Source organism: Lepidochelys kempii, chromosome 3, assembly GCF_965140265.1.
Source record: "Lepidochelys kempii isolate rLepKem1 chromosome 3, rLepKem1.hap2, whole genome shotgun sequence".
Lineage (NCBI taxonomy): Eukaryota > Metazoa > Chordata > Testudines > Cheloniidae > Lepidochelys > Lepidochelys kempii.
The window spans coordinates 129,285,017-129,429,195 of NC_133258.1; the positions used below are offsets into that span (position 1 = coordinate 129,285,017).

At 41.5% G+C, this 144,179-nt stretch overlaps 2 protein-coding genes across 10 annotated transcripts; one reads left to right on the forward strand and one right to left on the reverse strand.

Annotated features, from left to right (window-relative positions):
- Positions 1–7,385: 7,385 nt before the first annotated feature.
- On the reverse strand, positions 7,386–17,045 carry DLL1 (delta like canonical Notch ligand 1). The gene is made up of 11 exons (XM_073335248.1): positions 16,173–17,045; positions 15,518–15,832; positions 14,612–14,672; positions 13,954–14,211; positions 11,328–11,388; positions 10,704–10,834; positions 10,395–10,564; positions 10,067–10,283; positions 8,471–9,263; positions 8,234–8,348; positions 7,386–7,808 (listed from the first exon to the last, which is right to left on the reverse strand). Exons 1-11 carry the CDS (start codon positions 16,230–16,232, stop codon positions 7,803–7,805), a joined length of 2,187 nt encoding a protein of 728 aa, XP_073191349.1. The 5' UTR covers positions 16,233–17,045; the 3' UTR covers positions 7,386–7,802.
- A 9,267-nt stretch (positions 17,046–26,312) lies between these two features.
- Positions 26,313–117,042, forward strand: FAM120B (family with sequence similarity 120 member B). Of its 9 annotated transcripts, none has more exons than XM_073337988.1 (11): positions 26,313–26,373; positions 34,638–35,693; positions 38,642–38,822; positions 47,201–47,302; positions 56,321–56,493; positions 61,797–61,889; positions 100,483–100,689; positions 105,415–105,523; positions 106,895–107,035; positions 111,984–112,047; positions 116,099–117,042. In XM_073337988.1, the coding sequence occupies exons 2-11, from the start codon at positions 34,674–34,676 to the stop codon at positions 116,109–116,111; spliced, it is 2,103 nt and encodes a 700-aa protein (XP_073194089.1). In that variant the 5' UTR covers positions 26,313–26,373; positions 34,638–34,673; the 3' UTR covers positions 116,112–117,042. The 9 variants fall into 9 exon arrangements, with proteins under 9 accessions (XP_073194089.1, XP_073194097.1, XP_073194090.1 ...); XM_073337996.1 differs by lacking the exon at positions 26,313–26,373 and adding an exon at positions 26,491–26,723; XM_073337989.1 differs by lacking the exon at positions 26,313–26,373 and adding an exon at positions 26,641–26,723 and having other exon boundaries at positions 111,984–112,078.
- The last annotated feature ends 27,137 nt before the right edge of the window (positions 117,043–144,179 follow it).

Consider the following 144,179-nt stretch of genomic DNA (forward strand, 5'->3'; position numbering starts at 1 on the left):
TCTCTTCATCTAAAAACACCTTTAAAACAAGGAGACACCATACCTCTTGTTATACATGTATAATGTACCTATTTCTGAATGTGTACTTGCAACTAAGTCTTAAAGACATACACACTAATTGTATATAGAATATACATGAGTCTAAAAGGCCTTGCAATGTGTCAGATTAAGAGAAGGAGGGCGGTCCAGTGGTTAGAGAACTATCCTGGGACATGGGAGACCCACATATAATTACTGGTGCTGCCACAGACTCTGTGTGGGACCATAAGTAATTCATTTAGGGCCAGATTTGTTTAATCTATTTATTTATTTAGGAAGTGTTAGCAGATCATTGCAACAGGGAGCATAAATTTATCAGAGCATGAACTTTCGTGAGCTACAGCTCACTTCATCGGATGCATGTAGTGTTGCACGTAGTATGGTACATTAATATAATCCTCAGATCTCACTATTTAACAGAGAGTCACCATATTGCAGAGGGAGCCTCTTTACACTACCCAGGATATGTTGAAAGGTTTTTAGGCACCTCACCTCTGTGAGATAGCAGAGTGCTGTTATCTCCATTGTTCAGATAGGAATCTGAGTCTCAGAGAGACTAAGGGACAGGTTTTTTTAAAGGATGCAGAGAGTTGCCTAGTGAAATTTTCAAAAGTTCCTAGCATCTAAGGTTCTTCTGGAAATCTCACTGGGCACCTCTCTGTGCCTTTAGGCACAAAGGACCTTTAAAAATCTGGCCCTTCGTCTCACTATGCCTCAATTCCCTAACTGTAAAATGAAGATAATAGCACTTTGCTACCTCACAGGGGATTTGTGAGGATAAATACATTAAAGATATTGAGGTGTTCAGATACTATAGTGATGGTGGCCATAAAATTACCTTAGAGAGATAGATATCACATGCTGATAAGTGTGCGGGAGAGGTTATATCCATGTGATAAATTGCAGGGCCATGAGCTAAATGTATAATGTGCAATTGATTGCCTCAGCAACACTAATTCATCACTCCCCAACCTGCCCCTTCTGAGAGATATTCTAATTTTCTAAACCTATTAGCAACTTCTGATAACCACCAGCTTTTATATTCAGCCTGTCACAAGAATGTTTCATTCTTTTGTCCCAATGAGGAATTCCACCCCCTCCAAAATAATAATATAATAATAATGTTATTATGCTGGTCAGAGGCATAGGGAGCTAACATTCAGTCCTAGACCAGTCCTAGGTTTGAGGTCTGATAGCTTGTCACCAGGATGGGTCAGGAATGAGAGCTTTATACCCTTAAGAAAGAGAGACTCACAGCTTTCAATGGGACACAAAGTATTTTCTTCTAGCCCCGGAAGGTCATGAGATATAAGATTTAAAAGCTGTGAGATAAAATCATAGAATCATAGAACTCGAAAGAACCTCGAGACGTCATCTAGTCCAGTCCCCTGCATTCATAGCAAGACTAAGTATTATCTAGACCATTCCTGACAGGTATTTGTCTAACCTGCTCTTAATGTTCATGTCTAGAAAAACTATAGGTCATTTCTAGAGGTTTTTTTAATGTGCTTGTTATTTTGCCTTCCCTCTGACCCCCATAGTGTTCAGTTCATGCTAACTACCTATATAACTCAAGGTTAAACAAAGTAATCTGAAAACCTGGGGAATACTTTAAAGTGATTGCCTATTGGAGATGGTCCTTGTTCAAGTTTCACTGTATATATATAATTTTTATATGTAAGCATTTCAGAAACACATGAATCTGCTCAACTCTTAACAATCTTGTGTCTGTCATTTGGATTCATTCCAATTTGATTAAACAGATGCTGCCAACTTAAACGTCGTATGTCGCAAACAAATATCTTTACATATATTACTAATGAAATGCTAGATTATTAAAAGTGAGAGAATTTTAAACAGTCAGTATCTTGTCATTATTTATGTACTTCATTTACTTTTTCCATTTCTCTGAGCTTGGATAATGGATCAAGGCTGTGTTTATTGTCAGTTTCACTTTCAGATCTGGAGTCGGTTTCAAACATTGCAAGGTAATGTTTGTTTATTTTAAAACAACTGTTTTCACTGATATTTTTTTAAGCTTGTGGAAACATTTCCTCTAGTCTTAGGTTTTATAAAAACTTGTTTTTACAAAATATTTACCTCAGGCCAAATTTAAGAGGACATTGTGCCTTTAATATAGACAGTTAAACAATGCTATGTAGGGCATTTATCAGAAGGAAATGTCAGCAAAACTTGATAGTATGGTAATTAGATAACCCAGATAAATCTGCTGAGTTCTGGATGCTCACAACTGCTAGCCTAGATAACACTTCCTGAAGAGAATTAGAAGGACCCTTACACAGCATGATACATTTGGTATAATTCAGGTTCCATTGCTTTTGCTTTCCTTGGACTTGCAGAGGGAAGGGAAACTAAGATCCAGCCTAGCACAAGCATTCTGTGAAGTGTTTCCCTATTGCTTGCTGCTCTGAACAGAGCAGCTAATTTTCACTGACAACATCGGCTATCCACTTTTTTCAAAGAAGCTCAGAATCAGATCAGCAGCTGTGCCAAATTGTCACAGTTACTGGACAATGAACAATTCCACAATCACTTTGATTTAAAATAAATTAAGGTAAAAGCAGTCTGTAACAAAAAGTCTGAGGGGATAACATCTGTCAGTCAGGTGACCTTTGTAAACAGATGTATTGTATATAGGAGCAATCTCTTAAAGGAGTCTCGAAAAGGAAAACATTGAAGTGAGAGCCAGGTTATTTTGTGATAAGTACCTTTAAGGCCTGGTTCTCAGTTTGACTAAAGCCCCTCTACACAGTTCTGGCAAGAGTTTTAGTGTAAATGAGAATCAGGCCTTTGACTTTCATGGTTGCTGAAGAAGACCTGAAGGGATTGTTAATAATAAAACATGGGCCTGGTTCAAGGGGTCTGATTCTCTATGGCCTTGGTAATCATTTATACCAGTGCAAAGTGGATATAAAACATTACCGGTTAGTTGCACCCATTTTGCACAAGTATAAATAGAGCTGGTCAAAACAAGGAACACATTTTTCTTGAAATTTGTGTGAAAAAATGTGTCCTTTTTTCATCCAAAAATTTTGAAACTGGAAATGTTTTGACCAATTTTAGGTGTAAATGATTGCACGAGGTGCAAGGTAAGGGAGAATCAGAAACAAGGACAACTCTGCTGCTAGGGAAGAATAAAAAAATATGGCATTATTGGCCACAGTGTTTGGCTCAAATGGCAGCCTATGCTGGAGGGTGGCCCTTGCCACTGGGTTTGAGGAAATTGGCTAGAAAGTTGATATTACCAGTGCTCACTAAGCGTGACCTATGGGTAAAGTGGAGACAATTCAGTATTGCCAGCTTTTGTGATTTCATCATGAGTCTCACAAGATTGGTGAGGGGCAAGGAAGGTTAATGTTTCATGATGACCTCCCTATTCCTGGCTTCAAAACTCATGAAATTTCTCTTATTCAAAATGGCCACCATCTCTCATTACTTTCAATATGTCTGAAACCAACCTTCCTTCAGCCAATATGATCACCATTCCCTACAAGCTTTGCATGTAGATCTGAGACTGCCCCTAGCAAAGAGGGTGCAAGTGATTAGGAGATGATAATGAAAGCAGCCAGTGAGGATGCCCTCATTTTTGCAGATGCATTTCAGGTTGAACTTGGAACCTGAAATTCTCACACACAATGAAAGTAGGCAGCTTCCCCCAAAGGCTCAAAAAACAAAAGGTAATTTATTAGATAGATAGATAGATAGATAGATAGATAGATAGATAGATAGATAGATAGATAGATAGATAGATAGATAGATAGATAGATAGATCAGTGCAATTTGTACCAATATAACTGCTCCCACAGTAGAGGTTGTACCAGCATAACTATGTTAGTAAAAACTCACACCTCTAACTAACACTAATGTTGGTACAAATACTGCATAAACCGCACTTTCATGTAAACAATAACATGTGTTTTGCATAGCTCCTCCCAGTTGGCAGGATGATAAATACTATAGGCCTTGCCTACACTAGATTGTGTTTAAATTGTGCTAGTTAAGGCATTGTGACAATACAAGATTTGCTAATGCAGACAAACAATCAGTGGGATTGCCAGTGTCTTTCAGTTTAGAATTAATGTTTGTGTACTTTCCGAATCTTTTACTTTTTCTTTCACTTTTTGTCCCAAACCAAGATCAGTCTGTATCTCTGCCTGCAGGATGCATTCTAAATAGAACAACAGTATTCTTGGAGGGGAGTCTGCTATAATCACATTGTGCACTTATTTGACAGTATATTGTATGTATATCCTCTGCAGAATGATGTATGCTTCCATTTTGTCATGGAATGTTATTCCATCCAAGAACCATGAAGTGATTTGCAAAGGCAGGTTGTCATCTTGCAGATGGGCAAATTGAAATACAGGGCTTTTTTTATGTTCCCCCACACCATAGCATCAGAGCACCTCCCAAACATTCATACAACTATCCTCACAACACTACTATGAGGTAGGGAAGTATTATTATCCCCCATTTTACTGAGGCAGAGCGAGATTAAGTGACACAGGTCCAAGGTCCCTCAGGAAGTCTGAGGGGAGAGCTGGAAATAGAATGCAGTTCTTCTGAATCCCACTGCAGTGCCTTCACCACACGACCATACTTCCCCTCCCAAGGTTGCACATGAAGTCTGTGGTAGAGCCAAGAATAGAACCCCAGTTTCCTGATGCCCAGACCATCCTCCCTCCCTGTGTGCAACGTAAACACAATCCCTCTTTAAACAACTTTTAAAACTATTTTTTGCAATTAAAACTAGGACACACTCTCCATGCCCAAGACTTAATATATTTTCTATTGCTGTTGATGCTCACTGTTTACAAAATCTCTTAAACTAACAAGGTGGTGCATACTTCTCTGCTGATTAATCATATTGTGTCAGTGCCCTTCACTTTTGAACACTTTTGAACTTATTAGTACTAACCCTGTTAAATATGTAGGGGGCTGAGGCCCCTGAATATCACCATGTCTCATAAAGAAATTGCATCTAGAGTCACCCAAGCTGGTACATAAAGTAAAATATACCTTCCTGCACTAACTAATCCCCCAGGGGAAATTAATCCTGAGAGAGGGCAGTTAAACTTGCTTCCACTTATCTCTCCTTTCAGCTTTGTCACCTGGCGGGAGCAGCTTTATGTTGTTGTAGTCCATAGGCGCCATGCAGATGGAGGCAGATCAGTCGATATGCTGATTAAGGAGGGTCTTGATTCTATGCCACATTAAAATCAATTTCTATCAATTTCAATGGGCATTGGATCAGGCCCTGAATTCCCAGCTGTTCTAGCTACATATCGTTCTTGAGCCTGTGCCTCTCACCTTGTAGGCAGAAGTGAGCCCTTTGAACCCCAAGTGGAGAGGAGGTTTCTCCCACTTTCTGGAAAAGGAGCTTTATGTTTTATCAATAGGGCACATAAAGATACATTAAAATAATTCTCATCAGCCTCCCTTTAAGGACGTATGGTTTATCACTCCACCAGCAATGATGGTAAGAAATGATGACACTTCTTTTTGTGAGCATTCATTAATTATTACTATTGGTATTAAGATAGCACCTAGAGGCCCCAACAGTTTGAGGCCCCTGCTCTCAGTGTGTTTGGTGCTATACAAACCCACAGTGAGAGAGACAATTCCCATCCTAAAGATCTTAGGGTGGGAAGGGAAACAGAGGCACAGAGAGGTGAAGTGACTGGCCCAAGGTCTTACAGAAGGACAGCTGTGACTAGAACCCAGGTTTTCTAATTGCCAGTTCAGCGTCTGAGCCATGAGACTACACTGCCTCGAGCCAGCCTGTCTCCATACATTCAGTCAGTGGTGAGTCAAATTAATAACAGATTAATTTTGTCATTAGTAGAGTTCCATGTATGTTATTGCTTATGTAGAAGCCATGTTCCTCACACTGACATTTGCAGACTGCTTTTCTGTTGTGATATATTACTCATCTCAGGAAAAACTCCAATGAAATGGATTATATGTGGGAATCAATCTACTTAAAGTTAAGTCAAAGTATTTCATTTAATGATAGGTTTGGAGAGGAGGCTTCATAATTTAGTGTTACAGATCACCACTTGCAATGATACTTTGACTATTTGTGTTCTGGACATGTTCTTATTTGCAGATAGGGCCTGATCCGATCCCATTGAAGTCAATGGGAGTATCTCCATTGTCTTCAGTGGACTTTGTATCAGGCCAGTAATGATCAGCCACATTCTGTTATAAAAGATCGGAATGGAAATGGTTTCTTAGATTTTTCAAAAGTACATTGCAGCTTGTAGGCATGCCAGTTAGTACAAACTATAACTCAGTTAAGATGCCTTGGCATTAAAGGCCAAATTCACCACTGGCACAATGTGGGTTTGATGCCACTGTGCTCAGATATCATAGTGATAGGTATAGTGCAAGTATTTTGAGACAATAATAGATTTGATAGGTAGACATACATTAAAGTCATTGGCGTAGCAATCACGTATGCCATCAATCGATTTAGTCTCATATGCCTAATAGAACTCCCTCTTCTTCTAAGATGGAAGTTTTGCTTTTATTCAGGTTTAATTTGGGAAGCTCACTTTTTATGGCTACACATGAAGGATTTGGCCACAGATGCCCATTCTGGCATGCCTGGTACACCCAAAATTCCCATTGACTCCAAGGAGATTTTTGGGGATGTAAGAAATGACAACCTGAGTCCTTAAAGGTTCCATGTATCAAACAGGAGGATGCTTGAATTGATCCTTCTAAGAGAATTACGCAGTATTTTTTTATATACACTACAAAATGACTGTACAGATATTACTCAGACTTTCCAGAGAAGTTCACTTTTGGGATAAGACAAGCATATGTTGTGTCAACCCCGAAGGTCAATCATTCAGAAAGTTAAGAGGGAATGAAAAATGTAAGGAGGGATTTACATCAGAGAAGTTCTTTTCCATCCTTTCTTGCAACTTTGAGCCCTATTCCTGCTCCCCCTAATTGCCTACTGAAGTATGTCAGATTTTTGATTGGCCATTGATGGCAAAATTGGATCATATTGTTTTGGAGAGTAAAGATATCTTTTTCATTATCATTAATAATATTTATTTTGGAAAAATATTTTAAAAATGAATTTCTTCATTAACAAAACAGTAAAAAAAAACTCAAATAACATTTGCACAATATTCCATAAATACATTTATATACAAAAAAATATAGTCACATAGACCCGAAGTGCCTTTGTACATATTTACCAAAAAAATTAAATTATAAAAAAATGAACGTCACAAAATACTCAAGCTTTACAATTATCATGAAAATATTTTTACAGATTCAAAAAAATAACACACTTTTTTTCACCTAGTAAAAACACATTTTAGTATCAAAAAAGACATGAAAGGCAGTGTTTGTGTCTCTAATTCAAGAAAAGACTGGCTCGTAAGAATCCAAAATATACACTTCACGCAGTGCATGCTTCTTATGTAGTAATTAAGTCCCTTCATTTAAATATATATAGAAAAGCAACTGACCATAGTGCAATGATAAAATTCATAAAGGCAGTGCAACAGTTATTCTTGAACACAGATCCTTGCCTCGTGTCCATCTTGGTTTTTTTGCAGTCACTTTGCTAACTTCAGTAGAGAACCAGCTCAGCCTGAATTTAGTTTCTCAGCAGCAGTCAGTGAAGGAATCTATCTCCCTTTCCTCTTTCAGCAGCATTCATTGGGGCATATCTCCTTTGAAATTGTTTTGAACAACAACTTTGTCATATCACTTCCGTTTTACACCTGTAGAGAGTTGAGAGAAGCCAAGAACAGACAGAAGCAGAATTTAGTAAAACATATAGAGGGTCTCAGTGATTAAGAGATGGACAGAGATCAAGGAGTCCATCGGTGTGCTAGGGCAGAAGAGACTCCACAAATAAGGAATAATGCATAAATTACAATGATACTACAGCTGTGTCCCAATCCTGCCAGCTCTCTGTGTGTGGAACTCCCATTGAAGCGAATCATTTGCAGGATTGGGCTTTATCTCAGAAAAAGCTATCAGTTTTACAACCTCCACATGAAAATAAACCTACAGGGCCAGATCTCACCGAGTGTACATTGGTATAGCTCCATGAAAGGCAGCGGTGCTGTGCTGATCTACACTAGCTCAAGATCTGGCTCAATTATTTTTATTTTCTTTTACAACCATTAGGCACTGTACTAACCTCAGTTGCTATAATGCATTCATCTTTCTCCTCTGATATGACATACACCGACTGGTACTTTGTGTCCTTTGAAGTGGAATACACTGATTCTGGTCGTTTTCTTTCAGAAGTATCACTATTGAAGATAAAACCAACAAAAACAAAAAACAAATCAGATAGCTGATACTAGTACCAACAAGGAAACATATACACCCTTTACAGTAAACTGTTCCCCCAGAGCTATTATCTGAACCGTACCTCTTTAGTGGTACTGCACTTTTCTCCTCTGCCTCTGAATTGTATGTTTCACACTTGGCTTCGCATTTGCTGTGTTCCTCTTTAACAGAGTCCTCATTCTTAAGTTCATGCACCAAATTGTAATCCACTGATGGGTATCTAACTTTGTAGCCATTTTTATCAGAGTTATCACTGTGAAAGTCTACTTTCTTATTTGTGTTTTTAATCTGAGTGGCACCAATGACACTTATTGAAATGTCCTTTTCGCGTTGGCAGTTGGCCAAGTTGTTCATGGTCTCTGTTTCACTCCTGCATGCATCAGGCTGATGGTGCCTCTTTTGCATTTTGAGTCTGACACAGACAACAATAGCAGCGCACCCCAGCAATAGCATCAGGACCAGAATAATCCCAGCACATACTGCAATCCAAGGAAACTGTGCATTCTGACCTTCGGTGTACTTCTCAGTGAAGTCAACAATTACAGGTCCCTGAGACTGTTCAGGGAGCAAAAACTGGCAGTTGAGTCCACCATATCCCCGAGCACACTCACACACATAACGGTTGTTTCTTTCATGGCAAGTAGCCCCATTGTGACAAGGGTTGTGTTCACATTTGCTGACTGGAGCACTACAGTTCTTTCCATTGTATCCTGGGGGGCAGGTGCAAGAAAAGTCATTAATTCCATCTTGGCAGGTTCCACCATTCAAACAAGGAAAGGAGGCACAGTCATCCACATTATCATCACAGTGTCTTCCAGTAAAACCAGCCTGGCATTGGCATATGTAGGAATTTCCAAGATCAACACACTGGGCTCCTGCAATATTAAATATGACAAATAATAGGTAAGTGTTTTTATAATATCAAGTAACAACTCTTCAGCTTCACAGTGTACTTAAAATGATGAAAATCAAGGCCAAGACTTTCAAAAACGGGATGCCTAGAGACAAATATGGAATTAGAATCCCATTTCTGAAAATCCTAGCTCACTCTTAAAGTTTTTATCTCTGTTACCAGTAGCAAAACTTTCATTAATTTTCTAAACCTTATTTACTTTTCACCACTTATTCTGTTTACTTTTTTGTGTTTTACTCAGCTTCATTGGTGAAACTAGACTGAATCAATTTCACACCTTGGTTTTTATGCATTGGCACAATGTTGTGGAGTTTGGATTGCAACCAGCGTGGAGGAATGTTTTTAAAAAACACTTTTTTTAAATGAAGACAGCTTTACTACTGCTAAATAATAAAAAATATTTAGCATTTTAATGGCATATTTCATCCATAGAGCTCAAAGCAATTTTACAAAGGCATTTTTAAAGGATTGCTATCCCCATTTTACAAATGTGGAACAAGGAGGCCAAATGCCAGACCCAAGGTCACATTGAAAGACAATACTATTGATATTGTGGAGCCATATCATGCCATCACCTTTGAAGCAGAACTCCTCAGTTTAGTCAATGGGGGAGTTCTAGATAAAAACTAATGACACAACTCGGCAGGGAGTTCTGATTAAAAATAATGGATTGACCTGGCCTATGCTTTGTAATTTTATTTTATACAAACCCTCAACTACATGACAGCATCCCTTCAAGAGACAAAGGTATATAGTTTGCCTTACCGTTAGCACAAGGACTGGAGCTGCAATAATCAATTTTCTTTTCACAGTTAAACCCAGAGTAACCCAATGGGCAACGACAGCTGTATCCACCATCAGGGTTGTCTGTGCATCGCCCTCCATTGAAGCATGGGCCATCAGCGCAAGTCATAGCACTCAGCTCACAGTTTTTACCATAGAAGCCAGGTGGACAGGTACAGGAATAGCTGTTTTCAAGATCCTGTCGAAAAGAAAAGATTTAGTCAACTTAAATTATTTAAAAATCAAAATAACTGTAAAACTGTCTTTAGTTGATCAGATTTTTAAAATGTCATTAACTCCTTTAACTTACGGTGCAGCTTCCACCATTCTTGCAGGGGTTGGCATCACATTCATTGATTTCAATCTCACAGTTGGAACCAGTGTACCCAGGACGGCAAGAACAAGTGTAGCTGCCCTGGCCAGTATTGGTGCAAGTGGCACCATTCTTGCAAGGCTTATGATGGGTACAGTAATTAAGATCTGAAAAAGATTTAAAAGGAGAGACAGATCCATAAAGATATGTGCTAGTTTCCAATTGTTGCATGGCTTGAATGGGGGGTACTCTAGAAAATGGTGTTATTTTCTAAAAGACAATCATAAGCAATGATAGACAACTTACCTTGGTTACAGAAAAGGCCACCCCAGCCTTCCTGACAGTTACATTGCCACGGTTGTTGACAGGTACCATGAAGGCAGCCTGGGTATCGGATGCACTCATCACAATAACGCCCTTGCCACCCAACCCTACATCTGAAAAACAAACAAAGGATTGTAAGATTTGTACTTCCAACAATTAGAAATCCTATCTCAAACTCTGCAAACACACTGAAGCAAAAACCAGGAATCAAGTTTCCTAAAAAGCCTTCCGTGATCCTTCATGTGGGAAAGTCACTGAGTCTAACTGAAGCATCAGCTTTCATCAGTCCCAGCTACCTCTTTCATTGCCTTAAACAGAGCTATTGTTCTAGGTACTTATTTTGTTTACTATCATAACAAACCGCTAACCTTCCATATACTACTGGAAACTCATTAAGTTAATATTAATGACACTGATGTTTGACTTCTAGATTAATACTTTTGATCTGGTATTATCTGGATTTCTCAGGTTACCATCTCCTATGAGGAAAAACACTTAAACTAACCCTCAAATGACAAATGTTTTATCTAAGTCTAGAGCATCAATTTGACATTTCGGACCAAAAAGAAAAAAGAAAAAAAATAGGAAAAACCTCTGAAAACTTACTTGCATTCTCCAGGTTTGTCACAAAACCCATGTTGTTCATCACATCCAGGCAAGCAAATTGCTGCAGACAAATAAAAGATATAGATACATAAGCTCCTGGGTCAAATACATCCCTTCTGAAAATACAGTTTTGAAGTGTCTTCTGGGTTGGGACAAACCCTCTTTCACTAGTTCAGTCAGTTAATAGCAGCTGAGTTAATCTCTGAAGGCTGGTGGAGTATTGATCTTGCTTAGTAACTGGGTATTTTACTTATCACTAGGGATGAGCATTCTTCTTAATACAGTTGCACACAGACAAAAGAGGACTCACAATTGCTCCCTTCCCTACAGCCCCTCACCCCCCTTTCCTTCCCAGTGAGGGTCAGAAGTCCTTTTTTCCAATTCTATGCACACAGCTCCACCTCTTAATATCCCCAGAAAGTGTGTGTGTAGATAAGAGTGGACAGCTGGTGTGCAGGGTGCCAGTGCAGGACAGCTGCTCTATTGTCTATTCTCTCCCAGCAGCTGCCCCACTGCAACAATACCCCCAACCCCTTGCAGCCAATTGGGGCTAAGACATGCTTCCCCAGCAGCCTATCCCTGCCCAGATCTAATCTATGGCACGCGCGTGATTTCTCTGCAAAAACTTTTTTTCTTATTCAAATAAATAAGTCTAAAGTTCTTCCTCCCCCTGCAAAAAAAGGGGGCGGGTGGGCACAAACATAGTAAAGAGGTAAGCGGGCCAGAAGGAGGGAGGGTGGGGAAAAAAGAGACTTCTGCTCATTATTTCGCCTGGTTATGGAACTCATTAAGCAGGCACTGCAAAGTTTTAATTCAACAAAGCTAGCTGGAGACAATGACATGCGAAAGAAAGAAAGAAAGAAAGAAAGAAAGAAAGAAAGAAAGAAAGAAAGAAAGAAAGAAAGAAAGAAAGAAAGAAAGAAAGAAAGAAAGAAAGAAAGAAAGAAAGAAAGAAAGAAAGAAAGAAAGTGCTGATAATCAGATTGTCTCACAACTGGAATGAAAGGAGATGAGAAAGGGTATAAGGGAAGCAATCTGGAGCCTGGAAACCTCGCTTGCTAACCAGAAAACATTCTTTTGCATAAGCACACACAGCCTACTGCCTAATAAACATATTATTTCATATATTTTAGCTGATTTTTCATAAGACTCGAAGTACACTGTACTGCAAGCACACACAATGATTCAGAAAAGAGGGGAAATATTCTGCTTGGTTACTGAAGAAGCAGCAATATACAAATATCAAAAGGTGCTGACATCCCTAAACAGTTCATCAAAGAAATGTTTCCTCTCCCTCCACCCCCTAACATGTCTGCAATAGAAACCTTTAATCCAGGGGCACTACAACCATTTAAAGCCTTCACAGGGGAAATTCAAGCCCCCAGTTTACTATGCAAACTTGTGTCACATAGGGCTGTAATCACCTTACTAGTCCCTAACAATAAGAATAAACTGGGGCTGTTTAATATCAGTCCGTTTGAATTCACAATTTAGCTCATTTGTTTTTACAAGGCAAACAGATAGGCTGCCTTGCACACTACAACATTCAAATTGTTTTCTTCCTGTTACTCATCTTGATTTGTGAGGTTTGGAGGGGGATATTCAGATGGTGAGTTATCTGCCAATGTATTATTATAGACATACACACAAATTAGAATATTAGTATATACTAGAGTGTATAGTACAGTGAGGGGTGCACTAAATTAATCTTCAATTTATCTGATTTCTTTGACCACCTCAGCTGCAATCTGCTCCGTCTCTGCCAGGACTATGTCTAACATTCCAAACCTGCCAGCAGGGTCAAGCTCAGCCCTCATTTAAAGCTTTCATGTAATACAAAACAAAACCACAGCCTGCCTCCATAATGTTTCCTAGTTTCCCACTAATGTGTTTTTTTCTCCTCACAGATTACACTGATCTGGGGTACAGGGAGGGCAATGTTCAGACCTCAACCTGTGTCAGATTTAGGATCCAGTATCTCATGATCTTCCAGGATTAGAAATATGTTCTTTATATCACTAAAGAGTATCTTGGACTCCTCCTTTCCAATGGGTGACACCACTTGTTTCAAGCCCTGTTAGGTTACAAGATTGCAAGATGTCAAACCGTACAATCTTGATTTTATGATTGATGGATAAGCTATTCCAGCATTGTAGAAGTTCTATTAGTTATAATTCCTCTTTCTAAGGCCTGTACCTCTTGACTCATGGTGTGAAGATACCCTGACTTCCTGGTAGAAGGATACCATAAATAGCCCCCATATGTTTTCTTTTAAACTTCCTAAAACATTTCTAGAATAATTTTCTATATAATTTTTGGTGTAAACAAAATATGTGATGGTATAATATGGCATCAAGATGTCATTGGTGTAAGATTTCAGGTAACTCACTTATGGTTTTGGTACTTCTGAGTAATGAGGTCATCCCATGGTTCATGCCAATAAAACCTTTACACAGCAGCACCATACCATCGTATATTCCTTCTACGTTGGTTTTTATTCTCATCTGGGACCTGAATCAATGCACAGTGAAATCAATGGAATGTCTTCCATTGACTTCAGTGGCCATCATAATGCATGTGACTGTAGCCAGGAGAGATTCAATAGTCTTTCTTTGTGGACACTCACGTTCGGTGCAGTACTGGCCCTTCCAGCCTGGGTTGCAGACCTTCTCTCCACGCTCTCCGCAAGTGAAGTGGCCAAAGGCATCATCCCTGGGCCGGCAGAAGACAGAGCATCCCTCTCCATAGTAGTGTTCATCACACACAAAGCGGTAGGAGTACTTGAGGTCAGTGCGGCCACTGCTGTGCAGGTCCTGGGACCACTCCTCCCCCACTGTCAAATGCCTCTGTGTGGCAAGCCGACTGATAAGGCGCTCTGGGTTCTCTGAAAGGAGAAGGAAGGAAGAAATGCAATTAACTAACTGTGAGTCATGAGGGTGCAATGGGAATAAATCCAATAGATTACCTAGAGGAGTTCACAGGAGGGGAGAATTGTAAGTGCAGAAATGTTAAAGCCATGGGCTGACAGGGCTCTCTTTCTTATAACACTTATGAAGAACAGTAGAGTGAGAAAGGGCAGGGAGTGGCTACATTAACTGAGAAATTGTTTCAGAGTAGCAGCCGTGTTAGTCTGTATTTGCAAAAAGAAAGGGAGTACTTTTTAGTCTCTAAGGTGCCACAAGTACTCCTTTTCTTTTTATTAATTGAGAGAGTAAGGAAAGTAAGCCTGAGAAGTAGCAGGTTTGGATTTAATCCTGGGAAAGGATTTGCACCAGGGTATTTACCTGGGTTGAGGTCATCGGGAGAATCTGTATGAAGAGCTTCAATGATGAGAGAGAAAGTGCCCTGGAAAATTAAAATAAAAAAAATGCACACAAAATGAGAATGAAAATCTAAAGTCAGCAAAAAATGTGATCACAGGCAGCAAAGCAGCACCAGGAATATATGTGCCCAGTCAGTGCAACCCTCTAACCCCTCACTTCAGCCTGTTTTCACTTTTCTCAAGGGATTGGAAGAGTTTTTGAAGAGTTGTTTCCTGGCCTGTTTTTTCAGCCTGTTAGTACAGGATATGGTGTAAAAAAGGGGAGAGTCAGGGTAGGATGTGAGGGCAGTTGCCATTAATCTTCACACTTAATTTCCCCAGTTTCACACATTGGGAGGGTGGCTGGAAGGTCCTTTGGGAATTTCACGCAGGGCTGACGGTTTCTACAGCCCGCTCCGGGGCACAGAAGCGGGCAATCGGGCGGGGAGGGGAGGGGGGAGAATCAGGACTTCCCCCACACTGCGGGGACCATAGGTATGTTGGCAAGAGACGGGAGCGGGGGAACCGCACAAAATCAAACACACTCAACCGCTCCCACCGCCCTCCGTGCCTCTGCCCGGCTCACCGGATCCACAGCGAGCCACGAGCCCGCTGCAGCACGAGCCTCCCTCCGACCCGCCGTCCAGAGGCAGGCAGTACCTGCTGCCCCCGCCCCAGCCCGCTGCCTGCGCTCCGGGCACCCCACCCCTGAGCCGCCCCCCCCCCTCCCGTGCTGCTGTGGCGCACCCAGGCCAGCCCGTCCTTTGGCCACAGACCCTTCGCCGCGCCGCACCCCCCCTCCCCCCAGCCACGCGCGCGCTCCCCCGCGCTCCCCGGGTCCCTGGCGCGTGGCGGGGCCGGCGCGGGAGCCGCCCGCGGTGGAACTTACTGGCCAGGTGAAGCCGAAGGGGAAGCGGATGGGGTTGCTGAAGGCGGGCTCGGCGCCGCCGGCGCTGTCGGGCACGCTGAAGGAGTTGGCTCCCAGCACCGGGGTGATGGCGCTGCCGTAGGTGCAGGGCGGCTCGGGGGATACGCTGGCCTGATAGTGCTTGAGGCACACGCGGAAGAAGGTCTTGCAGTCGCACGGCTGCAGCCCGGCGCCGGGGCCGCCGCTCCCCCCGCCGCAGCAGTTGCGGTTCCCCAGCAGCCCCTTCTTATTGACAAACTCCTGCAGCTTCAGCTCGAAGACCCCGGAGCACCGCACCTGCGGGGGACAAGGAGCCATTCAAAAGGCGCCCGCCAACCCGGGGGGGGGGGGCAAAGCGGGTGCAGCAGCTGCCCTGCTGGGCCAAGCCCGGAGACCCCACACGCTCCGGCTCAGCTCCCCTAGGAGCCACGCGCCCAGAGCCAGGGCCAGCTGCCCCCGGGGCTGGAGGACAAGCCTCCGCCAGAGAGGAGGCTCAACAGTTTGCCAGTCTTTGCAGCATCTCTCCCAGCGTTTCCCTTTGCAACAGACACCACCCACCCCCCCCAGGTTAGCTTGGCAGTTGTTATTAGCAGTTGCACTGAACAGCGCCTGGAATACAGACCCCAGATCCACTTACCTGGCAATGGCAAAGCAGCACAGAGAGGATGGCAAGGGCCAGCATGGACTGACCTCCCATTTTGAAGAGTAGGGTTTCTTTTCTTCTTGCCACTTTTTTCGTTTCTTTCTTTCACAGGCAAAAAAAAAAGTGTCTCTCAAGAAGCCTGGGCAGGAGAAGCCTCTTCTAGTGGAGTTAGTGTTAAAGTTTACCTCTTTCAAGAGTCTCTCTCTCTCTCTTTTCTGGTGCTGCTTTTAGGGACGCCCTTCGGGGGACTGACAGCTCTTCTGGGTGGCAAAAAAGGGGACAGACTGTTTTTCAGACTGATATTCTAAACAACTTTTTTCTCCCTGTCTCTTCCAATCCACGATTTTTCTCCTTTCGCCTAAAGCTTCTTCCCCCAGCAGCCAAAACGGAAAAAAAAAAAAAAAAAAGCCACTTAATTCCCAACAGAGGCAGAGAAAAGGCTTCCCGTGGAAGATTAAAAATCAGCGATCTGGAAATCCCTGTAGACTAGGAGGAGGAAGCGATAATTCCCGTTACCTTCGAATGAGCAGAGCGAGAGAGGGGGTTTGTGTGTTATCTGCGTGTGTGGAGCTGGCCCCTCGCAGATCAGGGGCTGGGAAGTGTCAAACAGCAGCAGCAATTTGCAGATCACGTTGGACTCTTATCCCCTTCTCGCAAGATGCAAAGATCGGTCTCGTTATTTCTCGTGGTCTTTTTTTTTAAGGAATCCAAGCCAATAATAATAATAATAATAATAGTAATAAACAGATAATGTCTTAGTGGAAGCGAACTGAGCGCGCCCGTGTGTGCTCCTGGGTCTCTCCTTGCGCGTGTATGATCTTTGCTGTGCCTCTCTCCGATTGTAAAGCACTATGGATCTGCCTCTCATCAGGCGCCTGCCTCCCTTATATCCCGCCGGCCGCCTGCATGGCTAATGAGATGCAAATGAGCAGCCCCCCAATCTGGCTAGAGCTGTCACAAAGGAGCCACTTTTCCAAACCCTCCTCTCAATGGATCGCCAAATGGTCAGTGAGCTGTAAAATGTGCAATCCTCCTCCTCCTCCTCTACCCCTTTCCCCTCCTGCTCTCACCAAACGCGCTCATTTACATTCCTGCAAATTTGGTAACCGCAAGAATCCCCCTTCTGCTCTGGGGAGATGGTAACACCCTCTCGCAACATGCACGGAAAGAGAGAGAGCAACACACCCCAGCAAGAAAACGAGCTCCACGCACTGAGATCTATAATTACCTCTTGAAATGTGTAAAGCACCACTCTGCCCCCAAAAAGTAAGTTGTTGGTGATAATGTACATTTCCAGGGATATCCTTTTGCTTAAAGGGGGAAGAGGGGGCAGCTTGACACACACGAGAAATCTGATCCCTTTAAATTCACACCATCTTCCCCATGGATCATTTATTTAAAAAAAAAAAAAAAGCTCACGAATATATTTGTGGGACCAGAGAAGGGCTTTGGTGTTTTCCTTCCGGTTTCTTAAAACCAGGCTACATTCGGGGAATATGTTAAAGGTGCTAAAATAATCTTACCGGAGCAGGGGGAGAGAATCTGGCGTTTCAGAGTTGGCAAACTGCAAGGGGCAGGATGCTTACGGACTGATCATTATTCTGGATACACGACAGAGATTTCGTAGCGAAGAAAAACTGGAAGAGCCATGCGTTAAGTTTCAGGGGGTGGGGAGACATTTGGGCTTTTTAAAAAAATATGTATCTCCTCGCTGAGAACGGTTTGCGAACTGCTGAAGGAAGCAGTTAGCAAAGCCCATTTGAGTCCCATATCCTTATATTATTATGATCAGCCTCCTCATCAGCCTCTCTCCCTTTTTTCCCCCCTCCTTCAGCTTAGTAAAAAGTGAGTTTGGTGTGTGTCGTTCGCGTGGCTGTCATTAAGGCCGTTTGTTATTGTGTGAGGGCTGAATCAGTTGGCTCTTTGTGCTCTCAGCTGTATGGTAATGTAGACAGCACCTGCTCGCTGCACAATGCAAGGGAGAGAAAGAGCTCCCCTCGGCGCACGCTACTGCCTCTACAACAATGTCCGCACATTTTTAAAAAAGAAATCCCGTCCAGCACCGCCCCCCCATTCAAAAAAACAACAACTTTACACCAACAGCCAACTCCTTGTTTTTTTACACATCCATCGGACACTAGAACTTTTGTTTCGATTTTAAAAACACGGCCAGGAGTTTACTGGGAGTAGAAGGGCCTCTCACTGCGAAATTTCTTAATTATGGCTGAAAGTGGAAGATAAAAAGTTTGCAGGCGACTTTGGGATATAACTTGGAGATGGGTTTTCACTTTGTTTTGGGCCCTTTTCAAGCACCTAGATAGGCGCAGGCGGATTTATTAGGATGCAAGGTGTAACTGTCTGTGTAAATGTCATTTTAATTGTAACACGGCATTTCAGCGCAGATTAAGCTTGTGTGCAAAAGAGAGGATTTGGCTACAATAACCTCACTGTAGGTATGCCGTGCTAAAAGCCTTATTATGGCTACTTTATTGGGTTGAAACGTGCATTTGCATGGCAAAATGTGACTTCCATTGAAGCAGATGTCTTGATCACAAATTATCTTACAATGCACTGGAAAAAAATTCTCAAACACTTCTTAAAGCAAAATCACTGGTTAATACCAATTAAAAGAAAATCACTAATGAGTCCATTCAGCCTCGCACATCCTGGCCATGACACGACTGTAACTGTATCCTTCCCAGTGCAGCATAGCCTTTTTTCCTCTGCTGGCACCAAAACTTTCCAAGTATCTGTGTCATTTAAACAAGTATCAAAATATTCGCACCCTTTCACCTTTTAAAGCTCCTTTGTTTAAATATAACTTTGGTCAAACGTATCATTTTTACCCAAATATTCCTTCCCCCCCCCCTCCGGATTATAAAATCTTATGTCCACAGGAATGTTTGCTTTTAAACTACAGGTACTTCTGGGATAATCAGTTTTAAAGGTAGGGTCTCATCCTGCAGTCTCCCATTAACATCCGTGGAAATTTTGCCTGAGTAAAGACGGCCGGATCGGGCCCATTAAGCATGTTCATGCCTAAAGACTAAAAATCCACCTACACTTTCACCTCCTTTAAGTAAGGAACATGTGGCTATCTTAACAGAGGATATCGGAGAGCAGCGCTAGATTTAACTTGTAAATTACTCTTGCCACCTAGCGTCAACATATTTTTTAATGACTTGCCACTGCTTCTGAAACTTTACTGCAGCCTCTTTTCCCTCGGAAAGCAAATCTGGTTTATACAGGTTTTCTGGGCACGTGGGAGGGGAAAATATGTTTAAAGTTGGGGTCGTCTATAGACTGAGGTTAGAAGTGATATATCACCACAAATCTTTTAATCTGGGAGAGATAGAAAGTTCTTTCATTTGCATCGCTGTTTAAAAAACTGTAAATAAAAAGTTACACGCGCAAGGGCTTAAACCTACAAAAAAAAAAAACTTGCCCCAAATCTTTAACATCACCCTTCAGTATCAAGTATTTGTTAAATTGACGTGGCACAGATTTCTCGATTACTGCTGCAAAGCGTAACTGAAAGGCGTCGTAAAATCCATCAGAATCCTGACCAATGCACTTATTCTTTTCCAACTTAATTTATGCCACGCGATTCTGTGTTGGGGAAATCAAGCAGAAAGCTCCTTTTTTGCTTTTTTCCCCCCTCTCCCTCTCTCTTTCAGATGCTGGGCTAACGGGGAGACTGTTTAACTTAAGTGTTTCTATAGGAGGCTGTTGTAGTTTAACTCCTGCCCACCAGTAGCTGGGACGAACAAAGGAGGGACTCGAGGTCTAGCTATTCATCCTTTCTCTGCACTTTAATTTTCATTGATTTTAAAGACAAGGGGAGCCCTTAGGGATTCGAGCTGAAGGGGGATGACACGCCTTTAGACGCGATCAACCCCCTAGCCAGCCATCTGCTCCTAACCAAATGGCGTTTTTTCACTCCTAACTGCATGTCTCTATACTCCTCTCACACTTACATACCCGAACCAGAGCCCCCCAAATGCAGAGGCAGCTTACGTTGAAGTATGTTAAGCAGACTATCGGTGGCATGGCCACAGCAGCCAAAGTCCTGAGGTTGGAGGGAGGTAATAAATCCTCACCTTTCTCGTTAAGAAAATGCTGAAACCCGCTTTTAAATACTTTTTGATAACTCAGCAAATATACAGTACAAAGTCAGGCTCATTAAGGAGCGGAAGACAGCCCAGACACTGGCAATGGGGATGGAAGGAAAAATTTCCCTGAGAACAGGATTTTGGTAATTCAAGAGAATCACGTGTAGGCACCTTGCTTTTTCGAATGACTTGTTAGAAATCGAATTCAATAAGGGAGAGAACAGAATGCATTTACGCGGTCTAAACATGTAGGACTAAAAGGTTGAGCCTTATCGTTAAACAATTCTCTAGAGCGGAGATCTTGCACTGTCTCAGGCGGTCTGAATACTGTATATTTTAATTTATAGCATCCTGTAATGCCAGGCTCCCTCTTCCCTTGCAAGAATTACAGCCCAACCACAGAACAAAAAAGCTGAAAACTTCCAATCAGTCAAATCATCTTTTATTTATAACCACGCCAGATTATAGATATAGTCATTACATGATGTCTAGTCATTAGGGTTAGTAACACGCATTAGTTTCTACAGGATACTGCTTATTCACCCTCTACTGGCTTGTATTTTTCTATAAATGTATAAAGCATAGCCATCTGGTGCATGTCGACAGATGCATGCATACGTGTATGTGTGTAGTTATGTGACGCTGATTGGGTATAATATTTTAATTGGGTATATATTATTTACCTAAGTGTGTGTCACTGATATCCGCTGCCATGCTAATACACAGAAATATTTAACATGCAAGTATATTTATAATGCATCTGAAGGTCTAGAATGGTTAGGTGCGGTGAAGCAGATGATCGTATTCATACTTTATGGCAACGGGGGTAAGGGTAAGTGAATGTGATTGGAAATAGTCCCACATAAACCACTGGCCTCAAAGTAGTTCGATGGTGCCTTTTCTGACACGGTAATCAGGACGTGATGAGTATTATATCTATCCTTCTACTGTACACTTTTCTGATCTGGAAAACTTAAACTCAGCCGCCTCCTCACTAGGAAGTGGCAGACCAAGCGCTGGTGTGGGAAAAGATTGTTTTCCCCCTGAGTGTTACGCAATGTAAGCTTTTCCTGTAACCCAGTCCTGTATAAAAAATAGGGCTGGTGGTGAGAGGGGAGGCGAAGGAGGGAATGTATTACAATAAAGCAATTATGGGGGTAATATGATTGCTCTGTATTTTCTGATGGATATTCGCATGTTTTTATGTGTGAGGGGGATTAAGAAGTTTAGCATGAAGGTTTGTAGAAAGTTGCAAAGGCATGTGCTGATTAGAATAAGAAAGGGCAGTCGCGTGGCTCAGCTGGCACACAGAGAAGCCAGATGATAGATAAGCAGCTCGGTGGCTTCTCCCCCTCCTCCCCCATCCCCCTTTTTCAAATCGCAAATCATCTGCTCTAGCCCTACCCTAGCCCCTCATTTTCATAACAAAGGTTGTGTGTTTACCTGTGATCCTAGAACCGACGGGGCATTCCTTTGTCTCCAGATCAGATTACTGCAGCCAGCTGCTCTTCAGCCCTTTCCTGTGAAAATCTGAAAGTGGCCCCTACATATGTTTTACTGACTGAACATGGGGGAAAACCTTTTCCCTTTGCTCTGGCTGTTTGTTTGGTTGTTGGCTTGCGTCCGACTCTATTTTGGCTGTGGGAAACTGTGATGAGGAAAGTTGGTGACTATTCTTTGTGTGTGTGTGTGTGTGTGTGTGTGTGTGTGTGTGTGTGTGTGTGTGTGTGTGTGTGTGTGTGTGCGTGCTGTTGCTGTTATTTCAAAATGGCAAGGATTATTGGTTGAATATTCTTGCAAGGGTTGAGGTCAGTCGCGTGCCGATGTCTGCCACGGGAACATCTGCCCGTTCCTTAGGGCAAATTTAGCAAATGTGGTGTGCTCAGGATTACAGATACCTCCAGGCCATAGAAGGAACAAAACCAAACACACACAAAAAGGCACGACAATGGACTGGCCCATCTCCCCCACCAACAGATTGCCATCGATCCCCCAAAAAGAGAAGCCAGTGTGACCTGCTCCGACCATCTAACTCTCTCTCTCTCTCTCTCTCTCTCTCGTAGCTGCACATTCCATATCTTCTGAGGCTAAACTCCAGAATCTCATAATCGTTTTAGATCTCAGATTGCCTTTCTAAATTAAAAATAAAATGTAAAATGTACCCAAAGGCGTCTGTGTATATTATATATGCATCCCAATATAACTATATAAAGCACACATGCTCTTATAGAATACATCTCTTACATTTTCCTTTGTAAAAAAATAAAAGGAATACTTGTGGCACCTTAGAGACTAACCAATTTATTTGAGCATGAGCTTTCGTGAGCTACAGCTCACTTCATCGGATGCTTATGCTCAAATAAATTGGTTAGTCTCTATGGTGCCACAAGTCCTCCTTTTCTTTTTGTGAATACAGACTAACTCGGCTGCTATCTGAAACCTGTCATTTTCCTTTGTGTCCATGTATTTTATGCAATTTTAGTAAAAATTCTAGTTGTTAATGATAACTCAATACCAGATGAGAGAGAATTTTGCTGGGAAAGACAAATATGGACACAAATTCTTTCTGGCAATTCAATTATATTGTTGTTTTGGTTTGGTTTTGCTTAGCGCCTTTTCTTTTGATTTCTTTTTTAAACGACTAGGTCAATGGTTAGAAATTATGTAAAAGGATTCTACAAAAAAGTTTGATAACTTCAGTCATTATATGTGACCCATAATACTTATCAATAATGGCCCAAGTTTTACAGTCCTTACTCAGGAAATCATAGGGAGTTTTGACGAAGTAAAAGACTCTAAAGTTTGATCCATCGGATAGTTCTCCAATTCTTCTTTCGAGAGACTACAAGAAAGAGGAAAAGGTTAAAAGTTTCTCCTCACCCTCCCTACTTCTTTTTAATTGACTCTAAAAATCTCATCTATTTTACTCTCTAAGGCTTACTGTAAATAAAAAAACTTTATGAAAGTGGTTTCATCTTGGAAGAATTGCGGGTGGGCTCATTTTATCTGATTATAACATTGGTGGGCTGTATGCACCAAAATCTCCAGTTATAGATCAAGTAGCCTACAAGAAACGCTTGGTAATTACAAATGTCATGGTTTTAGCGCTATTTTTAGGTAGACTCAAACAATTAAAATAATTTAAATTATGTTTTCCCTTTCCGTTTTAGCTCCGCATTTGACTTCATGAGCACGATCATTACTTAACAAATTCTGATAGAAATAGCCTCTATACTCGGACAAATCTTGCTCTCCTTACTCATGCAACACTCCCATTCACTTGAAAGGGAGTTCTGCGTGAATAAAAAGAGCAAAGTTAGGATTCCTATCAATGACTTTTTTGCCATAGATCTCAGTGTGAAGTCATGGAATATGTTAAATCCTAAAGTGGTCATGATTATGGACCGGACACTGCATGCCCAGTGGCATCGACTTCAGTAGGTACATGAATGTGAATCTAGACATTCTAGTAAGATAAGACCATTCTCTTTTTCTATCACAGTGGCTGGATCCATGGAGGGAGAGTCAGGAAAACCTTCTGTTCCTGTTGTTTGTTTGTTTGTTTGTTTGTTTGTTTGTTTGTTTGTTTTTTGCTTGAGCAAAAAGTGCAAAATCCAGCCCATACTTACTTCAGTCTAATCTGTCTACTTGGCACATGAAGAAATCCAGAGATTGTGGCTACTTGTTAGTTTCAATATGTTCTAGAAAAAATATGAGTTATTCACTGGTTATGAATTTTCAGAGAGTGGATATAAATATTCCCATCACTGTAACCCAGATTTTAGTAACAATGTCATCTGTGTTCACTCGCTACTATAGGGAAAGTGACCTCTTCCATGTTCCAAGTTTAATTATTCTCTGGCATAAACCCCAACATTTTAAACTCCAAATAATAGCTTCATATATTATTTCTTTATTACTGTAATTATAGCATTTTATACTATACTATACTAAGCTTGAGAATAGTCTTTTCCTGTTATACGTATGGCCTAGTAAAACAACCAGTTTTACACTGCAGTTTCAAAACCTAGAAATTATAATGCTTTGGGGTTTGGGGCTGGTTTGTTTTCTTTGCACTTGGGCTTTCAAAACTTCCTCCAGTTTCCATGAGGTTATTTTTATTTTCTTTGTGGATCTCTATACGTATCTCATACACACACACACACACACACACAAAGCAACTACTTTGCAGAAGGTGATTGTGAAAAGAGGATGGATTTGGACGGGGTGGATCGGAGCTTTTGGAAATGCTCTCCCCTTTTCTGTGAGCATCTGCCTGGAGAAGAACAGATGTGGGCACCTGCGGTGACAGGCTGCATATGTTCCATCCTATTCACAGGCATTCAGACGTGGCCACAATGGTAAGCCTTTGTGTATGCAGAGTCACTAAATATATTAATCTGTACTCCCTCGAGCACTGCTCTGTTTAATTTTTCACTGGCAATAACATCTGATCTAATCCTGAAATCGGTTTCCCAAAGTCCCTTCTTCCCCCCTGAAAACATGTGAAGTTATTTAAGCTTCCACCTGTTGCCTATGGGATGGAGTAGGTTATGTGAGCATCTTGTGGTTGAGAGAGGAGAGCATTAGTGTTAGTATGCTGTTTGCACACACAAAGAGGGCCCTGGCATTTTTATAACAATGATATTATGTGTTGTGACTGCTAGGAGAATAACCTGATAGAAACATATGAAATATGGAATGTATATGTAAAATGTATGCAAGCACAAAACAATAACTATTAAATAAAACAACCAATACCCCACCATTTCTACACAGTGTCTTTAAAAATGGCACATAAGGTTCCCATGTATTGCTTTGTTTATTAAACTCTAGTGGTTATTATAAACATCGGTCAATAGGCCACGCAGCCAATAGGTAACATAAATCTCAAATGTAAGACTTAGATTTTTTGAACAATTTTGTTGCATGACTCTTTTATCTTATCATCTCTTATTCTATTTTGATTTGTTTTCGACCACAATGAGTCCTTTAGTCCCATTGTAGCCAGCACAATACGCATGGATATCAGGCTGTGAATGAAGACAGAAGCAGTTTAAACAAACCAGGCTCTTTCTTTCCTCTCTGCCCATTGTAATATGAATGGGCCTTCTGCATTCTGCTGCTAGGAAACGCTTTTTTTAAAGCCCAAGTCCAATAAATGGACATAGAAAAAGAGACCCCAATAAAAAACCTAAAGTGTTAGTAAAGGGGGAAGACATGTTTAAGCAAGTCCTTTTCACTTCAGCAGATTCTGAAATCCTAAAATGTCCAAGAAAACAAATACATATTTTATAACGTTACCCCTTCCCTCTGCACCACTCATGTGAGGGGTACAGCAAGCAAACAGGATCAGTAGTAAGAACTGTTTTGAAACACAGTGCTGCCTTTCAGAAGAAAGAGAGACGTGCACACTGGGGTTTTATAATTTGGGGATAACAGTAAGATATATTTGGGGGGGTACAATTGGGGATAACAGTGGGACAACAGAAAAATAATTAAAGATATCTTTATGCTACGGTTACCGCGAGAAGGTAATGTACCGATCTGGGGTAATAGACATACTGTAGGCAGTGGGACGCAGTATATATATATAACTGGGGAGGACATAGTGAGATGTAACAGATTAGAGCTAAGAGGTATACTGTATCGGAGTACCATGTGTATACGAAATAACACAGACACTGCGATGTACCGTAAACACCCCAGGGCAGGTGCTCTGGCATGTCCGAACAGCACCAGGTGCAATGATGCTATATATGCATAAATATTGGCGTCACATGGTAGCAATAGGTGGGATTTACACTGGGGGAGGAGGTGCCTTGCGCTTTACAAAGCGCGTCTGGCTGTTTCTCCGCATGCGTGTGGGAGCCCCCGGACTATCTGCGGCTCTGGGGAGGCGGGGGCCCGAGCACCTGGCTGGTGGGAGAGTCACGTGCCGCTCCGCGGCACTTTCCTCTGTCAATCAGCGGCGAGGTACGTGCAAGCGGCGCGGCGGGGGCAGTGCGCGTGCGCAGTCCCGCCTTCTGGGCGGAAGCGGAAGCTCGTGTGGTGCGCGGCGGGGGTCGCCGGTGTGTCGCTCGGTAGGGCCCTGGGCGCAGGTGTCCCTCCTCCTCCTCCCCCCTCTCCCACCCCGTCCTAGCGGGCCTCTCCACAGCCGGCGGGGGGCGGGGGAGAGTCCGTCCTGCCGCTGTAGGGGGCAGGGACCCCATCCCCGGAGCGGGCAGGGAGCCGTACCGGCGGCGGCGGCGGCGGGGGGGAGTCTCCCACCGCCCCCGGGGCCAGCCAGGGCCAAGAACCCCACCACACACACACACACACACACACAGTCTCTCTTACGGCCCGTGCTGTCGCCGCGGAGAGGGCTGGCAGCGCTTCCACCCTGCCCCCGCCTGCCCCCGGGGACCAGCCCCAGGCACGGGCCTGGCGACAGGTGTGTTTAGATACAGTGATGCGGGTCCGTGTGTAGACGCTCTCATTTCAGGGGTTCATCGTGGTTTGGCTTTGGCTGGAACAAGACTGTCTACGTACAGGCTCGCACCGGCTCAGCTAGACTGGTGTAAAAAAAACATACTTTGAGTGAAACCAGTGCCAGTGTGAGCACTGCTGATACCACAGAGTTCAGGGAACAGCAAGAAACAGCTGGGGCCTGATTCTCTGTTTTGCTGCGTCTGACTAGTAATTAATTAAGTGCAAACTGAAGTAAGAATGGTTATGGTTTACACCTATTTTTTGCTAGTGTAAATGACCACACAATGCGCAGGACAGCGTAGACCGGCTGCCTATTCCCTCAGGCCTAATCTGCACTTAAAATGTAGATCAACATAAGTGTGTCACTCCGCGGCTGGTGGGGGAGTGAAAGATTCATGCTTCCAAGTGCTCTGGCTATTCCAACCTAACCCTGGTGTCTATGTGGTTAGGTTGATGGAAGACCACTCGGACCTGGGTTACCTACAGCAGTGGTTCTCAGCTTTTCCAGACTACTGCATCCCTTTCAGGAGTCTGATTTGTCTTACATACCGCAAGTTTCACTTCACTGAAAAACTTGGGCTTTGGCTTCGGCTTCAGCCCCATGCTGCAAGGCTCAGGCTTCAGCTTTCTGCCCTGGGCTCCAGTGAATCTAACACTGGCCCTGAGGACCCCATTAAAACAAACTTGCCCACAGTTTGAGAACTGCTGATACAGTATATAGAACAGTATAAACAAATCATTGTCTATATGACATTTTAGTTTGTACTGAAAAAAGAAAAGGAGTACTTGTGGCACCTTAGAGACTAACAAATGTGTTTGACCATAAGCTTTCATGAACTACAGTTTACTTCATCGGATGCACACAGTGGAAAATACAGTAGGGGGATTTTATATATACAGAGAACATGAAACAATGGGTGTTACCATAATCACTGTAAAGAGAGTGATCAGGTAAGGTGAGCTATTACCAGCAGGAGAGAAAAAAAACCTTTTGTGATTATCAAGGTGGACCATTTCCAGCAGTTGACAAGAAGGTGTGAGGAACAGTACGGGGGGGGGGGGAATAAACTTGGGGAAATATGTAATGACACATCCACTCCCAGTCTTTATTCAAGTCTAATTTAATGGTGTCCAGTTTGCAAATTAATTCCAATTCAGCAGTCTCTCGTTGGAGTCTGTTTATGAAGGGTTTTTTTGGTAATATTGCCACTTTTAGGTCTGTAATCGAGTGACAGATTGAAGTGTTCTGCGACTGGTTTTTGAATGTTATAATTCTTGACATCTGATTTGTGTCCATTTATTCTTTTACGTAGAGACTGTCCGGTTTGGCCAATGTATATGGCAGAGGGGCATTGCTGGCACATAATGGCATATATCACATTGGTAGATGTGCAGGTGAACAAGCCTCTGATAGTGTGGCTGATGTTATTAGGTCCTGTGATGGTGTCCCCTGAATAGATATGTGGACAGAGTTGGCAACGGGCTTTGTTGCAAGGATAGGTTTCTGGGTTAGTGTTTTTGTTGTGTGATGTGTGGTTGCTGGTGAGTATTTGCTTCAGGTTGGGGGGCTGTCTGTAAGCAAGAACTGGCCTGTCTCCCAAGATCTGTGAGAGTGATGGGTTGTCCTTCAGGATAGGTTGTAGATCCTTGATGATGCATTGGAGAGGTTTTAGTTGGGGGCTGAAGGTGGCGGCTAGTGGCGTTCTGTTATTTTCTTTGTTAAGCCTGTCCTGTAGTAGGTAACTTCTGGGTACGCTTCTGGCTCTGTCAGTCTGTTTCTTCATTTCAGCAGGTGGGTATTGTAGTTGTAAGAATGCTTGATAGAGATCTTGTAGGTGTTTGTCTCTGTCTGAGAAGTTGGAGCAAATGCGGTTGTATCGCAGAGCTTGGCTGTAGACAATGGATCGTGTGGTGTGGTCTGGACGAAAGCTGGAGGCATGTAGGTAGGTATAGCGATCAGTAGGTTTCCGGTATAGGGTGGTTTTTATGTGACCATCGCTTATTAGCACTGTTGTGTCCAGGAAGTGGATTTCTTGTGTGGACTGGTCCAGGCTGAGGTTGATGGTGAGATGGAAATTGTTGAAATCGTGGTGGAATTCCTCAAGGGCTTCTTTTCCATGGGTCCAGATGATGATGATGTCATCAATGTAGCGCAAGTAGAGTAGGGATATTAGGGGACGACAGCTGAGGAAGCGTTGTTCTAAGTCAGCCATAAAAATGTTAGCATACTGTGGGGCCATGCGGGTACCCATAGCAGTGCCGCTGATTTGAAGGTATACATTGTCCCCAAATGTGAAATAGTTATGGGTGAGGACAAAGTCCAGCCACCAGGTCTGCTGTGACATTATCGGGGATACTGTTTCTAATGGCTTGTAGTCCATCTTTGTCTGGAATGTGTAGAGGGCTTCTACAGCCATAGTTGCTAGGATGGTGTTTTCAGTAGGTCACTGATGGATTGTAGTTTCCTCAGGAAGTCAGTGGTGTCTCGAAGATAGCTGGGAGTGCTGGTAGCGTAAGGCCTGAGGAGGGAGTCTACATAGCCAGACAATCCTGCTGTCAAGGTGCCAATGCCTGAGATAATGGGGTGTCCAGGATTTCCAGGTTTATGGATCTTGGGTAGCAGATAGAATACCCCTGCTTGGCGTTCTAGGGGTGTCTCTGTGCGGATTTGCTCTTGTGCTTTTTCAGGGAGTTTCTTGAGCAGATAGTGTAGTTTCTTTTGGTAACCCTGAGTGGGATCAGAGGGTAATGGCTTGTAGAATGTGGTGTTGGAGAGCTGCCTAGCAGCCTCTTGTTCACATTCTGACCTATTCATGATGACGACAGCACCTCCTTTGTCAGCCTTTTTGATTATGATGTCAAAGTTGTTTCTGAGGCAGTGGATGGCACTGTGTTCTGCACGGCTGAGGTTATGGGGCAAGTGGTGTTGCTTTTCCACAATTTCAGCCCGTGCACGTCGGCGGAAGCATTCTATGTAGAAGTCCAGTCTGTTGTTTCGACCTTCAGGAGGAGTCCACCCAGAATCCTTCTTTTTGGAGTATTGGTAGGAAGGTCTCTGTGCTGTTCAGAGGTGTGTTGGAAATATTCCTTGAGTCAGAGACGTCGAAAATATTATTCTAGGTCACCACAGAACTGTATCATGTTTGTGGGGGTGGAGGGACAGAAGGAGAGGCCCCGAGATACGACAGATTTTTCTGCTGGGTTTAGAGTATAGCTATAGCTGGATAGATTAACAATATTGCTGGGTGGGTTAAGGGAACCACTGTTGTGGCCCCTTGTGGCATGTAATAGTTTAGATAGTTTAGTGTCCTTTTTCTTTTGTAGAGAAGCAAAGTGTGTGTTGTAAATGGCGTGTGTAGTTTTTGTAAAGTCCAGCCACGAGGAAGTTTGTGTGGAAGGTTGGTCTTTTATGAGAGTATCCAGTTTTGAGAACTCATTCTTAATCTTTCCCTGTTTGCTGTATAGGATGTTGATCAGGTGGTTCCGCAGTTTCTTTGAGAGTGTGTGGCACAATCTGTCAGCATAGTCTGTGTGGTATGTAGATTGTAATGGATTTTTTACCTTCAGTCCTTTTGGTATGATCTCCATCTGTTTGCATTTGGAAGGGAAGATGAGTTCGCTAGTGCTTTTTATGTAGCCTGTTGTAAAGAACGGCAAATATCTAGATGAGTTGATGTATCCCCTGGAAGACCTCTGCGAACTCCCAGGGGCACATATACCCCTGGTTCAGAACCACTGACCTACAGTGGTGGAAAAACCCATTCCATCACTGTAAGAAGAGTCTATGCTGTGAGACTATAAAGGCATAGCTGCCGTAGTGCCCATAGTGTAGACAACGCTTCATTCTGTGTATGGGGCTGGAAATACTTATTTTAAATATTTTTGCCATCTAGCGGCATAATGTCTAGTTGTTGAATGGCAGGCTTTTCTCAGCTACTGACAGACTGCACTTTAGCTATGAGTCTAATAAAATTTGCGTAATGATAGGTTTGCTGTTTGGTGCTGACATACATGTAGGTTATATCTGACTGATGATTTGCCACCATTCCAAAATAAGGGTGGGCCATGCACATCTGTATCTATATACAAAACATGAAGCAAAAAATAGTTCTGATTATATTGCTCCTTGGAGAATAGGAGAGCTTCCATGCAGGTGTACACACTTGATATTTTGGTATTCAGGACACCATGATAGACTGAACATTGTATTTTCTATAGCAGTTAACTTGTTAATTACCCGAGGAAATAATGTTAAAAATAAATGTTTAGATTTATTTTGTGTTCGATGTAAACAAATGATATTTGTGTATGTATTTTCTGTTGTTGAGGATGAAAAGGCTGTTAGAAATCTACCCAGAATTTTAGAACAAAGCATTTGTGGCCCAATTTTGCTACATTTATTCAGGTTAAGTAGTCTTGAAATCAATGGGTCTGCTTGTATAATAATCTGCTACTGAACCTGAATAACTGACAGATTCAGGATCCGTTTTCTTGTTTTTTAGGGGGACTAGTGGCTCACAAGATTGGCTATAGAATATAGAAACATTCATCTCTTAGTTGTAAGTTAGCCTACGTCATTAATGTTCAAAAATTATTTAAAAGTGAGGGCTATCTGAACCACATAAAGTAATTTAGTGGTCTCAACCCAGATCCCACAAGCCTCAGAAAAAAACATCATATTTAACACTTAAGTTTTTTGTCTACATTACAAAATGTTACATTTAAACATGATTGTAAATGATTGAGTTAGATTTTGACTATAATTTAGTGTTTAATGTAGCCCAGGAAAAAACAGGTTCAGTATCTTCTTATTTGACATGAAGCTGAGCATGATTTGTCCTGGTCTACACTGATGACTTAGTCATGGTCATTATCATATCTTATTTTATTGTTCACAGTTGTGTTTAAACATGATCAGATTTTGTTATGTGGACCATCGCTTCTCAACCAGGGGTCTGCGAGGCCCCATGACTGAAGCCCGGAGCTGTGGGGCTGAAGCCCGGAAACATGAGCCCTGGTGCTCCCGTGGGGCAGAAGCCTGGAGCCACGAGGCTGAAACCCAGAGTCCCAAGCCCCAGAATCCTCCCCCTCCCCCCAAAAGCCAGAAGCTCTGAGCCTCATTGCCCCCTGTGGGGCTGAAATCCAGAGCCACAAGCCCTGGTGTCCTACAGGTCAGAAGCCCTGAGCTCTGGTGAGAATCTCTGATGTAGACAACCCCAAATTGGTACCCTTGTCAGTCTCAGCAGGGAGTTTGAGGACTGAATGCACCTGGAGACTGAACTGCCTTACCTCTTAGAGGTTTCAGAGTAGCAGCCGTGTTAGTCTGTATTCGCAAAAAGAAAAGGAGTACTTGTGGCACCTTAGAGACTAACAAATTTATTAGAGGTGATCTGTCAGGTCATGGTTAAGGCCCATTGTAGAGGTGGGGCAATGCAGGAAGCTTGCACTGCTGCTGTTGCTCAGGCTGTATCTGTTCTGTGGTTAAAAAGAAGACTTAAACCTCCGGTACTGTCTGTTATCTTTCAACAGCACTAAAATTAATGCACAAAAATAGCATTGTGTTGATTACATCTGCTTTGAGTATGGTTAAATGATAGTGCTGAAAATACTGATGACAGCCAGCAGTCTGTCTACGCTAGGTTCCCAAGCATTGCTGTTATTAATGTTACTGAACTAGTACAGGCAATAGTGGGAAGTTTTGTGAAAATGTCCCTAGTATAGTTTGGCCTTAGTTATGTGAGAGAATGTTTCAGATATTGATATAGCCATGAAGGCTGGAGAGTATTTGCATCACCTTTAGATAGTGCTGCTTCTAAATTATTTAGTGCAGCTTCTTCCTTCAGCACCTGATTGGGGAGAGAGTGTCTCCTTTTACTGGATCTTCATAGCTAAAACTGTTGCTTGGACCCAGTGCATTTCTGCAGAAACCATGTGGGTTCCTTTCAAAAACCCTGTGGCAGACCTCACCACATCACTTGGTGTAACTGCAAACAGTACCTAGGTGGTAGAGGGGTTCTCTCAGTTCACAAGTCCAACTGTTGCTGGGTCTCCATAGAAATGTGATAACTTCCTTTTAAGGAACTCTTTATGGTGCATTTGTATACACCAGTCCTCAATCTAAAGAGATGTGTGACTCCTGTCGTGATCACAGGTGCAACGGAGTGAAAACCTCTGGTTTATGACACAAACAGCTGGAATTTGAGGGACACCCACATGGCCCTAGAAATAGTGCTTGGGAAAGCAACCCTGTACTGTATACACCTGTGTGGTAGTGACGGGGATAATATTTCTATTTTTACAAAAGGTAATATCCACAGTGTAGTTCTAGATTGCTTTAAACATTTCATCTCACTTCACACTGAAGAAGGTGTTTGAAAACTGCATGTGAAGGGTGTTACAACTCTGAGGAGGAAGAAAGGCTCATAGGCACCTTTCAGAGTTGTAAATTCATGATACTTTTCATATTCAATTCCTTTTTTTTAAACACTCCTGAGGTAGTTTGTAATTCAAAATGTGAGAAATGAGCAGTGTGAAAGACAGGAATACTTGTACTTGCTTAATTAAAACAGGCAGTGAATTTCCTCACTGTTTGTGTGAGAAAGGAGGGGACAATTTTGAATAAAGTCAAAGTAAAAAGAAAAACAAGCTTGTCTCGCTGCATAAAAAATTCTGTATTGCCACCAGCAGGTTTTGGTAGAAAATCCTTTGAAATAAAAAGCCTTTGTATTAGTAGAAAAAGACAGCTATCATTAAAGCTATGTAAATCATTTAATATGAGCAGGGATTTCTGTCAACAAAAATGGAGGTGGTTGAAGGTTTTAATTTTAACTCTTCTCCCGTACTTATTTTCACAATATATAACTTGGGTTCCTTTGCATGTTTTTAAACACAGAAAATGATGGGGGAATTCATATTTCTATTATCATTTGGCAGTTTTTTAATACAGAAAAATCTGATTTAATCCCTTCCTTGTATTAAGATTGTAGTCAGTATGTATCATTTTTTCTATTTAGATTAATTGATTCAAAACGAACACGCACTATAGTGACCACTTAAAAGTGTTAATCCTTTTAACAGTCAAGTTATCATAAACTTACTACATATAACTAGGGACATAATTATTTAAATGTGTTCTGAAATTTAGCTTTTGAGTCTTGAAAATACATGATAGTAAAATGCATAAGATTTTAAAATCAAAATACAATGGAAGCAACTAAAACAGCATGCAGAAATATGGGTCTCAGTCTTGCAGTTGGATTCATGAGGATGGACCATTGACTATACTGAAGCTTCAAGTAGGCATGGAGGATTGCCTGCGTGGATCCAATTGCAGGATCAAGGCTGTGGGCTGATTTTAATAGTTGTTGAGCCCCTGTTTCCACTGACTTCAGTTAGAGTTGTGAGTGCTGAGGGCCCCTGAAAGTTAAGCTAGTAGTCTCTATGTTGTAAACCCCCTTGGCACGGGAAAAGTTACACACTTTTTACTCTCAATATCTGTTTGAGTCCCTATAAACAAACACACTGAATTTTTGAAGTAGACTTTGTGTTTTTGTATTAAAAATAAATCCGTTTATTTGAGCTTTGTTCATCTTGATTTTTTAAAATGATACTTTTAGCATAGATTATAATGTTTTGTGCTGATATAGTGAGAACTAAAGATGGAAGGCAGAATGCATCACAAAGTTTTTATCCCGAGTTTAGAGATGGAAAAACAGGTTCAGAGAGCTAAGGCCTAAGATAACACAAGGAATCATGAGCAAAACTAGAAACAGAACCCCATTCGTTGAACTCCCAGTTCCCTTGTCTAACCATTGAACATTGCTTCTCTCTTAATATTGTGGTTTAGAACATTTTTGTTTTGTTTTTCCTTTTTCAGATTGCTCAGAGAATTCGGCTTAAAAAGAGATCAACTATGGGCATTAAAGGTTTGCAGTGGTTTGTGGCAAACACTTGCCCTGATGCATGTACAATGGTAAATCTGAAGGAAATGGCAGAAAAACATCACATCAATCATCCTGACTCCCCTCCTGTAATTGTGGTAGATGCCATGGGCTGTATTCGACACTGGTACACACCAGAATCCTGGGTCTGTGGTGGCCAGTGGCAAGAGTACCTTGCTAATTTGCAGGATTTTATTAAAGCTTTTATGGCAGCTGATATCAAGCTGGTGTTCTGCTTTGATGGTGTGGTAGAGCAGAAAAAGAGAGATGAATGGGTCAAACGAAGATTGAAGAACAACAAAGAAATAGCCAGAATCTTTCAGTTCCTCAAGTCCTATAGACAACAACCAGGGAGAGGGATGTTCTTTATTCCTTCAGGGTTGGCAACTTTTACACGCTTTGCCTTAAAGTCTCTTGGTCAAGAAACAATATGTTCATTGCAAGAGGCGGACTATGAGGTGGCCTCTTATGGGCTGCAAAATAATTGCATGGGAATTCTTGGACAAGATACCGACTACCTCATCTATAACACCTCTTCCTATTTTTCTATTGATAAGCTCTGCTTGGACAGGATGGTCACTGTTATGTACTCTAGAGAGAACCTCTGTCATGCACTGGGCCTCAACATAACAGACCTCCCTCTTTTTGCTTGCCTGCTTGGGAATGATATAGTTCCAGAAGACATTTTGGAGGGTTTCTGGCAGAAATGTGTAGCTTCATGTCCTCCAAAGAGCCAGAGCTATGACAAAAGGGCTAACACAATTCTAGCTGTAGCAAGCTACATATCAAGAGTTCCATGCTGTTATGGTAGCCTGAAAGACTTGGAAGAAATGCTACCTTTGGCATCTGACAAGAAATTGCTTTATAGGGGAGTGGAGTCCTATATCTTGCCTGGCCAACAGTCTCCATGGCTTCCTCCCGGTGTATCAAATTCTCAAATACACCTGGTCAAGCAAGAAACAGCCATATGTCCAGATCAGGAGATCTTTCAGGTATCTCATCTCTTAAAGCTTCGCCATCACCCTTTTGCTGTAAACGTTTACTGACATGTGATAATGAGTGCACTCATATATGTCTTTTTTTTCCGAGCAAAATATTATTTTCCTTACTGAATGTTAAGGCTGATCCTGAAATGGTTTGGAGTTTTACAGGCAATGGTACTTCAGGATCAAGCTAAGAATAGTCTTTTTCCTTGAATGAACCAAGTCTTTTTTTTTTTTTGTAACCAGAAACACAGAGATTTGTTAATTCTCTAATATATTTTGTAAGACTTTTAATTTACATGACAATGTTAAATCTATGACAATGTATTAAGAGAGAACTTTGAGACTTCAAGAAAATGCCCCTTTAGAAATTGTGTGTAGGATCTAATTTAAGAGCCATATTTTGTTAGGTGCCCATAGGCTTTGAACATAGGATCTCTCTTTCTACCTCTCTTAGTTATCTTAAAAAAAGTCTCTCTGAGTATAATTTGAAAGTATATTTATATTTACATTATGATTTCCATCCCAAAAGATTCCAAACTTACAAACTGAAATAAAAACTACACAGTATTCCCTTAGTCCACCTTTAAAATGCAGCCATCACTGAGTTAAAATATAGCAACTGTTTAAAGATACACATCCACATATAATTGATTGTAATGACTCCTGTTAGAGTGGTAAAGTCAAAATGAAGAAGAATACTGTTTCTGATTGAAAACGTGAAGGAAATTTAGGTAGGTAAAATTTAATTATCTAGGGCTATGTCTACACTGCAACCTATGTCGACAATACTTATGTCGCTCAGGTGGTGTGAATATTCCACCCCTCTGAGCGACATAAGTTACACCGATATAAAGCATTCATGTGCACAGTGCTGTTTTGGCAGGAGAAGCTCTCTTCCGCTTGCGGAGGTGATTTTTTTTATGCCAGCAGGAGAGCTCTTTCCCATCAGCATAGAATGTCTTCACCAGATGCGCTGCAGCGGCGCAGCTGCATTGATACATCTGTGCCTCTGTAGTGCTGTACATATAGACATACCCTAAGTTGGAATATGGCCAGGACATCAGAGTTAACATTCCTTCTCTTATGGAACATACCGTGAATCATAGAAGTGTAGGGCTGGAAGGGACCTTGAGATGTCATCATGATCATTACCTCGGTTTGATCTTTAATGCGAAAGGATGTAGTTTCCTAAGATGATGAGGTAATGTGATAAAATCAGTTAATAAATGATAATGTCTGGAAGCTCAGCTTAAGATTGTGGCCCTGTTGTACTTGTTTCTTTATAAACCCTAAGTAAAGAAGTCCCTGCCCCAAAAAAACGTACCGTCTAATTTGTAGATAAATGGTTTGTTTTTCCATGCTTGAACATTGACAAAGCAAATACAACTGTTCACATTTTGGAATAAACAGAACTCTGCTATCTTAAATGCAAACAAGTCCACATAAACAAGTCCACTTCAATTCCAGCCTGGGTACATTGTCTCCCAATGCTGCTTGTCTTGAAAAGTTTGCACCTCTTGTGTCTGCCTATTTATATACAGTGGAAACATTTTTCAGGATGCAGTGTCAATTACACTTGTGTCCATGGTTAGTATGGAGCCCAGCTTGTGTTTTTACTTTTCAGTGTATTGTAAATCATGGATTTCTGGTACATTGTGGCAACCAAACTTGCAATTTCACAAAATTTGTGAACTCATGTCTATGCAAACTATATGCCTAAAATGAAATGAAGTATATTAATAGTGTAGCATATTTTGTATCCATTAGTGTGCCAATTTTGTAGCATCTAAAATGGGCTATTGGAATAAAATTTATTATTTCATTGAGGATATAAATTGGTAAAATAGCTGTAAACACCTCTTCTGGAGTAGCCATCAGCACTATGCTAATGAGTGCTGCAGCTAACTGCTAGAGCAATGAGTGCTATAAAAAACCTGATACAAGCCCTTCATTTATTGACTTAATATAGAGTTGATTTTGTAAACTGAAGCCCTGTTTACTTTATTTGGACAGTAAAGATTTTTATGTCCTTTTATGCTTAGCCAAATTTTTCCTTCCCCACTGTTGTGCCGTGTGCTCTGCACTGATTGATTGCCAGGGTGTTCCCTTTAGATAGCTGCATTTCAGTGGTGGTATGTGGATCCTTTGGGATGAAAGATGCTATATAAATGTGAAATATTGCTACTGATATTGTGGCATCTATGGCCTTGTAATTTACATAGCTATTTTCTGAGTGTACAAATCAATGAAAAACCTGAAATGGTTTTTGTAAAACAAGCTATGCTCGTCCCTTAGTCTAGCATCAGCAAAGCTTGCTTCCAAATGTGGGTCCCTGAGCTCCTAGGCTTTTAGAGATTGGAAGTGTTGCAGTGTTGCTTGGCCCCTTGTAGTATGTTGCTTTCCAGTGACAGTCTTTAGGCCTTGTCTTCTCTGCTAAAAAAGGTGAGGTCAGTACTGTACCCCTGCCTGGGGTTGACCTCACCCAGTTTACTGCACAGTAAAACTAAAGTGCTTTGTCTTCTCTGAGTTTTCACCTTGGGATAGCTCACACATTAGTTCCCCCAAATTAAAAAAATACACATTTTTAGCAGTGAAGACAAGGCCTCAGCTGACGAAAGAGTGGTACTGATTTTCTCTGATGGGAGTTACTGGTAGCAAAGACATTGGCACTAATTGCCATGGAGAGTGGGGGAATAATAGGAAGAGAATGACGGAATTTTTGTGGACTCGTCCTCTCCACAAAAAAATGACACACCAATGAGATTATATTATTTCCTTTTTCCTTAAAGCAAAATGTAGGATTCTGATATTTTGAAATATCAGTTGTTTCCTTCTTGGGCATCATTTTACCGAGATCAGAGGAAATATTTATTTCATAAATAAGTTAATTTTGCCATTTTTTGTTTTCTTAATTTTAAAGTAGAAAATAAATGACTTCTTCCCCATTTGAACAGCTAGCTAAAGAACAACACGTCAGAGCTGAAAATTATATGGTGTACAATGTCCTCAGTAAAGGAGAGGTTGAATGCAGCAATACATTGGAAGATGAACTTGATACAGAACTTCCTGGACAGGCACTTATCTACCGTCCTGTTCGACAACATATTTATTCTGTTCTGCTGGAGTCCGGGAAAGGTAAGGGTTATGGCACTCATTGCACAGTGTCAGAGACAGGTAATTTTAGAGCATGCAGGTTGGACCACATACTTGAATTATTTAAGAGACATGGTGAGTGAGATAATATCTTTTATTGGACCAACTTCTGTTGGTGAGAGGGTCAAGCTTTTGAGCCACAGAGAGCTCTTCTTCAGGTCTGGGAAAGGTGCTTCCAGACTCACAGCAAAATGCAAGGCGGAACAGATTGTTTAGCATAAGTAGTTCGCACATATTGTAAGGGACTATTCAAAGTAGAGTGGCTTATTAACACCTCTGCAGTTATAGAACAAAAAGAGCGGGTTAGTGGGTTACAGATTGTTGTAATAAGTCATAAATTTAGTGTCGCTGTTCAGTCCATGATTTTTAGTGTCTAGCAGAGTTATGAATTTAAGCTCCCAGGCGTGTGTTTTGAAAATGTTGTGCAGATTTCCTTTGAGGATGAGGACTGATCGGTCAGAAACAGCGTGATTGCTTTGCAAGAAGTGTTCACCCACAGATGATAGGGTGTTTTTGTCTTTTATCATTTTCCTGTGTATGTTCATTTCAGAGCGTAATGACAGTTGTTATTGTTATCTCTAGTGAAGTGTCCTTGTTTGGTGAAGGCAGTTTTGAGTATGCTAAGGTGTATATCCCGGACTTTCATCTTGGAGCATATTCTGTGGTGTGTGAGTGCCTGGATGTAGATAACAGATTTCTTGATGAGTTTGGGCAGATTACTGGACCTATGAAGGTAGGTGTGGTGATCCGTGGGTTTCTTTTATATGGTTTTATATAAGCTTATGCTCAAATAAATTGGTTAGTCTGTAAGGTGCCACAAGTACTCCTTTTCTTTTTATATGGTTGCCTCTAGGGTTCCATTGTTGAAGCTGATCGTGATGTCTAGGAAGTTGATGCTAGTGTAGGAATGTTCCAGAGAGAGTTTGATGGACAGGTGGTAGTTGTTGAAGTTGTGGTGGAAATCTATGAGGAATTTAAAGCTGTCTGTCCAGAGAATGAAAATATCATCCATGTATCTCGGGTTTTGTGGTGCATTAGTCCAGCAGTTCTTCTTTAGGGTGACTCATGAAGAGGCTGGTATATTGGGCAGCCAATTGATTAATTAAATTAAATTAACAAGCAGCAGGTTTAAAGCAAAAAGAAGAAGTACTTCTTCACAGAATGTACAGTCAACCTGTGGAACTTGTTGCTGGGGATGTTGTGAAGGCCAAAACTATAATGGGTTTCAAAAAGAACAGGGGGACAGGTCCACCAATGACGATTAACCAAGATGAAGAGTGATGCAACCTCATTCTCGAGTGTCCCTAAGCTCAGATTGCCAGAAGCTGGGAGTGGGTGACAGAAGATCACTCGATGATTGCCTGTTCTGTTCATTCCTTCTGAAGTACCTGGCATTGGCCACTGTTGTAAGACAGGATACTGGGCTAGATGGACCACTGGTCTGACCTAGTATGGCCGTTCTTATATTCTTATGTTCTTATTAATACCTTTCCCAGACGTGAAGAAAAGCTCTGTGTGGTTTGAATGCTTCTCTCTCCCACCAACAGAAGTTGGTCCAATAAAAGATGTTACCTCACCCACTTTGTCTTTCTAATGTCCTGGGACCGACAATGCCTCAACTACACTTAATTATTTGAGGACATTTAAAATTATATTTTGGAAATCTAAATTCTTTAATTCCAAGTTTCAGTGGCTCACATCTGTATCACATTTAGGATAAATACTGTGGGCAATATACATGTAATTAGTGAGGAATCAATCAGAAATCATGAAAATTAGAATGTTGTAATGTTTCTACATACTGTTGAATTTTAGTACCTTTTACGTTTTTTAAGTTTAAAAAAATAACTGAATGTTTTTTCGTTTATTGTTAAAAGAATACATGTGAAAGTTATTAGTGATCAGAAGACGAAGCAAAACCATTTAAGTTTTGAATGTTCTGGTTAAGAAATATGGGAACGTTCTTTTGCTTCCACGACAGTCCTAGGTCTTAATACAAGGCTTCTTCAGAGGTTAAAGTAAATATCATTTACGTACTTTTAAAAAAATAGTTATAAAATTGAATAATTTTACTGTGATTTTTTGTTTGCAAATAAAAGGAAGGTTTAGGCAATTCTTGTTATTGAGCTAACTATAAATAAAAATAAATGGAAGCACTTTTGAGTATTGTATTTCTTTTTTCCAGTTGTGAGTAAGAAAATATCATTTCTTTCCCCCCTGATTTGGACCCAATTCTGTAACTGGATTTGCTTATGTGGAATCCGGTTGAACTCAGTGAGACTCTGCATGAGTGCAAGAGTTTATTTGTACAGATCTGAGTGGAAAATTCATGATCTTAAGTCTTCTGTTTCATAACTGTTGTATTTTTATGTGTCTTTTGCCTCAAGCTTCCAAAGGTTTTTAGACAATGGATTGAAAATGAAAAACTGTTGTTGCACTTTTATTATGTTTTGTAATATGTTTTCTCGTCCTATTTACTTTGTATGGTTAGCCATGAAAGTTCGACATCAATTAAACAAATGTTTTTATTACAGACTGAGAAATCACGTAATTGGGCACCTGACTTCCTTTGTCTACTAAAGATTGAAGTCTTACAGTAAAAGGAAAAAAAAATAGGAAAAAGAGACTCTGAGTTTAAAAGGCATATGGAGAGAACAACATAGGTTTCAGCAAAAATAATGCGCAACAGCCATTTTTCAGCCCATCATTTCTCAGTTTTTGAGGACAACAGCCTGGTTGGCTTTTGTTTACTCCTCTGAGAAGCAGGACTTCAGTGATGTCTGCAGGATCACACACAACTAAGGTCTTGTCTACATTGGCACTTTACAGCGCTGCAACTTTCTCGTTCAGGGGTGTGAAAAAACACACCCCTGAGCGCTGCAAGTTTCAGCACTGTAACGTGCCAGTCTTGGATCTCTTTCCACAAACCCCTGCCCCAGCCCTGCTTCTTCCCCGAGCACGCCACGTTCCCCCTCCTCCCCCCTCCCTCCCAGCCACCCGAAACAGCTGTTTTGCAGCGCAAGTACTGGGAGCTAGGGGGATAAAGTGGGCACGTGGCGCACTCAGGGGAGGAGGCAAGGCAGAGGTGAGTTGGGGGGGGAGCGGCGGGGAGCTGCCGGTGGGTGCAGAGCACCAACCAATTTTTCCCCGTGGGTGTTCCAGCCCTTGAGCACCCATGGAGTTGGCGCCTATGGTGAAACCTATGTTGCTCTGAGGGGTGTTTTTTCACACCTCTGAGGGACAAGTTTTGCTGACAAAAGTGGTAGTGTAAACAAGGCCTAAGTCAAGTCCTATTGAACCAAAATAAAAATTTTAAAGGGGTATGTCTTCTGAGGTTCTTAAGCATATGCCTACTACTAACTACTTTGGGCAAGTAATTCCATGTTTGTTTGTTAAAAGTTTTCTTGCATCTTCCGCTAATATATCTGGTTCTAGCTTTTGTTGTAGATGGGATACTAGACAAGATAGACCACTCGTCAAATTTGAGGCTAATCTACACTAGAAGCTCTACATTGGCACAGTTGCACTGTGCTGCTGCTGTGTGTCTGGTGAAGACTGTTTATGCTGATGAGAGAGTTTTCTCCTATCAGTGTAATAAATCCATCTCCCACTTACATACCACTGTCCACACCAGCGCTTCGGTCGCCGGTGTAACTTACGTTGCTCAGGGGCGTGGCTTATTCACACCACTGGTTGACATAAGTTTTACCAATATAAGTCATAACTGTGTACAAGCTGTTGGTGTGGCAATTCATAATTAAAATAAGAATATAAGCACGGCTATACTGGGTCAGACCAAAGGTATATCTAGCCCAATATCCTGTCTTTCAACAGTGACCGGTGCCCCAGGGGGAATGAACAGAACAGGTAATCATCAAGTGATCCATCCCCTGTTGCCCATTCCCAGCTTCTGGCAAACAGAGGCTAGGGACACCATCCCTGTCCATCCAGGCTAATAGCCATTGATGGACCTATCATCCATGAATTTATCTAGTTCTTTTTTGAACCTTGTTATAGACAATACTGCATTGTTTTTCCAGAAATTATTTTTAGAGCTTTAAGGAAGGATTGTTGGTGTTCATCACTTTCCAATTTCTCCCTCAAACAATGCCATCAGGTGGCCTGTTCTGTTCTGTAATCATGATTTTTCTTAAAACCTCTCAGTTTAAAAAGAGAATTGAGAAGGGAGCGAGTGAAATCATTTAGCTAGTGTTATATTGTTTTATTAAACATTGTACTTAATTTTTTTGAATCCTTAAAGTCCATCAGTTTGACGTTCCTGTCGTAGAAATTGGCCTCTTCTTTTTGCAGTCATCTGACATACCCTGGTTTCTTTTAGTTGCTTGAAGAAAAGGAGTATTTGTGCCACAAGTACTCCTTTTCTTTTTGTGGATACAGACTAACACAGCTGCTACTCTGAAACCTTTTAGTTGCTTGATATTTTTTTAAAAAACAGTTAGCTCAGAATAGATGAAAATGTCACACAAACTGCTGCCTCAGGGTCCGTCCCCCCCAGAAGCTCCTCAGGATTGAGAATTTAGGCTGTTTTTTTCAAAGGTGCCTAAGGGAATTGAGAATTCAGTAGGAGTTGGGGGCCTAGCTACCTTTAGATCCTTTAATCTCCACCTTAGTAAACCATGATGTTTTTCCCTCAGGCTCTGATCTTGCAAACACTTAAGCATGTGTGCACCTTTACTAATGTGGCTGCTCATGAGTAAAGTCAGTCACACAAGTCCTGACGTGTTTGCAAGATAGAGGCCATATTTTGAGACTCATTAAAAAGTACAGGCTTGATTGTGGTCTTGCCCATGACAGCAGGTACTGGCTAAATTTTTAAAATAAAGGTAGTTCATTTGGCTTCATTAGTTACTTAAATATAATTTAGCAGACATACTACCTATACAGCATTGAGCTTCTATCATCTTTCTTTTAATAATACTACTGGAAAAAGTATTTTAGATAGAGAAAAAGTTAATAGTGGATAATGCTTCTGTTAACCCCACCTCGATAACCCAAACAGATTATTTTTTGTAATAATTCTGAACAAAGCTGGCAGTTATGTTTTAGAATTCACTCATTACATGGAAACGTCTGCACCTGTATTGCTGTTGCTAATTTAAAAAGTATGTAATGTATCATAAATACTTGGCTGACTCCTAGAGATCATGGAATTACTCCCAGTTCTAGGATTAGCCTGCCAAACTGCTTTGACACTGCCAAAAGACATCCTGTGTGGAGGATTCTGTGCTCCTTGTCACCAGTGTGCACTCTGTAGAGCTGAAGTGTTCACAGATGTGGAGGAGTATATGTAACATAACATAATTTATAGAAGTCTAAAGTTATGCATGTTGCTGCACACAGGGGTCCTATCCAATTTGGAATTTTTGTTTATACTAATAGACAACAGTAATTCACAGATCGTTCACAAAAATGCTTATTTTTTTTTTAAAATAGCTGCCATTTTCCACTCCAGATGTGTCTGGATTTCAGTGGTGTTTTCTGTATACATAGTGCAGAAGCATTTTGAAAATGTAGTCTGGGATTATCAAAAGTTTCTAAGGGAGTTAGGAATTTAATGGGATCCCTCAGGATCAAAGGTGCAGCCATTTTAGATTATGGTATAAGATTTGGGGTGAATATGAGGTCACCCAATATTCACATTAAGTTTTTCCATGAAAATCTCTTTTTATTAATTCTTAACTTGGTGTATTTTGGAATCATACCCAAAAGAGAAGCACTAATGCACAATTTCAGTGGACATTTTACTTGATCAAAGAGAAATCAGCAGGGTGGTTTTTTCCTTCAAATGTCACTCAGGTGTTACATTTTGATCTTTGAATGGTAAAGAATTTAAAATATATTCCTTTGAATGGCTCACTTCCTGGCACCCTGGGAGCCATGCTGCTTAAAAAGATTTGTCATCAATGTTTTGCCAGGATATGTAGTGGATGTGAACAAAGGTAATATGAATGTCTTGTTGGTAAGCAGAGGCTTTCAGTCTTGTGGCATTTAAGGAGTTTCAGTCTAATTAGTGCAGCAGGTTTTATTATGCCACCGGAGCAGTAGCCAGGATGAACCCTTCTTTCCAGTACTGGGGAGAGACTGAATTCGGCGTTCACATCCCTGTCCTGTTCTTGTTGCATTTCTGTGTTGTCAGTTGTGCAGAATCGTGCTTTTAACAGTCATTGTTTGTTTAACTACCTCACTTGAATAATTGTGTATTTATATAATTGATGGATTATCATCACCAAGATATTTAATGTTTTGTAAATATATATAAACACATACACATGTATACATAAATATAATAATAATAAAGGTTTACTATGACTACTCTCTCCTTTTTGGTATGTTAATGCTTGAGCAGCGTAAGTACCAGAAACATGTTCAGTGTAAAAATGGTTTTTTACCCAAATTTAGAACCCAATGACAGTTTATAATCTTAATTATAACATTTTTATAACCCAGCATCTCATTTTTATTGAAGTATCCTGACTTGCTCATAAGTCTTTTTTTAAAGATAAATACAAATTGCAGAACTCTTTTCAAAAAGTGACACTAGAATTCTAAGTTAGACATTCCTGTTAATGAAAGATTATCAATCCAATAATTATCAATTATTATTCCAAAACAAGATGTTAGACTGTTCAGCAATTCAATTGCTATACAATCTCAGGGTATCTTTTTAATGTAGGATTTTTTTTATCCTCTAGCATCTGCTTGGAGATTGACAAATCTGTTTTCTTCATATTGCATATTGGAACACAGAAGTGAAAATTCAGGACATGCTCCACTGAGCTGTATGAGATGGTTGTGATGCAAGCAGATTCTGGACCGAAAGGGAGAGTACCATGTACAGGGGGAATAATACTAATTTTAGTATTTTTTCACAATGATGGGAGGTGATCCAGAAAAGTTTCTATAAATCAAATTACAACATGAAGATGATGTGTTGAATACGCCAGATAGAATTAGGATACTTTTCTAAATACTTAGTTATTGTATTGTTTTAAAAAAAAAGCTTCAAGTAGCTAGAACATAAAAATAGCAAATGTAACATTTAAATACTTTTAGGGAAAAAATGGTTATAACTATTTCCATATCAGAAAAAAAGGGCAAGCCGGTCAGGTAATAATAACTAATAAATCTAGTTAAATATGTAGGAATGTGTGCTGAGCAAAAGAGGTTTCTGCGACCTCCAACAACATTAGGAAAGCATGGACATGCCCAATACTACTAAGGTAAAAAATAAGGAAGAAAAAAAACTTTATTTTGGGGGGACCGGGAGACTTTTCAGACCTTCTTTATACAACATAATTTAAAAAGGACAAATGGCCATTCTCCCCCCCCCCCCCCCCCCGGTCACAAATGGTTTGCCTTTAAACTGGGATTTGCAAAGGATCCTGAGAGAATTAGGCACCCAGCTCCCATTAGATTTCAATGGGAGCTGGGCATGAAAGTCAATGGGAAATGGGGGCCCTAATTCCCTTAGCCCATTTTTGAAAATCTCAGCCTAAATTGCTAGCTACCTCAATCATCACATCAAGCATTTTTCAAAAATATACTTTGGGATGAGATCCGCAGCCCCCCATGCTGGTCCCTTTATACCAGGTAAGAGGGCTGGAGTGGTGTAAAGGGGCCCTAAAAGACCCGGTTCTAGCCATAGGAGGATTCCACTGGTGCAGATAGCTGTATAGGCTGCCCTGTAATGACCCCTTGCAAGACCTGACACAGCATGTGTGCCACGGTCAGGTCTGGGAGCAGGCAGGGAACATTAGGGGCAGGGCTGGAGCATGCAGCACTGTGGAGAGTCTGGGCTGCGTTGTGGTTTTTCAGGCAGCCTCGGGAGGCTGACATAACATAAAAAGAAAAGGAGTACTTGTGGCACCTTAGAGACTAACAAATTTATTTGAGCATAAGCTTTCGTGAGCTACAGCTCACTTCATCGGATGCTTTTTGCAGATACAGAGTAACACGGCTGCTACTCTGAAACCTGACACAACATCGGTTCCAAAGACTTGCTAAGTTACACCGAAGGGCAGCCCAGGATGAGAAGGGCACAGAAAGCTAACTTAGCCCTTCCTCCTCATTGCCACATGCACAGCTCAAAATTTTGCCTTGAGTTTTCAGTTGCGATTCCAACACTGAACTCTTGTCATAATGTATAACTAAACCTGTAGCCATTTGTTCTGATCATTTGTGAAAAGATGCTCTAAACTGTTTCTTGTATTTTTAAAGGATCTGAGCAACCAGCTTGTAATCTAGTGCTTACTAATGCTTTGCAGTCCCCTCCCACCACTCTTCTTAACCCTTATGTAAACTTGTACTTCGTTTATTGATCAAATTGTCTGTTCCTTTAGACACCTGCGGAGCCTATCCTATAGTAAAGGAATGGTTTGTGTACTTTGGGAATCCAATGGAGCAACCAGACCTCGTACAACCTATGCAGCTTGACATCCCAGGTAGAATAAAATCTCATCTTTATATTTAATTCCCAACCGATTAATGATATTATTTGAATATTTGGTTACAAATCTGTTTAGAAAATCTTTCATCAGATATTTGGTGGTGCAGTCAAAGAGGACTATGAAAGACCACTTGTTAAAATGTTAGTGCTGTATCTCCATAGCTGCTTGGAATTGCACTGTGTGTTTAAAAGAAAAGGAGTACTTGTGGCACCTTAGAGACTAACCAATTTATTTGAGCATGAGCTTTCGTGAGCTACAGCTCACTTCATCGGATGCATACCGTGGAAACTGCAGCAGACTTTATATATACACAGAGAATATGAAACAATACCTTTTTTCATTTTTTTTCCATATTTTCATATTCATTATTGTTTCATATTCTCTGTGTATATATAAAGTCTGCTGCAGTTTCCACGGTATGCATCCGATGAAGTGAGCTGTAGCTCACGAAAGCTCATGCTCAAATAAATTGGTTAGTCTCTAAGGTGCCACAAGTACTCCTTTTCTTTTTGCGAATACAGACTAACACGGCTGTTACTCTGAAAACTGTGTGTTTAACAGTTTTAATTTCAGAATTTCATATTAATACTGTATTAAATTAAAATCTCAGACCGTTTTTGAGAAATTGACATTTGAAGCAGATGTGAACAATTATTTAAAGAGTTTGAAAGGTATATTGCATTTGAGGACAAGGAAGTGAAAAGAGGCTGGTTTACCAAACCATACATAAATCCAAAAATTGTCCCATTTTTCAAAAAAATATAATTGGACTTCCTATGTGGTGCGTGTGAATTCTTTTCTACTATTTGTGGCCCATACACTGTCTGCTTTCGATGTTTGCACTACTTTGTTTCTTCTCTGTCTTTATTTTGCTTTAAGAAAAGGGAGACATTGCACCACCAGCATTTCAGCTATCTCATTGTGATTGTAATATTAAGAGGACCGTTTTACATTTATAACACATTTTTCACTACATGATTGGTCACACTGTATATGAATTGCCTGTCTACCACTGCAGTGCAGTCACCCCTGGGATTGAGTGTGACATCTTTTTAATGGCACACAGCTGCACTCTGATAGTTTAGGATAGGAAGTGAACAATACCATATCCAGTTGCACTCTCAAAGGGAATTCAGATTGGCCAAAAGCAGTTACCTAGCTGAAATTTATCCAAAATATTTTTAGTGTAACACCTTTACCCTTATCACAAGTGTGTCAGGAGCTCAATTTTATCTCTCACTCAAAATATGGCATCTCCATTAGCGCAGCACCCCCTAATAAAATACCAAACTTTGGTCCCAACCTCCAATCCTTTGGCACTGAGCTATGTACAAAGGGACCCCTGCAGAGCTCATTACATGGATGGGGCCTATGTTGTAACAATAAAGTTGTGACAAAAATGACCAGATACTAGTAAATTGGCCTTTTGGTCCAGTTTCCAACCTGGAATGAGCAGGTGGAATTCCCATTGACTTTAATGGGAGTTGTGTCTGCTTACCTCATGGATAATTTGGTCCTTAATTTTTAGTTCACATAGTGGAGGGAAAAAATGCACAGCCATCATGAGTTAAAGGGGGATTATGAGTCATTGACTAACCTGCCATTTTTTTCTACTTGTGTCATTATTTTAAAACACAGAATATTTATAATAGTTATCCTGCCTTGCCTCTTTCTGGAAGTAGCAAGTGCTCCCATGAACTGTTTGGCACCAAATACTGCTGTTACTTTTCTTACTGCATTTATGTAATTGGTTGTGTTTATTTTTTCTATTTTGGTTCTTTTTAAAATAAATAGGATATAGAAATGTGCCTCTGAGCTTACTTGACTATCACACAATCCAGTAAAGGAAATAACTGGTAAGACCTACCTTCTTCCTTGACCCCTCAAGTCTTTTAAGATGAAATAAGAAGATGCCCATTAAAGCTGGTGACCTTTCTACTTGTTCCAGCACCCCTAGTCCCAAATTCACATTTTCCCTACTGTCAGTGCACTCCAAAACATGCAGAATTTGAAAAGCATGTGCTACTTATATGCCCTTCTTCTTCACAGTATCTGGGCACCTCAAAATCATGAATGTATTTTATTCTTACAAAACACTAGTGAGGTAGCAACATATCCCAATTTACAGGTGGGTAACTGAGGCAAAGGATATTAAATGACTTGCCCAAGGTCATAAAGGAAGTTTGTAGTTAAGCTATGAACTGAACCCAGGTTTCCTGAGCCCAAATCCAGTATTCTGTCCCAGAGACTGTCCTTCCTTCTCTAGGAATCTAGTGATGTAATGATTGCACATTCAAATACAGATGTTAGGGGAATTCAGGAGACAGGCAGCTGGCTGGGGAATGAGATGGATCTGGAGATGCCTAGGATAATATGAAGCCATGGTATAAAAATCACTTGGTCTGTCTTATACAGCTTTCACTTTATTTCATTTGAGTATGCATTTACCGAGCACCACACCTTCACGTATTGTTTTTTTAAAATTTTTTTTTTAAAGTTGGGGGAGGTAAAATCTTAGCCCCAAATCTGCCCTGAACACTCAGTCTGAGTACTATGGTTAAATCTTCCCTTCCAGGTGGTAGAGTCGGAGAAGGACTTACATAAAATGGCAGGTGCTCTGGCTACACCATTCATCTTCGTGTTGAGAATAACCATGAAGAATTCAAGTCCAAAATATAGTTTTAAAAGTATGTGCAACCTAAAAGTGGAAGTTTATTCATCCCTAATAAGTACTAACTCAGTAATAAAAAGCTGATCTACTCACAGAGCAGACTATTACAGAAAGGGAGGATGACTTCTGGTGTTTATTTTTAGTGCTCTGTTTTCATTCCTTCAGAGAACAAATATTTTTCTGAATTTTTTGCTGTCCATATTTGTATGACTTAAATTCCCTCATGCAGCTTTTATTTTCCACTGCATGACTCTGATTCACCAAATAAGGATGTCAGCAGCACATCACAGTTTTCAAGTGGGAATCTTATTTGGAGATAAATTTAAAGATGTTGTTATAGGAAGTTAGAATTCAAATCTGTCAGTCAAAGTCAGACCAACAAAAAAGAGGAATCTTGATAGAAGGTATTATTTGAACCACAGGCATTTGTAATATGTGTGATGGGTTTTTGTTTTTTGTTTGTGTGGCTTTGGTTTTCTGCTGCAGATTCTGATAAAAATATGTGTCTTTTTGGAAAATTTTATATTATATAAACATTTCATCACTTTCTCTCAAAGAAGAGTACTAAGAGATTATGGATGAAATCATGGCCCTGTTGAAATCGGTGTGAGTTTTGCTATTGACTTCACTAGGTATAAGTTTTCACCTATATCTTTTCAGGTTTCTTAATTTGTTGAAGTGGTTAAAGAAAAAGCTAATATTTTGACATATGTTTTAAACTTTAATCTGGATCATTGCAGATATCAGAAATCTTCAACAAAAAAAAAAACCCAAAAACAAAAAACAAAAAAAAACACCCAGGAAAAAGACTACTAAAATATACTTGTTATAGGACATAAGACAGTAAGATTGTCTGAAAATCTTACAGCTGGTGGAAGATGCAATATTAGGTTATAAAATAACTGGTGTTAAGGCTTCAAGAACAATAATTTAAGATACAGTGTGTGTGCCTGTATACATACGTATCCTTATATGACCCAGCCCTCTGAAGGAGTCCCGTCTGAAATTTTGGAGTTTTCCCTTCCATTTGAATGACTAGGGTATGGATTTTCCCTTACTCTCCCGCACACATCTTAACAGACCAAAATTAAATTTAAACCCTTAGATGACTTTTGTTTTCTTTAATTTAATGGTTGAGCAAAGATGGCCATAAAAACGTAAAAGACCTATTAGGCTATCTTGTCCATCCCCCATGCTATTGATGGGGATATACTAGGGTGACCAGGTGTCCAGTTTTCGACCGGAACACCACTGACTGGGCCGTTGACTGTCCAGTTGGCGGTGCCTTGCAGTGGGGCTGGCAGCTCCCTGCTAGCCTCTGCGCCGTGCTGCTCCCAGGAAGCAGCCGGCATGTCCCCCTTCCGGCTCCTATACGTAGGGGCAGCCAGTGGGGCCCCACATGTTGCCCCTGGCCCAAATGCTGCTCCTACAGTTCCATTGGCTGGGAACTATGGCCAATAGAAGCTGGGGGGGGGAGGCGGTGCCTGTTGACGGAGCAGCACACAGAGCCTCCTGGTTGCGCCTCCACGTAGGAGCTGGATGGGGCACATGCCATTGCTTCCGGGAGCTGCTTGAGGTAAGCACCCCCTGGAGGCTGCATCCCTGACTCCCTCCCACACTGCAACCCTCTGCCCCAGCCCTGATCCCCATCCTGCCCTCGAACCCCTCGATCCCAGCCCGGAGCACCCCAAAGCCCTCATCCCTAGCGCCACCCCAGAGCCTGCATCCCCCAGCTGGAGCCCTCACTCCCCCCTGTGCCCCAACCCCCTGCCCCAGCCCTGATCCCCCTCCCGCCCTCCGAACCCCTCGGTCATAGCCTGGAGTCTGCATCCCCAGCCAGAGCCCTCACCCCCCTCCTGCACCCCAGCCCCCTGAGCCAGCCTGGTGAAAAAGAGTGAGTAAGGGTGGGGAGAGTGAGTGACAGAGGGAGGGAGGATGGAGTGAGCGGGGGACAGGGCCTTGGAGGAGGGGCAGGGCAAGGGTTTTCGGTTTTGTGCAAGTAGAAAGTTGGCAACCCTAGGATACATAATTCTGTTTAAGGAAAATACATGTAGATTTAATCAATATGTTCTGTCTTCGAGAAATAATCTAGCAAATAAAATGCTGATAAAATATTTCTAAAGGAGATTAGATTTGATAACAGAGACGTGAAGTGTATTAGGAATGTACCATTTAATGAGTTTGAAAACATTCTTATCTCCTGAAGATAGCCGATCCATTTGATGTATTCAGGGTCTGTATTTTACTACTGATTAAAGAGATACTTGGCAGCCTCAGCTGTCACAAACATATTCTGACACTGCTTTTCATTTTGTTGCCAAAAGTATCTCAGATACTGTTGATGAATTTAAATATCAGTCACTTCATATTGGAGGAGTCTGGATGTACTTTCATTGTTCCAATCATTGGTTACTACAGGCATATGTAATGGATATAGCTGGTTTCAGAAGAGGGTAATTGAAAGATTTATTTTTAAGAGTCAAATTTAACAAGTGTTCTGGCTTGCAGTAGTAAACCTTTGAAAGTGGCCAAGACTATTGACAGGTTAATGTTAAGCATTCCTGATAAGCAGTCTTCTAAAACCCTTCTTATAGTTGTTTTTTCATATACATGTAAAAGAGCTAAAATGTTTGTTTTATTATATTTTTATAATTTTATTTATTTCATTCTTTACTATAAAGCCACATCTCAGCTCTCATTATTTATTTCTTCAGGTTGGGAAGCTGTATTTTTTATTTTAAACTGTGCGGCTTGTATATTACACATGCAGTGCATGTACCATGTGGTGACCTGACTTAGGTTGGTGTAAATTTATACAGCAGCTTCATGTAAACCTAGAGTTTAATGACACTGAGGTGTTAATGCATTCCACCAGTATGTGTCTGAATGCATTACTTGCTTATTATAAATCAATTATTGAAGCTCAGCCAACCAAAATAAAGACTTACTATGCATGTGAGGTTTTCTTGTTTTTTATTCATACATGATCACATTTCAGTACAACATTTATTCTAGCACATGAATTAAAAGGAAAAATTAATTTGATCAATGATCTTTTCACAATATTGACTAAAAAGTATCTTTCTTGTTAGAAACGTATCAACTCATATCCCTGAGGTGACCAGGCCACTCATCTTGGTGATAGTCTCACTCTAGGAATGCACAAGGAGTATAAGCATGAGTACTCCTAAATTTAGCTCTTCACACAATTTTATTGCATAATAAAGGAAGACTGAAAATGACAAAAATCATGTAAAGTTATAGGGCATCTTTCTTTGATTTACATAAACTTGTAATTGTTAAATCTCGGATAGGACCGTTAATTTTCCCTTGAATAATCCTTCTAGTAGCAACTGCTCAAGCAGCAATTATGAATTTTTTCCCATTTTGTTTCTTAAATATTTTTTTTCAAAAGTGAATCAGCGGATTTGTCTACATGGCACTAAAGTCTGAATTACAGGAGTGTGAATTGTAGAGCTCTCTAGATGTTGAATTCTAACTGTCCAATCTGGATCCTGATGGCACAAACTGAAAGGTACCTAGTTCGTGTTGCTGTAGTCCCATTTCTAACATGTTGTGCTCTAAGTGCCCCAAGTAGATCCTGCTGGGACAGATTAAAAGGTACCTCGTGCACACTAATGTAGTCCTTTTTCAAATAGGACAACATCAGCGCAAACTAGATACCATTTAGTTCACACTAGCAGGGTCTACATGGGGCAGTTGGAGCATAATACGTTAGAGTGCACTATAGTTCACACTCTTGTCATTCAGACTGTGGTGCCGTGTAGATAAGCCCTAAATAAGAATATCCAGAAGTATTAGAAGAACAATGTATTTTTCTTTCATATCCAAGTAAACCCCTCTCTTTCCTCAGGAATGTATTATAGTTATTGTTAAATCTAGCAGAGAGACAGTGTAGTTTAGTGGTTAGAACAAAAAACTGAAAATCAGGACTTCGATGTACTAATCTTGGCTTTGCCATAAACTCTTGGTGAGACCTTGGGTAAGTCATTAAACTTTGCTGCATTTCAATTTACTTGTCTGTCAAATGAGGGTTATATAATAGCTAACTCCTAAGACCATTGTGAGTTTAATTACTTGTAAAATGCTTGGAGATCCTTGGATGGAAGTGTTGTTATTGGTTGGTAGGTTCAATTAGAAGATAGAATTATGTTTCCTTTACAAGTACAAATAATTTGTAATTCACAAGTCCATCTTCTTCCCACTGCACATGTGGATTTTAATTAACGATGGAATCAGCAATCTTTTACAGGGGAGATCTATTGATTTTTCTGCTGAGATTTTTCAGCACACCTGCATGCTTGTACATTGTACTTGTTCAAGGAGTGTATTTTGGAGGAATCAATCCTTGGATCTTCATTTCTGTTTCATATAACATGATTTCCATTATCACTGCAGTTGTTAAGCAGTGTTGTTTTGAAGATAGTAAAATATTATCTACGCTCTTGAAATAAAATTCACTTATAAAATCTTAGAAATTAGAGATGAAAGAGATTATTTTCTAACAACTGACTCTTGGAGTGTATCTGCCTATCCAGAGGGCAGCTGCATAACTATTTTATCTTTATTCCCCCCCCCCCCCAAGTTACTCTCTCTGGTTGCTCTTCTGAACTCTTTCCAGTTTGTTGACTTTTTTCTGATGCAGCGATTCCCATAATTGGATTCAATATTCTAGGTCTCATCAGTACTGTATAAAGTGACACTATCACTTCTGTTGTCTGTGGTGGTATTAGTCTGTATTTTTAGCAGAAATTATTCTTTTTGCTAATTAATGTCAAATGATTAATGTTTTCCTGAAGAGTATGCATATTTTTCCTGCAAAGTGATTTGAAGACTGAAAAATCACCATTTATTTGGTATGGTAAAAGCAAAGAACTTTGTCAGGGTTGCATGAACAGTTCTTGTTGCTATGATTGACATCTGTTGATGGGAACCATAGTCTTGCGAATATTAAAGTAAACATTCTGGAGGGTGAGGGAGGAAAATATTTAAGGATTTGCTTTTTAACTTCTCTCTCTCTAGGCACAGTACCATTTGGTTAATGGCTTTCTTTGCTAAATAAACATGTCAGCCATCTAGATCTCAGCACCTTGACACTTTAATCACTTGTTGTTGCCAAGTGGCTCTAATTGTAGAATGCAGCTGCTGCTCATCATAAAGGAAGATGTGTTACCAAATGTAGCTTTGTCCAGTCTTAAAACTAGCACCTCTCTGCTTATTCAACAACAAAAGCAACATTGCTTTACAGTAGGTGTGTATCTTTAATTGGGATTTTTCGGTGCAGCTGTCTAGATATCCACCTGGCATTTCACTCACAATATTTATGTTGACAGTGGATTAAATGTAATGTAAGTGGAGAGCTCCAAAGTTCCATTGAAAATAATAGGAGTTAGGAGCCTAACTACCTTTTGTGGATCTCCCTAGTTACCATACTGAAGAGTCCACTAAAAATGCCTAGATTGATATAACATGAAACATAGTTAGTCTCATAACGCGTGTGTGTTCATTAGTAGTGACATTATCATACTGTAGTCTAGGAGAATAAATAGGCCCTGGTGGGTTTGATTTAGCTCTGGACTATGCCACTGGACTTAATGTAGGGGGCTGACAGTAGTGGGATGCTCAAGAGGAGTTGCCATGACAGAAGTTACCTGCAACCACTACTCTGCCAGGGGAATACCAGTGTCATTCCTAAAAGTAGGTGCTGGCCCAGAGAGGGGCATGACCACAGTTCCCAAGGACGCACTGATTTACCACCTGGGGGATATGCTGATTCCTATCAAACCTCTGTTTCAGGTTAATACGGACCTCTCCTTGTACACTGGAGCTCTTGCGGGAAGGGCAGTAGTGAAGACAAAGCCTGCTGTCCCAAGGGATGAATCCCCTTTGTCTCAGAGTTACCTACACTAGCCCCGGTATAAAAGTGTAACTCTCTTCAATGAAACTTGTTTAGATTGCAGCCTTTTTGTTTGTTTTTTTCAAAACCAAACTTTGTTACAAATGTAAATTCAGTTAATTTTCACATTTTGTTCCTTGCAAACTTAAAGGGCAGAACAAGTGTTTCCTCTTAAAGTTTAATTCAGTGGTTCTCAGCCCATGGGCCACTTGCGGCACAGTCAGCACACAGCTGCGGCCCATGTGACATCTTCAGGCTCATATGGGTAGTATATATATTGTGTGGACGTGGTCCACATAGCACACAGAGAGCTGCATATGTGTCCCACAGTGGTAAATAGATTGAGAACCACTGGTTTAATTTAATAGGCAAAACTTGTCTTGTCTTCCTATTGCAAAGATAAAATAATGGATTTCTTTTGTAGGTGGAACACCTAGTTTGAGAACATTGTGGCTCACTAAAGGACCAGAGGTGCAAACACTACGGTATAGGACATTTCTGGCATGCTTTCAACTTCAGGACATGGTGGAGGAGTTCCAGTTACTGGACCCATCTGTTGCGGCTGTCTGCTGTCTGCTGATTTACCTTACTCTGCAGGTAAAGTGAATGGTTACTATGTAACCAGCTCTTGCAGCTCACACTTGTGTCAATGTATCTCTTCATCTTTAGCTCAAGCATAGTTGATTACATTAATAGTACTATATTACAGTATTTTTTATTACTCCAGTTAACTTGTGTCATCCTGTCTGAGAAAATACTGTGTTTCCTAAATTATACGTCTTAATTTTTGAATGCCTCTGGCAAAAGACCTTTGCGCATCTTAACAAAAAATAACTAACTAAAAATGTAATCTTAGGATTTTCCCCCTATACCTGGCTCATTTGTAAATTGTGGCTGTTCTTTTTGTGTTTCTTTCATGTCATGATTTTTGAAAAAAGGAAAAGAAAAAAACCCTCTCTGCTAACAGAGACTGTCTGTTCCTATGGCTACTCTAGGCCTTCTCATCAGCTCCCATGACTTCTTCACACCACCCCTTGTCAGCTCCCCCAGTTCAAAGCCACGATGAGTGGCCATAGCAATTCTCACATTCAAATACGAATTCTTATCTGACTGTAATAAGAAGTCATGTACGTATTTCTGCTGTTACTCTAAAATATTCGCTGCTTATGTACCTAAAACAATGAAAACCAAAAGAAATTTAGGACTGAATATGATATTAATTGTTTCCATTTCTAAGAGATTTTTAACACATTCTTCACAATTTTAGTCACCTTTTAAAAGAGTGAACTCACAAATATATCTTGTTTTATTAGTGCAACGAAAAAATATTTCCTTCATCTAATTTGATTAGCTTTTTGTATTTCCTGTTTCTATGAACTCTTTTTTGATTAAAATATAATTTGTTTTCTCTGACTCTTGTTTTCTCAGTAGTGGGTTTTTATTTGTATGTGAAAATAGGATCTTCCTAATTTTCTCTTACTCTTCTTAGCCACATGAATTAACCCAAACTAAGATTTCTGTGCTTGGAAAGTACATGTGGGAATTGTACAACCCTGTACAGTAATCACTTTTTCCCTCCCTTTAAGTGGTTGCATTTACAGCACAGATTCTTAATGAGAAAGTACAAAGGCACATGCTTAAGTGCTTTGCTGAATTGTGGCTGACATGATTTTGACAGTGTTAACTATGTATCACTTTATCCTGGATACCCTTCATACATTGCATACTAATATCTGTAGGGTTTTTTGGGGGGTAGGACTGAGGGAAGGGATAGCAAAATAATCTCTGAAGAGACTTGGGCTCCCCTCCTGCTTGGTCAGGAAACACAATTTAAAAAAAAATCCTGTGTCACAATTTCGGTGTTAACTGCACCGTTGAGCCCACCCCACCTCTGGGTCTTCTTTGAGGGCAGCCTCTTTAGGTTTCCAGGTCCCAGCTGTTCACCTCTTTTGGGCAGAGACCTGTGTCTCCTTCCCTCCAGACTGAAGGTTTAGGCTTATAGTCCTTCTGCACTTCACTATGGTTTCCCCACCAGGTGTAACTGAGGCCTGGCACCTGTGGTTAACATCTCTCCAGGGGCTAGAACAGTATATACAGTTTATCAAAAAACCTTCAGAAAGCAAGCACATTTATTCTTAAAGTAAAAGTATTACAGAGAAAACACACACAAAAAGTTCCCATGCACATGCTAAAAGCTTATCAGAGGTCATCTGTCATTTATGGGGCCCTACTAGACCAAAGTCTAAGGGTTGGGGCCCTTGTATAGGAGGTCCTGTCCGTTTGCTGGATCAGAAAGAAGCCCTGAGTCAGTGTTAACCCAGCTTTTTATCCAAAAGTCTTTTCTTTGTCTGATGGTCTCTAGGCAGTTCAGTTTGAACCAGTATATGTGAACCTCCCCAGATGGTGGTATCTCTCTGGAGGTGTTATAACCTGAGTGATTTATCTTAATCACCTCCCAGTGTTTTTGGTTTCTGGAGAAGTTGTAACCTTCTCCGCATAGTTGCATACACATACAATCCCTAACTCATAGTGATACATAAACGTAAGAGGTTTCAGAGTAGCAGCCATGTTAGTTTGTATTCGCAAAAAGAAAAGGAGGACTTGTGGCACCTTAGAGACTAACCAATTTATTTGAGCATAAGCTTTCGTGAGCTACCGCTCACTTCATCGGATGCAGTGAGCTGTAGCTCACGGAAGCTTATGCTCAAATAAATTGGTTAGTCGCTAAGGTGCCACAAGTACTCCTTTTCTTTTTATAAACTTAATAGAATGTTGTGTGCCTCTGGGTTTGCAATATCTGTCACATCTCCCTTATAAGAGATTTGTGTAACTGGGCTGCTTGACCAGCATCCTAGGGAAACACATGGACTTATTCCTTGGATGGCATTTCTGCCATTACCTTGCCTAATTTCATTTTTCAACTATTCATATAATAAACATTCTGCTGACAAGCCAGTATACATCATTCATAAATCTATGTAGTCATTTGACAACCATATCATATATTTTGTTTCTTTGGAACCTATGGGGCAGTTCTATAGATGGAACTCTCTCTCACACACCTGTTTACCTCTGTCACCCCAAAACCTGGTCCTCCCACTCCCACCTCCTGTCTGGTTTCTAGGGGGTAGCTCCCATAAAAGGGAGCTCTTCCCCCCCTACCCCCACCATCACTTCATTTATCACACAGACAAAAACACCATATCACTTGTGGGTGAACACGGTTCTCAGAACATTCACTCCAAATCTGACCTCTCAGTCCTCACCCTCAAAGAAAATTTGCACAACACCTTCAAAAGACAAGCCTGGGAACTGAAATTCGTAACTTCGCTAGACACTAAAAATCATGGACTCAATAAAGACACTGGATTTAAGACTCATTACAAAAATCTGTAATCCACTAACCCCTCCCCCCTTCGTCCGAGGACTGCAGAGGTGTTAACCGCCCATTTCACCTTGAATGGTTTATTGCAACATGTATTAACTCATTATGCTAAACAATCTGTTCCACCTTGTATTTAGCTGTGACACTAGTACCTTTCCCAAATCTGAAGAGCTCTGTGTAAACTCAAAAGTTTGTCTCTTTCACCAACAAAAGTTGGACCAATAAAATATATTACGTGACCCACCTTGTCTCTCTGTCAATGGAACCAGTTTAGAAAGCAAAATGCAGCACTCCTCTGTGTGTGAGCATCAATTAAATGTCTCTGAATTAAGAATAAAATGTTAAAAGATAAAGTTCCAAGTGATAAATCTACTCTTAAAAATCTGAATAGGACAAATGGGATGAAGTCATGAACGGTCTTTGGGGTAGGTGAAGCCAGACTTATCTTTTGAGGCTATTAAGAAATTATAAATGCTCTGATAATGGGTGTGTGATAAATGCTTGATCAAATCAGGAAGAAATGCTAAATAAAGTGTTTCTTAGAAATGAGTATTTTGACATTTTAATAAGCTCTTAAATTCTTTGGATGATTGTGTGTAGCACAATAAAAAATACAGACACCAAAAAGCAAAATATAGAGGTTTGCTGAGGAGGCTCCGTCTTTTAGAACAAAATTCTGGAAACATTAATAAATGTTCTGAGGTTAAAATCACTCTTTTTGTTGGCCACACATACTAGGGTTTTCAGGTTTAGTAATTTTCTCTTGCTGCCATTTACACAAAGGTATCACCTGCCTTGAAAATAAAAATAGGGGAGGGTGAATTTGAGGTTGGTAAGATTATTGTCAAATTTTAGCAGGCAATCAATAATTCATGCTTCGGTGGAGTTAATGAATGGCAGGAGTACTTTGCAATGTTACACTATTCTGATATCTATTACCCAATCCTGCTTTGTGCAAAGTTTAAAAGACCTTCCAAAGAAAGAGGGTTTTCAATGAGGGAAAGGGGGGTTGAGCAGAAGTCCCTAATGCAAAGTCTTCCAGTTTTATGATGGTGTCATTTTTATCTAGGGTGGGTGGATTAAATGTTTTTTTTATCATCTAAGAAGAGTAAATGAAGTTACAGTAGATGGCTTCTCTCTGTGTTTCTCCTCTTCCCTGGTTCTTTCCCATTGACCTACCTGCCTTTTCCCCCCTCCTCCACTTCACTCTGAAATTCAATAAAACAGTGTTAATTCCATAAACAAACTCTTTGTTTAAAATGGATTGTGGTTGGATAAGTGTAACATCCCCTCGCCCCCAAAGAAAACCCTTAAAAGCAAGGAAATGCCAAATTGTGGAACACCTCTTAACTGTACCTGAACCCCTACACAGCATGTTTGCATTGACAATGCAGATTCCATATATTCACAAAACACTTCCTTCTGTTTCCAGCTGATAAGGAAACACACTGTACACACTGCATGGATCTCCTTCAGAGTATAATTCAAAACCTTATTACAATCTCAGCAATATTAGCAAATATTCAGCATTGACATATATGCACAGGTTAAGTGTGCAGTCTTTTTGGGGGAGAAGTAGGAGATCATAACTTAGTTGGATCCATGCTGCAGAAAGAGCACAGAGGGTGTGGGGGAGCAGTTGCTGGTGCAAAACCATAGGTCTGCCACACAGATGTCCCTTTTTCTCTGTCAGATCCCAGAGACCCATGGATTTCAGGGAGTCAGACCATCTGCTTCTTCCACAGGGGCAGACCCCATCTCTCGTTCCCTTACAGAAGCATCTGAAGAAAACAATTAGATGAAACTCAGAGTTTTCCTCTGTCGTTTGGGTTGTTCTTCATAAGAGGGTGATTTTCCCCAATTTTCTTCAAAAATTTAAATTCCTCCCACAAAAAAAGAGCCAACCCTGCCCCTCCCTCCCCACAAAAACAACAGCCAAGTATTAATGTAATCTGGAAATTTACTTTGAAGTAAGAAATTTTTGTTCTAAATTATCTTGTCATTTTTACTGACACACCCATTTTTTAATGATGTAGCTAATTTTTTATATCTTTCTACTGATGGTCAGTAGAGCATTTGTACTGGAGATAAATCATAATAGCCATCAACTATGGCTGCTTCAATTAGTCTTCATTTTGGGGCCATAGTTGTAGATTGATTTTTTTTACTGTAAAGATATTTTATACCTCTGAAGTAGCCTTCATATTGTGGTTACTGATAGATATCCTGTTGGTACTACTTATAAAGGTCCTAAAAGAGAAAGAAGAGGGAGAATGTGAAAGTTAGCTGTTGGGGAGAGTGGAGCTAATACAAAGCTACACAAATGGAGTTGTGAAATTAAGTACCATGTTCTTTTTCTTTATCCAGATTCTTTATCTAAGTTGTTGGAATGTCACTCCTTCACCACTGCCATACTCATTTTGTATGTATGTCTTCACACAGTGATAAAGACCAATTTGCAGAAAGGTTTTTCTTCCATAGCTCCTAGCTCAGATTTTTTTTATCTCGGTTTCAGGTGGACAGTCTCTCTCTGGAGGACTTGAATGCGTTTGTGGCTCACACTCTGTGCCTTCAGGGGAAGTCAGCTGCTCAGCTAGCAGGTTTGCAGGTAAAGACATGACTGATCTGCTAACATAAGGCTGATAACTAGGGTAAACAAAGTTTGGCTTTCTTTTTAAGCATTCTTCTCTTACAGTGTAAGAGCATCAGTGTAACGGTTATGACAGGTTTCAGAGTAACAGCCGTGTTCGTCTGTATTCGCAAAAAGAAAAGGAGTACTTATGGCTCCTTAGAGACTAACCAATTTATTTGCTCCTTAGAGACTAACCAATTTATTTGAGCATGAGCTTTCGTGAGCTACAGCTCACTTCATCGGATGCAACAAAGCTTATGCTCAAATAAATTGGTTAGTCTCTAAGGTGCCACAAGTACTCCTTTTCTTTTTAGTGTAACATTTACAGGCATTTCATTTTCTATAATTTGTCTGGTTCATTTGTGTTCATTAATGACATACAGTGTTAAACGTAAAAGGGGGCATTTTCTCGAGATTTGAAACCAGGACTGGGCATCTGAAGATCTAGATTTTGTTCCTGGCTCTGCCACTGATTTGCCATTTGATCTTAGGCACGTGACTTAACCTCTTTTAATTTACCCATCTTAGGCCTTGTCTGCACTACAGAGTTTTGTTGACAGAAGTTATTTCGACACTCAAAAAGCGCTGTAATAAAAATCGGTAATGCATGTTCACACTCACTCCCTCTGTCAGCAGAGCATGTCCACACTTGGGGCACTAACATCGACAGTGTGAGCAATGCACTGTGGGTACCTATCCCACAGTCCAGCTCAACACCTTCTGTCGCTAGGTGTTGTGAGAAGGTGGAGCAGATCGCGGTGCATCTTGGGACAGGGCTCAATGTCCCATGATGCATTCATAGAATCATAGAATATCAGGGTTGGAAAGGACCTCAGGAGGTCATCTAGTCCAACCCCCTGCTCCAAGCAGGACCAATCCCCAACTAAATCATCCCAGCCAGGGCTTTGACAAGCCTGACATTGAAAATATCTAAGGAAGGAGATTCCACCACCTCCCTAGGTAACGCATTCCAGTGTTTCACCACCCTCATAGTGAAAAAGTTTTTCCTAATATCCAACCTAAACATCCCCCACTGCAACTTGAGACCATTACTCCTTGTTCTATCATCAGCTACCACTGAGAACAGTCTAGATCCATCGTCTTTGGAACCCCCTTTCAGGTAGTTGAAAGCAGCTATCAAATCCCCCCTCATTCTTCTCTTCTGCAGACTAAACAATCCCAGTTCCCTCAGCCTCTCCTCATAAGTCATGTGTTATCATTTTTGTAGCCCTCTGTTGGACTCTTTCCAATTTTTCCACATCCTTCTTGTAGTGTGAGGACCAAAACTGGACACAGTACTCAAGATGAGGCCTCACCAATGTCTAGTAGAGGGGAACGATCACGTCCCTCGATCTGCTGGCAATGCCCCTACATATACATCCCAAAATGCCATTGGCCTTCTTGGCAACAAGTGCACACTGTTGACTTATATCCCGCTTCTCATCCACTGTAACCCCTACGTCCTTTTCCACAGAACTGCTGCCTAGCCATTCGGTCCCTAGTCTGTAGCGGTGCCTGGGATTCTTCCGTCCTAAGTGCAGGACACTGCACTTGTCCTTGTTGAACCTCATCAGATTTCTTTTGGCCCAATCCTCCAATTTGTCTAGGTCCCTCTGTATCTTATCCCTATCCTCCAGCATATCTACTTCTCCTCCCAGTTTAGTGTCATCTGCAAACTTGCTGAGAGTGCAATCCACACCATCCTCCAGATCATTTATGAAGATATTGAACAAAACCGGCCAGAGGACCGACCCTTGTGGCACTCCACTTGATACCGGCTGCCAACTAGACATGGAGCCATTGATCACTACCCGTTGAGCCCGACAATCTAGCCAACTTTCTATCCACCTTATAGTCCATTCATCCAGCCCATCCTTCTTTAACTTGCTGGCAAGAATACTGTGGGAGACCGTGTCAAAAGCTTTGTTAAAGTCAAGGAATAACACGTCCACTGCTTTCCCGTCATCCACAGAGACAGTTATCTCGTCATAGAAGGCTATTAGATTAGTCAGGCATGACTTGCCCTTGGTGAATCCATGCTGACTGTTCCTGATCACTTTCCTCTCCTCTAAGTGCTTCAGAATTGATTCCTTGAGGACCTGATACATGATTTTTCCAGGGACTGAGGTGAGGCTGACTGGCCTGTAGTTCCCAGGATCTTCCTTCTTCCCTTTTTTAAAGATGGGCACTACATTAGCCTTTTTCCAGTTATCTGGGACTTCCCCCGATCGCCATGAGTTTTCAAAGATAATGGCCAATGGCTCTGCCAACCACATCCACCAACTCTTTTAGCACTCTCGGATGCAGCGCATCCGGCCTCATGGACTTGTGCTCGTCCAGCTTTTCTAAATAGTCCCGAACCACTTCTTTCTCCACAGAGGGCTGGTCACCTCCTCCCCATGATGTGCTGCCCAGTGCAGTAGTATGGGAGCTGACCTTGTTCGTAAAGACAGAGGCAAAAAAAGCATTGAGTACATTAGCTTTTTCCACATCCTCTATCACTAGGTTGCCTCCCTCATTCAGTAAGGGGCCCACGCTTTCCTTGACTTTCTTCTTGTTGCTAACATACCTGAAGAAACCCTTCTTGTTACTCTTAACATCTCTTGCTAGGTGCAACTCCAGGTGTGATTTGGCTTTCTGTCTCAGCATTCCATGGGCTTCTGGTTTGCTGTCGTGGCATTTTTTGATGCCCCTTCTTTGCTGTGCGCACTGGCATTTTTATGAGAGGGGATGGATCCTGCTCTGCTATCCAGTGCTCTAACTGTCATGAAGACATCGCGGATGACAGTGCAGTTAATTGCGAAGTTCCTAACTGAAGAAGACTCCCAGTTGCTTGACATGCTGTGTGATATGGATAGGAGCAACTTTAAATTGCTTTTGGCATTCACAGAAGAGCTGCAGAGAGTGGACTGTCGCTTTTGGGCTTGGGAAACAGGCATTGAATTGTGGGATGGTATCGTCATGCAGGTTACAGGAATACATCAAAAGGAAGGGGTACTTCTCCATGGTGTTGCAGGTGTTTATATATCACCATAGATGTTTCACTGACATCAACGCGGGGTGGTCCAGGAAGGTGCATGATGCACGCATCTTCAGGAACACTCGCTTATATTGAAAGCTACAAGCAGGAACTTTCTTTCCAGACCAGAAGATTACAGTGGGGGATGTTGAAATGCACATAGTGATCCTGGGAGACCCAGCATACCCCTTATAGCCGTGGCTCATGAAACCTTACACGGGAAACCTGGACGGCAGATTAAAGGCACGCTGGTGATGCCTTTATGGCAGGTTAGACCTCAGTGAGGATAATATTCCCATGGTCATATGCACATGTTGTACATTGCGTAATCTTTGTGAAGCTAAGGGTGAAAGGTTTGCTCAGGGTGGAGTGTTGAGGCAGACCGCTTGTTTTCTGATTTTGAGCAGCCAGATTCCAGGGCTAATAGAGGGGCACCCAGATGAGGGTAATTCAAATCAGGAAGGCTTTGAGGCAACACTTTGAAAATGAGAACCAGTAATGTATATCACTGTGATTGGTCTTGCAATGTTACATTACATGTAGTTTTCCTAGGAAGCAATGGTGACATTTGGGGCCTTATATTCCAGTAAGCAAATTATTAAACTTCCTGTGTATGTACTGGTAATGCCTGCTATCTCAATTTGTAGGAAACAAATAAAGATGAGTTACTGTTCAAAAACTTCGCTTTTATTGCACAAGAAACCACACACACACACGCTTGCTGGGAAAGGAGGTACCAGGGAAGGGCAGACTTTCAGAGCTGTGTGTAGGTTCAGCTATCATTTTGAAAGTTGTCCGAGGGAGTGGAGTGAAGGGGAAACTGAGAAGTCCCGGAAAGCGGAAAGGAAGGTGTGGGTGGAGTTTGGTGGGGGGCATGGAAAAGAGTTCTGAATGTGCTGTAGGAGAGGGTGGGCACACATTTGCTCAGTCTGCAGCATTATTAAGGACTTTGGTATCTGCGTTTGCTCCTCCACGACTGTAATCATCCATTCAGTAGCATCCTTAACAAACTCCTGATTTTCTTTCTGTCCTGCCTTTCGTCTTCCTTCCACTCCTTAAATTCCCTTTTCTCTGCATTGGAGAAATGCAGTACTTCCCGGAACATGTCGTCTTTGCTCCATCTTGGACGCTTTTTTATCTGGCGGAAACTCTTGGCTGGTGTGTGTGGGGTGTTCCTGAAGGCCACATCTGTCGAAGCAGAGGCATGATTATTAAATTCATGAACAGCATTGAAACATTTCAGTAAAATACACCTCTGGTAACACAACAGTCACTTTCTCACTGACCCTTGGCAAGCACACATCTCTGCGAACACCCAAAGCACGGTGAGTGTTGGCTGGGAGGATGGGGGGGCGCTCTACATGATGGAAAAGAGCACTCTGCAAGGGTTGCGGTGCAGCCGACTAGGGAAAAAATTATAAAATTCTCCCACGCTTTTCGACAGGCAGGGGTCATTGTAGCAGATATCTCACTGCTGAGGGTAAGCAGGGAAGCGAGGGTACATCTACTACACACTTGTGGCTTCTTCTCTGGTCCCTGTGCTACTCACCTCTGTGCCGCTTTGGTACCTGCACAAGTGATTGCTGAATGGTGTGGGAAAGTTTTTCTTACAATGGGGGGAGGAACAAAACAGCTCTGCCAAGGAACCTTCGGCAGAGGATTGCAGAGTACCTCCAGGAAACGTTCCTAGAGATCTCTCTGGAAGATTCCTGTGAGATTTGGCGTGTTCTGCCATACTGATTAGCTACACAGGGAAATGTCCAGCATACAGAAACACAGACAGCCTTGTACATTTCTTACCCTGAACCCACCTCTGCACTACACAAACTGCAGCCACTTACCAGGCATCTCCTCTCCTGCTTCTTGCTCACCAGAGAGTAACTTCTGAGACTGGCTAGACACCTCTGGACTGGTGAACAGTTCCTGGCTGCCTGCCCCACCGGGTGACCCTGCTGGGAGCTCCACATCATTGTCCACCTCTTCTTCAGTGACTTCATCCTCTGGGTTAGGTCCTTTTTCTGCCATCCCCAGGCCTTCTGAAGTATCCACGGGGCTCTTGGTGGTGGAGGTGGGGTCACCACCGAGGATCGCATCCAGCTCCTTATAAAATTGGCAGGTCTTAGGTGCAGCACCGGAGCAACAGTTTGCCTCCCTCGCCTTGTGGTCCGCCTGCCTCAGCTCCTTTATCTTCTCTTTGCAGCGTGTTCCAATCACAGCCCTTTTCACACAAGCCTCAAGAAATCTGCCCGTAGGTATCAAAATTCCTATGGCTCAAGCACAGCTGGGACCGTACAGCCTCCTCTCCCCATATCCTGAGTAGCTCCAGCAGCTCCGCAGTCATCCAAGCTGGAGATCATTTGCTCTGATAGCCTGCCATGGTCACCTGGGAAGATGTGATGAGACCTCTCCACACCGAGCAAACAAGAAATGGAATTTCAAACATTCCCTGGGCTTCTAAGGGGGGAGGGGCGGATGGTTGTTTACCTGGCTGCAGGGCAGTGGAGTTCAAACTGCTGACCAGAGTGGTCATTATTGGCATTGTGAGACACCTCCTGGAGGCCAATTAAAGCGATAAAATCAAGTATGGTGTCTACACTGGCACTTTGTCGACAAAAATTTTGCACAAAAAGACTTATGTCTCTCGTTGGGCTGATTTTATTTTGTCTCCAAAACAAATTTTTGCTGCCAAAAGTTGCATTGCAGTGTGTACGCTGTTTTGATGACAAAAAACTTTGTAGTGTAGACAAGGCCTAAAAGATAGTGCTAATACATATCTGTTTCACATGGATGTTGCAAGGGTACTGTAATTAAATAACAATGGCAAAATAGTTGGAGATAATTGGATGAAAGGTATTAGATAAGTGCCGAGTATCATCATAGCCAGTGCTGCAGTTAAGATTGAATTGTTTCCATAATAGTCCCACTTTTCCAGTTGCTCATAGCTTTCTCAAAAAAGTTCCTTTCAGGTTGAAATTTTCCATGCTGGGTCTAAGTATAAAGATGAATTTGGTTGACTAGTGCAGGAGGAGGGGTGAACATGTGCAGTCAGTTGCAGGATTGGGGGCCTTTGTATGGAATTTTGAAAAAAATCAGCTGAGTTTTTATGAGATACTCGAGATGAAAAATAAAATCACTCTTCCCATAAGTTCCTGTCAGAAATTGGTAAGTTCCCTTTCTATACTTTGAATTGGGGATGATAGTGTCTAGTCTATTTCAGATCATGTTAGACAGAAACTTGTTTAATTCCACATGCCATGTTCAAAAATTATTTTTTTAATGTGTAAAGGAAATGTTTGAATGCACATTCCTGTCTAACGAGAGAGTCTATTTTTCTGAGAACTCTTAACACATTTGAGAATACAAATTGTATGAAAGACACAGTACAAAATAATGCGTCGTTACACCATTTGTACTAAAGTGTTAGCCTACTTGTAAAGAATCACATGTTGTTTTACATTTTCCAGTGTTGTAAAGACCCTCTTTGGGGATCCAATACTGCAGTATCTAGGGACACAAGACAGTGTTTAAGGTGTTGTGGAATCCTTTAGACACAAGTTCTCTTTTTGTGATATGTGGTCTTTAATATAATCAGAAAGATCCACAAAAGTGGTTTACAGTACTTGTTTGACTTTATTATTTAAAATTTGGAAGAGAGAATGAAAGTATAAACTAAATAACATTGAAAATATGTCCTGTAATGATGGATTTTTTATGGAATCAGCCTGAGATGTAGAGTGTATCTGTATGGAACAGTTAACCAATGTTAGATGAAGTACTGAGGTCAAATAGTCTATTATTAGCAGAGTAATAGCAGTTCCTATAGTTAAGATTTCCTAATATTTATAGAGGTGACTGTCAGGATCAGAGGCCTGTTATGCTAAGCACTACAAACATATGAAGTATGGATTATAGTCTAGAATTTTGTGTTGAAATATTGGTTTGATATCATGTGGTAGGATGATCAAATAGGAAAAACAGTCAGTCATATACAGTATATATTGCAAGGAACTGGGTGGGAAATATATGGATTTTCGGGTTCCTTTCTCAGCTGTGCCACTGATTACTTGTGCCATTTCTGTATTGTATCAACCATGGCTTGTCTTCACTTTCAAGGCCCTTCATAGCCTGTCCCCACTCTACCTATCATCTCTCATTTAGTAGTGAAAGGTTGAGACCTGCCTCCAGTTGATCAGTTGGCCTGTGATGTCAGCCTCTATCACCCTCTTGTTAAATTTTCAAACAAGCACCTTTGTGCTGTCTATAATGCTGTCCCTTACACTTGGGAGGGTACTCCCTGTAAACATCTGCAAAGCCATTTCATTGTTTTCCTTCAGATCCCTCCTTTAAACTCCTTTGCAGTGATGTCTACAAAAAATTTGACAGAAGTTAGACTGCTGGTTTGTTAAGACCACAGCTTATCTTGCTGACCAATATTATCTCATTGTTTCCTTGTACTAGTCTGCCTGTCTATCCCTCTTTGTTTCTCATACTGTACTTAAACTGTAAGTTTTTTGGTGCAGGGACCAACCTTTTGTTCTATGTTTGTACAGCACCTTGCACATGGTGGTGTCCTGGTTCACGACAGGGGCTTATAGACCCTATGGTAACAGAAATAATAAATAATTTTGTGCAAGTCATTTAATGGCTCTATGCCTCAGTTTCCCCATTTGCAAAATGATTGTCACAATATTTATTTAACTGAGAATTACCAAAAGAAACTACACCATCTGCTCAAGAAACTCCCTGAAAAAGCAAAGGAACAAATCTGCACAGACATACCCCTAGAACCGCAACCAGGGATATTCTGTCTGTTACCCAAGATCTATAAACCTGGAAATCCTGGGCGCCCCATCATCTCAGGCATTGGCACCTTGACAGCAGGATTGTCTGGCTATGTAGACTCTCTCCTCAGGCCCTACGCTACCAGCGCTCCTAGCTATCTTCGAGACACCACTGACTTCCTGAGGAAACTACAATCCATTGGTAATCTTCCAGAAAACACCACACTGGCCAATATGGAAGTAGAAGCTCTCTACACCAACATTCCACACAAAGATGGACTACAAGCCATCAGGAACAGTATCCCCAATAATGTCATGGCAAACCTGGTGGCTGAACTTTGTGACTTTGTCCTTACCCACAACTATTTCACATTTGGGGACAACGTATACCTTCAAGTCAGCTGCACTGCTATGGGTACCCACATGGCCCCACAGTATGCCAACATTTTTATGGGTGACTTAGAACAACGCTTCCTCAGGTCTTGTCCCCTAACGCCCCTACTCGTGCTACATTGATGACATCTTCACCATCTGGACCCTTGTTGAATTCCACCATGATTTCAACAATTTCCATCCCACCATCAACCTCAGCCTGGTCCAGTCCACACAAGAGATCCACTTCCTGGACACTACAGTGCTAATAAGGGATGGTCACATAAACACCACCCTATACCGGAAACCTACTGACCGTTACAGTTACCTACATGCCTCCAGCTTTCATCCAAACCACACCACACGATCCATTGTCTACGGCCAAGCTCTAAGATACAATCACTTTTGCTCCAACCCCTCAGACAGAGACAAACACCTACAAGATCTCTATCAAGCATTCTTACAACTACAATACCCACTGACTGAAGTGAAGAAACAGATTGACAGAGCCAGAAGAGTACACAGAAGTCACCTACTACAAGACAGGCCTGACAAAGAAAGTAACAGAACACCACTAGCTGTCACCTTCAGCCCCCAACTAAAACCTCTCCAGCGCATCATCAAGGATCTACAACCTATCCTGAAGGACGACCCATCACTCTCACAGATCTTGGGAGACAGGCCAGTCCTTGCTTACAGACAGCCCCCCAACCTGAAGCAAGTACTCACCAGCTACCACACACAATGCAACAAAAACGCTAACCCAGAAACCTATCCTTGCAACAAACCCCGTTGCCAACTGTGTCCACATATATATTCATGGGACACCATCATAGGGCCTAATCACATCAGCCACCCTATCAGAGGCTCGTTCACCTGCACATCTACCAATGTGATATATGCCATCATGTGCCAGCAGTGCCCATCTACCATGTACATTGGCCAAACTGGACAGTTTCTACGTAAAAGAATAAATGGACACAAATCAGATGTCAAGTATTATAACATTCCAAAACCAGTTGGAGAACATTTCAACCTCCCTGGACACTCAATTACAGACCTAAAAGTCACACTTCTTCAACAAAAAAACTTCAAAAACAGTCTCCAACGAGAAACTGCAGAACTGAAATTAATTTGCAAACTGGACACCATTAAATTAGGCTTGAATAAAGATTGGGAGTGGATGTGTCATTACACAAACTAAAAACTATTTCCCCATGCTAATTTTTCCCTGCTGTTACTCATACCTTCTTGTCAGCTGTTTGAAATGGGCCATCCTGATTATCACTACACACATTTTTTCCACTTGCTGATAATAGTTCACCTTAATTGATTAGTCTCGTTAGAGTTGGTATGGCAACACCCATTTTTTCATGTTCTCTCTCTCTATATATATCTATATCTATATCTATATATATATATATACTGTATTTTCCACTGCATGCATCTGATGAAGTGGGTTTTAGGCCACAAAAGCTTATGCCCAGATAAATTTGTTAGTCTCTAAGGTGCCACAAGTACTCCTTGTTCTTTTTGCTGATACAGACTAACATGGCTACCACTCTGAAACTGAGTTTTGGTGGCTCAAGTGAGCTGTTAAGAATTGAATCAATAACACTTATGAAACCTGTAACTTGGATTCACTGTAACATTCTTTATAAAAGCAAATATGTAACTTTTATTCTTTCTCATATTTTTGAATCAACGTATAAAAACAATTTACCAGATGTTAACCTTTGATATATTGTAATAGAGGAACATGAACTATGCCTCTTTCATATGTGAGATACAAGGTGGGTGAGGTAATATCTTTTATAGGACTAGCTTCTGTTGGTGAAGGAGACATCCATTTGAGCTACACAGAGTTCTTCTTCAGGTCTCTTTCATTTGTGATAATGTAAGAACTTTAAAGCTAATTATAATGCCACAAGTACTCCTTTTTTTTTTTTTTAAAGAATTTTAAAGGTACTTGATGTTGTAACATGCCCTGTGGCACAGTCAGAATATATGTGTCTGTTATTTTCTAATCACTCTGGAGTCTGGGTTTTATTTAGAGGTAAACAGGGTGTGTATTGGGTCTGCCTATTTATTTAACCTATTTAAGAGGTTTGGATACAGATAAAATGCAAGGGGAGGAGGCATGGGAGTGGGTGGAGCCTTATTCCAGATTCTGATAATCTATTCACACACCTGTGGAATGCTTTGTTACTTTGAACAGGCCAGGGCACACTTTTGAAAACGCCTTCTCTTGATAACAAAGTAAATGAGCCACTTGTGTGTAGTGTTCCTTGTGTCATTGCCCATTGATCACTGGTGTATTTGAATTGGAATTCCAAAAATGCTCAGTTTGCCCTGTATCCTGTCATTTCTTGTCTTGTCCTAACTGCTGAAATCCAAACTTTAAAAAAATTATTTCTGCTGAGTTCATCAAGGAATTGTTGTATTGTAGAGCAAACATTAAATCTGCATAACATAAGAGAGAAAGCATACATTGAGTTGAAAGCAATGTGGCTCCTAGCAAAAATAAAGCGTTTACTCCCATATAGAAATCCTGTTACATATAGTATAGTACTTAACATCTGGAATTTTGATGTGCTCTGAAGCCTAATATTATCTATCACAGTCATTCAATAAAAACATAAAGCAAATAGAGCATGAACATAAAGTGTTGAGTTTTCATGTTTATGAGGATGCTTAGGTGTACTTTTATGTACTTTTGTAAACTGCTGTCACATTACTTCCGTTTGAATTAGATGTTACTTTGTGTAAGCAGTTTAATCTTTTGGGACAAATACTGCTCTTGGATGTTGTACATGGCTCCCATTGTGGTCAGGACACAGGGAAGAATTTTGTCATTTTGCTATGGAACCACACAGTGCAGCAGCACCGTTCTATCTTGATGTTTGGAGCCATGACTGAGAAAATCTTAATTCCTACAGAGACGGAACATGGGACGAGTTTATAAATGTATTGTCTTGTGCTCCTACAAGTGTACTTAAAAATATATACTTGATCAGTAGTAATAAGTCAGCACTATGTCCCAATTCTTTCTTTTCTTTCCCTTCCCTCATCTTAATAAGAGAATGGTCTGTGGTTACAAACATTGTTCCACTGTGAGAGGCACCCTCTGTTCAAAATAAGAGGGGTCTGGAATTTTCATCTGGAATTTGATTATGGAAGAGTTTTTTTCTCTTCCCTTGGGAACTGCAGAGCTGAACAGAATCCGGAAAACCCTGCCAACTCTGAGGCCTGGTCTACACTAGGAAATTATATCAACATCCCTCAGGGTGTGAAAAACCCACATCCCTGAGCAACTCAATTAAGCTGACCTAACTCCCAGTGTAAACAGAGCTAGGTCCACAGGACAGTTCTATTGACCTAGCTACTGCCTCTTGGGGAGGTGGATTATCTATTCCAATGGGAGAACCCCTCCCATCAGCATCGGTAGCGTCTTCACTGAAGCACTACAGCAGCACACCACTGCCACGTTTCACTGTAGACAGGCCCTGAGCATTGTGACATTGAAATTAAATTTTTCTCCTACATATGTGAGTCCTTAACCAACAGTCTTGCTGTTAGACAAATGGCTGAAGTCTTGAGCACTAATGATATACAGTCCTCCTTTATTAGCAGCTACCATATACAGATATGTTGCCTTGCATGTTTAAATCCTTGCCAGACTAACAGCCAATTAATAGTTCTCATGTATCATTTTAAAACAATGTCCTTTTGCCCTAATCTTGTGCTGGACTTGGACTTTTCTTAAATTGGAAGCTGCTGGAATGTTCCTCCATTTCTTCTAGCATCCTCAGGCTCTGCATATTCCTGCTTGTGGGATGCACCAGCCATTGCAGCTTCAATGATGTGACCATCTCAAAGCAGTGCCTGTTAGAGTACTTACTCATCCCTCCTACCTCTACCCTCTGTGTTCCTGAATGTTCTGAAGGTGAGGGTGTAAAAGGTGGAGCCACTGCTGTCTCAGTTCTTTGTTCTAACCATAGCAGCAGCTGGCTGTAAATCTCTCTCTCTCTCTCTCTCTGGTTCTTCCTTGATAATCCTGCCATCCTTTTTTCCTTTAATACCGTCCCCCCTCACAGACTGTAACTCTCTCCGTCAATCACAAACCTCTTACAGAAAAAACCCTCATTTTACGTATGATTGTGTCGCATTATACTGGATGAATGTGGTCTTGGTCTTTGTGTGTTTAGATGCCAGACCTGCTTAGCCTTGCTTCACTAAATCTTCTATTTAAAATACTCATGAAATAACATTCTTTTTCACTCAGATGGACCACAGCTATAGCGTAATTGTTAAAAATGGTACTTCTGACATAAAGTCATAATCTATGGATTGATGTGTGAGAGAGGAAGTGTAGTCTTGTGCACTGTATTGGGACTCAGGTGATCTGGGTTCAGTTCCTGACTGTCCCAAATTTCCTGTGTGAACTTAGAAATGTCAGTTAATCTCCCTGTGCCTCAATTCTCTATCTGTAAAATGAGGCTACAAATACAAAGCTGGTGTGAAGATAAACTCATTAATTTTTGTGAATTGCTCAAATACTGTGGTGATGGAGGCCATGTTCGTACCTAGATAGATAGAATAATTTAGAATTAGTTTTGAAGTATTCATAATTGTCGGTAACATGAGCATTCTGGGAATTGTAGTTCAAGTGACTTTCATGTTAAAAGAAAAGGAGTACTTGTGGCACCTTAGAGACTAAGCAATTTATTTGAGCATGAGCTTTCGTGAGCTACAGCTCACTTCATCGGATGCATATGATGAAGTGAGCTGTAGCTCACGAAAGCTTATGCTCAAATAAATTGGCTAGTCTCTAAGGTGCCACAAGTACTCCTTTTCTTTTTGCGAATACAGACTAACACGGCTGTTACTCTGAAACCTTTCATGTTAAAGCACTTTACTTTGAGAGTAACTGCAATTGTTTTTCTAATATATTAATGTAATAGTTTCACTACATTTTAATGTAGCTCTTGCACTAATACGTTAATTTTAAATATTTTATAAATTAAAATCAGGTGGTGGCTTCAAAAGCAATGAATATACCACACTGTCTAAAATGGAAGTAATTTGAATTTAAGGTTTTGGTAACAAGATACACCATGGGAGCAGAGCTCAAGTGTTTTATCATAGTGACATAACTTCAGTGGAAAAGCAAAAGTTAAATATGGACTCTAGAACACAACGAAGAGCCTTCTAAGAACTGAAGCCAAACTTAACTTCCTTCAGCTCATAGGAAATTTTATGAGAATGCTATAGAATCATTTAGTACAGCGTTTCTCAAACTGGGGTCCGTGGACCCCTGGGAGTCTGCGAGGGTACTCCTGGGGGTCTGCAGGCCCTGCTGATCAACTCCTCCCCTTCCCTCCCATTGCCTCCTGCAGGCTGGGGAACATTTTCCCCAGCCTGCAGGAGGCGCTGGAAGGGAGGGAGAGGAGTGGGGATGAGGCGTGCTCAGGGGAGGGGGTAGAATTGTGTCTGGGGCCACTGGCCCCAGTGATCAACTCCTTTCCCTCCCTCCCAGTGCCTCCTGCATGCCAGGGAGCAGCTGTTAAGTGGTGTGATGGAGGAGCTGGAGAAGGGATGGGGCATGCTCGGGGGAGGGGGCAGAAAGAGGAGGGGCAGGGATGGTGTGGGGGTGGAGCCTGCGCTGAGCATGGGAGGGGGGCTTGGGGATCCGGGAAAATTTTAAAATCAAAATGGGGGTCCTCGGGTTGCTGAAGTTTGAGAACCGCTGATTTAGGGTTTGTCTACACTGGCAGTTTAAAGCACTGCAACTTTCTCACTCAGGGGTGTGAAAAAACACCCCCCTGAGTGCAGCAAGTTTCAGCGCTATAACCCCGTGCCAATGTAAACAGTGCACCAGCGCTGGTAGCTGCGCCTCTCGTGGAGGTGGTTTATTTAGAGCGCTGGGAGAGCTCTCTCCCAGCGCTCTGCCGTGACTACACACGCCACGTTAAAGCACTGCCAGTGTAGACTAGTCCTAAGTATGTCAAAGCTTTATATCTGTGATGCCAGTATTTTAATATACATTTTTGTGACTAATCACATGTATTTAATTCATCAAAATCATTTACCTGGGGATTAGTTTATGAGCAACTTGTATCCTCTGTACAAAATCATTTGGCCCAATTCTGAAGGCTCAGAAGTGCAAGAGTCTCAGTCCATTATTTGTAGTAGAAGAAAACCCTTTGTTAAGCACTGGAGTAAGTAAGCAGGCTACATCTTTGATATGATAAATATATGTTCTCAACTCCCACCCTGAATTTGCTTATTATGCTAATAGGTCATCTATATTTAATTAGAGTAATAACGCTATAGATTTATGTAATGTATCTGTGGTTTGAATAAAATAAGTTAAATCCAGTCAAAATATAGTTTGTCTGAAGTTGAGAGAAACCAGGCTGTGGATACGGAACTAACACACACATTAAATTGTTACTTTCTTAGAACTAATGGAATGTTTATAAGTGCTCATTTGATTATTTTTCGTGATTGATGGCTTCAAAATACTGAAAAGTGTTCTTTATATGCAGGATTTTTTTATTCATTCTTTTTCCATAAGATTGTTCCAGCTTCCCCCTTTCCCCTTTTATGGTATATAAACATTATGTTTTGCGCAGGCCTCCCATGGAGCTGTACATAAGGTCAGAATTAAGATTTTGGACCCCAGGTTGCCTATTTCCATTCTTTCTATTTTAATCTGATGTGTGGTTTTGGCAAAGAGCCCAGAGAGCCAACATCACAAGTTTGCAGGCATTGCAGAGAAAGAGAGGCACCAGCAGTCATGTTTGCAGTGTCCTTTCTAACACTGTGCCATTCACAGTTGTTTTGCAGTAAGTGCAGCCATAATTTATCTTTCACACAATGTATGTAGAATACTGTCCAAACAATAGTGGCTGTAATAAGTTGTAAAAAGGGGCACCCTATAATACTGTCCCTTCAAGCTGAAAGGCAGTTCTTGTAAGATTTCTGTAAAGTACAGGAGTGGAAAGATTCACACTGGAGACAAAAAGCTTCTTAAAGTTGAGGTTAAAAATCAGTAGAGGAAATCTAGTACTATGTTCAAAGTAAATATGCTTGGGCTGACATTTGAGTCCTATGCAATGTGCAGAATGTGTTTTAAAGTGAACAGCATGCAAGCAAGTATGAATTAGATTTGACAGACGAATCTCAGCACTCTCTTGTGTTCTGCTTTTTTCTCACTTTTAGAGCAAGTTTGTTTTAGTACAATGTCTGATTTCTTGCAGAAATATACAACAATTGGGATGAATTTAAGTATTATAACAGGAGCAGATGGCATATGTAGAAATACACAGTACTTATAGTGGCACCATTTCCAACATTAATATTTTTCAGAGCTTTATAACTGTTGTAAAAAAAAAAAATCCCATCAAATTATCTGCTTTGGGACAATATACCTTTTTTGACCAATGTTAAAATGCTCAGTTTGGCTATTTAGATGTACAAGCAAGTAAAACACTGAAATGTACTTGTTTGAATATACTTTTGTTTTGAGAGCTCTTGTTGAAAACAATTACATATTGACATGAAATAATTCAATTTGGTACAGTTATTTTAGAATATTATGCTAAAAAGTGTGAAAAAATAAATACAACAAATGGAATTATAAAAGCTGCTTTCAGCTCAGCTCCATAGGTAGTCAGATAAAAACTCTTTTTTAGTAAATAATTAATTGCTTTATCACCTCTTGGAAGAGAATATTTTCTTACATGATAAGAAAATGTAATCACAACAACAGTTGCAATTTATCTGGGTGTTCCCAGAATTCTGTGCCATACAGAGCCATGGATGTTGTTAAATGAATTTGTGTACTTGTGATAGGTTGGTAATACCATAACATCAACTTAAAACCACATTTTTTTTTCTGTGAATCTATTTCTAGGACATGCCTTGTTGATCCTACCAATATCCACATAAATCAAGTGATATGTAACAGCTTGTAGTGTGTGTGTTTGTAGATGAGAAAAGTGGCCTGAGTTAGGTGATTGGCTTCAAATATCAGGCAAGGCAAAATACTGTAGAGTACAGAATACTCTCCTTTTGAGCTCCACTACATTTCCCCCCCTACATTCAACCAGAAAAGGAAGGAAAAAATAGCTAATTCTGAACATACCAGAACTTCAGAGTCCTTTGACCCGTTTGGCAAATCAAAACTTCATCTGTCAATTCTCTTAGACGTAATGTTTTTCTGACAGATTCCAAGCAGCCTCTGTGAACTAGCTACATTATTCAAAATAAAATTAATTGCGGTTCAAAAATTTACTCCCCACCCATGGAAAATAAACAAAGCTCTTTGTTGACTCTGCCTATGTGACTCTTCTTGTTACTAATAAAATTTTGCCTGAAGCCTGAACAAAATAAAAAAAATAAAATAAAATGCAAAGAAAAATGTAAGATTTCCTGGGTAAGCTTTTATTGCTCACTTAGGACCTGGTTCAGTAAAGCACTTAAGCATTGACTGCAATGGGATTTAAGCATATTCTTATGCTCCAGCTAGGTTTGGTTCTGCCAAAAGTCTTCTAAAACCTGTGAGCAAAACTGCAAATATGAGGGAGTAGGAAGGATTTAGTGGTCTTGTGATCCTTGCCCCTCAGTCTGTTCTCTCATCTGTGGTCTTTAGTCTTTCTCAATGCTTTGAACTAACTGGACCAAAAGTGGTGATAACACCCCATGGGGGTGAGATAGCTTCACACCACTCCATGTCCTCAGAAGCTTAGATGTCTCTACCTTTTCTTGAGATGGCCCAAAGTGAATTACAGTATCCCCCAAATTGTCCAAGTCCTAATGGATATAAAGTAAGAATAAAAAAGTGAGTCAAACCAACCTTAAATTATTTATGAAGAATAAATTATATCAACGCATTTAGTTCTGAGGGCATTTGGTCTTGCCAAAGTAGGTCTAAACCTTTGGAGTTACACTGCAGAAAACCAGAGAATTAAAAGGATTCTCTTTAGGTATCCTGATTAATAGCCTGGTAGATTTAATATATATAATGTCAGTTTCTGTCTCTCTGACAAGCTGTGTCTCTCAATTCAGCATGCCCACTTCCATGTGTCTCTTTTGTACTGCAGGACTGTTTATATTCTAGTCTGGGGACTTTTAAGTGCTAGAAGTAACGGAGGAGGAAAAGGACCTTGGAGTATTGGTTGATCATAGGTTGACTATGAGCTGCCAATGTGATATGGCTGTGAAAAAAGCTAATGTCGTCTTGGGATGCATCAGGAGAGGTATTTCCAGTAGGGATAAGGAGGTTTTAGTACCGTTATATAAGGCACTGGTGAGACCTCACCTGGAATACTGTGTGCAGTTCTGGTCTCCCATGTTTAAGAAGGATGAATTCAAACTGGAACAGGTACAGAGAAGGGCTACTAGGATGATCCGAGGAATGGAAAACTTGTCTTATGAAAGGAGACTCAGGGAGCTTGGCTTGTTTAGCCTAACTAAAAGAAGGTTGAGGGGAGATATGATTGCTCTCTATAAATATATCAGAGGGATAAATACCAGAGAGGGAGAGGAATTATTTAAACTCAATACCAATGTGGACACAAGAACAAATGGATATAAACTGGCCACTAGGAAATTTAGATTAGAAATTAGACGAAGGTTTCTAACCATCAGAGGAGTGAAGTTTTGGAATAGCCTTCTGAGGGAAGTAGTGGGGGCAAAAGATCTATCTTGCTTTAAGATTAAACTCGATAAGTTTATGGAGGAGATGGTATGATGGGATAACATGGTTTTGGTAATTAAATATTCATGGTAAATAGGCCCAATGGCCTGTGATGGGTTTTTAGATGGGGTAAGATCCAAGTTACCCGGGAAAGAATTTTCTGTAGTATCTGGCTGATGAATCTTGCCCATATGCTCAGGGTTTAGCTGATCGCCATATTTGGGGTCGGGAAGGAATTTTCCTCCAGGGCAGATTGGAAGGCCCTGGAGGTTTTTCGCCTTCCTCTGTAGCATGGGGCACGGGTCACTTGCTGGAGGATTCTCTGCTCCTTGAGGTCTTCAAACTACAATTTGAGGACTTCAATAGCACAGATATAGGTGTGAGGTCTTTTTTAGGAGTGGTGGGTGAAATTCTGTGGCCTGCATTGTGCAGGAGGTCAGACTAGATGATCATAATGGTCCCTTCTGACCTAAATATCTATGAATCTATGAATCTAGGTATGATGTCCCTATGTCATTATTAGCCATGGCATCCTGTGTTGTACTTACATAGATAAAATGATGTTTGCACAGGTGCCATAGCTTAGGAACTGAAATTACCTATTGTTTACTATATTTAACAACGAAAACCTTCTAGAACTGTAGCCATTTTTCTGATTTTATCTTTTGCCCCCTAGTATTTAAAAATCTCCTTTGATCCTGTTGCATAGACAATCACTTGCCTTCCCCAAACAGCACCTTCCCCAGCTGACAATGGCCCATTAACATGTAAATATTCTTTAGCCCAATCTGATACATCAATCTTTAAAGGTAGATTAGCATTCTCTCTCTCCACCTTGTTGCTTTCTGTCAGATGCCTCTGCATTTTCTGATTTAATTATTAGTGTAATCAGAGTATGTCATCTCCACACATTCTTATATAATTTATTTATAGATATAAAATATTGTAATTTCTTGATGGACAGTATTCATTCTGTTATAGGTCCAGATATCAGCACTGACATATTTATATTCCCGGGAAGCACGGGTACAAGTCTTAGCAGGGTGGACTCAGCCCTTCATCATTTTGAGGTAGATGCATTTAGTTCTGTGCAGTGTACTAGTGTGCAAATTTTTCGAGCAAGTCCTTAAAAGTGAGGATTTGGCTTCCCTTTGTGGACCTTAAATATATTTTTGTATTTTTCATAGGGGAATGAGTTTTCCCTGAAATCATGGGCCAAAATATTTTCTTCCTCTGCTATGGTATAGCTGCTTGTTTACTGGTTGTTCACCTGGCTAATAGCAGCAGCATTTCAGTTGTGAAGTATTTCCATTCTGTGAATAATTTGGTAAATGCTTTTTAGGATCTTTCAGGATAAAGGACATGGAAATGTTAGATAGGATAATTATTGCTACTTTCACGTGAATGCAAGCCATAATCTATAACAGTATGGAAGGTTTTATATATAGGAAAAGCCTTCCTGATTCCTGCTGGCAAAGCAGCAGAGAAAGGAGAATAAAACCCCTCCCAAAAGGTTGATTAACAGAAACTGACAACTATAGAAGTGACAAAGTGGGTGAGGTAATATTTTTTATTGGACCAGCTTCTGTTTGTGAGAGAGATTAGCTTTTGAGCTTACACAGAGCTGCTCTTGTCTTAGAAGAAGAGCTCTGTATCATCTTGAAAGCTTGTCTCTCTTACCAGCAAAAGTTGGTCCAATAAAAGATATTACTTCACCCACCTTGTGTCTCTCATATCCTGCACCAACATGGCTACAACGTCACCGAATACAACTGTAAAAGAATCAGGGGTAATTTTTAACATGCAAGGGAAATACTAATTTCTAGTGTGGACTGACATGATCCAGCCAGTTTTATGTTGATCATAGTCTACATTTGTTCATAATAAGAAAGAGTTCTCCTTTCTGTTGTTGTCCTGAAAGGTGATTGTTAAAGGAGAGGATAAATGTATGAAGGTTGGAGATAACGTGTTTGCCTGGCTGAGATGTGGCTGCACTCCATCACGTGTAAGAGCTGACCTGTGTCCTTAAGTGGCACGTGTTGCCCAGAGGGCGGGGCCTCTCAAGGAGAAGGGAACCTGTGTTAAGTAAGCAGTGGCATGCGCACCTGCCTGTCATCTGCTTTTCCTTGCACCCGTCAGCATGTCCATTGTTTTGCATGACCAGGAGTGCTAGTTTCACATCTGCCCAGGATTTCACTGCAAAAGCAGGTGGTTGTGTGAAGCTGAAGAGAGCTAAAAATGTTTTGCGTAATCATCCTAACAAGTCATTTGTAGGTGGATGGCAAAGATAAAATAAACCTTCAGGCATACGGTTGCAGTGCTTTGTAGGATGTGCTGGAATGTGTTTAATGGAATTGTTACCTTAAAGATGTCAAAAGACAGCCAGGATAACAATGAACATCTTTGCTCACCTTTTCTCTGTGAAATATGTTGCTAGTTGGGAGTATTGTTTACTAGGTAAGAGTACAGAACTGGGAGACAAAACTTTTATGTTCTGTTCCTGTTTTTGACTTGATTTGGGACTTTGGGGAAGTCATTTAACTTCTCTTTTCCTCTGTTTGCCCATTTGAAATGGTTAAAATATTTATTGGTATTATTTATTAATTAATAATAATGTGATCTTGGACTTGAAAGATGCCATTAAATGCGAAGTATTATTAATATTAAATTAATAAATTTTAAAGGGGTTTTCTTTACATTGCTATTTTCCCGCTCTTTATTTTCTGACTGTTTTGTTTGATATTTGCCTGTACTATGGCACTTTGGTTTTGCAAAAAGAGTAAAATGGTTCTTTTCATATACGAGTATGAAAACTGAAATTGTCTATCTATTTTACATACTTATATGCTCCCCCCACTTGCCATAGTATCTGAGTCCCTGACAATCTTTAATGTATTTATCCCCACACGACTTCTGGGAGATAGGGAAATAGTATTATGAGGCACAGAGAGAATAAGGGCATGGCTACACTGGAGACTTCAAAGCGCTGTCGCGGGAGTGCTCCTGTGGCAGAGCTTTGAAGTGCGAGCTCTCCCAGAGCTCGGAACCTGTTTACACAAGCGCTTTAAAGTGCTTTGATTGCTGCGCTCAGGGGGGTGATTTTTCACACCCCTGAGCCTGCAGGTTAGAGTGCGATAAAATGTAAGTGTAGACAAGCCCTAAGTTACTTGTCCAAGATCACACAGGAAATCTGTGTCAGAGAAGGGACTCAAAGCTTGGTCTCCCAAGTGTTAGGCTAGTGCTCTAACCACTGGGCCATCCTTCTTAGGGGTGTCATCTCTTCCAATGATCCATGGCCACATCTACATTACAGTTAACAGCTTAATTGAGCTTGACATTGGTTTTTTTTTTATCAGACATCATTACAGTGAACACAATTCAGCACCTCCACATAATGATGCATTTTTAAGTTATAGCAAGGTCACCTAATGTGTGGATAGGCATTCTTTCTAGCATATGTTATAAATATATAACAGTTTCCCCAGGACACCTGTGTATAATCAGTCAAGCAATTCCTTAGGCTTGAATGTAGGTGAGACACCTAGATTTTAGGTGTACACCAACCCTAGGTCAACCTAGCTAAGTCACTCAGTTAAGCCAACCCTGTACCCCAGTATTGACACCGCTGCAGCGATGGAAGAATTCTTCCATCAACTTGGCTACCACCTCTTGCGTGGGTAGATTTACTATAGTGGTAGAAAAACCCCTTCTGTTGCTATAGCAAGTGTCTACACTACAGTGCTAGAGTGGTATAGCTGCAGCGCAACTGTAGTGCGTCTATAGTACTTGTAGTGTGGACATAGCCTTATTTCCTCAGCAAAGTTCCTAAGGAGCCAAACACTGGCTCAAAATTCCACCCATTGCTGTGTGGTTTTGCTTTGAAGAGCCATCCCAATCCATGTTAAGGTAAGTCTTTAAAATTGTGAATGAGGAAGAAGTCCAAGTTAACCTCTTTCCTATTTGCACTTGTATTTTCAGCTCATACTAATATACTGGTGACATTGCAGAACATTAAAAAAATGCCACATTTAAATCACAGCATTAATTTCCTTGCATTTTCTGTTTATGGTCACTCCTCTGAGAGCTGATGTAGTCTTCCTTACTCCAAACATCCTATGTGGAGTTTTTTTCTCCAGTTCCTTGCCCCAAAGAGGTGAGGGTTTGCCAATATGATTGTTTTAGATGTTTAATTGAAGTATATACATAAACACACACACACAGACCAATATTCATTCCTAAATTTGCTACTTTTCCATCAATATTGGGCTGTATAGCATATGTATCATACATTCAATATAATTCATTTTTGTAGAAGGCACACATGAATCATTTTACACTGAGAATAAACTAGAGAGTGAACTCTGTATTGAGTAAGGTACAGCAATTTATACATGCACAAAAGGACAATAAGTACAGAGACAGAGAAAAAGAAGAGACATTTTACAATGGCAGTATTATAAGTAAGCAATAGTTCATGCTACTTCCAGGAAGAAAAGAATGAATGGAAGCAGTAAATATTTGCTTCAAGATTTGCATAGAGAGAGTGATTCATGGGGTAGCAGAGAGTTCATTACAGAGCAACACAAGAGAGGCAACAACTTCTAGCTATAGGAAATATCTGAGGAGATGATGTTGTAGAGGAGAAAGTGGTATATGAGGTCAGCAATGTAGGTGGAAGCAAGACTGTGGAGAAATAATAAAAACTAAGATGCAGTTATGAATTGAATTCAGCAACAGGAATTCAGAGCAGAGAGGTGCTGTAGCTCCTTTGCCAAAAGGTAGGAGATTTTGCAAGTAGGTTTCCCTTTGGAGGAGAAATTGGTGATATGGAGTCAGGTGTTTTCTGTTGTAATTTGTTTATTTACAAAAAGTACACAAGTCTTGATTTCTTGAACAGAGGTAGCCAAAAGCTGTACACAGGCAACTTCCTTTTGCAGACACCAGTGCCCTGTCCCAAGGAGGAGTTGTCTTGGGCCTCTAGACTTTCCTGGAATCTGGGATCTCACAGCATGAACACAACTCATGGACATGTCTTCTGGGAAATCAACTAGCCCAAAGCTGCTAATTTTGGACAACAGAGCCTAGAAAGGTGAGCCTGGGTGTCAACGCTCCTTTTGTATAGCTGCTTTGCAATACAAACAAACTTCAGAAAAAGTTTGACATCCTAGGCAAGGGGTCTGTTACCTCATACAATCCCTTTCACAACTGGTTGGGTGCAAGGAGAGTTTCAGCTTGAGAGCTTATACATCAGCCATTTCATAACACACATGACATTAACACCAGTTGCCAAACAATATGGTTCAGTTTTCTGGAGCTGTAGATCTTTCTGGATGTCCAGTTAGTGTTTGATCCAGCTCCCTTTGAAGTCAAGGGGTGCTGCAGCCTTAGAAAGTAGATCTTTAAAAGCATAGAAAAGAGAATTGTAATCTGTTGAGACACTTAATCATAAGCATAAGTAGGCATGAGAGAAACTATAGCTTGCTAGGTTCCAGTCTTGATTACATATTATTACCTGATCTAAACTTGAAAGTTTTATCAGCAAATCCCAAACTCCCACAATTCCCTGAAAGCACTGATGGCATCCCACAATGCATGGCAGCAGCCCCACTATGCACTGCAAAAATTTCCCACAACTAGGTGCACCAGATAGTGGTCCTGGGGGACACTTGGGATGCATACCCACAGGGCCATGTTTTTTCCCAATCCGATGATGTAAGGTCATACTGTACCATTAAAAACAGCCAAGTTTGAACATCCAAATAGCTATGCCAATAGAACTGCTGCTGGTAAAATATTCTAGTGTAGAGAAGGCCTATGATTGAGCAAGACAAAAACTGTTAAAATAAGGCATGAATAAGAATTTCAGAAGGGGAGGAAGGGTCAAGATACAATACTGGCACGTGCAGCCTCTAATTTTAGAGGTGATGAGATACAGTCTTGAATACAAGGGAGATGATGAAGAAAACAAAATTTTCAGTATAAAAGATGACTGCAGGGTCTCCAAGACCTTATGATGAAAGTTGTGGTTTGAATTAAGGAGTGTGATACCTGTGTTTGGAAGGTATAGCAAAGAAAATATTTTACTTTGAGAGAAGAATGTTAGTCTTTGAAGCATGTAGTAGGAAGTTATTGGAACTGAAAAAAGAGGAGATGATAGATGTTTTTATAGTAGGAAAAGGAGTGTAGTGTTTTATTTTTGTTTCTCCCGTGTTTTCATGGCTCAGAAAGGGACAAATGAATTTTTTTGCAGTTAAAACAAAACAGAACCAAACTTTGGGCTGAAACCAAGCATTGAAAAAGGAAAAAAAATCATAACATATAGAACATGGCGTGGGGATGGTTATAATGAAAGCCCCAGTAAAATATCAACTGTAATTTTTATTAGCAAGCAGGTGTAATAAAGTGAGTATAGTGGGTGAGAGTGTTCCATGACAAGCTGTCAGAAGGTACAGAAGAGTGCCCATTGAGAGAGTGAGTAAAACTAAATACAGAGTGAATCTGCTCTTTTTTATGGGTTTTATGGGTATAGCTGTGACAGTTAAAAAGATGGTTTGCCTATTTAAGTTATCTGTGAAAGTTTATGCAAATATTATATAGATGTGTTTTGAACTGTCACTAACCCAATACAAATTCTGGATCAGAGCTGAGCAAGATTTGATTCTACAATTGTAATAAAGTGGAAAAGGAAAAGAACCCGTACTTATATCTTTTCTGATATAAGCTCTGAAAGCAATGATATTTTCCATTTCATTACATAACTATATTATCACTTTGAGTTTCTAGAGTTGAACTGGGTACTAGCAAACATCTGCCTTTTTCAACTGCAGTAAATCCTATTTATAATAAGTACTTATGGTCTATCTGAGAGGGAGCTCTCTGAGGAAGATGCATTTTTGAGCATGAAATCAGAAACTACAAGCAAACTTTTTTTGAACTCTAGAAGTAATTTTAACTGGTTGTTTTAAATAAACAGTACCATATTTGTAGTGTGTTTCTTGCTTTGTTTTGATATTCATTTTTTATAGAACACCCAAAGGTAAAGCAATATTTGAAGCTTTGTTTAGGTTCACTTCTGTGTTTTTTTGGCTTAATGTAAATAGCAGTTTTACTCAACAGAAGTATCCGTTTATACCAACCTGCCAGTAAAACCCAGTAAATAAACCTTCCTTAGCATATAAACACTAAACAGTTGGGCTGTTTACTGTTAAATATTTACTGGGAAGTATTAGGAACATTTAAGAACTGGTTTTTCTAGTTTTCTGTCCTACCAGATGCCTGCACAGGGACCTCCTTCTCTTTTCAGTCACATTGCCTTTGCACCCACCTTGTCTAAGCAGGAAGAGCTTAGCTTAATCTGACGCTGTAGTCCTTTATCAGAATACACCATAAGCGTGTTTTCAAAATACTGACTTTTTTCACTCAGACAAGCCAAGGAAGCAGGTGAAATATAACTCTTTCAACAAGCTGTTGCATCAAGCTGATTGATGCCAACTAAAGTTACCACCTTGATTAAGCTGTCTGTACACTAAAATTTCCTGCCATTGCTATCCCTAGTTCAGTGCTCCCACTGGTATAGACTAGGCTCCAGGCAGCTATTGGTGTTTAAAGTGCCATGGGCTAGATCCTCAGCTGATGTAATTCCATTGAATTCAATGGAATGATGCCAGTTTACATCAGTTGAGGACTTGGCCTTGGGTCATCAGACTCTGCTCAGACTAGCTTTACATGTCATGGTATTTTAAGTTCCATACATAAGTTCTTTACATAATGACTTATGTTCGAGATGGGAAACGTAGGATATGTGGTAATCTTTCATAAGTGGCAAAATAGAATGAAAACTCTAGTACAGTGGTTTTCAGCCTTGTTTCATTTGTGGAACAATTTCATTTTTTAATTTCTAAGAAAAATTTGAATGGAAATTCAGACCCCTTTGGAAATCTTAGACATAGTCTGTGGATCCCCAGGGGTCCACAGACCACAAGTTGAAAATCAGTGCTCTAATAGTATACTGGTCCAGCTCAGATTAATCTAAAAGAACCAGTTTGTTTAGAAAAGCGATAGCTTCAGATTCTGATCACCATCATTTGGTTTGAGTTCCAGCAGTTTAAGTTACTTGGATCAGATTTCATTTGTTTTAATTACTTCTCTTGCATTGATTGAGTGAATCAGGAATTAGCAAGTATTAACCTGTCCTGGAATCTGTTTGAATGATGTCTTTTGTTGAATTTTGTTTTGTATATAGACAGAAGCATGCTGCTTTATGGGCAATGCTTTCATGTCCGTAAAAATGTGAATAAAAACTATAGACTATTCAGGTAATTTTGTAATCTCTTGTTTATTTAAGTGTATATTTAACTTTAAAAATTAAAGCCAAGAGGAAAAAAACACAAAATAAGGAAAAGATAAATGCACAAGATCAAATACTACACCTCTGCTTGTTGCAGTGTAGAAAATAAACCATAATTTATTTTTATACCACCATGATGGGTATAGTATAAACCTGAATAGAATAAAATGTTAAAACCCCATTAAAGTAGCCAATCAACATACACAATTGCATAATATTAATATGTATGCAATGAAGTTCTGTTAAACAGTTAATTAAGTCAGGTAAATGAATGTAAAATCATTAAATATTCCCATCATATCTTCTTGGTCTCAGCTAGGACTCTATCTAGCCTCCACTTGCGTGATCATACATGCAGCCACATTGTGCATGTTCAAACACTTGCCCTTGCACTATAAAAATGCTAAAATCTGCACACGCATGTGTTAGAATTTGCATCCACAGAACCCATTAAAATAAATGCTTTTTGTGAGTTCATATTCTGTCACTTGAATGCACACGTATAGTACAGTTTTTGAACTGCATGGGCAAGAATATGGTTGCGTATGTCCATGTAAGAAGAAGCTGAGAGCTGAAAATCTGGCCCTAAAAATCTTAAGACATGTTTGCATCCTCAAAATCTGAACAAGAAAATATTGACTACCATCTAAAAATTACTTTTAACTTGGCTGGATGAAAATATTGCTATGTCTGCACTAAATTTAATAAACTTAATTCTGTTTTGTTCCTTAATTGAGTTGATCTAGACATGTCAGTCACAGATGGATGAATTTCCCTACACATGTGACTATTTTTTCTGAGCTAGAACTTGAAAAGTAATGAGTTCCACATTGATCAACAGATTTCGGTCCCCTCCCCCAGACAATCTCGTTATCAGTAGTTACCTCTGTGACACTAGTACTTGGTTCAGGAATTCAATAGTCTGATACAGTTTGAATTGGAAGTATACATTCCGAATCAAAGACTCTCCCTTCCTCCCCAAACAGATTGGGCAAATCAGCCAAAAAATGTTTAGAATAACTTCAGAAAGATCTACAATCGATGGCTCTCCTCCCACAAACTGCTCAATGTGAGCGCCCCTGCTCCTAGGCAGATCCCAATTCTGAGGTCAGTGGCGCTCCAGATGGACACAGGTATCTGCCCACACCAACAATTTGCAGGATCAAGGCTTGTGTCTGTAGAGCAGAAAAAGATCTGAGATGGCGACAGAGATCAGATTTCTCAAGTTGACCAAATGAGTGTTCCATCTTACTGATTCTGGATACCATAATATTTTTGTATCTCTTTTTAAAATTAGATTATATATACAGCATGGCTCAGGAGTAGGCCTCCTAAGAGTAGTGTCAACAACCTCAATTACAGTGATTAAAAAAAGTGAGTGAACTCTAAGTTCACTTTTAAATCTTCAATTAATGTTGGTAAATTGGGAAAATAATCTTTTCCCCAAAATGTTAAGGGTTGGGAAGGTGCTGTTGGTAAGAGCAGTGACAAGAGTACGGCACACACAGGTGGAACAGTTCTCACACACTTCCCCTCTTCTTCCTACAAATGTTATCAGTTGGTGGTAGGCGCAGCAGCAGAATCCTAGTACTCTATCTCACATCATGCGTGGGAGTCCTGTGTTTATAAAAATAATAAAAAGGACAAATGCAATTTCCAATAAGAAGTAATCTGTAGGGTGTAATGCCCTCAAAGGCAAGCCTGTCTTTTCTTTTGGAATTTTCCGTTTATCCTCGTTGTGACATCTTTGCATTGCTGACACCAAGCAGCTGTGAGCTTTCCCATGGGTTTGCCATGTGTGTTGACTCATTGCAGGCTCACTGTGCTTTCATTTTATTTGTTAGTTTCCAGACATGGGGGGAAAAAACCCTACTCTTGAGTGACTGCATTTCCTGCTTATTAAAATAAAGAACTCACTGTACTAACTGTAGTCCTCATTCTTATCAATAGTGATTTCCATTTGTAATTTAAAAACAAAAAAAAGCCGCAAACAATTATTTTTAACATGCAAGAAAGGTACTGGATTGGCATCCCTTGAGAGTGAAGTCCTTTACCTTCAAAACAGGACCACCAGCATCAACAGCAGCATGAACTTCCTTTAACCTTTTCTTTCCAACAGTGTGTCTGAGCCATGGTGAGGACGGGTTCAGCTAAGTTACAAGGTAGTTCTGTCATTCATAGATTCCAAGGCCAGGAGGGGCCTTTGTGATAATCTAGTCTGACGTCTTGTGTAACATAAGCCATAGAATTTCCCCAAAATAATTTCTAGAGAAGATCTTTTAGAAAAACGTCCAATCTTGTTTTTAAAATTGCTGGTGATGGAGAATCCACCAACACCCTTGGTAACTTGTTCCAATGATTAATTACTCTCTCTGTTAAAAATGTGTGCCTTATTTCCCATCTAAATTTGCCTAACTTCAGCTTCCAGACATTGGATGATGTTATAGCTAGACTGAAGAGCCCATTATTAAATATTGTTTCTCATGTAGGTACTTATAGACTGTAATCAAATCACCCCTTAACCATCCTCCTTTGCTAAGCTAAATAGATTGAGCTAATTAAGTCTATCACTCTAAGACATGTTTTCTAATCCTTTAATCATTCTCGTGGCGTTTTGCTGGACCCTTTCCAATTTATCAACATCCTTCTTGAATTTTGGACACCCAAACTGGATACAGTATCCAGCAGTGGTCGCACCAGTGCCAAATACAAAAATAACCTCTCTACTCCTACTTGAGATTCATCTGTTTGTGTATCCAAAGATTGCATTAATCCTTTTGGCCACAGCATCACACTGGGAGCTCATGTCCAGCTGATTATCCACCAGGACCCCCAAATCTTTTTCAGTCCCTACTTCCCAGGATAAAGTCCCCCATCGTGTGAGTATGGCCTACTTTCTTTGTTCCTACATACATACATTTACTTTTATCCATATTAAAACCCATATGATTTGCTTGAGTCCATCTTGTGAAGCAGTGCAGATTGCTTTGTATCAGTGATCTGTCCTCTTCACTGTTTACCACTCCTCCAATTTTGTGTCATCTGCAAACTTGATACTTGTGCAGTCCTTGGTGCCTCTCTGAGACTGTCAACACTGCTGTCAGTAATGATGATGGTTCTCCATTCCCAAACTGATGACACAATAAGTCTCTTTACTTGTTGTCCTCTACGTACAGTGACGTCCAAGATTTATACTATTGAGAAATAAATTTAAAACTGAAGGGTTTTTTCCTGACATAATCTGTGGGTCTGCTTTCTACCTTGACTGAGACCCAAAATCTTAGTTATTAGTTATTAATCTTTTAAATATTGAAAGCCAATCTGTAGTTTTATCAAATAGGTAATATTGCAGCACCATTAATTCAGGGATCTGAAAGCATTTTACAGACACTGATTCTCACAACATCCTTCTGAGAAGGATGCGTAGTAGTTGTATACATTTTGCAGATGGGTTAACTGAAGCACAGCATGACTTGCTATATGTCACAGTGGCAGAATTGGAAATAGAATTCAGAAGTCTGAATATCAAGAGCAGGGGGCTTAGGAGCCAACAAACAGCTGAAAACAGAGGAGTTTGGGTGGAGAGCTATTGGAGGAGAAGGGAGCAAGCCCCTGTTCCTTAGGGACAGTAAACAGGAGCTGAGGATGGAAGGCTATGACAGCTACAGAGGCAGCAGTGATTGTGACCTGAGGAATGGAAGAGACAATGAAGATGACTGGATGCGGAAGCTGCAGGATGTACGTTATTCTGGAGAGATTGCCTGACAGGTACTTCATTTGTCTGAAGTGTCGCCTGATAGATCTGATGGAAGAGAAGATCCAAGATTTGGAGAGGCAGCTACAAATTACAGTTGAGTTATGAAGGGGATTTGAGTGGATGATAGCAGGGGAGGCGAAGGGAAACCTCAAGACTTGCAGAAACATGCCTTAAAGTAATCCAAGCTTCCTTCACAGTCATATCCTTGAGTTCTTCAGTTCAGTCCACTTCCCTAACTAATTCCCTTAATTTCTTAGTTTGACCTTTTGAAATTAAGGACTTTAGTTGTAGGCCTATTTTTGTTTATCCTTCCCTTAGTTTAAACCGAATTAACTCATGATCACTTGAGCCAAGGTTGTCCTCTACAACCAGATATTCTATGAGGTCCTTCTGCTTACAAATACTAAATCTAAAATGGCATCACCTCTTGCTGGTTTGGTGACTTTGGCAAAGAAATTTATGCGCTATCACATCCAGAAATATCTGAGCTCTACCCTTATTGTCTTCCAATCTGTATCTAGGAAATGAAAGTCCACCACAAATCACACAATTCCCAGTAGTATTTATTTCATTAAAATATTAAAAATAGGTCTCTAGCCATATGCAGAACAGACCATGGGGGTCTGCAGTAGACCCCAAACACTATCCCAGTGGAGCCTTTGTAACCTTTCTTCCCAGAAGTGATTTTGACTGAAATAGATTTCCTTGTATTCATTCCATCACTTCTAATTTGCAGTCAACCTTGTTATTAATATACAGTGCTACCCCGCTACCTTTACCTTTATTTCTGTCTTTCCTGAAAGCAAATACCATTCAATATCTGTATTTCAGTCATGACTACTGTTCCAACATGTTTCTGTTATCCCTGTAATATCTGGTTTCACTTCCTGCACCAGTAGTTTTAGTGCCTCCATTTTGTTCCCCGGGTACCTTTACACTGGTGTGCAAAGATCTTTGATTCTACTTGGCTTCACCCAGCTTCCTCGCCCAGTTAGGTACTGTCATTTTACTGCCACTGTCACATACCTGACTGTTAGTGTCATTAGTATTGGCACTACCTTTCCTCTCGATGTCCATTCTCCTATCCTCTGTTGTTACTTTCTCCATTGTTGTATCTTCTCTTACTTGATTTTCCTCCGACCTAATATTAGAATTACATGAGACTCTCCCCACCATCTACCCTGGATTCCTAGTTTAAAGTTCTTTCAATCAATTGTGCCATCCTCTATCTCAGAAGTCTATTTCCCTGCCCTCTGAGGTGGAGTCCATCCCATGACAACAGTGCTTTGTCCGTGAATGCCTCCGAAAGCCCTACTTATAGCACCATAGCCTGACCCACCTGTTGATCACCATAATACTGTCTCACTTTCACTCTTCTCCTCTAGGGAGGTATAGAATCCCACTGAAGATCATCTGTGCTTACAATCTGTGCAGAAACAATCTGAAGCCTACATCCCAAGAAAGGGGGGGGAAATTGTAGGGAACTGCAGTCCAAACTGAATGAACAAGCATCTCAAACAGGTTATTAAGAGAAAGGAGAAAGCCTACAAGGAATGGAAGAAGGGATGGATCAGCAAGGAATGCTACCTCTTTGAGGTCAGAAGGTGTAGGGGGAAAAGTGAGAATTGCCAAAAGCCAAGCAGAATTGGATCTTCCAAAGGAAATTGAAACTAATGGTAAAAGGTTCTTTAGCCATATAAATAAAAATAAAACAAAGAAAGAAGAAGTGGGACCACTAAGTATTGAGGATGGATGGAGATTAAAGATAATCTAGATATGGCCCAACATGTAAATGAATGCTTTGCCTCAGTTGTTAAGAAGGGTAATGATGAGCCTGGGGTCATTGGTAGGGTAGCTAATGGGAAGAAGGATATGGAAGTAGAAGGTGGAAGCCAAAGTCAAACAGCTTAATGGGACCAAATCAACAAGCCTGGATAATCTCCATCTAAAAATCTTAAGAACTAGCACATGAAATTGCAAGCCCAATGGCAAGGATTTTTAATGAATCCATAAACTTGAGGGTTGTACCCTATGAACTGGAGTATTGCAAATATAGTACCTGTATTTAAGAATGGAGGGAAAAAAAGTGATCCAAGAAAGTACAGTTTGACCTACAGTTTGACTCCATTAATTTGACCTCTGCTGTATTCAAGGTCTTAGAACAAGTTTTGAAAGAGAAAGTAGTTGAGGATATAGAGGTAAACAATAATTAGAATAAAATACAACATGGTTTTACAAAAGGCAGATTTTTCCTCCTGATCTCTTCCTTTGAGACGATAACCGATTTTCTCGAAAAAGGAAATGCAGTCAATATAGTCGACCTGGATTTCAGTAAAGAATTTGATACAGTTCCACATGGAAAATTATTAGTTAAATTGGAGAAAGTGAGGATTAATAAATGAACTGAAAGGTGGGTAAGGAACTGGTTAATGGGGAAACTTCAATGGGTCATGCTGAAGGATGAACAGAAGAGAGATTATTAGTAGAATTCCTTAAGAATCAGTCTTGGGACCAGTCTTACTTAACGTTTTCATTAATGATCTTGGTACAAAAAGTGAGAGTGTGCTAATAAAATTTGTGGACGGCATAAAGTTGGGAGGTACTGCTACTATGGAGAAAGACTGGAATATTATACAAGACGATTTGTGCAACCTTAAAAATGAGTTACAGAAATGGGATGGAATTTAATAGTGCCAAGTGCAAGGTCATGCACTTAGGGACTAACAAGAAGAATTTTTGTTATAAACTGGGAACATATCAGTTGGAAGTGACAGAAGAGGAGAAAGACCTAAGTGTGTTGGTTGATCACAAGATGTCTGTGAACTGCAAATGTGATGTGGCCATGTAAAAGGCTAATGCAATCCTAGGATGCATCAGCTGAGGTATTTCCAGTAGAGAGATGGAAGTTTTACTACCATTTTACAAGGCACTGGTGAGATCTCATTTGGAATATTGAGTGCAGTTCCAGTCCCCCATTTTAAGAAAGATTAATTCAAACTGGAGGGGGAGAACGGCAACGAGGATGATCAGAACCTACAGTACGAGAGGAGACACAAGGAGCTTGACTTGTTTCACCTAACAAAATGAAGGATGAGGGGAGAGATGATTGCTTTCTTTTAGTACATCAGAGGGGGAAAACACCAGGGAGCGAGAGGAGTTATTTAAGTTAAGGACAGTGTAGGCACAAGAAGAAATGGATACAAATTGGTCATCAATAAGTTTAGACTTGAAATTAGATGACGGTTTCTATCCATCAGAGGAGTGAAGTTCTGGAACAGCCTTCCAAGGGGAGCAGTGGGGGTGAAAAACCTAACTTATTTTAAGACTGACCTTGTTAAGTTTATGGAGGGGATGGTGTGATGAGATTGTCTTCTATGGCATATGGCCTATCAGTGACTTAGCAAATCTATCCAATGGCCAGAGATGGAACACTAACTGGGGAGGGCTCTGAGTTTCCCAGGTGTCTGGCTGGTGGGTCTTGCCCACATGCTCAGGATCTAACTGATTGCCATATTTGGGGTCAAGAAGGAATTTTCCCCAAATCAGATCAGCAGAGGTCCTAGGGGTTTTTTGCCTTCCTCTGCAGCATAAGGCATTGGTCACTTGCTGATTTGAACATGAATAAATGGTGGATTCTGTGTAATATAAAGTTTTAAAATCAAGATTTGAGGACTTCAGTAACTCAGCCAGAGGTTAGGGGGTCTATTACAGGAGTGGGTAGGTGAGGTTCTGTGGCCTGCAGTGTACAGGAGGTCAGACTAGATGATTGTGATGGTCCCTTCTGACCTTAAAATCTCTGAAAGAAAAGGAGTACTTGTGGCACCTTAGAGACTAACCAATTTATTAGAGCATAAGCTTTCGTGAGCTACAGCTCACTTCCTCAGATGCATATCATGGAAACTGCAGCAGGCTTTATATATACACAGAGAATATGAAACAATACCTACTCCCACCCCACTGTCCTGCTGGTAATAGCTTATCTAAAGTGATCATCAGGTGGGCCATTTCCAGCACAAATCCAGGTTTTCTCACCCTCCACCCCCCCACACAAATTCACTCTCCTGCTGGTGATAGCCCATCCAAAGTGACAACTCTTTACACAATGTGCATGACAATCAAGTTGGGCTATTTCCTGCACAAATCCAGTGCATTTGTGCAGGAAATAGCCCAGTGCATCTGGATTTGTGCAGGAAATAGCCCAACTTGATTGTCATGCACATTGTGTAAAGAGTTGTCACTTTGGATGGGCTATCACCAGCAGGAGAGTGAATTTGTGTGGAGGGTGAGAAAACCTGGATTTGTGCTGGAAATGGCCCACCTGATGATCACTTTAGATAAGCTATTACCAGCAGGACAGTGGGGTGGGAGTAGGTATTGTTTCATATTCTCTGTGTATATATAAAGCCTGCTGCAGTTTCCATGATATGCATCTGAGGAAGTGAGCTGTAGCTCACGAAAGCTTATGCTCTAATAAATTGGTTAGTCTCTAAGGTGCCACAAGTACTCCTTTTCTTTTTGCGAATACAGACTAACATGGCTGTTACTCTAAAATCTCTGAGTCTATCTATTCTAATCACTAGATTTAGATTGTAAGCGCTTTGGTGAAGGACAGTCTTTTAGTTATGCACAATGGGATTCTGGTCCATGACTGAGATAATACAAATAACTCATAATAATTATTAATAATAATAATTAATGATTCACTGCTTCTGGTGCAATAAATACATTATAAACATTTGCTCAGTCTTCAGGTTAGTGAAGTTCTAATTTTATTCTCCTCTCCATGTCTGTAAAACGGACAAAATAGGAGAGTTGGATTAGGAAGGGAAAAGAGAGTTCTTTGAGAGCAATGGATGTGAATGAATCACACTAGAAAAACAGTAAGTATGCTGCAGGTACCCCATTTTAGTTCAGAAAATGAACTAAGAAAATCTCAGACGTAAAATCCTCATACAATAAAGATCACATTTACTTTAATATAGGATACTTTCTTATTACTAAGATTGTAAACTGCTGGTTTAGAGTGAGAATCATGGACAGGTATTAAAGGCAGGGGAAGGTTAAGCCTCCCCAAACAGTCTTGCATGGCCCTGCCCAGGCCCATGCATGCTTCCCGGCACTGTTCTATGCGGGGCTCTTCCCCCTGTGGCTGGGGCCCCAGGCTGGGGCTGGGGCTAATGGGGGCCAGCCTGCAGTTGTGGGAGGGCGAGCCTACACTGCCTGCCCACCCACTGCTCAGGGGAAAGGGCTTGTGCTGCCCGCCCGGCACACTTGGGGTGGAGCCTGCTCGATGCTCCAGGGCACACCACCCACTCACCCACATGGAGCTAGGGAAGGAGAGCCATGCCCAGCACTCTGGGGCTTCTGGGCTTTGGTGGGAGGGGCGGGGCCTCAGGCAGAAGGGGCAGGGCCAGGGGTGAGAACAATGGGCAAATTGTAGATCAGTTCTGCTTTTGGTATGGCGAAATTTGTGCACCAGTGATGGTGGGGACATGTCCCCAGTTCTTGATTACAAAAGTGTGGTTATACTCTGGAAAATGAACATACATACACACAGAATTGTGGGGTGAAGATTTTTATTCTAACAGTGAGTGCTAAAAACTCAGCCTGGGACCTCAAAGTCAGTCTGTGCTCTTTCTGACTTGTGCATCATCAACAGTCATAAAGAATCTCCAATTTAAGTTTATGCTCCAATCCTGCAAACATTTAAACATGTGCTTAACTTTTAGTCACATAGGTAGTTACATTGAACTCCCACATGCCTAAAAGATAACACATGCTTAAAACTTTGTGGGATCAAGACCTTAAATATGTATTCTGTCAATGAAACATGAGCCAAAATGGAATCCAGCTCTCACACTGTACTAATAATATTCCCTAGTAGCTGTTCTAGCTCTTCAGTGCTAATAGGAGTAAAAATCAATAACAGTATATTTTGATAAGTAAATTAAGCAGATATGAATCAGAATCCACACAGAAGCAGATCTGTTGAGTAAGATGACAGATTGTCCCTCACATATGACAGTGTTTACTATTATCATTTTGAGTTGAGCCAAGTTAAACCTGTCCTGCTTGGGTCTAAACAAGAAGTTTACTTCTTTGATCTGTTTAGTTTATTGAAGGCTATTTTCATGTGTTCTACAATTAAATTCCTGAACATTAGTACTGGGAAGTCCTCTAGGGAAGATGGCATTTCAGAATCTGTCTGAAATATACTGTCTTTTTTTTTTCCCCCTCATTAATCTAAAATTAATAGAACAACAGTGAAGGGCATGCGTCATTATAAATTTTGGTAATGCTATTGTAGTTGGTTGGAGTATAGTGTATTACAATGTTAGCCTTTGGGATTCTGCTAATTTGGTTCAATATTCCCATTCTGTTTATAACTTGGATGCTAGGAACTTGATTTATGCTCACACATCGCATACTGTAATACAAAATAATTGTATTTAAGGGGCTTAAAAGCTTGTTGAAGGATGGTAGAATTCTGAGAGGTTCCCCCAGCAGGAATTATGTTGACCCCAGAGGGAGTCCTGAAGATTCCCATCAATGTTTTTGCTCTGTTTGTAGTCCCTCTTACTAAATCTTATTTCATAATCACAAACCAAGCAGATTTCATTTTGAAGATGACAAGATGCATCTTATTAAGTACAATTACTGTATATATCATTCAAAAAAATTGCAAGGAGCTATACTCATTTCCTTGGCATGTCACTGAGACAACTTTAGTTCTAAATGATACAGGTTTGTTTGTATGTTTGTTTGTTTTTCTTCTTCTTGAGTATGGTATTAGAATGGGGTAAACTTCTATTTCATCTAAATGAATTACACAACATCCTTCAGTTTAGTGAAGAATAATAATAGGGATTACTTAGAAATCCTTCGCCCTAGGGAGCTAGATACATTATGTTCCTTATACTTTACTGTGTGTTGATCCTTTGGATGAGACCTTAAAATCTGAGGCCTGGTTTGCCCCAAGTGACCGGTAAAGAGTCCATGCCTCTTTGGTTTTGCTATGCAGTCCCTTGGCAAAAATCGAATGTGGTTCAGTGTGCTGTATACTCAAAAAGAAAAGGAGTACTTGTGGCACCTTAGAGACTAACCAATTTATTTGAGTATGAGCTTTCGTGAGCTACAGCTCACTTCATCGGATGCATACCATGGAAACTGCAGCAGACTTTATATACATACAGAGATCATAAAACAATACCTCCTCCCACCCCACTGTCCTGCTGGTAGCTGTAGCTCACGAAAGCTCATGCTCAAATAAATTGGTTAGTCTCTAAGGTGCCACAAGTACTCCTTTTCTTTTTGCGAATACAGACTAACACGGCTGTTACTCTGAAACCTGTGCTGTATACTGTTTTCTTCACTCTGGAGGTGTTTTTCAGAGGTGTTGTATGTACATAGTTTCTGAATCTCTAGTCTTTGGGATCCTTCAAGCTGTAAGCTGCTGTTATTGTTAGTGATAATGACTGAGATTCTGTGTTGCACCTTAAGCAGAGATCTTCCAGCCGTGTGGAATAGAAGGTAGACAAAAGGGGCTTTAAGCCACCTTTCTGCCCTCCGTAATATGGGCTACTCTCAGAGCCAGTGCAGCCCCTGATTTAACTTATGCAGCCGGGGCAATTGCTTTAAGTTATGGCAACCTCCAGGGGCTGTTCTGTCAATGGTGGCATTGCCAAGAATGAAGCCCTCCTGCCCCTGGCAGACTCCTGTGCCAGGGCCTGTGGAGGTGGCATTACTCAGAAGGCAGCCTCCACCTGCCCATGCAATGCCTACGTCAGGGAAATTGTCCCCTTGCTGGCTCCAGAGCTTTTATGGCTTTTGTACTCTGGCACAGCAGCTGGTTAAATCCCTCACCACAACTTTATCCTGGCTGCAAGGTTTTAGGTTAATTTTGTATGTCTTAGATGATGTCGCTACCATTCCAGTATTTCTTCTGAATAAATCCACATTGAAGAGAAATTATTTGATCTTTTGACTGCTGGCAGAGGAAGTCTTACAGTGTTTAAAATATTTCTACAGTTTGAACACAATTAACCCTGTTCCTTCAAATCTTATAGCTTGTATGGTCTCCATCAAGTGTGGTAACATTTCTCATTTGACCCAATTATGAAAAATTTATGAATCAATTAATCATTTCAGTTAAAGTTTTAAATTACACTAAAAGAATCCCTGGGGGAACTGCTAGTATTTAAGGAGTATTGTAGAGATTATAATTAACTTTACTCATTTCTTTGGTCTTTCACTGAGCCAATTTTTAGTTTTAAGTGTATCAAGTTTTTAAACTTGAGTGTGGTATTGAACTCCTAATTTCTTGTAAACAAATCTCACAAATTCCTTTATTTCAGTGAATTAAAACCTCAATATACTAATAAACATGATGATGCTACAAAGCTCTTTAGCACCTGTGGGGGTAGAGGACCGCAATATCAGAGTTCCCCTGGCCTAGAGCCAGCATCAAGAGTCATTGTTATTGTTTGGTGCAGAAGTGGCCTCTGCCTGGTATAGTCTGTGTTATGGTGGAATCATCACTCAGAAGTTCATTTGGATCCTCTGTTGTCTGTGTTTTTAATTTCAACAGCTTGCCCAGGTTGATTCCAGAGCTGTACAGCTTGGTTCTCTCTTCATTCGTGGGCTTACAACTTTGATTATGGCCAATAGTTCCCTTGGCTTTCCAATGAATATGAATGATTTGATGCCCTGGAAGGTGTTTGATGGAAAACTTTTTCAAGAGAAATATCAGCAGTCACACACAGGCTGTTCTTTGGAGGAGCTTTTGGAGGGCAATGTGAGTATATACATCCCTTGCAAAAGTCATACATTCTTACCTGAAAAACTGTAACCATCAACTACAAACATTGTTTTATTTTAAAATAAAGGGTTTCACTGGTCTCATTTCATCCTTTTCCCTGCCCCTCCCTTCCCCAGCTGACCTTCCCTGCCTGTGGCCCCCCATACAAGTAAAATTAATGTTGAGGCTATTGGGGAGGTTACAGTTTTACTGTTATAGTTTTTTGCTGCTTCAAAAACAATAACAAATACAAAATTGGTCATCTGTTTAAAAAAAATGAGAATTACAAAATGTGTTGCCGTTTCTAATATTAAAGTGTTTCTGAGAACTTCTCCCATAAACATTTCAGAGGAATTCATAAAGGTTCCTTAAAGTAACATAGTGGATAAAATTTTGAAAACGCCTTTTGGCCAGATTTTTAAAGGTATTTAGGTGCCTAAAGATGCAGATAGGCATCTAGTAGGATTTCCAAAAGGCATCTAGGCACCCAACTTCCATTGAAATCCATGGGAGTTAGACACCAGGTGCTTTTGAAAATCCCAGTAGGTGCCTATCTGCATCTTTAGGCACATTGTAAATCTGACCCGAAGTAATTTAAGAGCCCAAATCACATTTTCAGAAGTGATTTGGGCACTTGGGAGGCTGTCTCAGTGAAAGTTAGTATAATTTAGGCTCCTAATTGCCTGTCACTTTTGAATGTGGGACTTACATTTCTAAATCACTTAGGAGCTTTTGAAAATATTACCCATCATCCACTTAAAAATCACACTTCTATTTGAAATGTTTTACCTGATGTTATTGCAAGTATCACGTAAGATCACAATAACTAAAAGATATTAGAGAAATTATTTTACTGCTTTTTCAGTTTGCTGACTTAGTACATTTGACAGGATTTTGTGTATAATTCATAGAATCATAGAATATCAGGGTTGGAAGGGACCTCAGGCGGTCATCTAGTCCAACCCCCTGCTCAAAAGCAGGACCAATCCCCAATTAAATCATCCCAGCCAGTGCTTTGTCAAGCCTGACCTTAAAAACTTCTAAGGAAGGAGATTCCACCACCTCCCTAGGCAACGCATTCCAGTGTTTCACCACCCTCCTAGTGAAAAAGTTTTTCCTAATATCCAACCTAAACCTCCCCCACTGCAACTTGAGACCATTACTCCTTGTCCTGTCCTCTTCTACCACTGAGAATAGTCTAGAACCATCCTCTCTGGAACTACCTCTCAGGTAGTTGAAAGCAGCTATCAAATCCCCCCTCATTCTTCTCTTCTGCAGATTAAACAATCCCAGTTCCCTCAGCCTCTCCTCATAAGTCATGTGTTCCAGACCCCTAATCATTTTTGTTGCCCTTCGCTGGACTCTTTCCAATTTATCCACATCCTTCTTGTAGTGTGGGGCCCAAAACTGGACACAGTACTCCAGATGAGACCTCACCAATGTCGAATAGAGGGGGACGATCACGTCCCTCGATCTGATCGCTATGCCCCTATTTATACATCCCAAAATGCCATTGGCCTTCTTGGCAACAAGGGCACACTGCTGACTCATATCCAGCTTCTCGTCCACTGTCACCCCTAGGTCCTTTTCCGCAGAACTGCTGCCTAGCCATTAGGTCCCTAGTCTGTAGCTGTGCATTGGGTTCTTCCGTGCTAAGTGCAGGACCCTGCACTTATCTTTATTGAACCTCATCAGATTTCTTTTGGCCCAATTGGTTTCATTGTTTTTTAAAAATAAGTTAACTGACAGACTCAACGTAAATTATATGTTTTGTTCTATGTTTCTTTTGTTCAATTAGGCCCCAATCCTGGAATTTATTATGTGGGTGGACCCCCATGGGCATGATCCCATACAGGCGTAGGGATTTGCCCAAGCTGAGTCAGTTGCAGGTTGGGTCTACACAGCCTTATCCAAATCGGCCACTGAAGTCAATGAGAATTGTTCTTTTTATTTCAATGGGTTTTGGATTAGGCTGATAGTTTCGCCTGTTGTTTGCATGCACCTTTCCCACAGCAACAGGGGAGATTAAAAAAATACGTTTATATTTTCCTGTTTAATTTAAAACCACAAAAAATTGGCAAGAGGTCACAGACAGGTGGTGGATCTGAAACTACTTGTTAACTAATGTTTTTCTTTTGGGAAACTTAGTAGATTCCAAGTTGCTGATGACTCTTGCAAACAATATCTAGACTAGGATAAAGGGTTGGGGTTTTGTTTTGTGTTTTTAAAACATGTTAGGTAAACCCTAGTGTAGATAGGGCAAGTTGTATTTTAACAAGTGTTTAACTGAGTCAACCCGAGAAGGGAGTTCAAGGTTCACCTTGGCCAACTAACATATCTACAGTAGGGCTTTTTTTTTTTTTTAAGCCACCCTTTATCATAGTCTAAACCTTCCCTAAGTGAACAGTTCTGTTGTAGAAAAATAGTCAGTCTAGACTCTTGAATATTTAGAGTAGTTTGAATATCTTTTTCTTTTTTTAGTTAGGGTTTTATGCTACATATATGGCAGAAAGAGCTCCCAGACTAATGAAATAGTTTTCCAACTTTTCAGTTTGAAAGGCAAGGATCTGTTTTCAGATGCATTCCCTAGAGATGCCAGTTTAGCTGCGGACATTGGCAACGCAACAAACTTATGTGATTGGTTGTTGCTGTTATTATAAAGTTAGCTATATAGATACAATTGGTACTTATTTCCTGGCACAACTTGATGTAGTGCTGGGAGCCAAGATCTTTCAGTATTTATTTCTTAGCAGTCTTCCTATAAACATCGTAAATATGATCTACTGAGAGCTACCGTATTGTATTCAGAAAAGTTACTCTATGGATGATGATCTGCTATTGAAAAGTTGAAAAAATTGCTCTTTTCACTGTTGCTCTCTATCTCTACACTCTTAGGTATCACTTCTCTACTGGTGCTTTGGAGTGGGTCCATGTAACTTCAGTGAGTTAGGAGATGCAGTCTCAGAGTTGTTTTAATCATAAAGATATAATTAAGTACAAGAAACAGCTTTAAGTAAACTATAATAGAGGTACGTTATCTGGTCCAGTCATAGCACAGGTTAGCAACTTTCTGCACATTCAAAGGGCCAGTCCACACAGAGACGTGCACCAAAACAGAAAAAGGTAGGAATTAAAACCAGTTTAGTTATTTTAGTGCAATTTTGTGTAGACCAGCTGTAAAAGATATCAACAGCCACTATGGATAGCAATGGAAGGACAAGACTTGGGCTTCTGTTACAGATTAAAACAGTTATTGATTTTTTTTATAAATTAAACTTACGTTTGGCCTCTGTTTTCTTTAGCAGTAATCCAGTTAGTTTGTTTATCCACACAGAAACTGGATATAATAACTTCATAAAACAGAGAAGTGATGATATTATCATTTAATTGACTTTTTATTGTTTCTCTCACTAATAAAATATGTTCATGCTTTATTTTTAAATTAAAAATAAGTTAACTGACAGACTCAACGTAAATTATAGGTTTTGTCCTCTTTTGTGTTGCTGCCTTTCAATCTGTCTTCTTCATAAGTACTTTCTGAGCGTCTTCTCCCAAGAATGCAAGGGGAGTATTCTAGTATTAATGGGATCTATCCACAGAAACTTGTCAGCATAGATAGAAAAATAAAGCTACAAATTGTGAACAAAACTGTATTGATAATCAGGTTTGCCAAATTAGAAACTTTGTTAGGAAAATTCACTGAAATTTTGAGTGAGTTGAACTCCACCAGGAGCTAGTTAAACCTCTCTAGTTAGTTAGTGGCTATCTTGTCAACCTTTCAACCTTATCAAGTAGCCATTTGGGTCTCCTCTTAGTTACTGACGGAATTGTTGTCCCAATGAAAATCAGTTCGGCTTTGTGAAAATCAGCAGACTAGCTTGTAGTCAGGCAGAGAATCCCCAGCCTTGAATACTCGCCTAACCTCTACCAGCATTCCAAAAATAAAAAAAAAATGGATAAGTTATTGGGACCTGATCATGTCAAGGTAATTAGTGTCTGCAAATCCCATTTGAATCAGTGGAAGTTCAGGAAATGCAGCACCTTGCTGTATTGGGACCTTAGTTAAATTAGTTCTATTTGTCCTCTGGACAACTGGATTTTTCCATCAAAACAGGATTCCATAGGATCAAAACAAATCAAGTCTTTTGTCTTATATCCCTCCTTTCATCTTTAGTCTAGGTTATATTCTATCAATCAACAAATATCTAAAATATGGCTGAAGTTATTCTGCCAAGTGTTTCTTGGGGTATATGAAGTAAAATGTGCAGACTTGTTTCTCACTGATTCAGTTTCCATCACTGTAATACTGTAATAAACACAGGCATCTATGCATCAGTCCTTATCAAGTTGCCTTAGCCATCATTGCCTAAGGTAATGGTTAGGTAGGTCTAGTCAGGTCTGTTTGTAGCGGCAGGTCAGTGTAATAGAAAGCAAGGGGTGCAAAGCAATTTACAGAGATGAATGGAGCAAGAAAAGCAAACTTTATCAAGAAAGGAGGAGGAACAAATACCCCATCTCCTCCCCTCCTCTCCCCTCCCCCCCTGAATCCTCTTTCATTATGGAATATTTTTAGCTTTGGGTCTTGAGGAAGACAAACCAAAAGATACTATGAGGCAGGACTTGCCAAATTCTTTTGATTGCTATTTAGGTGTTATAGTGGTGCTACTCTTGAAAAGAGAAAAGAACGTACAACAGTCATTGATTGAAGCCCACTGTCTGCAGGGATCTTTGCACATGCAGTTCCAGAATCTGAAGTCATTCATTTGCGAGGCTTGCATGGTAAAGAAAAGAACAATTCAGAGCAGACGGCGAGGGAACGGATTTATCACAGGTTGGCATCATGTTAATTTTACAGTAAAGCCACTATATTGATGATATCTATTACCTTTCAACAATTCCCCCAGGGAATTTGTCAATTAAGTAAATCCTGGGAGAACTTGCTGACACTAACTGAAGGAAGAATTTGAGTCAAAGCTTCCTGATTTTAGAAAATTTCATGATTTCCCAAACGTAGGTGAAATAATATTTCCCTCCAGTTACGCAGCTAGTAAAATGTATGTATGCAATAAATACAATAATGATTACTGTCAGACTAATAACTCTTCTTGTACTTAGTGACTAAAGCTATTTTTGTTCCTTAGCAATTAGATGACTCAGGATTTCCCATTCTGCTTTCAGGAAGTGTTCTTCAGGGTTAACAACATTGAAGGGGTTTGAACACACATTTATATTTTTTCACAGCTCAGTCTGTGAATGCTGATGCTTCAAAATCCTTTGTAATTATTCTCAATTTAAAGCTTGAGTCAGCATGAGTTCTAATGACAATTGATGCATTTTAAAATACTGTTACTGCACAATTACTTAGCCTTTGTGCCTATTTGTTGATGAAATGCAGATAATAGAAATGGGCATGGTTCTCTTAATCTTATATGTTATCCAGACAGCAAGAGGAAAGATTTAATCAAGTCTCAGGCTTTTGATCATATTTATACACAAATGTAAGAAGAATCCTTTCTTTCCCTCCCCACTCTTTGTTTTGTGTTGTTTATATAAGTGGATGGAAGCTTCTTGATAACCTTGGTAAGTGTATGGAGTCTTAAGATATATGTCATGTCCTCTGTATTGGGTGCTTTGGTTTTTTTATTGGTACATCTCTTTTTTCCATTGCCACATTGTTTGGCATTTGGGGGTACATGCTTTTTGAAGACCTGATACTAGATATACAAAAAAAATGCATGAAAATGGAGTAAGGTGTCCCTATAAGATCCTCTCATCAATGGCACATCAAACCACATTAGCATCTACCATGACTTGTGGATTCATGTTTAACTGTTTCCAGTATGATTTAAGGCTCCAATGTGGACAAAGATTTTTTTTTAAACATAGCTGTGTTAACCAAAACTGTACCATTGACTACCACCATAATAGAGTTTCAGCATGGTTTCTAAGCACTCTTATACAGCTTGTAACCATGATGAGTGTGGATAGAAACTGAGCTATAAGCACATGCACAGAACCGTAGTTAATTATGTTACCTGTGAGAGGGAGGGTGCTAATTAGTTTGGAGGAATCAAAGTCGCACATGAATACTGTGGCACTTGTCTTATAAAATGTTATTTCCAAAAAATGCAGAATATGATTTATCTTTTGTTCATAAAATTGTGTATATAATCAATATCAACTGATAAATATTGTTCCTTAGAAATGCAAGAAGGAGGAAGGGAACGTAGCTTCCAGCAAGCATACACAACTTCTTTTGTTCCACCATATCATAGTCAGAACAGGGGATTCCAGTGGAGAGGCTCTCAACCTTACTTTTATGGGTCTGAGGCACAACCTTCAGGTAAAAAATCAATATAAAAAAATAGATTTGACACTGCCAAAGGTATATGACTGTGTCTCTGCCTAAACGTACATCATGTATTTGTATATTATGGTTATGATCTTGCACCCATAGTCATAAATGGCAAAACTCCATTGCATCAGTGAGATTTGTGTATTAGTATTAGCTGAAGCTAAACCTGCAAGTTACATATAGAGTTCCATTATGACCCAGTGTTTTCACTCATTTGTAACTTTTGGAAAAATTCTTCGGTGGGTCTGAAAATTCTCATTTTGGTCTCAGTTGAATAGTTTTAGAAAGTTTTAGTAGTTTTCAATTACCACAGTAGCATAGAAATGTCTAGCTAATGCCTTTAGTTTCAGATCCTAACTCATACCACAATCGAGAAAAGCACTTGAGCACATGCTTAATGTTAAGATTTAAAGGCAAGCTGTGCTCTTTCTTGGTGAGAGTTGACCATAAATCACTCACCAGCAACACCTGTTGGTAGAACAGAAGAGACATTTAAAGGAAGCTAAGGTCAATGCCCCTGGTAGGAAACAGGTTGTGGTGACATTACAAGAAGGAGGGAAAATGTTGCCAGGGTCAGGAGGCATCTGTGTGGAGTTTAGAGGAACCAAGCATAGGAAGAAGGAGAATCATCCAAAACAGACTAAATATTTTCTTGGGGCTGCAGTACAGCAATGTAACCCTGAGTTTCTTCTACATTTTTAGTTTTGCTTTCTAAAGAAGTTTGGTGAAGTGATTGGTTAAAAAAAAAAAAAACCTTTAAATATAGTTGGTCTCTTGTGGGCACAGGATAGACAATGTGATACCTATTATTAGACCCACAAGTAAAATTGTTTGGCATGGCCTGTGTGGATGAGGCCAAAACATACGACCTTGCTGAGTAACTTGATTATAAACAGAGTCAAAACTGACCCTCTGTCTTAATGATTCTGTTCTAGGAAGCATGTAATTCAGGGTCCAGCCACACAGAGATCTTATTGCAAAATGTATTCTTAATAACAGCACTGGGTCATGTAAAAACATGATGCAGTAGTGTTATTAAAACCCAGTTTGGCCTTTTCTATAGAGGTGAAACCAAACCATGTTCTAACACTCCCAGGAGACTGTAATAACATGATTTTCCAATGTGATCAAATTTCCTATGTATATATAAAATAGGTTTACTAGAGAAATGAGTGAGGGGTCCTATGGAAAAAATGGTTTGAGATCATGTAAATAAAGACTCAAAATGCATGTTCAAAAGTGGGGTGGTGGGAGCAGAATTAAGGTTGCATATTTCCTGACTTTCAAGTTTGCAACTTGATAAAGTTCTTTTAGAGTGTGTGTATGTGTGTGTGTCATGACATAGTTTATTTAAAAAACTGCAAACAACAAAAATTCCATCATGTGGCATCATATAGACACCCACATGGGTCATCAGCAGAGTTGGAACCTTTAGTTCCACCACTCACACCTCTGCCTCTTGAGCTAATGGCATATCTGATAGCAAGAGGAAGTTGTCATTCTCTGTGTGGAACAGCACTAGGGGGATGAGGTATACATTTTGCCAGTGGGTTTCACAGATGTTTGCTGACAGGGAAATGGTGAGACTCAAGAGTGTTGGGTGCCATTCCAGGCTCTGGAGGGAAGGGAGAGTGCTCCTGTTCCTTCTCCATCCAGGCTGCTTGTCCCATTCGCCTTACCTACCCAGTCCCAGTCTTCAGGTTCTTTTCCCTGTCTTTTTGCCTAGCCAGTTCTAGTCTTCCTCTTCAAGCTCTGTATCTGAGTCCATATCTCCCCCACACTTCCAGTCTTTTCACCTCCCATTACCATGGAGCCTGGGTTTGAACCCAGATCTCCCAAAGGCACAGGCTAGCACCCAAACCACAGTACCATCTTTCCTCTATATAATACCTAATGAATCCATTCAGGCTCTCTTCCTACACGTGTAGGGGTTTTCCCTGCAGTACATGTTCTGTTGTATTGTCCAGTCTAGTTTTAAATCCCATATTTGCAAATTTGTTTTGGCCATACAGTTATACAATATGTATAATTCAGGTGCATCTCACAGGATATGTCTACACAGCAATTAAGCATCCGCAGTTGGCCTGTGCCAGCTGACTCAGGATCACAGGACTTGGGCTTCAGAGATGTTTCATTGCTGTGTAGACTTCTGTGCCTGGGCTGGAGCCCAAGCTCTGGGACCGTCCGACCACAAAGGATCCTATAGCCTGGGCTCTAGTCAGAGCCCAAAGGTTACACAGCAATGAAACAGCCCCACAGCCTCAGTCCCACAAGCCCAAGTTGGCTGACATGGGCCAGCAGCCAGTGTCTAATTGCAGTGTAGACATACCCATAGAGTCCTGAACTGAAGGTAGCTTTCTAGCCTCCTCTTTAATTTAGAGATGTAGCTAATGGGGACTATGGGTCCCAGCAAGCAGTGTGCCAGCCTGATCTGAGGGCAATCACTCAGATTAAGACAGAATGTTGCACGATGGTAGTAATAGTCTCGGTGGGTCACACCTCCATACTAAAGTCAGCCACAGGTTTTTCACATATTTGGTGTGAGCTGCAGGCTCCCAAGGTGTACACAAAGCAGTACTTAGTTGAACAAATCTTGGGCACCCTAGATATGGTCTCCATCTACTCTCGGTTGGGAATTGTGCTACCTATATTGTTTTGTTGTTGTTGTTTACTGTTTAAAAAACACACCATTTAAAACTGAAGCTGTTGCTAAATTTGCTTTAAACATAGTTTGACCCCATTCAACTACGTTAGCATAAACCAGTTTAGGTAACAGAGTTGCTAGCTTTATGTAGACAGGGCCACATGGCATATTTCCAAACAAAACTTCATTAATTGTTAAGATTGCAAATGTGATTCAAAACAGGACACGCTGTACCTTTCCACACATCACTAAAAATAAACAAAACACTGAGAACTATAGAAATCACAAGCGAAGGATACATCAACAATTCTGTCACTAACCTCAGTACTCACACTAATAAACAGAAAAATTCTCATTGATCAGTATACAAACCACTTTCCAAACAACCTTAATTCTATCCCTGTGCAAAACACAATTAACAAAATCTAAATCAAACTTATCCGTCCATTACTCAACTCTTTTATAACAGCATATAAAATCTTCAATAGCTTCCTTTTATTCATATGAGGGTTATACACAGTCTGATCTTTTATGCAGTCACAACAGTTTTCTGTGTTGTTTGTGTCTGGCCCTGACTATACAATTTCATTATGTATCGTGACTCTTGCGCTGGTATTGGGAAGCTTGTCTAAAGAAACAGAAAAGGCCAGTGCCTGCCTCAGTGAGCCAAAGATGTGGGAAAGGGAATTGAGAGTAGAGCTGGGCAACATTTTTCGCCTCAATAGTTTATTCTCTGAAAAATGTAGTTTCAGGTCAACCAAAGGAATTCTTTGCAAATTTGTCTTAAGTTCATCAAATAGTTTTGACCTAACCAAAAACATCAAAACTTTTTGTTAATGTTGAAAAATTTTGCTGTGACTGTCAGATGTTTTGACAAAAGCAAGCCAAGGATCACAAAATGAGGAAGTGCCCACTTCCCTCATAAGCTTTAGCGCAGTGGTTATTAACCAGCACTCACCTGGGATGTGGGAGACCCAGGTACAGTTCCCCCCTCTGCCTGCTGTGGAGAAGGAATTTGAACTTGGGTCTTTCCCCATTGTAGGAGAATGTTGTAACCACTGAGCTATGGGATATTCTGGCATGGACCTTTCTCATTCTCTCCTCTTGAAGCTGTTCCACTTTTTATAAATAATTAAGTAGTCTTTGGAGCAGGGACTTGAACTTGGGTCTACCACATCCTAGGTGAATGACTGAATTGTTACTGTGAATCATAGAATCATAGAATATCAGGGTTGGAAGGGACCCCAGAAGGTCATCTAGTCCAACACCCTGCTCAAAGCAGGACCAATTCCCAGTTAAGTCATCCCAGCCAGGGCTTTGTCAAGCCTGACCTTAAAAACCTCTAAGGAAGGAGATTCTACCACCTCCCTAGGTAACGCATTCCAGTGTTTCACCACCCTCTTAGTGAACGACAGTGAATCATCATTGGGCCAGGGAAAAAGAGTGAGAATGAGTCTATAGCCTGGTAGTTAAGATACTCACCTGTGCAAACTCAACAAATCACATTCCAGAATATGCAACAGCTCTACTGCAGGGCCTTAGTTTATAGCATGATTTTGTAAAATGTTTTATGACATAGTTAGATCTTGTCAACACTAGCCAAGGCCACCACCATGGTAATGTCTTGCTCACAAGAATTATTTAAACATTGTTCTGGCTAACACAGGTTGAACTGTAGTGTTGACCAGATCTGATTATGCTTCATTATTGAAGTAAGGGCTGGTCTTCACATTGTTTTTATACTGTTTTGCCTATAGAAACCTATATAGTTAAAGCAGTACAATCCCCTACAGTGAATGCAGTTGTACTGATATAAGGGTGCTTCTTATGTCACTATTACTCACATTTAGGATAAAATTAAGATGTAGATTAAAGGAATACAAAAAACAGTGTAGATAAGTCCTAAGTATCACATTGTCCTTTCCCTAACTGGTACAACCTGGTCTGCGGACCATACTGTATGTCCATCAGTTGCAAGTAATCAGCTGTACTAGTATTAAAAGTGAAGATTTATGCAGATAGCTGGCGTAGTGTCTTTAAGAAGAGCAAGTCCACCATTAACTTTAGCCACCTAAATTTAAAAAATATTGGCCTTCGTTGAATACCAACTGAATTATTTTGAAATGGATGTAGAATAAGAAATAGTGAGGGGTTGTGGCAGTAACAAAGGGGGAAATGTTCTTTTTTCAAAATACACCTCAGTGGGTTGTTTCTTAAATACTATCATCAATAAGTTATTTTCCTGTTTGAATGTTAAGAGGAAAATATTTTATTTCCCCTTCCACACTCCAGGTAAAGGACATCGAGACCAGAGGAGACATCAAGGCCAGAGGAGAAGGTTCCAGCTTGCTCCCCAGTAAATAATAGAGCTACAAAGATTACAGAAGGTCTATAATGGGTTTGAATGAAAGGATAATATTCCTCCCACAGATAGCATCTTTACTTACAAAAGCCAGGATTCAAGGGGCAGGGGTGGCAGGTTTGTAGAAATTTTGGTGGTGCCCAGAACCCTCCCCCTCCCAAACTCTACCCCACAACTCCGCCCCCCACCTGCCTAAGACTCTGGGAGGGAGTTTGGGTGAGGGGAGGAGGTCTGGGGTGCAGGCCCTGGGCTGGGGCAGGGGATTGGGGTTGAGGAGGGGTGCAGGCTCGGGGAGGGAGTTTGGGTGCAGAAGGGGTGAGAGGTTGGGCTCTGGGAGGGAGTTTGGGGGTGTGAGGTGGTGTGTGGGAAGAGGGAGGGGGTCCAGGCTCTGGGAGGGAGTTTGGGGATGGGAGGGGGTGCAGGGTGAGGGCTGTGGAATGGAGGATGAGGGGTTTGGTGTGTGGGATGGGGGATGCTGGGGGTGCAGGATCTGGGGTTGGGTGGGACTGGGGATGAGGAGTGTGGGGTGCAGGCAGGCTGCCCCGGGGCTGGGGCTAGAGAGGAGGACTCCCCCCAGCCCTCTCCCCGCTGGCAGCAGTGAGTTCTGGGGGAAGGGCCCCCTTCTCGCCCCGGCAGCACACTCACCCCCACCACTGTCACTCCATGTGCTCCTAGGGCCCCTCTCAGATCCAGGAAGCCCCCTCACCTGCCCTGTGGTGGGTGCCGGGAGGGGGGGGGCTCCATCAGATGCGTGCCTCCTCCCCTGCTGCTGCCCCTCACTGTAGCCTCACTGGGGGTGGGGGATGGGCTGCCCCTTGCCCAGCGTGGGGCAGGAGCGGTGACTGCGGGTGGGGGGGGCCCTGTGCTGGTGGAGGATCCTGCTGGAAAAGGGAAGGGTCTGAGGGGGAAGGGCAGGGTCAGGGCAGCCTGCCCTGGCAGTAATGGTTGGGGCACTAGGACCCTGCAGCGGCAGTTGATGCTGAAAGCCAGCAGAGCGGAGTCAGCGTGGAGCTGCAGGGGAGAGGCAGGGTCCCTCTGCTCCAGCAGGCTGGGGAGGTGCATGGGGGCAGGAGGAACACTCAGTGGAGGTGTGGGGGGGCGGCAGGCAGGGCTGGGGGAGAGACTGGCCCCAAACATTGGTGGAGCTGGGCCCCCAGGCCCTGAATATTCCTGGAGCCTGGGCACCACAGGCCCATACAACTCGCCACTCTTGTCAAGGGGCTTTATTATTTCATGCAGCTTCCAATTATTTCATGCAGAGCTGTTGGTGCTCAGCCCATTATGTCCTTTCCACACTAAGATTGAGCTAACTTTATGTGGAGAATGGTTTCACTAACTGCTGTAAAACCAGTGTCGGGGGATCTGGTTACTGCTTGGCACTATCCAGTTATGGTTAAAAAAACACACATTCCCATTTATACAGGAAAGTCCAAATCAAGTTTTAACGGTGCTAGAGCACTCATATAATGTAACTAGAACTTCCCAATATTGTTTTACATTGCAGACGAGAACTTAGTATGCCCATTAAAAACAGTGTACAGTACATATGCTGTGTCAGTTCTTGAATTAGGAGGCTACTGTTGGTTATGCCATACTCTTCTTACTGTAGCCTGGTGAAAAAATTGGAAGATGACATCACTTTTTTTAAACTTCACTTACCAGTGAAACATTGGTACTTCCCTGCTGGAATGCAGTGCTGATTTATAAGTGCCAACAGCACTTCATTGCAGTTTAGGAGGGGAATAACTCTGCACATCGAGGCTATTTCTAAATCTTATCATGTCTCCCTCCTAAGTATTTCTGAGATCTAACTTATTAAAATATTCTCTAACGTGTTCTTTCCCTGTTCTGGCTTGTGTTCCTTCCCCATTGTTGTTGTTAATTGTGTTAGGCGTCCGGTCACAATTAACCTTTTTAGTAAACATTGAAGCAAAATAGGCTTTAAACACCTCAACCTCCTTGGATTTGTTAGCTCTCCTTCCACTAAATAATGCTCCTTCACTTTCCTTTATCTTTTTTTTGCTCCTTATGTACTTAAAGAACCTCTTCAGATTGCCTTTTATGTCCCTTGCCAGGTGCAACTCATTTTGTACCTTAGCCTTTCTGATCTTGTCCTTTTGTGTTTTTTTCCTCATCTTTAGCAATTTGTCCATGTCTTCAATTTTTATAGGATTCCTTTTTCATTTTCAGGCTATTAAAGAGCTACTGATAGAGCTATATTGGCCTCTTCTTCCCATCTTTCCTTTGCTTTGGGATAGTTTGCTGTTGTGTCTTTACTAATGTCTCTTGAGAAGCTGCCTGAACTCCTTTTCCCCTTAGATTTTCTTCCCATAGGACGTTACCTACCAGTTCTCTGAATTTGTTAAAGACTGTTTTTTTGAAGTTCATTGTACTTATTCTACTGCTCTCACTCCTTCATTTCTTTAGAATAATAAAATCTGTAGTTTCATGATCACTTTCAGCCAAATGGCCTTCAATCATCAGATCCTCAACCAATTCCTCTGTTAGACAGAATCAAGTCTAAAATGGCTGCCCCCCAGTTACTTCCTCACTCTTCTAAAACATGACGTTGTCCCCAGCACATTCCAAAAATTCGTGTATTACTGTATGTTTTCCAACAGAACTCTGGTTAGTCAAAATTCTCCATTACTACAAGGTCTTGTGTTTTGGATATTTCTGTTACTTGTTCTAGAAATGCCTCGGCCACCTCCTGATTGGATGGTCTGCAGTAGACCCCCCTACCGTGACATTGCCCCCATTTTTTCCCCCTTTTATCTTGACCCAGAGACTTTCAACGGGTCTGTTTTAAAGCAAAAGAAATTATAATATCCAGCAAATATGATAGCAATGAGAGCAACATTTTCCTACGGATGTTTGAAAAATCTTTGGGAAGTTATAGAACATCCTGAATCCTTTGTTGTTGTTTTTGTTTGTTGTTAATAATATTATTTATATTTTAAGTCCCATAGACTGTCACTAAAATCCAGGCAATAATTCCATAAAACTGATTACCTAACATGACTTTTACATTAGTCCTATAATGCTTGTTGGTACTGGAGAGACTTATGCTTCTCTTTTCCTTTCTCCAAATATACTAGTTTATTTAAAACAGTTTGAGGGAATCAAGGTAAATACTATTCAGCCATTAGATGCTTTTCTGATTACATGTGGCCTTGTCATCTTCTTTTATGAAAACCTCTCTATATAATGTCATCACTGAAGGATGAGTAAAAATATTAGAATCATTAGTCTGACTATGAGTTTATCATAGATGTCAGTAAAAACTGCCACAAGGAATCTTACATTCATCCACTCCAGTCTGTAAATACTGTAGATGGTATTTCAAGGAAACGGCCCAGCTGCGTGCTAAAGGCCACCCAGTCACCTATCCAGAGCTCTGCGCCTGGGCCCACTCTATGGAGGGGTCTCTGGGTGGGAGGTGTTGGGTATAAGGGTCTGGGGGGCAGCGGGGGGGGAGTTAGAGGGGAACGTGCTGTGGTTTTCAACCTGCGGCCCAGGTAACAGTTGAGAACCACTGCACTAGTGGGATTTTTAAATCCTATATGCTTCTTTAAGCACCTAAGTACCTTTGAAAATCTGGGTCCAAAACCCTTTATGCTACAGCTGTGCCACTGTAGTGCTTCACTGTAGACACTACCTATGCCAATGGGAGGGATTCTCCCATTGACAGAGAGGTGATAGGTAAGTCGGCGAAAGAAGTCTTCAGTCAACCTAGCCCTGGCTACACGTGGATTTAGGTTGGCTTAACAACGCAACTCAGTGGGGTGGATTTTTCATACCCATGACTGACTTAGTTAAACTACCTAATTTTCTTGTATAGACCAGGCCTTGAGCTCCTAAGCCTTTTTGAAAAATTTACCCTAAATACTCTTTGAAGTTTTAAACACACTTTTATTCATTTTGTATGGCCGCAGGAGCCATTTGTCTGCTATATCTTTTCACAGGGATTTTTATTATTTGAAATTGTTTACATGTTGATACTTGAGTGTCTTGCTTAGCCCATCACAGGCTGTTTGTATTTTAGATGGCCCAGATGACTTTGTCCTTGACTGGAACTGAATGAAAAGTGATAAGAAGACAAGATATGTTTTTATAAAGTACTATACATTGAATATAATAAAAATCATTTCAGTATTTCTATTGTACCATCAAGAAAATGTCAAATTGAATACACATTTTAAAATTGGTGGTGGGAAGGATTTAGTTACAAACACATTACCCTGACTTCACTCGGTATTTCCAATCCAATTTCATTTTGTACCTCTGATACTTCTTTTTCATTGCTAATGTAATGTTTATAAGAGTATGTGTTTGTTCTGAAGCAAATTTTGAATTATTTACCACAGTGATGGGCACTTTACAAAAGCCTAAGGCAGACAGTTATGAAATCTAATAGTAAAGGAAATGTGTACAGAAACAGAGGACACTTTTATGTGGTGAAGGAGATAGAGGAAATCTAAAGTGGTAAAGACGTGAGTGAGCTTAAGAGTATGTCTACACTGCAATTAGACACCTGCAGCTGGCCTTTGCCAGCTGACTTGGGCATGGGCTAAGGGCTGTTTAACTGTGCTCTAGACATGTGGACTTCCACCTCACAGGCTCAATCCCAAGCCCGAACGTCCACACTGCTATTAAACAGCCCTTAGCCCAAGCCTTGTGAGCCCACATCACCTGGCACAGGCCAGCTGTGGGGTTTTAATTGCAGTGTAGACATACCCTAAGAAGTCATCCCAATCAAGTGCGGATAAACCTTTATGCCACATATACACACATTCTATGTAATGCCACATCTTTTACAGAAAAAGTATTTTAGAAGTATTTCAGATAGCTTTAAATACAAAAGCTGTGTTTTTTAAGTATCTATCTACCTGTAAAGTCAGGTGGCTTAGTTACATGAGACCATCTATGCAAGGCTCAAAGGAAGAAGAAAAGTATAGCTAAAACATTTTAGAAATCTTTAAAAATACCCTTAAGCTCACTTATGTTTTTTCTAGATGCAAAACTGCTCACAGCTTTAAAGTCTTATTCTTAGATCTTCCAGAGCAAAAGGAGAGCTGTGTTCCCTATTGGGAAACCTAGTATTTCCCTTTTCAGTAGTGTAATGGTCCCATTTCTAGCCCTTTGTAGTATTATACATCAAACCTTAAACCGGTCATTGGCTGAGAAGAAAATATTGCTCATCCTGGGCCTTGGGCCTCTGTAGTTTGGGGGGACATTCCAAATGGGGGTAAGGGGACAAAACAAATATTTCTCTCATAAATTCATTTTTTTTGTCAGCAATTTGAAGCACAACAGTTGAAATGTGTACCATGTGTGTAGAATGCTCAAAATGATACAGATTAGTGGACAGTGCACAGGTGTGGCAACCAATCATGTACCGTAAATTAATTTCTCACAGGCCTACAATTTGTCATACGGATTTCCCTATTACATGTAGGGTAGTGCGTATAGAATGTGTGGGCGTATATTGTAGATTAAATCTGTGTGTACAAATTTTTGGCATGAAGAAAATACATAAATTCTTCTTGTATCTCAAAGAATAGGTTTATTTCTAATGTTAAGGATTATTAACAAATGAATTCCATAGCCACTGTAGAAGCTTGATTTATCGTTATGGTACAATGATTACATATTAGTAGTTGCTAGTTTTTCATTAATTCTGGTACTAGTTAGCTCGGTTGCTCTCACGCCTTAGGTCTTGTGCAGATGTCCACTTTTGAGCCAACTATCCATCGAGTTTTTCCCATCTAATCTCTGAATTCTCTAAACATAAACATGCTGTCATTTGTACATAATGTGGTACTATGATTTTCATATGTATTTTTATTGTCTGAAATACAATACATGTACTGTGACATAAATACAAAGCTACAACGCAGCTAAATAAATAATTGACAGTAGCCCAGCATTTTTAATTCTATTAAAAAAAAATGGTGCTGATTTCACTTTGTTTAAATAGGACACTATTTTTGTCTGATTTGCTTTCTGAGGATGATACGAGTATGGGTGGGGTAGTCCTGCCATATTTTCCTACCAGCTATTCACTTTATGTGTAAATGTACTACCTGCTATTTATTCAAACTCTTTGGGAGAACGTAGAAATGTGGGCTTATTCAAAGACCACTAGTTTCAGAAACCTCATTATATGCAATGGTGCTTTAAAAAAATTCTAATTGTGCATCAGCATTTTGTAGATTGTCTTACATCAGGGTCTTCCGGGACTTCTCGTGGCCTCAACACATGAAGTGGTAGTAAACTAAAATTAAATATGAATTTAGTGGGAGCTTTTGCTGTGCTAGGATTGGGCACTTTTTAAGAATTGCCAATGAGATGTAAAGGCACTCTCTGTTGACATTTTTCATAGGTTCATAGATATTTAGGTCAGACATGTTTCTTCTTATGCTGGACCATAGCCAGAAGCTGCTAATTATCCAGACTTCTAAGCAAAAAATTATTTTCTCCTTAGAAATCATGGGTTTGGATCAGGAGTTCCATGCAGGTGCTGTGCTCCTGTCCAAAGAGTATTAACTTGTGTTAGAGTGTTTTGTTTCTGTCCTCCTGGCCAAGGCTAGTCATAGCTATGTGAGGCCTATGGACAAGAAAAGGTAATCACACAAGGAAAAAATGGCCTTCCTGAAGATGCACATTTGACTGGGCCCCTCAGTGCCTGGAAGACAGATTTTGTAACCTGACAGTGTTGCCCCACCTGGGATGCCTTGAGCCTTGGGAGGAAGAAGGAGCTGTACCACAGGTGAAAGACATAGAATCGAAGAAATATAGGACTGGAAGGGACCTCAGTAGGTCATCTAATCCAGTGCCCTGCCCTGACACAAGACTAAATATTGTCTAGACCATCCCTGACATAGCAGTTTTGAGCTGGAATTGAGGAGGCGTAATTCTGGAGGAGAAAAATATAAGGAAAAAAATTCTTATTCCACAAACTGTTAAATTGCTAATTACTTCAACAAGTCTAAAATATGCAGCTGTATTTTAAGAAATAAATCATTCACTGATATTGTTTTCTTATATGTCTACTGTACTTTTAGTGGTAAATGGGAGAAGAATATACTACTGATCATCAGTGATTGAGTCAGCTTGTACCTGTGTAATCTTTAATAGAGAGGAGGTCTTGTCATTGATAATGACAGACAGACAAACTGTCATGAATTCATTGGCCATCGCTTACTTTACCTAGGTGATTTCTATTTTATTACATTACTTTGCACATGTATAGCACCGTCAAAGTAGGAATCTGAGTGTTGTAAAACATTGAGTTAGCCCTCACCCCACCATTGTCCATTTTACAAATTGTGAAACTCCCACTCAGAGATATGAAGCACCTATGGTAACACTGGAAAAGAGCTAAGAATAGACCCAGATCTGATTCCCAGTCACACAATTCAGCACCAAGTTCATCTTAACTTGAGGTTGCTCAACTTATTAACATTACTGCTGTTAAGGAGGTAAATAACTAAATAGTTACCATAATTTACCTTCACTCAAAATACAAGCATTTTAAAAGCTTTTGTTTGTTGGTGGCCCATCATAAACTATTGGCATTTGAATACTCTTAAGCACCAGCAGATGGCACCCAGTTTATTTGTGTGTCAGGGGTTCTCAAACTTCATTGCACTGTGGCCCCCTTTTGACAACAAAAATTACTACACAACCCCAGGAGGTGGGGATCGAAGCCTGAGCCCCACTACCCTGGGCCTGGGGGCGCCTGAGCCCAGCTACCCTGGGCCCAGCGGGTGCCCAAGCCCCACTGCCCTGGGCAGGGGGGGGCAAAGCTGAAGCCCAAGGGCTTCAGCTCTAGGCAGGGGGCCTGTAACCTGAGCCCTGCCACCCAGGTCTGAAGCCCTTGGGCTCTGACCCCAGTCAGTGTGGCTTGGGCTTCGGCTTCAGCCCTGGTTGTGGGGCTTCGGTTTTGGCCCCAGGTGCCCGCAAGTCTAATGCCAGCCCTGGCAACATGTTATTGAGAAGGGTCCATTTTTAAAATTAATTTTTCATCTTGACTTCAAGCAGTTTAAGATTTTTTTCATCATAATGAAGATTCTGTGATCTGTAAGGCTTCCTACTCCTCTCTCTCACTCCTCTGTGTAGCAAATTGGATAGATTGGGCCTGATGCACCAAAGCTTTTCTCCAGTTTTATACCAGTTCAGTGGAGTTATACCAGCATAAAAATGGTCTAACCCAGTGGTGACTTGGGTCCATTAGGTATAAGGAGAGTAGGCATTTAGGACCCAATTCTGCAACTGATAGCATGTGTGTGGACTGCTGCACTAGTGCTATATCAATTGCACAGTAAGAGCCCTGGTTTTGCTGGGTAGGTTCGCCTTCTTTAAGGCAGTGTTGCCTAGTAGATAGGGCACTAGGCTGTGACTCAGGAGATTTGGGTTCAATTCCTGGCTCTGCCACTACTTTGCTGGATGACCTTAGGCAAGTCACTTTCCTCCTGGTGCCTGTTTCCCCATCTGTAAAATGGGGATAATGAATCTGTCCACCTTTGTAAAGCACTTTGAGATTGATGGATGAAAACACTATAGAAGAGCTAGATACTACTGTCATGCTGTCTCTGTATTTATTCATCAACAATTTCTGCTGCCTCTAAAACCATGGAAGGTTTTTTGTCACAGATGGCCACTCGTACCTCATCAGTTACTATCCACAGCAAGTGTTCTTGCACCTTCATATCAAGCAGTTTTTCATAGTTACCTTCAGCCCCACCCCTATTAGTCATTTACTCATAAAATTATACATCTTATGCACATATTCAACAAGAGTGATTTTGTCAAACTTCTTAAGATTTTTATACTTCAATCAATAGGACTTGGGTAATCTTAAACCTTTTCAGTACATTTCCTTTAACTATCTTGTACACCTTAGCATCACTCTCCACCATATCATTAAAAACTTGTCTTGCCTTCCCAGTTAATCTGGTCAGAAGGATTCACATCCACTTATCCTCTGGAATCTTGTAGCCCCCACATGGTCTCTCAAAGGTCTCTTACAATACAATCAGTCTCTTGATAAATGGGGCAAGCTTTCTCCCACTCCCTTGTGCTGGGTAGGGGTGGACTCACTGGTTGAGGCTGCTGCAGTATTTGAGCTGCAATGCGTGATTTCTCTCATCAGCCACTAGTTGTTCCATGCATCTTTGGTGCTGTGGGCTTTCTCCTCCATGTCAGCCTTGGCTTTGACTGCTGCCATATGTTCCATGCATCATTGGTTGGCTCTCTCCTCAGCCTCAGTTCCCAGAACCACAGCTGCACCATCATTATTTCACGTTCACATTCTTTCTGGGCTTCCAGGTGTTCCAGTCTGGCCAGTTTCCTTGCAATGTCTGGGGCTGCAGGGCCTTTGGATGCTTGGTCAAAGCTTATGAGCAAAGCTCTCAGTTCCTGATCTGGGGTTTGCCTTTTAAAGGATAGTCCCCTGTGTGAGCACAAATGCTCCAGGTCTTTTGTATCAAGACCCTCATATGATTGTGATTCACTCATTGGGACTAACATTTAACCCTTAAAAACGTTCACTATCAAATCTCTACTTTAACAGCTCTGGGGTTATGCAGTATAAACCCAACTGACCGTGAGTCATGTGAATCCTGCCAAGGCTACACCAATTGTCTGGAATGGCTTTATGACAGTGAGTGCCTACCTCAGGGCAGACTATCAGAAACATGCCAGACACCCCAAACTGGTGGTATGTACTGTAATTAGATTTCACCAAGCCAATAACAATGTGAACTCCTGGATCACTATTTAACAGTCTTACCATGGAGTCACAGACAGTTCCCTTAGATTCTCCAGTCTATCTTGCTACCCAGGCAAGCTGTACTTAGTGACAAATGGTCCCTTACACCAAAAATCACAAAATATTCAGGTTGCTTCCAGTCCCAAGAGATCAGTTTACTTATCCCAGATCAATTGGTGCCATAGTTCTTAGCATCATAGAATATCAGGGTTGGAAGGGACCTCAGGAGGTCATCTAGTCCAACCCCCTGCTCAAAGAAGGACCAATCCCCAATTTTTGCCCCCGATCTTACACCAAAGACAACGCCTGTAGCCAGTCCTGGCTAAACATTCATATGCCCCTTCATGCTTCATCCGCCATTCCAGAGGACATGCTGATGACGCTCGTTTAAAAAATAATATGTTAATTACATTTGTGACTGAACTCCTTGGGGGAAAATTCTGTGTCTCCTACTCTGTGGTTTTACCCACATTCTGCCATGTATTTTGTGTTAGGACAGTCTCAGATGACGATCCAGCACATGTTGTTCAATTTAAGAACATTTTCTCTGCAGATTTGACAAAATGCAAAGAAGGTACCAATATGAGATTTCTAAAGATTGCTACAGCACTTGATCCAAGGTTTAAGAATCTGAAGTGCCTTCCAAAATCTGAGAGGGACGAGGTTTGGAACATGCTGTCAGAAGTCTTAAAAGAGCAATACTCTGATGCAGAAACTACAGAACCTAAACCACCAAAAAAGAAAATCATCTGTTGGTGACATCTGACCCAGATGTTGAAAATGAACGTGCGTCGGTCTGCACTACTTTGGATCGTTATCAAGCAGAACCTGTCATCAGCATGGATGCATGTCCTCTGGAATGGTGGTCGAAGCATGAAGTGACATACAAATGTTTAGCATATCTGGCACGTAAATATCTTGCAACACCAGCTACAACAGTGCTGTGCGAACACCTGTTTTCACTTTCAAGTGACGTAAATAAGAAGAGGGCAGCATTATCTCCTGCAAATGTAAACAAACTTGGTTGTCTTAGTAATTGGCTGAACAAGAAGTAGGACTGAGTGGACTTGTAGGCTCTTTGAGTGCAGTTATATAAAAAAAATTAATAATTCTACAATTGTAATTTGCACTTTCATGATAAAGAGATTACACTACAGTACTTGTATGAGGTGAATTGAAAAATACTATTTCTTTTGTTTATCTTTTTACAGTCAAAATATTTGTAATAAAAATAATATAAAGTGAACACTGTACACTTTATATTCTGTGTTGTAACTGAAATCAATATATTTGAAAATGGAGAAAACATCCAAAAATATTTAAATAAATGGTATTCTATTATTGTTTAACAGTGCGATTAAAATGGCCATTAATTGTGATTAACTTGTGACTAATTGTAATTTTTTAAAATTGTTTGACAGTCCTAATTTCAAAAATTATGTTTAGAAAGATACAGTGCTGTTAGTTTATTGCTAATATTTCCCCAAGCCCTGAAAAAGGTTCATTGCATCTAAATCTCACTGCAATTGAACCTGTTAACTATGACTGTCTCTAAACTCTTGGATTTATTCAATTTTATATAAATAAGATTTCTTTGAATAAGACAAACTTTTCTCTTGCTCTCTAATATCACTCCCTGTGTTTGGAATGAGCTTCCCTGCCATTGGTGGAGCAGGTGTGCAATCTAAGAGACTGGTTGGACTCGCAGCTACAGATAGATCAGTTTTTTTTCCTCTCTGTATGGCCAGGAGATTGCATTTATCTCTTTCAGATATGGAGTGTGCAGCTGTCATCCACATCTTTGTCACCTCCAGATTAGGCTACTGAAGTGCACTCTATGTGGGGTTACACTTTAAATCTATCGAGAAACTGAAGGAACTGAAATGTTACAAGGTACATCTTTTGGAGATACCATTAAACTAGTGCTTTTGGTTCTGTACTGGCTGCCTATTAATTCTCAGGCCTGCTCTACACCTAAAACTTAGGTCAACCTAACTACGTCAAATTCACACTCACACCCCTCCGAGAGATGTGGTTAAACCGACCTAAGCTGGGGTGTAGGCACCACTAGGTCTATCAGAGAATTCTTCCGTCAACTTAGCTACAACCTCTTGAGGGGATGGATTAACTACAGCAATGGAAAACCCCTTTCCAGCACTGTAGCAAGCATCTACGCTACAGTACAGGGGTGCTGGAACAATTTATATAGTAGGGGTGTGCTGAAAGCCATTGAACCAAACAGTAAATCCTGTATATGATGGAAACCACTTCAAGCCAGGAGGTGCTGCTGCACCCCCAGTACCCCTAGTTCCACTCTCTGTGCTACAATAACGTGGTTGTAATGCTGTAGCTGTGATGCAGTAGCATAGACATACTTTCAGGATATGTCTACGCTATGGACTTTGCAGACACAAGTTACATGGGTATAAAACCTCCACAGTGAGTATGTCACGTGTGCGCGTGTATACTTTGTTCTTTGCTTTGGTGCTGTACCAGTAGTGCTTGTTTTGATGCACAGTGCAGTGCACCATGGATAAGTATCCCAGTGTGCAACTCATCACCATCCAGCATACTGCCTTTTTGGAAATTTTGGCAATGTGTGATGGGGCAGAAATGAGTTGTGCTGGGACTGTGAGGTCAAGTTACCATCATGCAACTTTCTCCACCCCATAATGCCATCCCTACCCCATAATTTTTGCACCTATTTTTAAAATCCCATGAACTCATGCAAGACATGTTGCTGTCTGCCATCTCTGACAAAAGCATGGAACCCACACAGCTATGCATTATTGTCATGAGCATTGCAAGCACAGGACACACAGTCCTCTAGTATGTTCAAAGCTGCAAGAAGAGCCGTGGGGAATATGACGATTTCCTGGAGGGAGATTGCTGTGGGACATAGGGAGAAACAATTCAAGTTGTTGGTGGTGTTTCCGGAGCAGCTGCAAATGGTAGAGCTCTGCTTCTGGGCCCAGGAAATGACCACTGAGTGGTGGGATCACACTGTAATGCAAGGTTGGGATGACGAGCAGTGTATGCAGAACTTTTGGATGCACAAGGCCATGTTCCTGGATCTGTGTACGTAGCTCTCCCTAGCCCTCCAGCACAGGGACAACAAAATGATTGCTGCATGATTGCATGACAGTGGAAAAGCAAGTGGCAATTATACTGTGGAAACTTGCAACACCAGATTGCTACTGGTTATTTTGGAGTTGAAAAATCCACTGTGGGAGTCATTATCATGCAAGTGTGCAGGGTCAGTAATCGTTTCCTGTTATGCAGGACTTGTGACTCTCAGCAATGTGCCAGACATAATGGATAGATTTGCAGCAATGGGGTTCCTAAGATATGGTGGAGCAATAGATAGCACGCATAGCTCTATTTTGGCACCAGACCACCTCGCCACAGAGTACGTCAACAGAAATAACCACTTTTCTATATTTGTGAAGCCTTGGTGACTCAGAGGGAATGCTGGCCAACATCAGTGTTGGCTGCTCAGGGAAAGTGCATGACGTGCATCTTTAAGAACACAGGACTGTTTAGAAAGCTGCAAGCAGGGACTTTCTTTCCCAGCCGGCAGATTACCACTGGCAATGTTGACATGCCAGTAGTGACCCTGGGGCACCCAGCCTACCCCTTGCTCCCTTGGCTCATGAAGCCGTACAACAACCAGCTCGACAGCACCAAGGAAAGATTCAACTACTGTCTGAGCAGGTGCAGAATGACAGTTGAATGTGCTTTTGATAGATTGAAGGGATGCTGCTGGCGTTGTTTACTCACAAGATTGGAGTTCTGAACAAAAGCTGCCCAGGCCCATATCTTGCTAGCCTGGGTACTGTAATGGTACCTGCTGAAGTTATTGCTGACTGGCATGGGAAATTGTCTTACCACAGAGGAAGAAATAAGGCTGTCATCCATAGAAACCTTTGGGAGAGGACTCCAGAGTACTTCCATGAAAGTTTCATCAAGATCTCTCAGAAGCATTCAAGGGACAGCCCTGTGTACATAAATATACTGCTCCATATGCCCGTCCGCCCCCCACCCTGCCCCCTCCAGCCTAACTCCACAGGGGAATGAAAAACAGATAACAACACTACCTCTCTTTGTTGTACAGCTACCTCTTCTAGTACAAGTAAAGTAATGAAAACTGTCCTGCAGGCATCATCAGTACATCACTGTAATGGGAAATACAATAACACACTTACCAGAGGGACCTTCCCCTGCATCAGGCTCTCCCATGCTCGACAGCTGGGACTGACGGGACTGCACTGGAATCTCAAACAAGTCTGGGATCATGGCATAGCTGCAGTCCACAGTCGCATGTCCCCCATCCTCCTCCTTGCTGTTCACGGCAGGGGCCTGAGACTCTGACTCCTCAGAGGTATCGATGGTGGTCTGTGGGGTGGTGGGGCCTCTGCGAAGTATGGTATGCAGCTGTTTGTAACAGCGGCACGTCTGCGGCTTGGCGGTGGATCGACCGTTGGCCTCCCTGGCCTTCTTTGCTTTTATGCGGCACTGCTGCTGATCCCTGTCATACCCCTTCTCCTGCACACTCTGTGCAATCTGCTCACAGATACCCATGTTGCTGTGGCTGATCCATAGCTGCTCTTGCACTGCCTCTTCTCCCCACAGGCCCAGGAAATCCAATATGTCCTGTCCAGGCTGGAGAGCGTCTGGAACATGTAGCCACCATGGTGAGCTGGGTAGTTGTACACAACAGTGGAGAGCTGCTAGGTGTGCTCCCCAACATGGACAATCGGGAAAAAGCATTTCAAAAATTCACAGGAGGTTTTAAAGTTGGGGTTTGCTTCCTGTCTCCGTGACCCATGGGCAGTGGAATTCACAATTGTGACCAGAGCTGTCACTGTCGGGCATTGTGGGACAGCTGCTGTTAAGGTAGCCATAGGTAGGATCTTCTACATTTGCACCTCAGTGTTGACCTCAGTACATCAACCGTGGCTCAATGCTGCTCTGGGAAGCGGTGTTACTATGTCAGTGTAGTGGAGAGCTTACATCAAATTTAAGTGTAGATACATGCATAACTAGGTCAATGCAAGGCAGCTTACATCGACCTAAGTTGGTAGTGTTGACCAGAACCCAGGTAGAACATAAGGTGTTGGTTTTGACCTATATCCCTAAACAGCCTGGAACCTACTTAACTAGAAGACCACCTGTCTTCCTGGACCCTACTGCCACAATTATTATCAGTAGGGAGATGTGTGCTGGAGTCCCACTTGTATAAGAGAGGGTGGCCGCTACCAGGACATTCTCTGTGAGCTTTAGAGACTAAATTGGTTAGTCTCTAAGGTGCCACAAGTACTCCTTTTCTTTTTGCAAATACAGACTAACACGGCTGCTACTCTGAAATCTGTGAGCTTTGTAACTCGCTCCCTGCTGGTGTGAAATAGTCCTGCCTTACTGACTTTCAGGGCATATTGCAAGGCCTGTTTGTTTTCCCTGGCTGTGTGGGATTATGAGGACTCTGGTGAGAGGCCATAAAGATCTTCAGTACGCGTTTTGCTCTATGTAAATAATTGAGCAAAGTGCTGTTATTGGAGTAGTTTGTTTTTATAACTGTATTTTTTAATTTTTTAATTATAACTGTATTTTATAACTATTTTTTAATTATTTTTTAATGAGTGAAGGAATACCCAGAGTAAAGGACAGGTGGTTTCTTTTTATGAAATGAGAGTATACATCAAAGTAAATGAATGAGCAATAAATATATCTTTGTCTAGTTTACACAGGTAAAACCAGATGCTTGCTCTGATCCTGCAGTGAGCTCCACATGAGTGCAGGGATCTGCCTGCACAGAACTCATTGCAAGAGTAGAGTCTGTGTTATAACATGGTTAGAGCACAACAGTGTTATGACTAGGTACTCTAACATGATTGCAGTTGTAGTGTGGAGAGGACCTCAACTGTAGTAATCTCAACTTCTGTTTTATGCTTTGTTTATATCAATATGCTACAAACATTGCAGGAAATGGGAAGATAGTGTGTTCCCCTGTACAGGATTGAGTATCTCTGATGGTAAAGCTAGAACCTAAACTGACTATTTAGGTTTGGTATTAGTCACGTTTCACTAGTCGGCAAGATGCGTTTTGTATAAACATCATCAATAAAATCTCATCTCCTCTTTTACTATTAGCATATAATACTTGTTTTGCAGTACCACCTGAAGGTGCCATCAGGGCTGGAGACTCATTGTGCTAGGCCTGTACACATATAGAAGGATATGGTCCCTGATCTGAAGAGCATACAGTTTAAAGAGAAAAGAGGAATTCAAAGGGGATGAGGGTAGGGATACATACAATTTTTATGTACATTTCCTCTTTTGTATTGTTATCAGTTATTTCCATCTGCCCATAATTAGCAATTACCCCATTAATTGGCTGATTTTGTATTAAAGCTATCAGTACTACATCCGATGAAGTGAGCTGTAGCTCACGAAAGCTTGTGCTCAAATAAATTGGTTAGTCTCTAAGGTGCCACAAGTACTCCTTTTCTTTTTGCGAATACAGACTAACACGGCTGTTACTCTGAAAACTGTTCACAAAGGAGCAGAGCAAATAAAATACCATTTTAAGGGAGTCTGATTCAGTATGTTAGTACTGAATAGGTGTGAATCATCACATAAAATACATTTGGTTTCATTTCCAGACCAGCCATTTGAACTTCAGTCAAAGTTGATATTTAAAATGTATGGATCTCCATTTCTCTCTGCTAGGTTACACAGGAAACACCCCTCTGGCTTGTGAAAAATGTAAAACACAAAAAGCAGCTTGGATACATGCCATTTGGCAATGCACAGTGATCAAACGCTTTTGGATGTCTAGAAGATTATGGAGGCAGCACCCAGCATCCAACTGCTGACTGACCTTTTGACTCTTTTACTAGGAGATCAAAACTGGAATGTAAAAGCAGCGTTACCCCCAGTTGTGACTTTAAAATATTATGTTATAGGTGGCTCAGCACTGCATAATATCTTAATGTTTTGGTAAAATCATCCCTAATTTTTAAAACTCTGCTATGAAATGTTGCTGCTCTTTATCCCCTTTTGAACACTGATGGTTGAACTCAAAGTAACCAGGGGGGAGTTAAGTTTATCAGATCTGAACTCCTTTTATTCAGGAGTCCCAGCTGGCTCTGTATTTACATTGAGGACATTTAATTTTCATTTGTGTTTAAGATGCAGCTCATCTAGTAGGATTTAAATGTAGACGGTGATGTCTTTTGATATTCATCGTTGCCTTCTGGTTTAATTGCCCATTGATTCCTTTCTTTATCATCTGATCTACATTCCACTCTGGGTGGGGGGGAGGTGTTGTTTTTTGTAAAGTTTATTCACTGTTTGAGGTATGCCTATATTACAACTGTACCTACATTGTATATTTATACAGAAAAAACATCAGGTATAATTATACAGCTTGCTGAGCACAATAATAAGACTGACACAGTCTGACCATCTTGAGGAAATGTTAGCATGGCCTTCCCCTCTGAGAAAGCCTTTCCACCCTGACAGGTTTCAGAGTAACAGCCGTGTTAGTCTGTATTCGCAAAAAGAAAAGGAGTACTTGTGGCACCTTAGAGACTAACCAATTTATTAGAGCATAAGCTTTCGTGAGCTACAGCTCACTTCCTGAGGAAGTCCTTAAGTCCTCAGGAAGTGAGCTGTAGCTCACGAAAGCTTATGCTCTAATAAATTGGTTAGTCTCTAAGGTGCCACAAGTACTCCTTTTCTTTTTTCCACCCTGAGTGACACTTGCAATTCAAACACTCCTTTTACTCCCTACCTGCCTCCCAAAAAATCTCCCCCAGCCTACGCAGAGTTTTCATCCCATAAAGCAATGCCAGAGACTCTGAAATCCACTAGGAACTTTGTTATTGTATTTATTTTATATGGAAGGCACTCAGATAGTATGGTGATGAGCAGCAGTATACAACTTTAAGACAGATTTAAAAATAATAAGCTTAGGCCAAGGTTTCCATATTTCAAAAATAATTCAGGAATCTTTCAAGATCTACTGACTATCAGAAGTTTTACAATATATTTGCTCCAATTATTCTTTCTGTGTTGACCCTTAGGTTTATTAAATATGATTTCACAAGTAAAACTAGAACATTAAATGATATTATGTATTTAATTCCTTTGCTAAGTTTTGCTTGCTTTCCTAAAGTGGCTGCTTTAGTTTACACTTTTCACTGAAGTTACATTTTGATTATTTCTACAGATGGCCAAACAAACAAACAATTGGAGCATTTTTAGAACATGAGGGAAATAAAATCCTCCAAATTCACCAGGCTTAGCAAGGCTCAGACAGGCTTCTATTGCGTTCCATCATTGAGTGATGTATCAGTTTCTGGCTTTGGATATGGTGGTGTGAAACTACTGCTTCTGGTAAGTTTAAAAAAAAATCAAAGAGAAAAAATATTAAGTACTTATAAGAGCCATCGTGAGTTTCATAAAACTGGCTAAGTGAGAACAGAAAAATATTCACCAATTTGTGGTCATGGATTTATAGATATGAATATTTTACTGCTTTCTGAATGTACCTCTCTCTCTCCCTGTCTGGTGATCATCTTCATCTCCATCTTCTCTGATATTTTATGGTCTCATCCAAAGCCCAAGGGAGTCTTTTTGTTGACTTCAGTGGCCTTTGGGAAAGGAAGAAAGGCAACTTGAGCTTCAGTAAATTTGTGCGGAATAGAAATCAGTTGGAAAAGCGTTTCAATTGTTATGCAAGAAAGGGAATGAGAGGACATAGGGCCATGGTCATATAGAAAATAGAAATCAGGAGCTCTATATTTTGCACGATGGTAGGGGAGTTATCTGCAAAACTCTAATGTTAACCACTTCCTTCATACTAGCAATGAGGAGCTAGAAAATGAACCCAGGCCTCCTGACTTCCAGTCAGTTCCCTACCTGCCAGACCACAGATGTCCTGACACAATGTATCTAGCACACTAGGCAGCAGAAAATGATTAATGGAAAATCTTTTGCTTGACCTCTGATGTTCACCTCCTCTGCTCCTTTACTTCCTGCACAGGCCAAACACCTATGACTTCCATATAGGGTTGCCAACAGTCCCTTACTACAAGGAACGTCCCTTATTTTTTCATCTCTGCACATAGGTGCTGGAACTAAGGGTGCTGCCACGCCCCCTGGCTTGAAGTGGTTTCCATCATATATAGGGTTTACAGTTGAGTTCAATGGCTCTCAGCACCCCCACTATAAAAATTCTTCCAGCACCCTCAGACCCCTATGACTCTGTACAACAAGATTGGGAGGAGTTGAGTGCTGCAAAAAGCTGCAATAAATATCCCTGGCAACTGTAGGTCGGTACTGTGTATTATTATTAATATTAATAATGATAATAATAATAATGGGAGGTGGGGTGGGATGGGAGTTCTAAGAAAAGAGTCCCTTCTATTTTAAATACAGTTTTGGCAACCCTAGGAGTTTCCCTTTCTAAAGACTTGAGAGATTCCTATATTTCTACACTTGTTTTCTGAAATGTATGTTGCTTCATTCCTACATTCAGCATAAATATCTTTCAAGTGACACCAGGCCAAGTTTTTTAAATTGAGTTGTGATTTTGGGTACCTAAACTGAGATGCCTTAAAAGGGGGTCGTAGTTCTTAAAAATTGCTGAGCATCTGCCCCCTGAAAATCAGGCACCTTTAAAGCATTTCAAGTTGGGCACCCCAAAATTGAGCAACCCAAAATTACTAGTGCCTTTTGAAAACCTCAGCCCCAGTTTTCAGGGAGGTGCTGAAGCAGTGCACCTTAGAAAGCAGGCTTTAAAAATCAGCACATACAGTAACATAATCAGCTGTGATTAGAAATCTTAACAATGACCTGTTAATTTCTGACTGCTTAAAAGCAGGCCTGGGGAAGTGCTCTGCTTAGAAATTCTGAAATCCCTTTTGCAGCCCTGGAAAGTGCAGCTGGCCCTTGGGCTTTATTTTGAAAAGCAAAGGATCATTCCCATTTTGCAGTAACACTGCCATTTACTGGGCCCTACCAGTAGCAATTTGCAACAATGGTGGGAGGGGCTACCATTTGACCTAGAATGCAATTTTCAACTAATTAATAAAGTGACCATTAGTGCCTGAGGGGATAATAACAGGAATAAGAACAAATTACTGTGGGGTGCGAAGGAGACACAGGCATTGTATTGCAAATTTCTTATGCCACTATTCTTTTTTTCACTGATACTTTTAAAGTACCCCTACTCAACACTTGCTTCTTCTAGGATCCTTGCAAGCCACATAAGAATTAGCCCTTCAAAGATCAATCAGGATCTGATTGTTGTTAACAAAGTGCCACCTGGAGAGAAATGTTACAATATACCTTCATTACAAAGCATTCAATCTCTCTCATGCTCACAAGCCCTGCCTACACTAGAGGGGAAAAAAGCAGTTGTCAGCACTGGGCCAGGCACCTGCAATTGCTTATAAAACTCTCCATCTCCATGCACAAATGTGCTCCTAATAATTTCAGGGGACAACAAATGAAAAACAGGGACGGGAGTGAGGGTCACAGGTATAAAGTCAAGGGATTCAGAGCGGGACACTGAGCAGAGAATCCTGGACAGTGCCCACTGTCCTCGAAAGTGTACAGGGAATGCATCCGATGAAGTGAGCTGTAGCTCACGAAAGCTTATGCTCAAATAAATTGGTTAGTCTCTAAGGTGCCACTAGTACTCCTTTTCTTTCAGAGAAGCAGTGGACATGGCCCAGAGGAACTCTGCCCGGAGATGTAACTTGAGGGAGGATCAGAAATAGGCCCTGCAGTTGCAGAGCACTCCCCCTACCCCCATCCAGCTTTCTCCTCTTGATACGGTGGAAGGCTACCTTGTGCTCCTAATGTTGCATGTGCATCCCTAGTTCCATTATGATTGTGCTGTGTCCAAGCACATCTTGACAGTGCCCCCACTCACAGGAGTTTGATTAATACCATTACAGCTGTAATAGTGATAGGGGTTGCAGGCAAGGCAGCTGCACCAATGCAGTGAGCTCTCCCAGCTTGGTCCTGTCGTGCTTCAGGAACTGCTCTGAACAAGGATCCCACTCTGTTTTCTACCCTCTGCCCTTAGAAGCCCATGGGGCAAATGCTCAGGAAGTCCCTGAATTGTCTTTACTAATTATGGCTGTATCTGTGCTGGGATTTTATCCCATGGTGTAGCTGCACTGGTGTAAATTGTTCTGCCTGATGTAAATCATGTCTACGCAAGGTCTATACATCAGTTCAGCTGCACTGGCTACAATCCTTCTACAAACAAGGCTTGTGTTTCCTGTTCACCGACATCAATTTCCATGAGATCGTTGAGATAACCCTCCAAACGTGAATGAAGCACTATTTGCCAGCATACAGAGTCAGTCGGCAGGGTCATCATTGTCAGCATTGCCATTGCCAGCTGCATCATTGGCAAAGTAATAGCAGAGGGCATGCTGCTAATGCTAGCTTACCTAGTAGTGGCAGCAGCTGAGATATACTGGACCCCGAAAGTTTCTGTTTGCTAATATGTTCCCTTCTGCACTCACTCTACAAGCAAGCAGAACACTGGAACAACACATTGAACTGATGTTCATCGCTATTGGTGTATAGACACAGCCTCTGGGGCAGATGAGGGAGGTGTTTCCTGCTCAATTATTTCCAGAGTCTCAGTGAGGACAGACACCCCTTTAATATATACTGAACTTTGCCCATTCCCTTCACTGATTCTGTGAGGCCAGGGATTCAGTCAGATATTTGGTTTCATTAGTAGATCTGGGAGTGCTTTACAAAGGAATTCAGTATCATTATCCCCATTTTACAGATGGGGAAACTGAGGGACAGTGGTGACGTGACCTGCCCAACGTCATGTAAAATGGTGGCAATTCCTGGGGGATTCTAGGATATTCACAGCCATCTCACAGAACACTCTTCTAATCCCGCAATACTGTGCAAAATTTCCTATAAGCCCCACACTGAATAGATGTGCTGAGAAATGTAGAATCGGTGCCTCAATCACATGTCCCACAACATGCTAGCACAGCAGTGGCTGGTGGGAGTGCACAAATATTGGTCAGATTTGCAGAAGTGGAAAAGGTGGTGTGCCAGCTCTACCGGCTCCCTTCAAGCTCTGCTAATATGAATAGTTCATATATATATGTAAGGTGGGCCCAAGCAAATGTGTTGTGAGAACTATAACTTTGTATTTCCTGACATTTTTGTGTGTCAGCCATAACATATCATGAAGTAGCTTATTGCATTTTGGAGGGATAAATCTTAGTTTCTCAGAGTTGGAACCATAGGAAAGAGTCCCCTCCTCCCCCTGACCTGGTAGCTCAAGATACCCCCACAGTGAGCAGACGTGGACCTAAGATACAAAACACAGTTCAGGATCACTGCAGCCAATGGGAGCTGCAGGGGCGGTGCCTGCAGGCAGGGGCAGTACGTGGAGCCCCTCCCCCACCCAGGGGCCGCAGGGATGTGCTGGCTGCTTCTGGGAGTGGCATGGGGCCAGGGCAGGCAGGGAGCCTGTCTTAGCCCTGCTGCGCCGCTGCCCGAGGTAAATGCTGCCTTGCCAGAGCCCGCACCCCTTACCCCCTCCTTTGCCCCAACCCCCTGCCCCAGCCTGAGCCCCGTCCCACACCCAATCTCCCTCCCAGAGCCCGCAACCCCTCCTGCATCCCAACCCCCTACCCCAGTCCTGAGTCCCCTCCTGCACCCAATCTCCCTCCCAGAGCCTGCACCCCTCACCCGCTCCCGCACCCCAATGCCTTGCCCCAGCCCTGAGCCAACTCCCAGAGCCCACACCCCCCTCCAACACCCCAACCCTCTGTCCCAGCCCTGAGCCCCCTCTAGCATCCAAACTCCCTCCCAGAGTTTGCACCCCACACCCCCTCCTGCACCCCAACTCCCTGCCCCAGGCTGAGCCTGGAGCCTCCTCCCATACTCCAAACACCTCAGCCCAGAGCCTGCACCCCAACCCCCTGCCCCAGCCCGGTGAAAGTGAGTGTGGGTGGGGGGATGGAATGAGTGGGGCAGGGCCTCGGAAAAAGGGAAGAACAGAGGTGGGGTAAGGGTGTTTGGGTTTGTGTGATTAGACAGTTGACAACCCTAGCCATGCACCACCTACCTCCCTCCCCCAGCACCAGCTGCAGTCCTGGGCCATGCTCCACTGCCACTCCAGCGGTGCCCCCAGGCTGCCCCTTGCCTCAGAGCACTCACGGTGCCCTCAGAGCTCCCCCTCCAGAGCACCCATAGCACCCCCGGAGCCCACCCTGCATAGCACCCAAGATTCAATCAGGGGTATATAGTACAAGTCATGGACAGGTCACAGCTGTGAATTTTTGTTTACTGCCCGTGACCTGTCCATGACTTTTACTAAAAATACCCATGACTAAATCTTAGCCTTACCCATCAGTTCCTTCTACACCAGTGGTTTTCAACCTTTTTTCATTTGTGGACCTCTAAAAAATTTCAAATGGAAGTGCAGGCCCCTTTGGAAATCTCAGACATAGTCTGCGGACCCCCAGAGATCTGTGGACCACACTGCGCTAGACCACAAAAGCAATATGTGTGTGGCTGAACATGAAGCTGTGGAGTGTGAGGAAGGCTGCTGTTTAAAAGATAAATGTTTATTGGAACCTTCCAACTCCCCTGTGGTTTAAACAAAGCTTGGAAAATGGTCATGAAAATGTATCAGCCTGGACACAAATCTCCTTGCCTGTTCTTTACTATGGCCTGGTCTACACTACGAGTTTATGTGGGATTTAGCAGCGTTAAATCCGAATTAACCCTGCACCCATCCACACCACAAAACCATTTTTTCTACATAAAGGGCTCTTAAAACCGATATCTGTACTCCTCCCCAACGAGGGGCTTAGTGCTGAAATCGACATCACCATTTCGAATTAGGATTAGTGTGGACGCAATTTGAAAGTATTGGCCTCCGGGAGCTATCCCACAGTGCACCATTGTGACCTCTGGACAGCACTCTGAATTCGGATGCACTGGCCCGGTGTACAGGAAAAGCCCTGGGAACTTTTGAATCTCATTTCCTGTTTGGCCAGGCAAGCTCATCAGCACAGGTCACCATGAAGTCCCAGAATCGAAAAAGAGCTCCAGCATGGACTGAACGGGAGGTACTGGATCTGATCGCTGTATGGGGAGAGGAATCAGTGCTATCAGAACTACGTTCCAAAAGACAAAATACCAAAACATTTCAAAAAATCTCAGAGGCCATGAGGGACAGAGGCTACATCAGGGACACAACACAGTGCCGCGTGAAACTTAAGGAGCTCAGATGAGCGTACCAGAAAACCAAAGAATCAAACAGATGCTCTGGGACAGAGCCCCAGATATGCCGCTTCTACGCTGAGCTGCATGCAATTCTAGGGGGGGCCGCCACCACTACCCCACCTCTGTCTGTGGACTCCGACGATGGGGTACTCTCTGCCATGCCTGAGGATTTTGCGGATGGGGAAGATGAGGAGGAGGAGGACGAGCTTGGGGAGTGCACACAATACACCGTTCTCCCTGACAGCCAGGATCTTTTTATCACCCTGATTGAAATACCCTCCCAACCCAACGAAGCCGGAGAAGGGCCCTCTGGTGAGTGTACCTTTTTCATATAATACATGTTATAAAAGCAAGCATTTTTAATGATTAAGTAGCCCTGAGGACTTGGGATGCATTTGTGGCCTGTACAGCTACTGGAAATGTCTGTTAACGTGTCTCGGGATGGAGCGGAAATCCTCCAGGGACATCTCCATGAAGCTCTCCTGGAGGTACTCTAAAAGCCTTTGCAGAAGTTTTCTGGGGCGAGCAGCCTTATTCCGTCCTTCATAGTAGGACACTTTACCACGCCATGCTAGTAGCAAGTTATCTGGTATCATTGTATGACAAAGCCTGGCATCGTATGGTCCCAGTGTTTGCTGGCATTCAAGCAACATCCATTCTTTATCTCTCTGTGTTAGCCTCAGGAGAGTGATATCGTTCATGGTATCATGGTTGAAATAGGGGAATTTAATTACGGGGACATTCAGAGGTGGCCGTTCCTACTGGGCTGTTTGCCTGTGGCTGAAAAGAAATCCTCCCCGCCGTTAGCCACGCGGGGAGTGGGGGGGGCATTGGCGCTGAGCTGTTCACATCTGGCTAGCAGGGATCTTCCCTGATACCACTCAGGCGGTGGGGGGAGGGGAAAATCGATCATCCCAGAGAATTGGGTGGTGGGAGGGGGTTAGTTTGGTTTCTGCTGCTGCATGTTAACAGGAAAACTGCAGCAGTAAATGGCCAACTCAACGGGCTTTGCTTGGTATGGGAAAGGTTATGAAGATTGCAGAAGCCGAAAGGCTATGGCTTAGCATGGCCGCCTGCAAGCCGAATTCTATTGCCCGGCCCTGCGTTCGTGATTTCTAACACCAAAGCTGCAGGCACTCACTATAAGATGTAAAATGCGACCTTGTACCGAAATCACATGTGCTATGTAATGTGAATAGTGTTGTTCACCGTGAAAGAATATAGCCATTACTCTGTAAAATGTATCTTTTAAAATACTTCACTCCCTTTTTTTCTTCCAGCAGCTGCAAATGTTTCAAGCCTCCCTCCTCCATCCCATAGGCTATCTCAGATAAGGTGGCGAAAAAAACACATACGCAATGACATGTTCTCTGAGCTCATGCTGTCGTCCAGCACTGACAGAGCTGTGTGGAGGGACACAATAGCAGAGTACAGGACAGTAGCCGAGGTGGTGGCAGGAAGAGCAGAGGAGGCATGAGGCAATGCTGGGGCTACTGCGGGATCAAACGGACGTGCTCCGGCGTCTGGTGGAGATTCCTGAATGGTAGCAGGATCACAGACTGCAGCTGCAGCCCCTGCTTAACTGCCCTCCATCCTCCCCAAGTTCCATAGCCTCCTCACCCAGACGCCCAAGAACGCGGGGTGGGAGGCTCCGGGCACCCAACCACTCCACCCCAGTGGACAGCCCCAGCAACAGAAGGCTGGCATTCAACAAGTTTTAAAGTCACCTTTTCCTTCCCTCCTACCCACTTCCCACACCCCACCCAGGCTACCTTGTGAGTTATCTCCCTATTTTTATAATCAATTAATAAAGAATACATGTTTTTTAAACAATAGTGACTTTATTTCCTTTGCAAGCAAGCTGTGATCAAAGGCGGGAGGGCCGGTGGCTTACAGGGCATTTAGAGGCAACCAAGGGGGTGGGTTTTGATCAAGGAGAAACAAAGAGAAGTGTCACACAGTACCCTGGCCAGTCATGAAACTGGTTTTCAAAGCTTCTCTGATGCGCAGTGCTTCCTGCTGTGCTCTTCTAACTGCCTTGTTGTCTGGCTGCACGTAACCAGAGGCCAGGCGATTTGCATCAACCTCCCAACCCACCATAAACGTCTTCCCCTTACTCTCATAGAGATTGTGAAGCACGCAGCAAGGAGCAATAACAATGGGAATATTGGTTTCGCTGAGGTCTGAGCGAGTCTGTATACTGCGCCAGCGACCCTTTAAACATCCAAATGCACACTCTACCACCATTCTGCATTTGCTCAGCCTATAGTTGAGCTCCTTACTACTGTCCAGGTGCCTGTGTACGGCTTCATGAGCCAGGGCATTAAGGGGTAGGCTGGGTCCCCAAGGATAACTATAGGCATTTCAACAACCCTAACAGTTATTTTCTGGTCTGGGAAGTAAATCGCTTCCTGCAGCCGTTTAAACAGACCAGAGTTCCTGAAGACGTGAGCGTCATGAACCTTTCCCAGCCATCCCATGTTGATGTTGGTGAAACGTCCCTTGTGATCCACCAGTGCTTGCAGCACCATTGAAAAGTACCCCTTGTGGTTTATGTACTGGCTGCCCTGGTGGTCCGGTCCCAAGATAGGGATATGCGTTCCGTCTATTGCCCCACCACAGTTAGGGAGTCCCATTGCAGCAAAGCCATCCACTATGACCTGCACGTTTCCCAGAGTCATTACCTTTGATAGCAGCAGCTCAATGATTGCGTTGGCTACTTGCATCACAGCAACCCCCACAGTAGATTTGCCCACTCCAATTTGATTACTGACTGACCAGTAGCTGTCTGGCGTTGCAAGCTTCCACAGGGCTATTGCCACTCACTTGTGAACTGTGAGGGCTGCTCTTATCTTGCTATTCTTGCGCTTCAGGGCAGGGGAAAGCAAGTCACAAAGTTCCATGAAAGTGCCCTTACGCATGCAAAAGTTTTGCAGCCACTGGGAATCATCCCAGACCTGCAACACTATGCGGTCACACCAGTCTGTGCTTGTTTCCCGAGCCCAGAATCGGCGTTCCACAGCATGAGCCTCCCTCATTAACACCATGATCTCCAAATTGCGGGGGAACGCGGTTTTAGAGAAAAGTGTGTTTTTGTCCTCATCACCGCACTGTCGTCGCCTCCTCGCCTGGTTTTTCAGGTGCTGGTTCTGCCTATACTGCGCAATAATGCGCGAGGTATTTACAATGGTCATAACTGCTGCGGTGAGCTGAATGGGCTCCATGCTTGCTGTGCTATGGCGTCTGCTCCTGCTCGGGCAATCCAGGGAAAAGGGCGAGAAACGATTGTTTGACGCTGCTCTGACAGAGGTTGGGGCGACCGACACCATGGCTTACAGGTGACTTACAGGGAATTAAAATCAGCAAAGGGGGTGGCTTTGCGAGAAACAGAATGGCCCCCTCAAGGATAGAACTCAAAACTGGGTTTAGCAGGCCTTGATTTCACAGAGGGAGGGAGGAGAAAATGAATACAAAACAAATCTGGTCTATTTCTTGTTTTGATCCACTTCATCTATCTTTATACATCTTGCTGGCAGCAGACTGTCCAGTACGACTGCTAGCCATCATCATCTCCTGGGTGCTCGGCAGAAGACGATGCAGTATGACTGCTGGCCATCATCTTCTCCTTGCCGGTAGGACTGAATCACCATGAGACAAAACTTAAAAGGGAAATGACCTGGCTGAGTCACACACATGTTTGCCCAGGTACCCCTGACCTCATCGAGGTCGGTTAAAAGAGCACCCTGGACTACGTCGACGATGGCTACCAGTCATACTGCACTGTCTGCTGCCAAAAGGCAATAAGCTGCTGCTGCGTAGCAATGCAGTAGCGCATCTGCCAGCATCCAGGAGACATATGGTGATAGTGAGCTGAGCGGGCTCCATGCTTGCCGTGGTATGGCGTCTGCACGGGTAACCCAGGAAAAAAGGCACGAAACAATTGTCTGCCATTGCTTTCACGGAGGGAGGGAGGGAAGGGAGGCCTGATGATATGTACCCAGAACCACCCGTGACAATGTTTTAGCCCCATCAGGCATTGGGATTTCTAACCAGAATTCAAATGGGTGGTGGAGACTGCGGGAACTGTGGGATAGCTACCCACAGTGCAACGCTCTGGAAGTCGATGGTTGCCTCGGTACTGTGGACACACTCCGCTGACTACATGCACTTAGAGCATTTTTGTGGGGACACACACAATCGACTGTACAAAAACGCTTTCTACAAAACCGACTTCTATAAATTCAACCTAATTTCGTAGTATAGACAAGGCCTATGAATGATGATGATAAAATTACCATTTTGCAAAGCTGCTTTATACCATTTATCCCAAATCCATGTGTACCTAGGGAAAGAAGATTAATTTTTGTTAATGGGGTGACTTGTGCTAAGAGCCGGAGGGATGACTGTAAAAAACAAAAACAAACCAAACAGCGGTGACTAATATGAGAAGAGGGTCAGGGAAATCATTTTGGCTTTTGGCAAAGATGCATGTGCTTGTTTTCTGCTTTCACAGTGAGGAACTGGAAGTCAGGTTTGTGGGGTAGGGACGGGATAGAAGGAGGAAGATTGCTTGGATAGGTCATAGCACATGGCTGATCTGGGGAGGGAATCGGGGGAGAAAGAAGGGAAGAAAGAGAAGAAAGAATCATTTATTCCGCTCCCTAGGAAATGAAGGAAATATTGAAATTAGGCCAGTTAAAGTAATTAGTACTGCACATAATACTGTTAAGTATGGATATGATAATCTGATGGAAAACTATGCACCAGCTTCAAGATACTTACTGTAGATTCCATTGAAGAAGTCCATCTCTGTTCAGATTTAAGGCTCACTGCTTGTCCCACTGGCTAGCTTGTCTCCTATGAAAATAAGTATTTGGTACACAAATTGTGCAAATATGCACACAAAAGATGTTTTTCAGATACAGCGTACATTATACAAAACCAATAGGCTAGACCAGTTCTCTTGGGTGCTAAAGAGTCTGCCTAGTAGACATCGCTATGAAATGTGTTTGACTGAAAGATGCTACTGCATATAGACAGCAGCTGTTTTATAGGCAAATTCACTTTGTTGTTATAGTAATCCAGCCCTTCAATTTTTAATTTCAAATCATTATTGCTGAGCTTGAAATGCCTGAAAACAAAAGGGACGAGATCCTCAGCTGGTGTCTACCAACACAGCTACTTTGATGGCAATGGAGCAACACTGATTTACATCAGGTGATAATTTGACCCACAGGGTTTAATGTGATGCAGCTTTAAGCATATACCAATCAGCATAATCGGTGTATAATCGGTGCAGCTACAATGCATGTTCTGTACCGAAAGCGTATTTCCACAGAGGGTTTGCTCGTAACTGTTCATTGATTGTTACATGGACATTGGTGGAAAGGAGAAAGATGTCTCTAATGACTGGAGGAAAGGCTTGAATTCTAAAGCCCCAAAGATTAACACTGAAGGAGGCAGTTCCTGACATGTGTCCCCATGTTCACTTTATGTTTCTGGGTAAAATTCAAGGTATTGGTTTTAACCGCAAGGGTGTGTCTACATTGCAGCTGGGAGCGGGCCTCCCAGCCTGGGTAGATAGACACATGCTAGCTTTCCTCAAGCTAGGATGCTAAAAATAGTGTGGATAGTGTGGCTCTGGCTACCCACCTGAGCTCAGGCTCAGGGGGTTGCATGGGCCTGAGAATCTGAGCTGCCGCCCAAGCCACAGTGTCCACACTGCTATTTTTAGCACGCTAGCTGCAGCAGAATTACTGCAAGTCTGTCTCCATCCTTGGGCTAGAAGGCTCACTCCCAGCTGCAGTGTAGACATCCCCTTCAAGTCTTAAATGGTTCAGGCCATAGTTCCCTATTCCGTAAATGTTTGAAGAGGAGAATGCAATGTTAAAAAATTGTCAGGAAGCCCAGAGCATGGACTGGGCACTTTTTAAGTGATTGACATCAATTTATAAGTCAAAATAAATCATAAATAATTCAGTCACGCGCAAGCAGTCCTCCGTTGCTGTGTCCCCAGAAGTCTTTCCTCTCATTCTAATGCTTGCATGTGTGGTCTAGCAGTTAGAGCAATGGCGTGGGAGTCCTGGGATTCAGGCTGTGCCACTGATTTGAAGTTAACCTCAGACAAGTCCCGGAGGGAAAAGTTTTCAAACGTGAATGCCTAAAGTTGGGCACTTAAGGCCCCAAAATTATAAAATGTCCACAAATTTGGGTTGGCCCAGTGATTAGGTGCTCAACTTGAGACACTTAGGGTATGTCTACACTATGAAATTAGGTCGATTTTATAGAAGTCAATTTTTAGAAATAGATTTTTTACAGTTCGATTGTATATGTCCCCACTAAGTCCCCCACAAGAAGAAAGCCAAGGAAAGTGTGGGCCCCTTACTGAATGAGGGAGGCAACCTAGTGACAGAGGATGTGGAAAAAGCTAATGTACTCAATGCTTTTTTTGCCTCTGTTTTCACTAACAAGGTCAGCTCCCAGACTGCTGCACTGGGCATCACAAAATGGGGAAGAGATGGCCAGCCCTCGGTGGAGATAGAGGTGGTTAGGGACTATTTAGAAAAGCTGGACGTGCACAAGTCCATGGGGCCGGACAAGTTGCATCCGAGAGTGCTGAAGGAATTGGCGGCTGTGATTGCAGAGCCATTGGCCATTATCTTTGAAAACTCGTGGCGAACCGGGGAAGTCCCGGATGACTGGAAAAAGGCTAATGTAGTGCCAATCTTTAAAAAAGGGAAGAAGGAGGATCCTGGGAACTACAGGCCAGTCAGCCTCACCTCAGTCCCTGGAAAAATCATGGAGCAGGTCCTCAAAGAATCAATCCTGATGCACTTGCATGAGAGGAAAGTGATCAGGAACAGCCAGCATGGATTCACCAAGGGAAGGTCATGCCTGACTAATCTAATCGCCTTCTATGATGAGATTACTGGTTCTGTGGATGAAGGGAAAGCAGTGGATGTATTGTTTCTTGACTTTAGCAAAGCTTTTGACACGGTCTCCCACAGTATTCTTGTCAGCAAGTTAAGGAAGTATGGGCTGGATGAATGCACTATAAGGTGGGTAGAAAGCTGGCTAGATTGTCGGTCTCAACGGGTAGTGATCAATGGCTCCATGTCTAGTTGGCAGCCGGTATCAAGTGGAGTGCCCCAAGGGTCGTTCCTGGGGCCGGTTTTGTTCAATATCTTCGTAAATGATCTGGAGGATGGTGTGGATTGCACTCTCAGCAAATTTGCGGATGATACTAAACTGGGAGGAGTGGTAGATACGCTGGAGGGGAGGGATAGGATACAGAGGGACCTAGACAAATTGGAGGATTGGGCCAAAAGAAATCTGATGAGGTTCAATAAGGATAAGTGCAGGGTCCTGCACTTAGGACGGAAGAATCCAATGCACCGCTACAGGCTAGGGACGGAATGGCTAGGCAGCAGTTCTGCGGAAAAGGACCTAGGGGTGACAGTGGACGAGAAGCTGGATATGAGTCAGCAGTGTGCCCTTGTTGCCAAGAAGGCCAATGGCATTTTGGGATGTATAAGTAGGGGCATAGCGAGCAGATCGAGGGACGTGATCGTCCCCCTCTATTCAACATTGGTGAGGCCTCATCTGGAGTACTGTGTCCAGTTTTGGGCCCCACACTACAAGAAGGATGTGGATAAATTGGAGAGAGTCCAGCGAAGGGCAACAAAAATGATTAGGGGTCTAGAACACATGACTTATGAGGAGAGGCTAAGGGAGCTGGGATTGTTTAGCCTGCAGAAGAGAAGAATGAGGGGGGATTTGATAGCTGCTTTCAACTACCTGAAAGGGGGTTCCAAAGAGGATGGCTCTAGACTGTTCTCAATGGTAGCAGATGACAGAACGAGGAGTAATGTCTCAAGTTGCAGTGGGGGAGGTTTAGATTGGATATTAGGAAAAACTTTTTCACTAAGAGGGTGGTGAAACACTGGAATGCGTTACCTAGGGAGGTGGTAGAATCTCCTTCATTAGAGGTTTTTAAGGTCAGGCTTGACAAAGCCCTGGCTGGGATGATTTAACTGGGAATTGGTCCTGCTTCGAG

Bases quoted from the DNA above. Each gene is read 5' to 3' on its own strand.
- DLL1 (XM_073335248.1), bottom strand. From the start codon at position 16,232: ATGGGAGGTCAGTCCATGCTGGCCCTTGCCATCCTCTCTGTGCTGCTT. The intron at 14,673-15,517 runs GTAAGTTCCACC...TTAATTTTCCAG, and splicing joins CCTTCGGCTTCACCTGGCCA to GGCACTTTCTCTCTCATCAT. The intron at 9,264-10,066 runs GTAAGGCAAACT...TTAATATTGCAG, and splicing joins CTCCAGTCCTTGTGCTAACG to GAGCCCAGTGTGTTGATCTT.
- FAM120B (XM_073337988.1), top strand. From the start codon at position 34,674: ATGGGCATTAAAGGTTTGCAGTGGTTTGTGGCAAACACTTGCCCTGAT. The intron at 35,694-38,641 runs GTATCTCATCTC...CCATTTGAACAG, and splicing joins CAGATCAGGAGATCTTTCAG to CTAGCTAAAGAACAACACGT. The intron at 107,036-111,983 runs GTAAAAAATCAA...TCCACACTCCAG, and splicing joins GTCTGAGGCACAACCTTCAG to GTAAAGGACATCGAGACCAG.